This window comes from Sebastes fasciatus, chromosome 3 (genome assembly GCF_043250625.1).
Source record: "Sebastes fasciatus isolate fSebFas1 chromosome 3, fSebFas1.pri, whole genome shotgun sequence".
Lineage (NCBI taxonomy): Eukaryota > Metazoa > Chordata > Actinopteri > Perciformes > Sebastidae > Sebastes > Sebastes fasciatus.
In genome coordinates, this window is record NC_133797.1 from 38,155,708 (window position 1) to 38,277,340 (window position 121,633).

Below are 121,633 nucleotides of genomic sequence, written 5' to 3' on the forward strand. Positions count from 1 at the left end.
TTATGGAGGCTAATTTATAACCCAAAACGTTTGTGACTCTGAAAGTCAGTGGTCCCTCCAAACCAAACTATGAGTGAGTGTGGGAGAGACCAGTGACCGTGTCAGTGTTTAATTGCTGTGTAATAAAGCTCATTAATAAGTGTCCAGACCAGAGACTGGCTGTCCCGGGAGGGAAACCCTTTTTGTGTGGAAGAGCTCCCCTTGGGGTGTGCCAACAGGAATCTTTGAATACAGTGAAAAGAAAGGATCACCATAATCACCTATAATCAGAAAACAAACATTAAGAAGAACATCATTTGATGTGTATCTGCCTTCAACCTCATGTGGTGGTGGTCCTGTAAATAATGACTGCTCTCTCTCAGAGGCAAAGGTGGAAAGTACGATGACCAGTGATGACACGTTCAGCATCGTGTCATCATTCCACCGCTGGCTGTCGAGGTGGCGTCCAGCAAACGATGTGGGCTTCTTAAATAATTGTCGGGGGAAGACTTGGTCTGTTTAGGAGAGAAAAGGTCGAGGAAAGTTTCAAGAACACGTTCATTGTCAAGCATCCATCCGTCCATCCATCCGTTATCTACGCCACCTGATCGGGGTTGAAGGGGCTGTAGCTCGGCACACATTGGGCGAGAGGCAGGTCACACCCTGGACAGTTAACCAGTCTGTCACTGGAAGGTCATCTGAGTAATGTACTGAAGTGAAGGATCAAAGGTCAATCTAACAGAGCTGTGGTGTTCTGTGGAGGCTTATTGTGTGATCTGTAATTAATGATTGTAAACTCGGCTCTTTAATGTTTAATGTCTAAGTTTCAGATTTCTTTGGGTCAGTGAACTGCTGAGGGAACGTGAACGACTTTTCTGAGCTAAAGCTCCATAAAGCAGCACTGGAATCTGGAAATCCAGCCTCCAGCATTCAAACATGCACATACACATTTACTCTCTCTTTGTCGGTCTCACTTTCCCATGCACACACACACACACACACACACACACACACACACACACACACACACACACACACGTGAAGAGCAATTTACCCGATATCCTTCATCCCACCACACCGACCGTTAATCTGACTCAATCTCACAGGTTCCTGTGAGGACAAAGTTGAAGAGGCCGGGAGAGGAGGAAGAGAGAAAGAGCAGCAAAGATGAAAAACTGGAACAAGTTGAGGCAGCGACAAGAAGCTGGTTGATACCGAGATGAAGCCTATTTGGATGAAAGAAGACGGGCTGTGTTGGACCAAACACTCCACCAATTAAAGCCCATTTAGCCTGACAGAGGCTAATACCGTCACAACAGAAACCCACCTCTGTCTCTCCCCCCTCCATCTCCACTGAATGGCATCAGTGCACTCGACACACACACACACACACACACACACACACACACACACACACACACACACACACACACACACACAGAGAGAGACAAAGAACCGGAATGATGGAGGGGAAATGGGTCAGAACCGATTCGGATCTTGAATGGCGACACTCGTGCCGTGACGCTGTCACTTCCTCCTGGCAGCAGCTTCTCCTCGGATGCATCCCACTTGTTCTGTTGTGTCTTCTTCTTCTTCTTCTTCTTCTTCTTCTTCTTCTTCTTCTTCTTCTTCTTCTTCTTCTTCTTCTTCTTTTTCTTTTTCTTCTTCTTCTTCTTCTTCTTCTTCTTCTTTTTCTTCTTCTTCTTATTCTTCTTCTTCTTCTTCTTCTTCTTCTTCTTCTCCTCCTTCTTCTATTCGGACAGGCAGTGAGTGAAGGTGTGTGTGTGGACGGGTGTACGAGGGGGGCTGATTTTAGGTGTGTAGTTTCAATTAGTTTTTCCTAGGTTTTATTGTGCTTGTGGGTTTTTAAGTGCGATGTTTAATTAAAGAATATCAAAAGGCAAAGTCGTCTTCTTCTTCTTCTTCTTCTTCTTCTTCTTCTTCTTCTTCTTCTTCTTCTTCTAGTTGGACAGGACAATCACAACATCTACCACGTGGGGATGTACGGGGGTGATAACGCGCCGTTATCGGTCGACGTTGTCTAGGATACGGCTCTGGGGGCGTATTTTTAATTTTTAAACTTTGAACAGCAGCAACAGTGAGTGAACCGTCTGTGTGTCTGTTTCATATTTTTGATATAAGGTAATGTAAGTACAGTGATTTTTGTAACGTTTTGTTTATGCTAAAGGTTTTATATGTGTATATATTTGATCTCCTTTTATCAGATATTGTCTATCGTTGTCATCATCAGATTACATTTTTCGTAATGATATCAACGGTTTATTTTATGTAGTTGTTTTATGTGAAATGTTAAGCTGTATAAACGTTCTGCAGTGAAACAAATGAATCAAGCTAAATATAGCGCCGTCCTGGTGTTAAAAAGTTCTCATCCAAATGGGCAGATGGTTGAATTAACTTTCTCCTCCTTCGTCTTCTTCTCCCACATAACTTTCCACATGAATTAGATATTTTATAGAGTTTATTTATAACAACCCAGGGAAAAGCTTGTTGTATCACTTGTTTTTATAACTTTTCCAGTTCTTTTCTTAGAAGCAGACTGACGCAAATACAGTATGCACCATATTGAGGTTTGGTGACCTTGCTCAGAAGCACTTCATCTGTGTTTGGTTCGCTCGAACAGGCTTCTGTCCTGTGGGAAAGGAGAAAGCCACCAATGGGATTAAAGCAAGATGAAACTATAAGAGGTTTGAAGATATGAGCAGCTACAGAAGAAGTGAGTGTTTACGAGACAGAGAGGCAGTAAAAGTTAATCCAGCGAAGGATAAAAACTTTTACGAGCAGGGTGGGGGTTAAGGGCTATCCCCGAATTTATTCACAAAACCAAGCACACAGTGGAAAAAAAACAACCCTTTATACACATTTTCCTCCCCTCCTCTCTTCACTCCATCCAACGTTAATTATTAAAGCCTTTTCCAAAAAGAGTCAGAATGGATTTCACCGTTAAACCCAGAGTAAGTCCACCACTGGACACCTGCCAAAACCTATTGTGCATCGCATGAATGTTTGGTCATCAGCCAACTGGAGACTTATCCTGGATTACCATCTCAAATATGCTGGCATTTACCTATATGTAACGCTACCCACCCCCCCACCCCACCAACCACCAACCGTCTGTTCATCGCAGGCCACAGGGCTCTGAGAGGAGGCTTTATTTGGGACTGTTTGGGAAAGTGGAAAACACAGGGCCCTTGTACTGTGTGAACTCATAGTCACGAAGACAGAGAGCCAGCTTAACTGGAAAGGGCATACAGTAAGTACTGGACCTCCCACCATTCTGAATCAGATTTACTCGACATTAAAGACTCAACTGGAGAGCACAAACCTCCACAAATGCTGAACAAACTTCGAATTTTACGGAGCATCTTAAGGGACACAGCGAGGAAGCACTACTTTTGCTTTCACTCGCAAAATGTTTTGCCTTTTTCTCGCATTAAATATCACATTCTATGTCTATTTCAACTCAGTGGCTCCCAGCGCAAGAAATTGATTCTGTGAAATCGTTTATAGCCTATGATCATATCGGACCGACGCTACTTTAGCAATAATCTTAATGTATCTCAGCTCGTGCATGGTCACATAGTTTAGTAATTAAAGCTTCAGTAGGCAACAATTTTCTGGCATCATTGCAGAAAAGTTTCACACACGTTTCACACATTGCAGGAAAAGTAGAGCTAGACATCAAGGCTAAAGCTGCATGCTAACTCTGTCATGGACAGGAAAAGTAATCGTATAGCGGTAACGTGCCGTAAAGCCGGCCGTCGCTTTCATCTCTGTGGTCAAATGGGCCGAAGCTACAACTGTAGAGCACCCATATACTGACATTTATGTTAAATGCATTCACTTCCGGACATCTCTGACTACATACATGCTGTAAATCAAACATGTTGATGTATTAATTTAGAGATTTTCCAAAGTAAAAGTCCCTAGAAGTGTATGATTCAACTTTTTCTCATGGGCTAGTGTTAAAAAAGTGAAAGAAATGGCAATAAATCATAATATTGAATCGCAATACATATTGAATCGGCATCCAAGTATCGTGATAGTATTGAACCAGGAGATAGGTGTATCGTCCCAGCCCTACTGATTACATGATTGACCAGCTATGTTCCAGAGTTTTTCAGTGCACGACTCTTTCTAAGACTCTTACATTAAAGCACACTTTAACCACACGCTGTAGTATCCCTCAACACTCTGGTGGAAACAGTATCCTCGAGGAGAGAGAGCCAGGCCTGTGACCATCAGGTCGAGTCTCTCAGCCAGCTGGGAAATTGTGGAAGGAAACAATAAATCAGTGACCTTCAACAACGACCACTGATATGCTCTTGAGCAAGGCGCTGGTTTTACAGGCAGATCTCAGGTGTGAACGTGAAGCCGGGCCATGTGACGCTGATAAAGTGCTCATGGTTAGTTACAAAAAACAAAAACACACACACTAAGAAACAAAAGCATTTCGTCGTATAATGTTGCCCATACCACATTATAGGAATACAAAGAAGTATAAACAGTGAAATTATAAACAGATAAACCCTCAATATGTGGACTAACCAGAGGAATGTTTCTGCTATGGAAGGGACATATCTCTGCCTTCTTATCGGAGCCTTGAGACAAAACATCCCAGCACTGATACTGCCTGAGTACTTCCTGTACTGTGTGTTCAGATGGTAAAGACAAAGACCACATTTCTGGTTCAGCAGAGGAGTGGAAGAGAGAGAGACGAGGCGATGACACTCCCACAACAGATTAGGAGGGGGTCTTTAGGGGGAGATAGCAGGTCAACAGTTGATGTCACATATTAGTGGGGTACATCATCTGAAAGCTGGGAACCCGAAGATTAATTTCAGATTCAGCTCAGCACTGTATGTCAAGTTGTTCTAGTCATAAATCAGAAATAAGCATGAATGATTATTATTTAGAATTAATGTAAAAGTGTATAATGGTTTAGAACATTATGATAGAAGTATATGATGTATATGATGGTCATTCCCATGCTCTATTATGTCTCATAAGTCGTTGCAACAATTTTTGGGTTGATACCATTTGTTCCACAGATTTGGTGCTAAATTTAACCATTTTTTACCACTTGATAAAAATTGATAAAAATGATCACTAATCCCTCCAAAATACCACATTAAGACACCAAGACCTTGAGGAACACCATAGAAAAAGCCATGCTGTGATTTGGGATGAAATACTTTTGACATTTGGAGATTTCTGCAAGAATTGCAGAGGAATTTTTTAGCTATTGGATGGCGAGCACTTCTGTTGTGTAAACTGCTCAGAAACCCCCTTATTGTCAATCTACCTAGGAAAGCCATCCATCCACTGAATGCCCTAGGTCAGGGGTCAGCAACCTTTACTATCAAAAGAGACATTTTAGGCAAAAAGAAATAATCAGTCTGGAGCCACAAAACATTTGAGCATTGTGATGAAGGTAACACAGTTTATAATCTAAGTATATAGTATATAAGTCTAATGCAGTGAGGGCCAAAGAGACAATATAATACGGAGTATTAGGGCCACATTGAGGGAAACAAATCGGAGATTTACAGAATAAAGTCATAATATTACGAGAATAAAGTCCTAAATTTACGAGAAAAAAGAAAACAACAATTTTCATACCATACAACTTTTTTCTCGTAAATCTACGACTTTATTTTCATATTATTACGACTTTATTCTCGTAATATTTTGACTTTATTCTCGTAATATTTTGACTTTATTCTCGTAATATTTTGACTTTATTCTCGAAATCTCAGATTTATTTTTTTCCTCAATGTGGCCCTAATACTCCGTCGTACCGTTGCACATTAGATCTACAACAATGATAAATAAAAATGAAAATGTAAACAAAAAACAGTTATTCATTTCCATTTTTAAAAATCCACAGGGAGCCACTGGAGAGGGGCTAAAGAGCCACATATGGCTCCGGAGCCGCAGGTTGCTGACCCCGGCCCTAGGTATATCGCCTTACTTACAGTATCGCAATATATTGAATCGTAACCTGTGTATCATGATACGTATCGTATCACCAGAATCTTACCAATACACAGACCCAGATCACACGGAGATCTGTGACATTTTAGCAGTCAGCAGAATGACCAGTTGTCTTATAACAAGTGAGATTATAGCATCTTTATGTCATTATCAAATAAGAGGCAAAGAAATCTGCATGTGATAATCCAAAAGATTAGATTTTAATTGTGTATAGTAACGTGTCCTGAGTCTGACCGTCTCTCACTTCCAGCCAGCTGCACCAGAAGGTTAACACCTCTTCCCTTTTCCTCTTCCTCCAATTCTATCACCTCTCCCTCCGATGTTTGCCAATTGATTTATCTGATAAGGTGATGATCAACATAACCCTGATCGACACAGCTGGGGCCGAGCTACAAATAACAACAAATAAAAACAAACAGTCTTATTTGGATTGACAAGGCCTGCCCAGCTGACAGCTGTTGGGAACTATGACCGCTGAGTGTGAAAACAGGCGCCGCTGGATCATTTGACCAGCGGAACATTTGATTCAAACGTTCGTTTGTCTCCAATTGTTCATCGTTTCAGTTGGAAGACTTTAATCTCCTCTGAGGAAATAATTAGGAGGCAGTGAGGGAGTTAATTGTGTTTTCCATTGATGAATCATCAGGAAGTGTTGGTGAACCCCGCTGACCACACACACACACACACACACACACACACACACACACACACACACACACACACGCATGAAGGCAGACACACGGACTAACTGCGAGCACAGCCTACATATTAATAGACACACACAAGTATACTTAGATGCTGTATACACATACACACACATGTACGTACATATTGTTTCACATGCTCAACACATTCACACACATACACACTCACAGAGCAACCTGATATCCCCTCAGTGTGTAATAGAGAATTAAAGTCACGCCCCTTCCGGTGCACCACCATGGGACCTTATTTCAGAAAAAATAAGAGAGACGAATGATTTTATGATCCTGTTTGAATTGCGGCATGAATCACACATGATGTTCGTCAATTTAAAAGATAATTTTGCAAGTCAAGACAGTCTCAGTTTGTAAAACTGTTGAAGTGTCAGACTGTAAAAATAACTAATTAGAAAGACGACACACCCAAAAGTGTCATAGTGACGTCTCTCTTTCTCTGAAGCTACGATGTCTGTGTGTTTTCTACTGGGATGAACTCACACCAACAACGGGTCTGATCCTTCTTTCTCTTCCCGGCTGATAAAAAGACCAGGAGTCGCTGGATAAAACACATCAGATCAGATAACATAACTAAGTTTGCTAGCTAGCTAGTGTTGGTGATGTATATTGTGTGAGACGAGAGATGTAGTTCACTGAGCGATTTCACACAAAACTAAATGATACTACGACAAACTGTGACTTGATAAAATATCTTTCAAATGACAAACATCATATGTGTCATTCGTGGCGCAATTCAAACTGGATCATAAAAATATTTGTCTCTCTCCGTTGACTGGTCCCATGGTGGTCCACTGGAAGGGGCGTGACTTCTCCTCTCTATAGACCCGCCGGTGCACCAGAGGACAGGGTGTCAGTGTCACGTTTTGCCTCGAAGAGGCGTGAATATTACACACGTTAGGATTAAGCAACAAAACCACTTAGTTAGGTTTAGGACAGAACTACATGGTTGGGCTTAAAACCAGTACTGTACAATGAAAATGAAACTGAATGTTGTGAACACGGGACACGAACGAACAGCTGATTGTAAAGTGAAAGTGAAACTTAACACACGGGACACAAACAGCGGTCTCCTGGATGAAAGCCTTGTGTTTGTTGGACCCATCCACCTGCCCTCCCGCCCACCCTGTGTGTCTTTTCTCTCTTTAAACTACGTCACCACAGTCACTCCCGGCACACTTTCCGAGCGTTTACTGTTGCAGCGGATGGGTTTACACTGCGTCTCAAACAGTAGGGTAAAGTGTGCCTTGTGCGGCGGCATCGAACGCCAACAGCCATGACAAAGCCTCGGTATTTGACACCCTGGGAAGGAGAACGGACTGGACAACCGTCACTAACGTGACTTCCAAACAAAACACCGGTCTCCCAGTTGAAAGTCCGGTGTTTGTTGGACGCGTCCACCTCCCTTCCTGCCCGCCATCAGCTGCAGTGTAATGACATTATATGTCATTACACTGCAGGCAGTACAGACTACATGCCGTGAAAATGATCTGTTCTTATGTTCTTATTGCACACTTTTGACTTGCACATTATTGTGTTATTCACATGCCTTTTTGTGCGTCTGGGCTGCACAGAAACCACGTATGCATACATGTATGCTCAGACACACACAGATACCCACTGTTGGTAAACCTCTCTCCCTCCTATCATTCTCTGTTGCTGCCGTTTCAAAAGATTAAGAGACCAATTAGTAAAGCTCTCACGGCAGTTATTACCACGCTGGGAACTGGAGAGAGAAGAAATCCCCCTCTCTGCTCTTCCAAAAGAAGGATTTCTCCCTCATTGTCGCCGGGTTGAGAGAGGAGGATGTGGGGTGTATTTGGAGGGCTGCTGATGTGGTAATTTTGGCTCTGAAACAATGCTGCGCTGTCTAAAGAGGGGTGATGGAGGGAAGTAGCGGAGGTAGTGTTTGCCCTGTGTGTGTGTGTGTGTGTGTGTGTGTGTGTGTGCGTGTGTGTGTGTGTGTGTGTGTGTGTGTGTGTGTGTTCACATGTGATACACATGGTGCTGCACACACACACACACACACACACACACACACACAGTGACATCATGGCATCACTCTGAAGGCCACGCTGGCTTCCAGATGAAGGAGGAAGCATCGCATTAACTGTGATTGTAATGAGCAGCAGGACAGACAGAGTGGAACAGAGAGAGAGGCTGCTCCTGTATTAGTGTGTTTAAGTTACTGTGAAGATAAAACTCACCTCAAATACTTGTTGGCTTTTATATACATTCAGTCTGTGATATTTTGAGCATTATTTTGTAGGGGTGGGGAAAAAAATTGATTCACCTACGTATACGTACTTTTTTTTTCTTTTACAATTTTGTGCCGAAATGAGAAAGCAGTAAACGGCGGACGGTCTGCGTGGATACGACCTGCACCCTCACATGTTAAATCCAGCGTGCTAAACACTACACATCCAGTAAAGTATGGAAACACTTTGGGTTTCACACATTGCAAGAAAAGCAGAGCTAGACATCACGGCTAAAGCTGCATGTTAACTCTGTCACGGACAGGAAACCTTTATCGTATCGCGGTAACGTGCGGTCAAGCCGGCCGTCACTCTCATCTCCGTGGTCAAATGGGCCGACGCTACGACTGTAGAACACCTATATACTGACATTAATGTTAAATGCATTCAAACAGCCTCGATGGAGCTGAACATGGATGTATAAAGAGAACGGAGCTGACGGGAGAGCTAGAGACGGACTTGGTGAAGTTAGAGGAAGTATACACGTGTGACTACGTCCGGTTTTCGAAATAAGGTGTTAACAAAGGGAACTGTATATACAAAATACATATATACAACAGAGCAGACATGTCCTTGTTGCATTCAAAAGTTGTTAAAGTGGAGAGCAAGATGAGAAAAGATGAGAACAAGTGAGCGTCACATCCAACGTGGAACCTGCGTTGTGGCTGCATTGCATTCTGGTCTACTGAGGCTGCTGTCAGCCTCTCCCGAATGTCATAAAAGAAGACAGCTTGTTTTCTCTTCTTTACCTGAAACTGCATTCACGTTTTTGTCTCTCAGTGACTCCAACACTGAGAGACAGAGACATGTCTCATTTACTTCAGTGAGCAGGGAAACAGACATAAAGCAGGATGAAAATGGCCTGTCAGCTTGTTACACAGGTATGTAGTCTACAAAACATCTTTGATCCACTAATGGCTTTTTAATAAAGTATAAAGCTCACAGGCATTTCACATTTTACGGAATGCAGAGTCTGAGACGATATTGTTTTGATTGCATTTTTGGCAAAGCGAACAAAACTGAAGCATACTTTAGTGTATTTATGTTTTGATTATACAGAGTTGTGATTAGCTTGTTTGCCAACTCACCAGCAGGCGATGGTGGGAAGACAAGAGCTTCTCACTTGTGTTGAGACATGAAGTAGCCTGGCTCTGCTCTCCTTTTCATCAGCCTTCATTATCATCCTCCTCATCTCATTAAAAGAAAAAGAGAATCATTAAAAGTCCTGGATGAGACAGAGACAAGTGCTCAGCAAGCCTGAGCTGGAGCGGCTGAACATGAGTGGGTGGAAGGAAACGTTATAAAAGCTGATTAAGCTTTACCCTGGTATTACGAGGCACTACTTACTATAGGGCTGGGACGATACACCTATCTCCCGACTCTATTATCAAGATATTTGGGTGCTGATTTGATATGTATTGCAATTTTTAAGTATTGCGATTCTACAAGAATTGTGATACAATATTAAAATTTATTGTGATTTTTGTTAACTTTTTAAACACTAGACCAGTTGAATCATGCACTTCTAGGGACTTTTACTTTGGAAAATTTCTAAATTGATACAGTAAAAATGTTTGATTTTCAGAAAGTATGTAGTCAGAGATGTCCTGAAGTCAAATATATCAGGATCATTGTCAGGAATTATTCATTACATTTTTGTCCAGCCACCCCAAAATCAAGGAATAAAGACGTTTCCCTCACAGATTAGTGGTATTTTCTTTTTAATATATAAGGGACATGTTATGTTTTATACTTCTGGTGAATATAATCATATCAATCTTATTTCTATATTTGTATTTTGTATATACAGTTCCCTTTGTTAACACCTTTCCAAGTCCATCTCTAGCTCTCCCGTCAGCTCCGTTCTCTTTATACATCCATGGTCGGCTCCATCGGGGCCGTTTGAATGCATTTAACATAAATGTCAGTTTATGGGTACTCTACAGTTGTAGCGTCGGCCCATTTGACCACGGAGATGAGAGTGGCGGCCGGCTTGACCGCACGTTACCGCAATACGTTTCCTGTCCATGGCAGAGTTATCATGCAGCTTTAGCCGTGATGTCTAGCTCTGCTTTTCTTGCAATGTGTGAAACCCAAAGTGTTTCCATACTTTACTGGATGTGTAGTGTTTACCACTTTGGATTTAAAATGTGAGGGTGCAGGTCGTATCCACGTGGACCCTCCGACGTTTTATACTTTCTCGTTTCGGCTCGCTTCGGTTTGTTATGGTTGAACGATATGCAAGGGATATGACGTTACATTAGTCAAACTACAACAATAAAAGCGGTCCTTCTACCTCCCCAAGCAAACAAAGCAAATATATTGATTCTGGCTTTAGAAAATGTATTCCAAAATCGTCGGAAAGGACGTCAGGATGTCAGTGACGACAGGACGTCAGGACGTCAGTGACGACAGGACGTCAGGACGTCAGTGACGACAGGAGGAGAAATGGCGCAGCATCGCGTGAATTTCTTGCGTTTGATTTGAACGCAGCATAAAGACCTACAGTTAACTACCCACTCAGCACCAGATGGCAGACAGACAAAGTTAGCAACACACTGGAGCATTTAGCAGCCAAAGAGACAAATATTTCCCTCAAGAGTTTGTGGAGAGCAAAACAAAGCTAGAAGAAGAGTGAATAATGACCTTACATTTACCAGGTGGCCACACACACATGACTCCACGTGAATGTGAATGTTGCTACGAGTCTGCTCAATGTGTAGATAAGCCACTCTGTGATAACAAGGTGGTCGTCATATCAACTGGTGATAGTATGTCGTGTTTACATGTCTTGTCTATGCTCTTTAATGCATATTACTGAGGTAACAATACAGAAAGCTTTCAGAGGTTCACAGTACAGAAGTGTGGATACATTAAGCTGTTTCTGGAAAGGCTTCTGACAAACTATCGTGAGATATTATCAGTTTATCTAAAGAAGTTATCATCTGGCCTCTTGATATTAAAAATTCACCTTGAAATACTGATTAGATGTGGTCCTGATAGACTGTATAAACAGATGCAGGTGTGCTGAGGTCAGCATGGCACAGCATGCACAGTACCTGGGCCCTGGCAGTGCAGCCAGTATTAATGTTATTCATTTCAGTATGTGTTTGATGAATCAAAATGCCGCTGCCATAACGTCAAGTTTCCATGTTAGCAACAGAAGCTAACACAGGTTATCACATGTGATCTAGAATGCATCTGTTTTCTTTGATTCAGATTCAAACACTGACATGAAAATAAAGAGATGAAGTAGCATGAAGTGCTTGCACCTGAAACAGGCTAAATATGAGCATCTCAAGATAAAGGGGAACAACGGCCATTTATAAAACGTTGGTATTATTCTGAAGGCTATACTGTATAACATCCATCCATCCATCCATCTGCAACCGCTTATCCCGTTAGGGGTCGCGGGGGGGGGCTGGAGCCGATCCCAGCCGACATTGGGCGAAGGCGGGGTACACCCTGGACAGGTCGCCAGTCCATCACAGGGCTCCATAACTGTATAACATGATGGAAAAAATACTGCAACTTGCTCATGTACGCACATATTGCGAGTGTACGCCGAGAAACCACAAGGTGGCAGCGTCATCACGGTAAACAGTAACTGCCTGTCAGTGGCGATATGAATCTATTCTATTCTATTTTCTGCTAACAATAAACACTTATAAGACAGGGAATCTGTGTCATACCTTTCTGACTTCTTTCATTTTCCAGTAGTTATAGTTCATGCAAGTATTGTCCGCTGGCACAATGAGATCCACGACAGGATTTAGTTCTGCACATAAAGAACAATAACAAAGATGTCACAAGCAGCACGCCGTAGTACAGAAGTAAACATGGAGGCCACTGAAGTTGGCGTTTACGGTTTCAGTTGATGCAAACGAATTAGTGAGCAGGTGATAACGAGGAGGACGAGGAGAAAGAGAGACACATATTTAATGATGGCTTTTTGTGGAGCAATGGCTGCTCCTTCTGTACGGAGGTGTGTGGACAGAGTCTGAGCCTGGTGGTGGCTGAATGAATGACTTCACAGCGCAGAATTGTGACGAATGTTGATCTAGAGGGACGTAAAAGTCTGCGCATGAAGTGAGCCTGATTTAGGACCACGTATGAAAGTGGCCCAAATCAGAATTGAAAAGATCAGATTCCATGTGTTTGTGTTATGATAAAAACAGATAGTTAGTCACATATGCACAAAAATATCTGATTCGGGCCACTTTTACCTGCAGTGTGAACGTAGCCTCAGCTTCAGGTGATTATACACTAAAAACAAATAGATGCCAATGCATCCCCCTAAATCCTGGGATGTTAAGGTCCAGTTTTAAAGCTGTGAAGATACTGGCATCAAATGAAACTAGAAAACCTAAGGAATCCATCCCAACCATGTCATACTAGCTTGTCGAGCAGGAGGCGAAATAACGCTACAAACTTGCGCTAAATTTTGGCGAGGAAAAACTGGCATGGCCATTTTCAAAGGGATCACTTCACCTCTGACCTCAAGATATGTGAATGAAAATGGGTTATTTTTCATGCTAAATGCAGTACCTGTGAGTTTCTGGACAATATTTGTCATTGTTTTGTGTTGTTTAATTGATTTCCAATAATAAATATATACATACATTTGCATAAAGCAGCATATTTGTCCACTCCCTGGTTGATAAGAGTATTAAATACTTGACAAATCTCTCTTTAAGGTACATTTTGAACAGATAAAAACTATGGACAATCATGCAATGCGATTAAATATTTTAATCGATTGACAGCTGTTGGAGCCAAAGTGTGTATTTAGCCTGTTGTTTATTAATATTATTATTATTTGTTTAGGCTGCACACATTCTTTTGGTTAACATCACTTCCAGTAATTGGCATTGAGGAGTGGTTTCACCTATTTTTTATGTTTACTTGGACCGCGGGAATCAGACAAAGAGGGTGAGATATTTTCTGCTGACCGTCACTTCATGTTGCATACTTTAGTTGTTCCAGTTATTCCACGTTATTGTTTGTAATTCCTTTCATTTAATAAACAGTAAAAGACTTTTGGACTTTTTGGAACAAGTCACACGGTGAAGAGTCTACTTCATCCTCTTAGCGGCTTTTTTTTTTTTTTTTCCACAATATTTTTATTATGCTTTTAAACACAAACACCGACAAAACCAACAATAAATCAGCACACATTGGTCACAATAACTAAACACCAGATTTAGATCCCTAACACACAGTATACATAGCACCTAATATACTCAAAGAGATGATTTTACACAATCACATATGTATTTGAAAAATCAAAGCATCTATGTATGTATATAAATAGGGATAAGGAGGCGCTCAGTCCGTTACAATTTATCGCAATCGACACTGATGCAACAAAACATTTTAAGAAAAATAAGAAAACGAAACAAAATAAATAAGTCAACAAATAAATATCTCGCCCTACGAACCAAAAATGGCCCTTTGGCAAATTTTCAATATTGCAATCTATCAGACCCTTTAGTTCAAGTTTTTCACCAACATATTTAAAAAAGGATATCCAAGTCTTAAAGAAATCACCCATTTTACATTTAAATCTGTATGTTAGATATTCCATTGATATTAGCTCAAATATCAGTTTATACCACTCCACAACTGTTGGTGTTTTGTTTTGTTTTTTTTTTTTGTTCTTTTTTACACTAATATGTTCATTGGGTTTTCCTATTTTCACAAACACAATAAGGATAAAGGAAAAAGAGAAAAAAACAACAACAACAACAACAACAACAAAAAAACACTGGTACAGCTCAGGTAAAAAAAATAAATAAAAAAAAATGTATATAGGAGGTCATAGGAAATAGTCCATAGTGCAGGGAAGTCACAGGATATATGAGGTAGTGTTTAAGAGACTCCTTGTAAGATAATAGAAGAGAGCGGCTTTTTAATTGATACTAGTCGCTACAACAGCCGTATATGCTTGTCTTCATTATGATGAACCTGACTGTTAAAATTAGAAAGGTTAGGTTAGGTAAGGTTCCATACAACGTTATTGTTATAATTATGGTCAGAATACTTAGGAGTATAAAATGTCTCCCAGGCATTTAACAAAGCACTGCGTACAGACTTCACACAGACACACGGCCTTGTCTCACGAGCTCATGCTTCCTGTTCCTTCACTATGTTATGGCTGGCTGGCTGGCACCGAGCAGGTCTATGGCAGCAGCCATGGTCGGCTGTTAACTATTAACAATCTCACACACACACACACACACACACACACACACACACATACACACACTCACACATACACACTGCACCTGTTGTGGGTACCAAGAATTTTCTAACATTATCTGTTGAATTGTTTCCATTTCATAAACCGACAGCAGGGGGGATGAACTGGAGAGATCTCCAGTCACATTTCCCATGAACGGCATCAGCCAACAGTGGAAAATATTACTGAATACACACAACTGGTGAGGGGGCTGAGATAAAGTGACCAAATGCCTCAGCAGCATAGTACTGTGATGATGGCGCCCTCCGGAGGTCACAGGTTTATGTGAGCTGATGCATTTTCTGTATGTCCGTTCTGTCTGACTAAGCTCTGGATGTACTGAAGAGAGAGAGTTGTGCACTTCATTTAGCAGGTTGTGGTGTTTTGATGAGAGCCACACATTTAACTGGTTTAAAACTTGTGTTATGAGCTGAGGAAGTGATATATTAATAACAGAGGAAGGAAGTCTGCATTTAGTTTCATGTTGTGTTAACCACTCAAACATTACCTAACAGCCCATTCTGTCCTCTACAGCCTTTACTCGGTAAAAGTCAACTGCTGTTGGCCTTTTTTTGTTTTGGATGAGCTTGTATGAATTGTTCTACAATCACCTTTCTGATTAGAAGCTGAAGATGTTGTTGGCAGAAGCTGGATGTGTGTTTATGGGTTTCATCCTGTAGCTACATCTCAGGTATGAATGATTGTTGTCTTCTTATATAAAGAAAAGAACTCTAAATAGTCAGCCCAGTCGCACAGCAGTTCATGAAGTAGTCACGAAATTGAATGTACTGTTATGTGTACATAGATAGGAATTGTGATTTTTTTTTATGATGGTCAACACAAAGTCAATTCTTATGTAATCCGCATAATTGTGAACCAGGATGTTTGAAGAACGGCGCGTAGGGAGGAGGTTGGGGTGGATGGGGCGGTCAAAAAACGACAGACTTTCATCAGGACACCGCTGTAGGTCATATCCACATAGAACCTCAGCCATTTTCTACGTTTTTGTTTCGGCTCGCGGCGGCTGGCTTCTGTGTGTTTTGGTTGAAGGATAGAGAACGGATATGATGTCACGTTACTCAGACTACAACAGTAGAAGCTGTAACTTCCTTTTACCTCTGCATAGACTCAAATGAAGCAAATATATTGATTCTGGCATTAAAAAATATATTTCAAAATCGAGAGAAAAAAAAAAAAAAATCGCGATGCAAAGGTGAATACATTATTTTTTCCCACCCCTACAATATACTCTGTTAAATGAGACTTTATACACACACTACACCTGTTATAGGTCTCAAGCCTCATCTCACATTATTTATATAATTTGCTCCATCTGATAAACTGCTGCAGATGAGAGATCTCTGGTCTTAACACACATTTTCCATCAACCTAATCACATCAGCAAATACTGAGTTCACACTCTGCAAGGGAGTTGAGAAAATGTGCCTCCGAATTAGTTTCACTGACTGCAACAATCTCCTGCTGAGATCATGAGAGGTGAGAAGAGTTCATATTCCTGTCAGTGATCTAAAAGATTAAGTGGAAATGAAACCTCTTCATGCTGCCGCGTCCGCTGCCTGCTTGACACCAACTGCTACCATCATTAATTAATTCCGTCTGTACGAGGGACTACCAAGGCTTAGTGACAAAGTGGCAGCCTGGAGAATGAGACTTCTCGGTCACTGCTAAAGACAACAAGAACTCCCAGCAAGCATGCTGGTCCTGCGGGAACCAACGCACGGGCATCGATCACAGGGACGTCCCACACCAACATACATGGACGTACTGTGGAGAGATGCTGGACAGTGCTGGCGAACTAGCCAGATGTATGGTGGACTGAGACAGCTCTCTCTCTCTCTCTATCTATCTCTATCTATACCCCCAGCCAGTCTCGGCAGATGGCCGCCCACCCTGAGCCCGGTTCTGCTCCAGGTTTCTTCCCAGTAATCGGGAGTTTATCCAGGCCACAGCGCGCTTGGTGGATCATGTTGGGTCTCTAAACTATGGTGTACGGTCTAAGACCTGCTCTATAGATAAAGCGTCTTGAGAAAACTTCTGTTGTGATTTGACGCTATACAAAAATAAATTGAATTGAATTGAAATTGAATGCTACGTGTAAGCAGGTAGATGCATGTTTATTTCTCTGCCTATATGTTTGTTAGAGCTCCAGATCGAGAAAGGGGAACCTTCATTTCCCAGATCTCTTCTGACGTCCCAGTAAAGTTGGGTGAAATGTCGATAAGAGTATTAAATACTTGACAAATCTCCCTTTAAGGTACATTTTGAACAGATAAATAATGTGCAATTAATCGTGATTAAATATTTTAATCAATTGACAACCCTAATTTAAATCTTAGAATTGTGGAAGACTGTCTTTACTAATCTGTCTGGTCGTATCAGAGCCAGAATTTAAAAAGGATTTAGGAAAACAAAGTTTGGAAGGAGATTCACTGAGTTGTTGTGGCTAAATGCAAGTAAATAAAATAAAAAATACTATTGATTCTTGATGGAAATGTGTGCGTGTGCATTTTGTGATGATGTGGCTCTCAGTGTCTGACTGGTTGGCAACATCTAATCTACAGCACAGATCACTTTGCCAGAAAAGCTTTTTTCATCACTGTGTTGCAGTTTCTAGTGGGCTTCATGTTGTGTTAGGTTATGGAGGATTCTCAGCTGTGAATGAAAAAATAAGTTTTTGTAAAATAGTTTTTACTGTCAAAAATATATGGTGCTCTGCATGTGATGCATGAACTAAAAGATCGCAGCTATTTGTGTCTGCAGCTTTTTTTTCTACCACAAAACATCCACAGACGGCTTCACACCTCTCACACCTCCCTCTTCAATGACAAAATATGACGTTGAATAACTACTGCGCAACATGGGTTCTTCACTGGAAGTCTCTTATTTGACTAAGAATAATAATGAGGAAGGAAGTGACGTTTTGGTGTCAGAGCTGCAGTTTGTCTTCCAGCCGCCCTCACACTGACCAACAGTCCATTCTGTCTCTGGAAGAAGACTGCTGTTGATTTTCATCATCCGTTTATATTCTTTATGTTTTATAAAGGTTTTATAAACACAGCAGTTGTAATAAGGTCATTAAATTATAGAATCACCTTTCTGATTAGAAGCTGAAGACGACAGCAGCCATGTTGATATCAGGAGCTGGATGTGTGTTTATGGGTTTCATCCTGTTCATCTCAGGTATGAATGACTGTTTATCCTTTCTTATATAATAATAATAATAATTAACTGTGATCTGTTAAAAAAAAAGTTTTTTCAGGAGTGTACAGTAGGTGTTCATTTGTAGACAAATTGTAGGAAATTGCAGACTGATATAAAAGAAAATGTTAGTCATAAAGATTTTCACATATTCTGCTGTTACGAGCTCTTTAGATGTATTACAGTACATCATTAAGATCCTTTACAGCATCATACTACTATCATTGACCAGTTAATAAAGAGAAGAATGTTACAAGAAGTATAAATGTGTCCAGATGTTTGCTGATAAAATCTTCTGTTAAAGGGATTCAGGGACGAACAAACAGCATCTGTGCTTTAAAAGGTTCATCAGTGGATCTGTCCTGCTCAGCTCAACATCCCACTTCAACCAGGAAATGGTACACTGTACAGTCTGGAAACTACACGTACTTTCTGAATGAGAGCTCTGCAGCTGGAAATCGTGTAACATACAACATGTCTGCAGAGAGTAACTTTACTCTGACAATCAAAGATCTGACAGAGAGGGATGAAAACTTTTACTGCTGCAGAGAAACTACTGACAAACCAGAAAACTGCTGGGGAAACAGAATTCAGGTCCGTGTTGCAGGTACAGTGGTTGTCAATAATTCATTACTAATTTAATACTTTAAGAATATTAACAATATATATGAAGTCTAAATCAACGCCATCATCCCAGACCTGCAGGTGAAGGTGATTCCCACCACAGAGGGACAGACAGTAACTCTGATATGTAGCACCAGCTGTCCTCTGACTGAAAACCCTGCAGTCTACATCTGGTACAAGAACAGAGAGTTCCTCTATCAGGACTGGTCTCCCTGGTACCAACAGCTGGTCAGCAGTGAGGAAGCAGTCACATACTCCTGTGCTATCAAAGGCTACGAGGACCTCAGAGCCCCTCAAGTCTCAGTGGGTGAGTGACAACCATCAGCTCCTTATTATATGATGAAACATCTGGATAACTGTGTTGTACTTTCAAGAATATTTTCGTTATTCATGCACCGGAGCCTTAAATTATAAAGCTCCTGAAATACAATAATTAATTGACTAAATTCACCAAAAACTGACACCATTTATTTTTGTCCAGATTCTGTCTCATCGACCTGCTTTAAAGTGACCTATGCTAAAGGGAGGATGTGTTCTTCTCAGCAGACATCAGAGGATGAGCCCTGCTCCATCACATATCCAACAGGTTGAGTTTACATAAACATCCACAAACACACCTCTAATCCTTTAAACTCAATGTAGGAGCTTTTTATTTGTTGTTAGTATTTAGTTGTTGTTTTACTAATAATAAGTAGTATTGTTTGATTTATTATTCTAGGAGTTTACTGAGATTCGATTTTTGATAGCGTTGTCCTTTAAAAGTTATTTGTTGAGTTTAACTATTTTCTTGTTCAGTATATTTAGTTTTTTGCATAATTATAACATTGCATTTTGTTTTCTTTGGGTACCTGCAGTTATATAAGTAGGTAGGCAGGTAGGACCATCATGCACCTGGGTGGGCTTATGGTTTTTTACCAGAACAAGAGAGGCAGCAACATCCACGTTTTCTTTATGCTTTGTTTGCTTGCTTGCTTTTGGATAAATAAATCATCAGAATGATGACTGGTTGGATGCATGACTGATTTAGATTTTCCCGAAAAATGTCCACTGCATTCATATCTTTACTTTTTTCTTTTCTAATTTTGTTAAAAGCACAATAACCAGAGTTTTACACCTTCTCTCTTCCTGGATCAACCGTGTTTTGAGTTTATATATAATTTAATACATTTATTTAATCGAACAATTGATGTAAAATGTATTTATCTTCTCCCAACAGAAGTACATGTTCAAATGAGTCCTGCAGCCGTACCAGACCATGTCAGACTGACCTGTAACTCCAGCTGTCCTCCAACTGCCTTTATACGGTATAAGAACAAACAATTAGTGATAACGAAAGAGGTTACAGTTCCCACCACTTCTACTCAAAGTTTCTTCTGTGCTGTAAAAGGCCATGAGGATCTGCACTCTGATGAAGTCTGTGAGTACAAACCAACTTATAAACTTATAAAATGGGATATTTGTGTTAATTGTCTACAAATGGCAATGAGAAATATGATGATTTTAATATTGATTGATTGATTTAATTTATGTTTTTGTAGTGTTATGATCAGGGTTGGAAATGAACACCAGCCAAATGCTGGTAAAATATGCAAGTGGCTGCTAGATTTGCTTCACTCACCAGCCAAAAAAACAATGATACTCTATTGAGCTGGTAGATTTTGGATAGAGCTGGTACGATACACCTATCTCCTGATTCGATACTATCAAGATACTTGGGTGCCGATTTGATATGTATTGCGATTTTTAGGTATTCTATAAGTATTGCAACTCAATATTATGACTTCTTGTGATTTTTGATAACTTGTTTAACACTAAACCATGGGGAAAAGTTGAATCATACACTTCTAGGGATGTGGGAATTTAATATCTAAATTAATACAGTAAAAATGTTTGATTTTCAGCATTTATGTAGTCAGAGATGTCCTGAAGTCAAATATATCAGTCATTGTCAGGAATTATTTATTAATTTTTTTCCAGCAACACAAAAATCAAAGAATAAAGACATTTCCTTCATAAATTTGTGGAATTTTCTTTTTAATTTATAAGACACATGTAATGTTTTATACTTCTGGTGAATATAATCAATTCATCTTATTTCTATATATGTATTTTGTATATACAGTTCCCTTTGTTAACACCTTATTTTGAAAACCGGACGTAGTCCCACGTGTATACTTCCTCTAACTTCTCCAAGTCCGTCGCTAGCTCTCCCGTCAGCTCCGTTCTCTTTATACATCCATGGTCAGCTCCATCGGGGCCGTTTGAATGCATTTAACATAAATGTCAGTATATGGGTGCTCTACAGTCGTAGCGTCGGCCCATTTAACCACGGAGATGAGAGTGACGACTGGCTTGACTGCACGTTACCGCAATACCATAACATTTCCTGTCCATGACAGAGTTAGCATGCAGCTTTAGCCGTGATGTCTAGCTCTGCTTTACCTGTCAATTTGTGAAACCCAAAGTGTTTCCATATTTTACTGGATGTGTAGTGTTTACCACGCTGGATTTAAAAAAAAATTTTTTTGAATTACGATACATAGGTGAATCGAATCTTTCTCACTCCTTATTTTGGAATCCACCAGCCACAGTGACAGGTGGAAAAAAAATAAAAAATTCCGACACTGGTTATGATTCAAATATCTTTATTTGTTATCTGTAAAAAGTTCTTAAAGTGAAACTGCATCTTGTCTCTTATCTATATTTCAGGTCTTGATAACAGCAACTGCTTGAGTGTGAATTATGTCAGCAGGAGAATCTGTGCTCTGGAAGGTTCTTCACTGAACATTTCTAGTGAATATTCTGAGAACCAGCAGCCAAAATATAAATCATGGTATAAAATAAAGAGAAGGGGGAAAGAAAAAGCTGAAGAGCTGATTGAGACTGCAGGTCGTGTGACGTATCATGACAACATGAAGAATCACCACATCCTGAGAATCAATAACCTGAAGAAGGATGACTCAGCAAAATACACATTCACACTCCAGAAACCTGGAGTGACTTTAGTTGTCACAGGTAATACTTTAGATTAAATACATTATTTTTGTACAGTGAATTATTGACTTCCACACCATGTACTACCAGCAGTCAGCACAATAAAAGGCTGATTCATAATTCATGTATTCCATGAAGCATGAATCAGCCTTTCAGTAATTCAAACAAGTTAATAATGAAATTCAACTTACCAACTTTGTCTCAATTAGAAGAGCTGCATTCAATCTACTGCTTCTTCTAATATCTTCTAAAGGTTGGGATAAGTGGTTGGTGTACAAAACATGTGACTTTGACACTAGAGATCATAGTTCACATCCCATCTCCTACAAACACACAATACTGTTTACTTTATGGCATGAAGGAGATCTTTCTCTAACCTTAACTAAGTATCATAGTTTTTAAACTTAACCAGACCTAACTTAACACGTATATGAGTCTGACCGCTCTAACCATCTTTCAGGTCTGAAAGTTCACTTTAGTCCTTCTGCAGTGGTGACAGAGGACCAGAGAGTCACACTGACCTGCAGTACCAGCTGTCCTCTGACTGACAACACAAACTACATCTGGTTCTTCAACAGTCGACCTCTGACCCTGACAGAGAACCAAAACAAACACCTGGTTCTAGACCCAGTCAGCAGTCAGCATGCAGGAAAATACTCCTGTGCTGTCAGAACCCACAACAACAGCAGCTCTCATGAAGAGACTCTCACTGTCCAGAGTATGAGGGGGAAATGGACACCAGCAGCAGCTGCAGGAGTCTGTGCTGCTCTCCTGGTTATAATACCCCTCTCTGTCTTCTGCTGGATCAGGTGAGCAACACTGTCCTCTGTTTCAGAGCAATGACATTCACACACTAACCTGGCATCACCTATTCATTTACATTCACTCATTTCTCTAACCAGAAGAAAGAGGACTTCCAGACAATCTCCTAGAACTGAAACATCAGACAACATGGAGCAGGTAAAAGAAAGAAATTAAATGATTCTGCTACAATAGAAAAACTTCTGCCTCACTAAAATCATAACATTATTCCCCCTACTGTATCTTGTTTCTTCCTTCTTAACTCAACACGTTATTCTGGTGACACAGAAGCATGTTGTCCCATAATGGATCCTATAAAGTGCAATGTAAGTCTTGTTCTATTGCAGTCCGTATTAGACCAATCAGTCTTTTGTAAAACATTAGGCTGTGTTCAGACCAAGAGCGAAGCGAATTTTCATCTTCCTTTACTCACGCGAGTTGGACCGCCGGTATCATTTGTGTTCATTCGCTCTAGACGCGCCAAAGAGGAGAAGGAGCTTGTGTCCATAGATACCAACAACTTTTCTTTCCTCCATCAACCATGGAAGAAATAACTACTGTTGCTGCGTTGTACATGTTGTAGAAGTCCCAGATATGTCAGAAAACCAAACGCTGTCGTGTCTGGGTTCATAACATCACCCGGCGGCGAGCTGTATTCTCATATAGTGCCATTGCACTGAATGTATCTAGCAAGCCACACATCGCTACTGCGGTATGAACCCAAAATAAACAGATTGTGCTGTGATTTAATTGCATTAAACAGATCAAAATGATGCTGAAATAACTACATATCATGTTGATTTGTAAAAAGTCTGAATTCATGCTTTGTCAGGTCTGTCCACAAGACGACAAGCAAACAACTTTTAAAATGCTTGTTTTCTGAATGGAGTTTGGATGGATCAGTTCCAGGCTATGCAGCTGCTCCATCAACACTCAACACAAAGTCATCTAGGCATAAAAACAGCAGCGACGTTGTTGTTTCTACCATAGACAGTCTGTGGTTCATACAGATCCATTTATACACAGAGTTTGGTCCGGTCTCTGTACAGATATGATGTACTATCATAGCTCTGGGTGACGTCAGACAGATACAAGATTTAATTCCTCCATTTCTAATTCAACAACGTCAGGACATCAGTGACGACAGGAGGAGAATCTAAATGCTGATAGGCTTTCATCACACAGCGTCACACAATGTTCACACTCGAGTTGAAATATTTCAACTCCCGCCTCAACTGGCACCTCTTTGCATTGATTTGTATGTACTAACACCATGTGATGAGTTTGCTTCGCTCTTGGTATGAACACACCATTACATATCATGTTCACCACTAGTGAAGATTACTCTCTGACTTTATAAGTCTGTAAAAGCTGACATACAATTAGGTTTTCTCTGCATAATTTTATTTTATTTCATAAATAAACAAAAATGACAAAGTTTGATTAAGTCTTCTGAAGGTATCCAAGACTACTCCAGTACCAGCTACGTTGTGCTAACCCTCCCATCCAGTTGAGCTCTAGTTGGAATAACTTTAGAGGCCTACTTAGGAGGATTTAAATTAAGTGTAACGTCAAATAATTTCTCTCGTCTCTTTATCAGCTAAACCCTGGTCCTGTGTATGAGGAAATCTCAGCTCAACCAACAGAGCAGGATGATCCTCATTATAGCAGAGTCCACTTCCCTCAGAACCAATCAGATCCTCTCTACAGCACAGTCCAGACACATCCGCCTCAAGAACAAGATCTCACCCCCTAAGCTGTTGTCAACTTCAGACCCAACACAACCCCTGAGTAAGCATCTCTTGCTATTACAGCTGATTCAGGATCTATTTGAGGGATACACTGTAAGAATGATGTAGCGTATCACAGGATGGGCCATTAATCTTAGATCCTACAGGTACAAGTTTGATAAAACTTGAAAGATATTCAATGATGGGACGATGATTAACGGTCAAAACTCAAGGGTACTTACGCCCATCGTCACAACACTGATATGCTTTTTATAAAACTTCAAGGTTACAGATGCATACTTATTTAAAAGGTTATTTTGAGCCTTCCAATGAAACTGCATAAACTGAGAAGACTGTTTTTTCTTGTAATTTTAAATACTTTGCTACATGTTTAACCCACAGCACATTAATACAGCATTATTTTCTTTACTTTCAGGCATGATGGCCAGGCAGTGGATCCCTAGAATCCCAACACAGCAAACAAAAACTTAAAGAGACTGAATGTAACAACACACCTGCTTCAGTGATGTACAGAACTTGTATATTATTCAGTTCATTGATGATCTTATCTACAGTAGCTTACTGTGAATCAGCAGGCAGACATCCAGCATCTTATGGACACCTCAGGAGTACACTTGAGAGCTCTGATGGACACCCACTGCCTGTTGTAGCAAGAGAAACCAGAACCTTATAGTTACACTGATTAACTCATGGTCCAGTCTGTTGAACCCAGCAGACTTTCACTGAGTCAAAATATAAGGAGTGGACACTATACTTTCCAATATGCAGAAAAAACCCTTCAACAAATAACCTAATATTTCTGTGAAACTTAAAATTCATCAAAGTTACAACAAAAGGTACTGCAGGGCTAATTATCATCTTGCACAATAATGTCAACTGTATAACTCTTATACAAGACTCCTTCACTGAAACATCTTCCTGAGGGACATTTTAATATATATTAGGACATTGTCTAGTCAGTGCAGTCCTATAACGTTAGAGGACAAAGCATTCAAACAAGACATTATCTAGATAATATCTTGAAAATTGGCGTTAGCACTGAAGAGAAACACCTTTCTGACAAAGTTACAGCAAAAACTGGTTCTCAAAAATATGTGCTGATTTAGGTGTTAATAATATTAATAAACGTTAGTTATTTATAAATTGAGAAATGTGCAGATTCACTAACTTACAGTCGTAGTTATTACAGGATGGAAGAATGTTGTTCAGGTTAGCTACTGTAGATCTTATTTGCTAGCTAGAGTTAGCTCGCTGCTAACTGAACCGACGGCTTTGACAAGCTGTCGGTGTTTGTTGCTAAGCAACCAGAGCAGTTAGTTTGTGAAGTCATGCTAACGCTAGCTAATGCTATCTACTTCTTTCTCTAAATTAAATACAATTTACAACATACATTGCGCTTTTATTCTAACGTTAAAACAGAAAACGAAGAAATACTATTATGCTTTTCCTTATCTTCTGTCATATATATATAACGTTACAATGTCCGATGTTCATTTTAAACGTGGCCAAAGTGTTAAATAATGAGGTAAACGTGTGTAAAAGTATTTCCTGTAACAAAACCGTCAGGCCGCTTCCAACGTTTTTTTCTGCTGTGGCTACAAGATTAGATCTTGTTAGCAGAAATAATGGCTAAAAGTATGAAAGTGAGGGTCTCAATAGCTAACTTTGTTCTTCATATGCATGTCATCGACGTTTATTTGCTTGATCAGATTCCTTTGTGATTATTCTGCATTTCCTTTATTTAATTGGCGGTCTGATTATGTGAATTGTCAGTCGTCACTCAGCCATAGCACCTAATTGTTTCCTGTTTGCCGGCCGTATCTGTCTAATCTGTGTCATTAAACACTGCACATCGCAGCACTTGTGTCATTAAAGATAAACTGATGGCTTAATGGTCCCATATTATGCTATTATACCTGTATTTTGTGTTTCTACTAGAACATGTTTACATGCTGTAATGTTAAAAACAACTTTATTTTCCTCATACTGTCAGCCTGAATATGCCTGTATTTACCCTCTGTCTGAAACGCTCCGTTTTAGTGCATTTTGACAGAATTGCAACAGAATTGCAACAGAATTGCGTTGCTATTTAACAGCTTGGGTCCATGTTTACTTCCTGTCAGCTGATGACATTCACATACACTGCAACAGGAAATAAACTGGGACACATTTAGAATGTTTACGTTTAAAACCGTGTAATGGTCTAATTATTGTATATTCATGACATCACGAATGGACAGAAATCCTGACAACTTGTTTCAGATGCAGAGTTTCTGAATACGGGCTGTTTGTATTTCCTTGTGGATTGAGCGTTTCGATACTTTCACAGTATTTATATATGACTTAAGCCTGCTTTATAATAAAAAACATGAAAATCTCACTTTTTTATAATATGGAGCCTTTAAAACACATAAGAGGAAGAAAGAGTGTGAGAAAATGAGAGACCAAGAGAAGTGGGCAATGGGCGCCTGGGTTTGCGGCAGCGGGAGAGGGATAGAGTGGGTCTGCCGACCAATCAGCTTCCAGGATTTCCATTTTCTGTAGACAAGTCATGTGGCGGCTTTCCATTTTCACTGCCGACGTCATCCATTTTCAATAACGACGTCATCCATTTTCACCGCGGATACAGCCAATCGGAGCTCTGGATTCCATTTTCAGGCAACGAATCGTGTGGCTGATCTCCGCCACGTCATCCATTTTTGAATAGCCAATCACAGCCGTCCCAGCGGACGCGATGCGGAGGAGGGACTTTTGAACTATTCACCGCCGTCGTCGCAGAAACGCCTATTCAGCTACAGACAGGTAAATGTCATTATTAACATTACGTAACATTGATATTGGGTTCTCTTAGACAATACGGATTAAACGTGTTTTAGCTTTCTGGCGTTTTTTAATGTGGGCTGATTAAGAGTCGCTGTGAAATCAATGAATAGGTTTGTAATGTTACTCTGTCTAAGCTAGCCTGGCTTTAATTATGTTAGCTAGACTTGGTGAATAAGTTACCAATCACTTTATCATCTGTTCAGAGCTCTGATCATTATGCTGAGGCTACGTTACAGTTACAGTTACATAGCGGTAACGTTACTCCTACTGTATGAGCTCCTCAGCGTTGTTAAACTAACACAGTCACTTCTTTTAGCTCAGACAGGTAACTAAGATAACTGGTGTTATATTAATGATTATATGATCATAAACGTTATGTTATTACTAAAGCTATATATACATATACAGTATGACTGCTGCTGTATTAGCTTCTTAACGTTGTGAAACAAAGTTTACTATCACAATCACTGTTTTTAGCTCAGACAGTTAACTGTCAGATAACTGCTGTGTTATATTAATGTTCATGATTAATGATTATATGATCATAAACGTTATATTAAACGTTCATACTTAAGTTATATAAACATGACTGTAGTTTGCAAGGTTTTTCAAGGTAAAAGAAACATAATTATCATATGTGTGAAATTGTTTCTACATATAAGTTTTATTTCAATGTCTGTTTAGACTTCTCCAGGCTGTCAGTCATCCTGCATCCTCTGCCCCAGAAGCTCAGCCTGCAGTTCAGTCTGAATCCTCACCTGGTGTCTCAGGTGGCAGAAATACAGTTGGTAAGTAATGTTTACATAAACCTCACAACAAAGCAATAGTAACAGTTGGGTCGAATCTATTTAACATACAACAGACAGCATACGGACATTAAGACACTATATGTTACATGTAGTGTAATTTCACAGCAGTTTATCCTGTTTATTTGCTTACTGATGACAAATTGTATGTTTAGGGGACGGGCATGGTATGCCAGGTACGGATCGGGTTGACAGCCTTGCAGAGCACCTGGTAGAACTGAGGACACAGACCTCCATGACTCTCAGCAACCAGCAGGTTAGTAATATCTGTAATTTGGAATACCATGCTTAGTCCAAAAAGAATAAGACAATGTTGTTGTTTTCATTTCATTAATTACTCACATAAGCCTGTTGTGTGAATAAATATTCAGTCTCTGTTGTTCTTTTCATGTTTCTTTATAAGGGAAGCACAATTGTGGCCCTGTAGCAAAACCTGCTGGACGTTGACAGAGGGCCCAGCAATCTACAGCGGGCTGGTCACTGCCGGAGGCCCCGCTGGAGTCTGAGCTGACGGAGTTTCTGGTGAATCTGTGTGCTGTAAATCATTCTGTCTGATGTTGCAGGGAGTCAGACCCAATGACAAACATTAAGAATAGTATTATCTTCTTCAAATTATTTGTTCTTGTTGTTTCACGTGTTCCAGGCCCAAAGACAATAAAGTTAAAGCTTTAATATCATTACTGTCTCAATTCATGTGTATTCCTATGGTTATTTTTTTAATTAATTACACACAGCAAGTCCATCCCAATATTGCTCAACTATTCTCCAGTACATTATGATTTATTCTACTAACATTTTGACCTATCTTGCCTAACAGTTCATTAATCAGTCATAAGGAGGATGTATGCAATAATATTAAGCGTCTTTGAGATTACTAAAAAGCGCTATATAAATCTAATATATTATTATTATTATTATTATTATTATAATAATGCAAAACATCATCATGGATGATAATGTTTTGTATATTTGTTATCTGTAGTAATCTACCAGTTATATGACTATATAAGGAAACCTGAACGATTTTCAATATTAACGTATTAGTTGCAGTGCACAAGTCTTGCATTAAAATTATATCTTGAGTCAATTCAAGTTTACACGAGCAACACAAACTATTTTTTACTGCATATTATAAACTTCGACCCTGCCGGAGACGAGATTCGAACTGCCTCTCAAGTGGACATGTATTCTTCCCCCCGAAAAGCACAAAAAATAATGTTTTTATTCTTTAACAAAAATACTATGGTGTATAAAGACTTCAAAACACCATGTGGGTGAAAATAAGAGCTACAGAATTGTGTTTTCTTCTCTCTTTCTCTCTTTTTCTTTCTTTTCCTCTCTTTTCCTCCTCTTTTCCTCTCCCCCCTTTCTCCCCCTTTTTCCACCTTCTTCCCCCGCCCACCCACACTATTGTTCCCCAGCTTTAGCGGAGTTGGTAGAGCGGGCGTCCATGTATTAAGGCTTGGTCCTGACCGCGGCGGCCCGGGTTCGAATCCGGCCTGTGGCCCTTTCCGCATCCACTCTCTCTCTCCCCCCTTTCACGACTCTATCCACTGTCCTGTCATAAAAATGGAAAATGCCCCCCAAAAAAAAAAAAAATGGGATATTTGTGTGAATGGTCTACAAATCACAATGAGAAATATGATGATTTTAATATTGATTGATTGATTTAATCTTGTTTTTGTAGTGTTATGATCAGGATTGGAAATGAACACCAGCCAAATGCTGGTAAAATATGCAAGTGGTTGCTAGATTTGCTTCACTCACCAGACAAAAAAACAATGATACTCTATTGAGTGGCTGGTAGATTTTGGATAGAGCTGGTATGATACACCTATCTCCTGATTCAATACTATTACGATACTTGGGTGCCGATTTGATATATATTGTGATTTTTAAGTATTGCGATTCAATATTATGATTTATTGTGATTTTTGTTAATGTTTTTAACACTAGACTATGGGGAAAAAAATGAAATCATACACTTCTAGGGACATTTAGTTTGGAAAATATCTAAATTAATACAGTAAACATTTTTAATTTTCAGCATGTATGTAGTCAGAGATGTCCTGAAGTCAAATATATCACTCATTGTCAGGAATTATTCATTAATTGTTTTCCAGTAACCCAAAAGTCAAAGAATAAAGACATTTCCCTCATAAATTAGTGTTATTTTCTTTTTAATTTATAAGACACATGTAATGTTTTATACTTCTGGTGAATATAATCCAATCAATCTTATTTCCATATTTGTATTTTTTATATACAGTTCCCTTTGTTAACACCTTATTTTGAAAACCGGACGTAGTCCCACGTGTATACTTCCTCTAACTTCTCCAAGGTCGTCTCTAGCTCTCCCGTCAGCTCCATTCTCTTTATACATCCATGGTCGGCTCCATCGAAGCCGTTTGAATGCATTTACCATAAATGTCAGTATATGGGTGCTCTACAGTTGTAGCGTCGGCCCATTTGATCACGGAGATGAGAGTGACGGCCGGCTTGACCGCACGATACCGCAATACGATAACGTTTCCTGTCCATGACAGAGTTAGCATGCAGCTTTAGCCGTGATGTCCAGCTCTGCTTTTCCTACAATGTGTGACACCCAAAGTGTTTCCATACTTTTCTGGATGTGTAGTGTTTACCACTTTGGATTTATAATGGGAGTGTGCAGGTCATATCCACGCAGACCCTCCGCCGTTTTCTACTTTCTCGTTTCGGCTCACTGCGGTTTGTTTTGTTTGACAGATATGGAACGGATATGATGTCACGTTACTCAGACTACAACAATTCAAGCAGTAACTTCCTTCTACCTCCACATAGACTCAAATTAAACAAATATATTGATTCTGGTATTCAAAAATTTATTTCAAAATTGTAACAAAAAAAAATTGCGATACATACGTGAATTGATTTTTTCTCACCCGAAATTTTGGAATCCACCAGCCACAGTGACAGGTGGACAAAAAGTTAATTTCCGACACTGGTTATGATTCAAATATCTTTTTCTTTTATCTGTAGAAGGTACTTAAAGTGAATCTGCCTCTTGTCTCATATATATTTCAGGTCTTGATAACAGCACCTGCTGGAGTGTGAATTATGTCAGCAGGAGAATCTGTGCTCTGGAAGGTTCTTCACTGAACATTTCTAGTGAATATCCTGAGAACCAGCAGCCTAAAGATAAATTATGGTATAAAATAAAGAGAAGTGGGAGAGAAGAAGCTGAAGAGCTGATTGAGACTGCAGGTCGTCGTGTGACATATCATGACAACATGAAGAATCACCACATCCTGAGAATCAATAACCTGAAGAAGGATGACTCAGCAGAATACACATTCAGACTGCAGAGAGATGATGAAGGATGGAAACCTGGAGTGACTTTAGTTGTCACAGGTAATACTTTAGATTAAATATATTATTTTGGTATAGTGTATTATTGACCTCCACACCATGTACTACCAGCAGTCAGCACAATAAAAGGCTGATTCATGCTTCATGTATTCCATGAAGCATGAATCAGCCTCTCAGTAATTCAACTTTGTCTCAATGAGAAGAGCTACATTCAATATACTGCTCCTTCTACTGTCTTCACGTCCCATCTCCTACAAACACAATACTAGATCTTTCTCTTACCTTAACTAAGTACCATAGTTTTCCAACTTAACCAGACCTAACTTAAAACGTATATATGAGTCTTTTTATAATATGTGGGTTGTTTTAGAAGACACTGACAAACAACGTATTTTATTGTTTAGGTATGAGGACTTACTGATGATTTACTGACCGCTCTAACCATCTTTCAGGTCTGAAAGTTCAGTTTAGTCCTTCTGCAGTGGTGACAGAGGACCAGAGAGTCACACTGACCTGCAGTACCAGCTGTCCTCTGACTGACAACACAAACTACATCTGGTTCTTCAACAGTCGACCTCTGACCCTGACAGAGAACCAAAACAAACACCTGGTTCTAGACCCAGTCAGCAGTCAGCATGCAGGAAACTACTCCTGTGCTGTCAGAACCCACAACAACAGCAGCTCTCATGAAGAGACTCTCACTGTCCAGAGTATGAGGGGGAAATGGACACCAGCAGCAGCTGCAGGAGTCTGTGCTGCTCTCCTGGTTATAATACCCCTCTCTGTCTTCTGCTGGATCAGGTGAGCAACACTGTCCTCTGTTTAAGAGGAACGACATTCACACACTAACCTGAAATCACTTATTAATTTATATTCACTCATTTCTGTAACCAGAAGAAAGAGGACTTCCAGACAATCTCCTAGAACTGAAACATCAGACAACATGGAGCAGGTAAAAGAAAGAAATTAAATAATTCTGCTACAATAGAAAAACATCACCGTCTTCTTTCCTGCTTCTCTGCAGAAGGAATGATTCTTTCATCGGACAACAGCTTCATCTCACAAATGTTATGATTTTTCTACCTCACTAAAATCATAACATTATTCCCCCTACTGTATCTTGTTTCTTCCTTCTTAACTCAACACTGTTATTCTGGTGACACAGAAACATGTTGTCCCATAATGGATCCTATAATGTGCAATGTAAATCTTGTTCCACTGGAGTCCATATAAGGCCAATCAGTGTTTTGTAAAACATTAGGCTGTGTTCGGAACAAAAGCGAAGAGAATTTTCATCTTGCTTTACTCGCGCGAGTTGGACCTGCCGGTATAATTTGTGTTCATTCGCTCTAGACGCGCCAAAGAGGAGAAGGAGCTTGTGTCCATAGATACCAAGAACTTTTCTTTCCACCATCAACCATGGAAGAAATAACTACTGTTGCTGCTTTGTACATGTTGTGGAAGTCCCAGATATGTCAGAAAACCAAAAGCTGTCGTGTCTGAGTTCATAACATCACCCGGCGGCGAGCTGTATTCACATACAATGCCATTGCACTGACTGTATCTAGCTAGCCACACGTCGCTACTGTGGTATGAACTCATAATAAACAGATTGTGCTGTGATTTAATTGCATTAAACAGATCAAAACAATGCCGAAATATCTACATATCATGATGATTTGTAAAAAGTCTGAATTCATGCTTTGTCAGGTCTGTCCGCAAGACGACAACCAAACAACTTTTAAAAGGCATGTTTTCTGAATGGAGTTTGGATGGATCAGTACCAGGCTATGCAGCTAATCTATTAACACTCAACATAAAGTCATCAAGGCATAAATACGGCAGCGACGTTGTTGTTTCTACCATAGACAGTCTGTGGTTTATACACATACATTTATACACAGAGTTTGGTCCGATCTCTGTACAGATATGATGTACTATCGTAGCTCTGGGTGACCGCAGACAGATACAAGATTTAATTCCTCCATTTCTGATTCAACAATGTCAGGACGTCAGTGAAGACAGGAGGAGAATCTCAACACCAATAGGCTTTCACGACACATCTTCACATGAATTTCTCACTTGAGTTGAAATATCTCAACTCCCGCGTTGCCTAGTGCGAATTCGCTTCTATTCACCTCTTTGCATTGACTTTGTATGTAATCGCACCGCGCAAAAAGTTCTTGGTGTGAACACACACCATTACATTTGATGTTCACCACTGATGAAAATTACATTATCACTTTATAAGTCTGCAAAAGCTGCCATACAATTAGGTTTTCTCTGCACAATTGTATTTTATTTAATCAATGAACATATTTTTGATTAACTCTTCCAAAGGTATCGAAGACTACTCCAGTACCAGCTACGTTGTGCTAACCCTCCCGTCCAGTTGAGCTCTAGTTGAAATCACTTTAGAGGCCTACTTAGGAGGATTTAAATTACGTGTAACGTCAAATAATTTCTCTCGTCTCTTTATCAGCTAAACCCTGGTCCTGTGTATGACGACATCTCAGCTCAACCAACAGAGCAGGATGATCTTCACTATAGCAGAGTCCACTTCCATCAGAACCAATCAGATCTTCTCTACAGCACAGTCCAGACACATCCGCCTCAAAATCAAGATCTCGCCACCTACACTGTTGTCAAGTTCAGACCCAACACAACCCCTGAGTAAGTATTTCTTGCTATTACGACTGATTTAGGATCCAGTTGAGGGATATACTGTAAGAATGATGTAGCGTATCACAGGATGGGCCATTAATCTTAGATCCTACAGGTACAAGTTTGATAAAACTTGAAAGACATCCAATGTTGGGACGATGATTAACGGTCAAAAATCAAGGGGACAACACTGATCTGCTTTTCATAAAATTGTAAGGGTTGACAAACTGGGTTACAGATTGCATACTTATTTAAAAGGTTATTGTGAGCCTTGCAATGAAACTGCATAAACTGAAAAGACTGTTTTTTCTTGTAATTTTAAATACTTTGCTACATGTTTAACCCACAGCACATTAATGCAGCATTATTTTCTTTACTTTCAGGCATGATGGCCAGGCAGTGGATCCCTAGAATCTGTACAACACAGCAAACAAAAACTTAAAGAGACTGAATGTAACAACACACCTGCTTCAGTGATGTACAGAACTTGTATATTATTCAGCTCATTGATGAGCTTATCTACAGTAGCTTACTGTGAATCAGCAGGCAGACATCCAGCATCTTATGGACACCTCAGGAGCACACTTGAGAGCGCTGATGGACACCCACTGCCTGTTGTAGCAAGAGAAACCAGAACCTTTTAGTTACTCTGATTAACCCATGGTCCAGTCTGTTGAACCCAGCAGACTTTCACTGAGTCAAAATACAAGGAGTGGAAACTATACTTTCCAATATGCAGAAACAACCCTAAGACAAATAGCCTAATATTTTTAGGAAACTTAGTTAAAATTCATCAAAGTTAAAACAAAAAGTCCTGCAGGACTATTCATCATCTTGCACAATAATGTCAACTGTATCATAAAACATCTTCCTGAGGAACTTTTTAATATATATTAGGACATTGTCTAGTCAGTGCAGTCCTATAACGTTAGAGGACAAAGCATTCAAACAAGTCAATATCAAGATAATATCTTGAAAATTGGCATTAGCACTGAAGAGAAACACCTTTCTGACAAAGTTAAGACAAAAACTGGTTCTCAAAAATATGTGCTGTTTTAGATGTTAATATTAATAAACGTTAGTTATTTATAAATTGAGAAATGTGCAGATTCACTAACTTACAGTCGTAGTTATTACAGGATGGAAGTACAATGTTCCAGTTACTGTGTCCAACTACAGCTGTGTTTATTAGCAACTAAAGCAGTTCATGGTTGGTTTCTAAATTGAGAATTGTACAGATTCACTAGCTGACAGTAGTAGCATTAATTATTACAGGATGGAAGTATGTATATATAAGTATTCATGTTAGCTACTGTATATCTTATTTGCTCGCTAGAGTTAGCTCGCTGCTAACTGAATCAACGCTTTGATAAGCTAAATCGGTGTTTGTTGCTAAGCAACCAGAGCAGTTCATGGTTAGTTCTGAAGTCATGCTAACGCTAGCTACTTCTTTCTCTAAATTAAATTAAATTTACAACATACATTGCGCTTTTATTCTAATGTTAAAACACTGTACATTGCAGAAAATGAAGAAATACTATTATGCTTTTCCTTATCTTCTGTCATATATATATAACGTTACAATGTCCGATGTTCATTTTAAACATGGCCAAAGTGTTAAATAATGAGGTAAACGTATGTAAAAGTATTACCTGTAACAAAACCGTCAGGCCGCTTCCAACGTTTTTTTCTACTGTGGCTACAAGATTAGATCTTGTTAGCAGAAATAATGGCTAAAAGTATGAAAGTGAGGGTCTCAATAGCTAACTTTGTTCTTCATATGCATGTCATGGAGGTTTATTTGCTTGATCAGATTCCTTTGTGATTATTCTGCATTTCCTTTATTTAATTGGCGGTCTGATTATGTGAACTGTCAGTCGTCACTCAGCCATAGCACCTAATTGTTTCCTGTTTGCCGGCCGTATCTGTCTAATCTGTGTCATTAAACACTGCACATCGCAGCACTTGTGTCATTTAAGATAAACTGATGGCTTAATGGTCCCAAATTATACTATTATACTTGTATTTTGTGTTTCTACTAGAACATGTTTACATGCTGTAATGTTAAAAAAAAACGTTATTTTCCTCATACTGTCAGCCTGAATATGCCTGTATTTACCCTCTGTCTGAAACGCTCCGTTTTAGTGCATTTTGACAGAATTGCAACAGAATTGCAACAGAATTGCAACAGAATTGCAACAGAATTGCGTTGCTATTCAACAGCTTGGGTCCATGTGTACTTCCTGTCAGCTGATGACATTCACACACACTGCAACAGGAAATAAATTGGGACACATTTAGAATGTTTACATTTAAAACCGTGTAATGGTCTAATTATTGTATATTCGTGACATCACAAATGGGCCGAAATCCTGACAGCTTGTTTCAGATGCAGAGTTTCTGAATACGGGCTGTGTGTATTTCCTTGTGGATTGAGTGTTACGATACTTTCACAGTATTTATATAGGACTTAAGCCTGCTTTATAATATAAAACATGAAAATCTCACTTTAATCACTCACTATAATATGGGACCTTTAAAACACGTAAGAGGAAGAAAGAGTGTGAGAAAATGAGAGACAAAGAGAAGTGGGCAAAAGAGGAGATGGAGTGATAAAGATGTCAAGACAGAAAAAGGGAAGAGAGTCGGCTGAATTAATGAGAAGCAAAGTGCAGCAGGTTGGTAGTCAGCTGACCTGTGGTAGATGGTGTCGATCATTTCACACCAGGCTCCGGCTCTGTCCACTGCAAAGCCATCAGAGTCTGTACACTGTCCAGTCAGAGAGAGAGAGAAACAAAAAGACACTTTCTGAAAGGCTATAATTGTTATTATGTCCAAAATATCAGGAATATTAAAATGCTCCACATGAAGTGGATTGGAAATGAACACCAGCCAAATGCTGGTAAAATATGCAAGTGGCTGCTAGATTTGCTTCACTCACCAGCCAAAAAAACAATGATACTCTATTGAGTGGCTGGTAGATTTTGGATAGAGCTGGTACGATACACCTATCTCCTGATTCCATACTATCAAGATACCTGGGTGCCGATTTGATATGTATTGTGATTTTCAAGTATAAAGATTCTATAAGTATTGCGAATCAATACTATGATTAATTGCGATTTTTGTTATTATCAAATCAATCTTATTTCTATATATGTAATTTGAATATACAGTTTACTTTGTTAACACCTTATTTTGAAAACCAGACATAGTCTCACGTGTATACTTCCGCTATCTTCTACAAGGTGGTCTCTAGCTCTCCCATCAGCTCCGTTCTCTTTATACATCCATACTCAGCTCTATCGGGACCGTTTGAATGCATTTACATAAATGTCAGTATATGGGTGCTGATTTTACCACTTTGGATTTAAATGTGAGGTTGCAGGTCGTATCCACCCGGACCCTCCCCGGTTTTTCTGCTTTCTCGCTTCGGCTCGCTGTGGTTTGTTTTGGTTGATGGATACAGAACGGATATAATGTCACGTTACTCAGACTACAACAATAAAAGCAGTAACTTCCTTCTACCTCCACATAGACTCAAATGAAGAAAATATATTGATTTTGGCACTAAAAAAAACTATTTTAAAATTGTAACCAAAGAAAATTGCGATACATACGTGAATTGCTTTTTTCTCACCCCTTAATTTTGGAATCCACCAGCCACAGTGACAGGTGGACAAATTGTTTTATTTCCAACACTGGTTATGATTTAAATATCTTTATCTTTTTATCTATAGAAGGTACTTAAAGTGAATCTGCCTCTTGTCTCTGATCTATATTTCAGGTCCTGATAACAGCAACTGCTGGAGTGTGAATTATGTCAGCAGGAGAATCTGTGCTCTGGAAGGTTCTTCACTGAACATTTCTGGTGAATATTCTGAGAACCAGCAGCCAAAATATAAATTATGGTATAAAAAAAAGAGAAGTGGGAAAGAAAGAGTTGAAGAGCGAATGAAGGCTGCAGGTCGTGTGACGTATCATGACAACATGAAGAATCAACACATCCTGAGAATCAATAACCTGAAGAAGGATGACTCAGCAGAATACACATTCACACTCCAGAAAGATGGAGTGACTTTAGTTGTCACAGGTAATACTTTAGATTAAATACATTATTTGTGTACAGTGAATTACTGACCTCCACACCATGTACTACCAGCAGTCAGCACAATAAAAGGCCGATTCATGATTCATGTATTCTATGAAGCATGAATCAGCCTTTCAGTAATTCAACTTTGTCTCAATTAGAAGAGCTGCATTCAATCTACTGCTTCTTCTACTGTCTTCTAAAGGTTGGGATAGGTGGTTGGTGTACAAAACATGCGAGTTTGACACTAGTTCACAGTTCACGTCCCATCTCCTACAAATACACAATATGGTTACCTTATAGCATGAAGGAGATCTTTCTCTAACCTTAACTAAGTACTATAGTTTTTAAACTTAACCAGACCTAACTTAACACATATATTAGTATTTTTACAGTATGTGGGTTGTTTTAGAAGACACTGAAAAACAACCTATTATATTGTTTAGGTATGAGGACTTACTGAGGATTTACTGACCGCTCTAACCATCTTTCAGGTGTGAAGGTTCAGTTTAGTCCTTCTGCAGTGGTGACGGAGGACCAGAGAGTCACACTGACCTGCAGTACCAGCTGTCCTCTGACTGACAACACAAACTACATCTGGTTCTTCAACAGTCGACCTCTGACCCTGACAGAGAACCAAAACAAACACCTGGTTCTAGACCCAGTCAGCAGTCAGCATGCAGGAAACTACTCCTGTGCTGTCAGAACCCACAACAACAGCAGCTCTCATGAAGAGACTCTCACTGTCCAGAGTATGAGGGGGAAATGGACACCAGCAGCAGCTGCAGGAGTCTGTGCTGCTCTCCTGGTTATAATACCCCTCTCTGTCTTCTGCTGGATCAGGTGAGCAACACTGTCCTCTGTTTCAGAGCAATGACATTCACACACTAACCTGAAATCAATTATTCACTCACATATTCATTTATTTCATAAACCAGAAGAAAGAGGACTTCTAGTCAATCTCTAAGAGCTGAAGCATCACACAACATGGAGCAGGTAAAAAACAGGATTTATACAGTTATTCTGCTCCATTAGAGAGACATCACTGTCTTCTATCCTGCTCTTCTTCAAAAGTAATGATCATTTCTTCACAGTCAGGACAGCAGCTTCAATTTATGCCTCTCAGCTTTTAATCTGTCTCACCTAAATCATAACCCTCTAATCCTGTAGACTTCTCTTCAGTTGTGCTCATCACCTGGTCGCGTTCCTGCTACACTGCTCCATGCTTTCTCTCAGCTTTTTATTTGTTTAATAAACAACATTTTAGAGCTACAGTAAGACGTTTTTACAATATAATAGGCAAATATCAATGGAGGACAGAACCTGCCAAAATAAGAAACAAATGAATAAATAAACAAATGACTCGATAAATAAAAAAATAAATATACCATTAAAAGTAAGTAAAAATAAATGTTTAATTAAATGATAAAATGTGACATAAATGGATATTTCTATTTCAATTTGCTTTTTTAATTTATTTACCTTTGTATTAATTCCCTTATTTATTTACTCTTCTGTTTAATTTCCACTTTTATTTATTATTATTTTAAAGAATTCTTTAGTAAATTTATTTATTTTTACATTTATTTTATCTATATATTTTTGCATTTATTATATATTTATTTATTTATTCAGGCATTTATTTTTTATTTATTTTATATTTATTTTCAAATGTATAGGTTTAATAATTCATGAAAATATATACATGAATAAATAAAAGTGGAAATTAAACAAAGTGGTAAATAAATAAGGGAATTAATGCAAAGGTAAATACATAAAAAAACAAATTAAAATAGAAATATGAATTTATGTTTTTTTATTTTATCAATTAATTAAGGACTACAGTTTTTATTGACAACTTTTTATCTAGTTTTAGTGGCAAATTTATTTATTTATTGAGTCATTTATTTAATTATTTCTGATTTTGTTAGGTTCTGTCGTCCATAAATATCAGCCTTTTTTAATTCATTGGATATCGACCAGTCATGATGTTCACTATTGACAGGACAGGTATTTAAAACCTGCAATTAAATAGTGTTTTCGCTGCACAGTTTTAATGAGCCAATATATTAATCCTTCTTCTAAAATAATCTTAATTAAATAATATCAAAGGAGGACGGAACCTGTCAAAATAAAAAAATAAATGAATAAATGAATCGATAAATTAAAGAAATTGCCATTAAAAGTAACAAAAATTGTAGAAAAACAAATGTAATCATTAATGAATTGATAAAATGTGACATAAATTGATATTTGTTTCAATTTGCTTTTTATTTATTTACCTTTGTATTCATTCCCTTATTTATTTACTCCTCTGTTTAATTTCCACTTTTATTTATTTAGGTATTTATTTTTATGATTTTTTTATTTCATTTATTTATTTTATTATTCTTAAATAATATTTGGGATGAAACGCTAAATACGTGAACACATCTTCAAGCCACCAAACATTTGCAAAATATACCTAAAAAGGCTTCAAAAACCCCTCATCAATTGAGCTCTAGTTGAACGTTATAATGCTCTGATAGGAGGATCAGCCAAACTTTTGAATGTAAAGTCATTTTATGTGTCTTGTCTCCTCAGATAAACCCCGGTTCCATATATGAAAACATGTCAGCTCGATCAGCAGAGCAGGATGACCATCACTACGGCAGACTCCACTTCTCTGAGGACCACACAGATGATCTCTACTCCACCATAGAGCCTTCTCGCTAAACAAAACTTTGTTACCATGGTATTTTGTAAGGGATCCTCTCCTGAAGGTTTAAGTGACTAGAATAACTAAAGTAACATAGCAGGGACCGGCAAGTGTAAAGCAAAGAGCAAACATAAGGGCAAGCTCATATTTGTTTCTGCTGAACGCAATGAGAAACTTTTCTGCCTGATATAGCAGACTTCACTGTAACAATGCAGCAGCTTTTCAGTTCACTCCATGCTAATGTGAACCGCAGGTTTCCCAAAAGGACTGAGCTTCACAAACACAATCATGCCAACAAACCTGAGCTCTTTAAGACACATCTTCAAATAGGAGGTGTGATGCACTTTGCCTGTGTGTAGGATGCAAGTGGACGAGCAGCTGAAGAGTTAAGAGCGAGTAGACTGCAGCATGCAACACTGTGTGAAAACTCCCAACAATGATTTGAGAACAGATTCCATGTTTTACAAGCAAAGAGGCCACAGATCAGATCAGTTGACAGCCCCATTAGTGGCAGGTGAATCAGTGTCTCAACTAGGGACAAAGAGAGTAGAAGCACAGAGACTAAACTCTGGTGCTTTTTTGACAACAGCCACTAGATGGAGCTGCCACCATTTTGGACTGAAAACTCCAATGAGTCTGTGTCCATGGATGTATAAAGAGACGTCTGAAAATCAAGAGATCTTTTTTTTTTTTTTAGATAAATCAACTTCCCAGTATGAACACTTAAATATCCCTCATTTAAATCATGATGTCCTAAAAGTTGTAAAATGAACTAACAACTGAATCCAGAGTTATTTTCCTCGGCATAATGAACGTGCATCAGACCCACGGGACTGCACCGTCCTGCACGCTCAGATGACATATCCGGTTCTGCCAGCTTCCTGCTAGCTGTATGCAGCTGTAATAATGGATATATTGGCTGTAATTCATCACTTTTATTATCATATAATACACCTATGGGCTGTATGCTGTAAGCCTGTACCGTGGTGGATGTATTAACGTCTCTGTTCCCAAACAACCGGCTATCGGCCAGTAGCTAGTAGTGCTAGTAGCATGACATCAACAGAATTTAATGTAGTTGTAGGCTATTTACTGACACGCAGGGCAAAAGAACAGGACACAACCTCTTATACGTCCATGGTCTGTGGTCTAGTGGACTCCATTTATGATCCTTGACATGAAAAAGTTTGAGATTGCTCTCAAAATCTGTGTGCTGGATTTTTCTAACTTCCAATTATGTCCATCGCTCATTTTATGCTCCTCTGGAAATAAGTAAATAGTTATAATAGTATGCATATTTATAATATTTTATTACTCAACACAGGCCATTTCAGTAGAGACATTAAAATGATGACAATAGAATAGAAATAATTTTTCTTTACTTTTGTACGGCACTTTGTAGGCGAACGTTTTACTGGCGTCCAGTATTCGCTTTCAGTACATTTAAATTTTAGAATTTCAAAAGACTGTCCTTACTAATCTGTCTTGTCGTAGCAGAGCCAGAATTTAAAAAGGATTGTGGGAAACAAAGTTTGGAAGGAGTTCCACTGAGTTGTTGTAACTAAATGCAAGAACATACAATAAAAATACTATTGATTCTTAATGGAAATGTGCGTGTGCATTTTGTGATGACGTGGCTCTCAGTGTCTGACTGGTTGGCCACATCTAATCTATATCACAGATCACTTTGCCAGAAAAGCTTGTTGCATCTCTGTGTGGCAGTTTCTAGTGTGCTTCATGTTGCATTACGTTTTGGATGATTTTCAGCTGTGACTGCAAAAGAAAGTTTTTGTAAAATAGTTTTTACTGTCAATAATATATGGTGCTCTGCATGTGATGTGGTGAACTAAAAGATCGTAGCTATTTGTGTCTGCAGCTATTTTTTCCACCACAAAACAACCACAGACGGCTTCACATGTCTCTGCTCTCACACCTCTATATCCTCTTAAATGACAAAATATGACGTCAAATAACTACTGTGCTATATAGGTTCTTCATTAGAGGTCTCTTATTTGACTAAGAATAATAATGAGGAAGGAAGTGATGTTTTGGTGTCAGAGCTGCAGTTTGTCTTCCAGCCGCCCTCACACTGACCAACAGTCCATTCTGTCTCTGGAAGAAGACTGCTGTTGATTTTCATCATCCGTTTATATTCTTTATATTTTATAAAGGTTTTATAAACACAGCAGTTGTAATAAGGTCATTAAATTATAGAATCACCTTTCTGATTAGAAGCTGAAGACGACAGCAGCCATGTTGATATCAGGAGCTGGATGTGTGTTTATGGGTTTCATCCTGTTCATCTCAGGTATGAATGACTGTTTATCCTTTCTTATATAATAATAATAATAATTAACTGTGATCTGTTAAAAAAAATGTTTTATGGAGTGTACAGTAGGTGTTCATTTGTAGACAAATCAGATTGATTCAAAAGAAAATGTTAGCCATCAAGATTTTCACATATTCTGCTGTTACGAGCTCTTTAGATGTATTACAGTACATCATTAAGATCCTTTACAGCATCATACTACTATCATTGACCAGTTAATAAAGAGAAGAATGTTACAAGAAGTTTAAATGTGTCCAGATGTTTGCTGATGAAATCTTCTGTTAAAGGGGTTCAGGGACGAACAAACAGCATCTGTGCTTTAAAAGGTTCATCAGTGGATCTGCCCTGCTCAGCTCAACATCCCACTTCAACCAGGAAATGGTACACTGGATACTGGAGTGAGTCCAAGTCTGTTCAGAATGAGATCTCTGCAGATGGAAATCGTGTAACATACAACATGTCTGCAGAGAGTAACTTCACTCTGACAATCAAAGATCTGACAGAGAGGGATAGAAACTTTTACTGCTGCAGAGAAACTACTGACAAACCAGAAAACTGCAGGGAAAACAGTATTCCGCTCCGTGTTACAGGTACAGTGGTTGTCAATAATTCAATACTAATTTAATACTTTAAGAATAATAATATATATGAAGTCTAAATCAACGCCATCATCCCAGACCTGCAGGTGAAGGTGATTCCCACCACAGAGGGACAGACAGTAACACTGATATGTAGCACCAGCTGTCCTCAGACTGAAAACCCTGCAGTCTACATCTGGTACAAGAACAGAGAGTTCCTCTATCAGGACTGGTCTCCCTGGTACCAACAGCTGGTCAGCAGTGAGGAAGCAGTCACATACTCCTGTGCTATCAAAGGCTACGAGGACCTCAGAGCCCCTCAAGTCTCAGTGGGTGAGTGACAACCATCAGCTCCTCATCATGTTACACAACCTGGAGTCTAACAAGTTACACTTTAGAGAAAAGTGGAATCATTGAGAAACAACAACACACAATACATCTGACCATCACAAATATAAATAATGTACCTCATTTCTTTTTGTTCAGATTCTGTCTCATCGACCTGCTTTAAAGTGACCTATGCTAAAGGGAGGATGTGTTCTTCTCAGCAGACATCAGAGGATGAGCCCTGCTCCATCACATATCCAACAGGTTGAGTTTACAGAAACATCCACAAACACACCTCCTACCCCCACACCTCTAAGACATATCTTTGCTCTTTTCTTTTCTAATTTGCATTTAAAAGTTAAAAGCACAACATCCAAGGTTTTACACCTTATATCTTTCTGGATAAACCATGCTTTGAGTTTATATTTAATAATGTATAGTTATTAATTCATTTAATCGAACAACTGATTAAAATGTATTTGTCATCTCCCAACAGAAGTACATGTTCAAATGAGTCCTGCAGCCACATCAGACCATGTCAGACTGACCTGTAACTCCAGCTGTCCTCCAACTGCCTTAATATTGTATGAGAGCAGCTATATAGTGAGAAAGAAAGAGTTTATAGTTTCCACCACTTCTGCTGAAAGTTTCTCCTGTGCTGTAAAAGGCCATGAGGATCTGCGCTCTGCTGAAGTCTGTGAGTACAAACCAACTTATAAACTTATAAAATGGGATATTTGTGTTAATTGTGTACAAATGATAATGAGAATTATGATGATTTTAATATTGATTGATTGATTTAATATATGTTTTTGTAGTGTTATGATCAGGATTGGAAATGAACACCAGCCAAATGCTGGTAAAATATGCAAGTGGCTGGTAGATTTGCTTCACTCACCAGCCAAAAAAACAATGATACTCTATTGAGTGGCTGGTAGATTTTGGATAGAGCTGGTACGATACACCTATCTCCTGATTCCATACTATCATGATACTTGGGTGCCGATTCGATATGTATTGTGATTTTCAAGTATAGCGATTCTATAAGTATTGCGAATCAATATTATGATTAATTGCGATTTTTGTTATTATCAAATCAATCTTATTTCTATATATGTAATTTGAATATACAGTTTATTTTGTTAACACCTTATTTTGAAAACCGGACGTAGTCACATGTGTATACTTCCTTTAGCTTCTCCAAGGTCATCGCTAGCTCTCCCATCAGCTCCGTTCTCTTTATACATCCATGGTCAGCTCCATCGGGGTCGTTTGAATGCATTTAACATAAATGTCAGTATATGGGAGCCGATTTTACCACTTTGGATTTAAATGTGAGGGTGCAGGTCGTATCCACGCGGACCCTCCGCCGTTTTCTGCTTTCGGGCTTCGGCTCGCTGTGGTTTGTTTTGGTTGATGGATACAGAATGGATATGATGTCACTTTACTCAAACTACAACAATAAAAGCAGTAACTTCCTTCTACCTCCACATAAACTCAAAAAAGCAAATATATTGATTTTGGCATTAAAAAATCAATTTCAAAATTGTAAAAAAAACAATTGCGATACATACGTGAATTGATTTTTTCTCACCCGTAACTTTGGAATCGACCAGCCACAGTGACAGGTGGACAAAAATGTTCATTTCCGACACTGGTTATGATTCAAACATCTTTATCTTTTATCTGTAGAAGGTACTTAAAGTGAAACTGCCTCTTGTCTCTTATCTATATTTCAGGTATTGATAACAGCAACTGCTGGAGTGTGAATTATGTCAGCAGGAGAATCTGTGCTCTGGAAGGTTCTTCAGTGAACATTTCTAGTGAATATTCTGAGAACCAGCAGCCAAAATATAAATTATGGTATAAAAAAAAGAGAAGTGGGAAAGAAGAAGTTGAAGAGCGAATGAAGGCTGCAGGTCGTGTGACGTATCATGACAACATGAAGAATCAACACATCCTGAGAATCAATAACCTGAAGAAAGATGACTCAGCAGAATACTCACTCACACTCCAGAAAGATGGAGTGACTTTAGTTGTCACAGGTAATACTTTAGATTAAATACATTATTTTTGTACAGTGAATTACTGACCTCCACACCATGTACTACCAGCAGTCAGCACAATAAAAGGCTGATTCATGATTCATGTATTCCATGAAGCATGAATCAGCCTTTCAGTAAATTCAAACAAGTCAATAATGAAATTCAACTTACCAACTTTGTCTCAATTAGAAGAGCTGCATTCAATCTACTGCTTCTTCTACTGTCTTCTAAAGGTTGTGATAGGTGGTCGGGTGTACAAAATATGTGACTTTGACACCAGAGTTTACAGTTCACGTCCCATCTCCTACAAACACACAACATGGTTACTTTATAGTATGAAGGAGATCTTTCTCTAACCTTAACTAAGTACTATAGTTTTTAAACTTAACCAGACCTAACTTAACATGTATATGAGTCTTTTTACAGTATGTGGGTTGTTTTAGAAGACACTGACAAACAGCCTATTTTATTGTTTAGGTATGAGGACTTACTGAGGATTTACTGACCGCTCTAACCATCTTTCAGGTCTGAAAGTTCACTTTAGTCCTTCTGCAGTGATGACAGAGGACCAGAGAGTCACACTGACCTGCAGTACCAGCTGTCCTCTGACTGACAACACAAACTACATCTGGTTCTTCAACAGTCGACCTCTGACCCTGACAGAGAACCAAAACAAACACCTGGTTCTAGACCCAGTCAGCAGTCAGCATGCAGGAAACTACTCCTGTGCTGTCAGAACCCACAACAACAGCAGCTCTCATGAAGAGACTCTCACTGCCCAGAGTATGAGGGGGAAATGGACACCAGCAGCAGCTGCAGGAGTCTGTGCTGCTCTCCTGGTTATAATACCCCTCTCTGTCTTCTGCTGGATCAGGTGAGCAACACTGTCCTCTGTTTCAGAGCAATGACATTCACACACTAACCTGAAATCACTTATTCATTTACATTCACTCATTTCTCTAACCAGAAGAAAGAGGACTTCCAGACAATCTCCTAGAACTGAAACATCAGACAACTTGCAGCAGGTAAAAGCCACACATCGCTACTGCGGTATGAACCCATAATAAACAGATTGTGCATTAAACAGATCAAAACGATGCCGAAATAACTACATATCATGTTGATTTGTAAAAAGTCTGAATTCATGCTTTGTCAGGTCTGTCTGCAAGACGACAAGCAAACAACTTTTAAAATGCTTGTTTTCTGAATGGAGTTTGGATGGATCAGTGCCAGGCTATGCTGCTAATCTATTAACTCTCAACATAAAGTCATCTAGGCATAAATACGGCAGCGACATTGTTGTTTCTACCATAGACAGTCTGTGGTTTATACACATACGTATATTTATACAAAGAGTTTGGTCCGGTCGCTGTACAGATATGATGTACTATCGTAGCTCTGGGTGACCACAGACAGATACAAGGTATATTTCCTCCATTTCTGATTCAACAAGGTCAGGACGTCAGTGAAGACAGGAGGAGAATCTCAACGCTGAAAGGTCTTTCGCGACACAGCGTCACGTGAAATTCTCGCTCAAGTTGAAATATTTCAACTCCCGCGTCACCTTGTGCCTCTTTGCATTGATTTTGTATGTACTCACACCATGCGAAAACTTTGCTTCACTCTTGGTGTGAACACACCATTACATATCATGTTCACCACTGATGAAGATTACTCTCTGACTTTATAAGTCTGTAAAAGCTGACATACAATTAGGTTTTCTCTGCACAATTTTATTTTATTTCATCAATAAACAAAAATGACAAAGTTTGATTAAGTCTTCTGAAGGTATCCAAGACTACTCCAGTACCAGCTACGTTGTGCTAACCCTCCCATCCAGTTGAGCTCTAGTTGGAATAACTTTAGAGGCCTACTTAGGAGAATTTAAATTACGTGTAACGTCAAATAATTTCTCTCGTCTCTTTATCAGCTAAACTCTGGTCCTGTGTATGATGAAATCTCAGCTCAACCAACAGAGCAGGATGATCCTCATTATAGCAGAGTCCACTTCCCTCAGAACCAATCAGATCTTCTCTACAGCACAGTCCAGACACATCCGCCTCAAGAACAAGATCTCGCCCCCTAAGCTGTTGTCAACTTCAGACCCAACACAACCCCTGAGTAAGCATCTCTTGCTATTACAACTGATTCAGGATCTATTTGAGGGATATACTGTAAGAATGATGTAGCGTATCACAGGATGGGCCATTAATCTTAGATCCTACAGGTACAAGTTTGATAAAACTTGAAAGATATTCAATGATGGGACGATGATTAACGGTCAAAATCAAGGGTACTTACGCCCATCGTCACAACACTGATATGCTTTTTATAAAACTTCAAGGTTACAGATGCATACTTATTTAAAAGGTTATTGTGAGCCTTGCAATGAAACTGCATAAACTGAGAAGACTGTTTTTTCTTGTAATTTTAAATACTTTGCTACATGTTTAACCCACAGTACATTAATACAGCATTATTTTCTTTACTTTCAGGCATGATGGCCAGGCAGTGGATCCCTAGAATCTGTACAACACAGCAAACAAAAACTTAAAGAGACTGAATGTAACAACACACCTGCTTCAGTGATGTACAGAACTTGTATATTAATCAGTTCATTGATGATCTTATCTACAGCAGCTTACTGTGAATCAGCAGGCAGACATCCAGCATCTTATGGACACCTCAGCAGCACACTTGAGAGCTCTGATGGACACCCACTGCCTGTTGTAGCAAGAGAAACCAGAACCTTATAGTTACTCTGATTAACTCATGGTCCAGTCTGTTGAACCCAGCAGACTTTCACTGAGTCAAAATACAAGGAGTGGAAACTATACTTTCCAATATGCAGAAAAAACCCTTCAACAAATAACCTAATATTTCTGTGAAACTTAAAATTCATCAAAGTTACAACAAAAGGTCCTGCAGGGCTAATTATCATCTTGCACAATAATGTCAACTGTATAACTCTTATACAAGACTCCTTCACTGAAACATCTTCCTGAGGAACTTTTTAATATATATTAGGACATTGGCTAGTCAGTGCAGTCCTATAACGTTAGAGGACAAAGCATTCAAACAAGACTTTATCTAGATAATATCTTGAAAATTGGCATTAGCACAGAAGAGAAACACCTTTCTGACAAAGTTACAGCAAAAACTGGTTCTCAAAAATATGTGCTGATTTAGGTGTTAATAATATTAATAAACGTTAGTTATTTATAAATTGAGAAATGTGCAGATTCACTAACTTACAGTCGTAGTTATTACAGGATGGAAGTACAATGTTCCAGTTACTGTGTCCAACTACAGCTGTATTTATTAGCAGCTAAAGCAGTTCATGGTTGGTTTCTAAATTGAGAATTGTGCAGATTCATTAGCTGACAGTAGTAGCATTAATTATTACAGGATGGAAGAATGTTGTTCAGGTTAGCTGCTGTAGATCTTATTTGCTAGCTAGAGTTAGCTCGCTGCTAACTGAACCAACGGCTTTGACAAGCTGTCGGTGTTTGTTGCTAAGCAACCAGAGCAGTTAGTTTGTGAAGTCATGCTAACGCTAGCTAATGCTAGCTACTTCTTTCTCTAAATTAAATACAATTTACAACATACATTGCGCTTTTATTCTAACGTTAAAACAGAAAACGAAGAAATACTATTATGCTTTTCCTTATCTTCTGTCATATATATATAATGTTACAATGTCCGATGTTCATTTTAAACGTGGCCAAAGTGTTAAATAATGAGGTAAACGTGTGTAAAAGTATTTCCTGTAACAAAACCGTCAGGCCGCTTCCAACGTTTTTTTCTGCTGTGGCTACAAGATTAGATCTTGTTAGCAGAAATAATGGCTAAAAGTATGAAAGTGAGGGTCTCAATAGCTAACTTTGTTCTTCATATGCATGTCATGGTGGTGTATTTGCTTGATCAGATTCCTTTGTGATTATTCTGCATTTCCTTTATTTAATTGGCGGTCTGATTATGTGAATTGTCAGTCGTCACTCAGCCATAGCACCTAATTGTTTCCTGTTTGCCGGCCGTATCTGTCTAATCTGTGTCATTAAACACTGCACATCGCAGCACTTGTGTCATTAAAGATAAACTGATGGCTTAATGGTCCCATATTATGCTATTATACTTGTATTTTGTGTTTCTACTAGAACATGTTTACATGCTGTAATGTTAAAAACAACTTTATTTTCCTCATACTGTCAGCCTGAATATGCCTGTATTTACCCTCTGTCTGAAACGCTCCGTTTTAGTGCATTTTGACAGAATTGCAACAGAATTGCAACAGAATTGCGTTGCTATTTAACAGCTTGGGTCCATGTTTACTTCCTGTCAGCTGATGACATTCACATACACTGCAACAGGAAATAAACTGGGACACATTTAGAATGTTTACGTTTAAAACCGTGTAATGGTCTAATTATTGTATATTCATGACATCACGAATGGACAGAAATCCTGACAACTTGTTTCAGATGCAGAGTTTCTGAATACGGGCTGTTTGTATTTCCTTGTGGATTGAGCGTTTCGATACTTTCACAGTATTTATATAGGACGTAAGCCTGCTTTATAATAAAAAACATGAAAATCTCACTTTTTTATAATATGGAGCCTTTAAAACACATAAGAGGAAGAAAGAGTGTGAGAAAATGAGAGACCAAGAGAAGTGGGCAATGGGCGCCTGGGTTAGCTCAGTTGGTAGAGCGGGCGTCCATGTATCAAGGCTTGGTCCTGACCGCAGCGGCCCGGGTTCGAATCCGGCCTGTGGCCCTTTCCGCATCCACTCTCTCTCTACCCCCTTTCAAGACTCTATCCACTGTCCTGTCATAAAAAATGGAAAAATGCCCCCAAAAAAATAACTTTAAAAAAAAAAAAAAAAAAAAGAAGTGGGCAAAAGAGGAGATGGAGTGATAAAGATGTCAAGACAGAAAAAGGGAAGAGAGTCGGCTGAATTAATGAGAAGCAAAGTGCAGCAGGTTGGTAGTCAGCTGACCTGTGGTAGATGGTGTCGATCATTTCACACCAGGCTCCGGCTCTGTCCACTGCACAGCCATCAGAGTCTGTACACTGTCCAGTCAGAGAGAGAGAGAAACAAAAAGACACTTTCTGAAAGGCTATAATTGTTATTATGTCCAAAATATCAGGAATATTAAAATGCTTCACATTAAGCGTCCTTGGGTTTCATGAAAGGCGCTATATAAATCCAAGCTATTATTATTATTATTATTATTAAAGTGGAAAAAACAACTGAGTTGATGAATTAATATAAAAAAACTAGGGCTGTCAAAGTTAATGCGATAATAACGCGTTAACACAAATTTGTTTTTATACCACTAATTGTTGTGAAGGAGGCTAAATAACACTCCAGACTCCGAACTTCATTTTCAAAGGGGTCCCTTGACCTCTGACCTCAAGATATGTGAATGAACATGGGTTCTATGGGTACCCACAAGTCTCCCCTTTACAGACACGCTACCCAAAGCTCATGACTATAGGTGAGGGTTGGAACGTAGATAGACCGGTAAATTGAGAGCGTTGCCTTCCGGCTCAGCTCCCTCTTCACCACAACGGTCCGGTACAGCACCCGCAGTACTGCTGACGACGCACCGAACCGAACCGCCTGTCCATCTCCTGCTCCATTTTACCCTCACTGGTGAACAAAACCCCGAGATACTTACGCTCGTTTGGGACAGTGACTCACTCCCAACCCGGAGGGCGCAATCCACTGTCCTCCAAAACAGATTATATTATTATAATATTATTATATACATATATGGCTCTGTACTCACACAGTCCACCAGGATCTTGCCCAGCTCCTTGGCTCCCACGAAGCTCTTGGCCAGCTCCAGAGGGTTGGAGGGTCGGAAAACATCCACAGAGCTCACCACCACCTGAGGAGGTTTACCTGCAGATACACAGCAGCACAGATATGATGCTACAGTAACTATTGACTTTCACTTCTTATCAATGTACGTTCTTTGCCAGGGAAAAATTAACCATTTCAAATACATTAAAATCTTAGAATTGTGGAAGACTGTCTTTACTAATCTGTCTGGTCGTATCAGAGCCAGAATTTAAAAAGGATTGTGGGAAACAAAGTTTGGAAGGAGATTCACTGAGTTGTTGTAGCTAAATGCAGGTAAATAAAATAAAAATACTATTGCTTCTTAATGGAAATGTGTGTGTGTGCATTTTGTGATGACGTGGCTCTCAGTGTCTGACTGGTTGGCAACATCTAATCTACAGCACAGATCACTGTGCCAGAAAAGCTTGTTTTAATCACTGTGTGGCAGTTTCTGGTGTGCTTCATGTTGTGTTACGTTATGGATGAATTTCAGCTGTGACTGCAAAAAAAAGTTTTTGTAAAATAGGTTTTACTGTCAAAAATATATGGAGCTCTGCATGTGATGTGGTGAACTAAAAGATCATAGCTATTTGTGGCTGCAGCTTTTTTTTTCACCACAAAACAACCAAAGACGGCTTCACATGTCTCTGCTCTCACACCTCTTAAATGACAAAATATGACATCAAATAACTACTGCGCTACATACTGTAGGTTCTTCATTAGAGGTCTCTTATTTGACTAAGAATAATAATGAGGAAGGAAGTGACGTTTTGGTGTCAGAGCTGCAGTTTGTCTTCCAGCCGCCCTCACACTGACCAACAGTCCATTCTGTCTCTGGAAGAAGACTGCTGTTGATTTTCATCATCCGTTTATATTCTTTATGTTTTATAAAGGTTTTATAAACACAGCAGTTGTAATAAGGTCATTAAATTATAGAATCACCTTTCTGATTAGAAGCTGAAGACGACAGCAGCCATGTTGATATCAGGAGCTGGATGTGTGTTTATGGGTTTCATCCTGTTCATCTCAGGTATGTTCGACTGTTTATCCTTTCTTATATAATAATAATAATAATTAACTGTGATCTGTTAAAAAAAAGCTTTTTCAGGAGTGTACAGTAGGTGTTCATTTGTAGACAAATGTTAGCCATCAAGATTTTCACTTATTCTGCTGTTAGGAGCTCTTTAGATGTATTACAGTACATCATTAAGATCCTTTACAGCTTCATACTACTATCATTGACCAGTTAGTAAAGAGAAGAATGTTACAAGAAGTATAAATGTGTCCAGATGTTTTCTGATAAGATCTTCTGTTAAAGGGGTTCAGGGACGAACAAACAGCATCTGTGCTTTAAAAGGTTCATCAGTGGATCTGCCCTGCTCAGCTCAACATCCCACTTCAACCAGGAAATGGTACACTGTACAGCTTGGAGACTACGAGTACTTTCTGAATGAGATCTCTGCAGATGGAAATCGTGTAACGTACAACATGTCTGCAGAGAGTAACTTCACTCTGACAATCAAAGATCTGACAGAGAGTGATGAAAATAATTACTGCTGCAGAGAAACTACTGACAAACCAGAAAACTGCTGGGGAAACAGAATTCAGGTCCGTGTTGCAGGTACAGTGGTTGTCAATAATTCATTACTAATTTAATACTTTAAGAATATTAACAATATAAATGAAGTCTAAATCAACATCATCATCCCAGACCTGCAGGTGAAGGTGATTCCCACCACAGAGGGACAGACAGTAACACTGATATGTAGCACCAGCTGTCCTCTGACTGAAAACCCTGCAGTCTACATCTGGTACAAGAACAGAGAGTTCCTCTATCAGGACTGGTCTCCCTGGTACCAACAGCTGGTCAGCAGTGAGGAAGCAATCACATACTCCTGTGCTATCAAAGGCTACGAGGACCTCAGAGCCCCTCAAGTCTCAGTGGGTGAGTGACAACCATCAGCTCCTTATTATATGATGAAACATCTGGATAACTGTGTTGTACTTTCAAGAATATTTTTTTTATTCATGCACCGGAGCCTTAAATTATAAAGCTCCTGAAATACAATAATTAATTGACTAAATTCACCAAAAGCTGACACCATTTCTTTTTGTCCAGATTCTGTCTCATCAACCTGCTTTAAAGTGACCTATGCTAAAGGGAGGATGTGTTCTTCTCAGCAGACATTAGAGGATGAGCCCTGCTCCATCACATATCCAACAGGTTGAGTTTCTAAAACATTTACACACACACACCTCTAATCCTTTAAACTCATTGTAGGAGCTATTTATTTGTTGTTAGTGTTTAGTTGTTGTTTTACTAATAATAAGTAGTATTTATTATTCTAGGTGTTTACTGAGATTCGATTTTTGATAGCGTTCTCCTTTAAAAGTTATTTGTTGAGTTTAACTATTTTCTTGTTTAGTATATTTAGTTTTTTGTATAATTAGTATTTTGTTTTCTTTGGGCACCGTGGTTATATAAGTAGGTAGGCAGGTAGGACCATCATGCACCTGGGTGGGCTTATGGTTTTTTACCAGAACAAGAGAGGTAGCGACATCCATGTTTTCTTTATGCTTTGTTTGTTTGCTTGCTTTTGGGTAAATAAATCATCAGAATGATGACTGGTTGGATGCATGACTGATTTAGATTTTTCCGAAAAATGGCCACTGGATTCATATCTTTCCTTTTTTCTTTTCTAATTTGTATTTTGTTAAAAGCACAATAACCAGAGATTTACACCGTCTCTCTTCCTGGATCAATCGTGTTTTGAGTTTATATATAATATAATACGTTGTTTAATCAAACAATTGATAAAAAATATTATATCTGATATTTATGATATCTATATCTATGATATTTATCATCTCCTAACAGAAGTACATGCTCAAATGAGTCCTGCAGCCGTACCAGACCATGTCAGACTGACCTGTAACTCCAGCTGTCCTCCAACTGCCTTTATACGGTATAAGAACAAACGATTAGTGATAACGATAGAGGTTACAGTTCCCACCACTTCTACTCAAAGTTTCTTCTGTGCTGTAAAAGGCCGTGAGGATCTGCGCTCTGCTGAAGTCTGTGAGTACGAACCAACTTATAAACTTATAAAATGGGATATTTGTGTTAGTGGTCTACAAATGGCAATGAGAAATATGATGATTTTAATATTGATTGATTGATTTAATATTTTTTTTGTAGTGTTATGATCAGGATTGGAAATGAACACCAGCCAAATGCTGGTAAAATATGCAAGTGGCTGCTAGATTTGCTTCTCTCACCAGCCGAAAAAACATGATACTCTATTGAGTGGCTGGTAGATTTTGGATAGAGCTGGTACGATACACCTATCTCCTGATCTGATATGTATTGCGATTTTTTTTTTTTTTTTTTTTTTTTTAACGTTATTTTCTGGGGGCATTTTTTAAGCATTTATTGATAGGACAGTGGATAGAGTCTTGGAAAGGTGGGAGAGAGAGTGATGACATGCCGAAAGGTCCACAGGCCGGATTCGAACCCGGGGCCACCGCCGCTAGGACTGAGCCTTGGCCATACATGGGCGCCCGCTCTACCGACTGAGCTAACCAGGCGCCCTGTATTGCGATTTTTAATTATAGCGATTCTATAGTATAGAGTATTGATATTAAATTTTATGATTTATTGCGATTTTTGTTATGATCCAATCAATCTTATTTCCAATCAAGTATTTTGTATATACAGTTAACTTTGTTAACACCTTATTTTGAAAACCGGACGTAGTCACACATGTATACGTCCTCTAACTTCTCCAAGTCCGTCTCTAGCTCTCCCGTCAGCTCCGTTCTCTTTATCCATCCATGATCAGCTCCATCGGGACCATTTTAATGCATTTAACATAAATGTCAGTATATGGGTGCTCTACATTCGTAGCGTCAGCCCATTTTACCTCTTTGGATTTAAATGTGAGGGTGCAGGTCGTATCCAAGCGGACCCTCCGCCGTTTTCTGCTTTCTCGCTTCGGTTCGCTGCGGTTTGTTTTGGTTGACGGATACAGAACGTATATAATGTCACGTTACTCAGACTACAACAATATAAGCGTTAACTTCCCTCTACCTCCACATAGACTCAAATGAAGCAAATACATCGATTCTGGCATTAAAAAATATATTTCAAAATTGTAACAAAAAAAAATTGAGACACATACTGTAGGTGAATTAATTTTTTCTCATCCCTAATTTTGGAATCCACCAGCCACAGTGACAGGTGGACAAAAGAGTTAATTTCCAACACTGGTTATGATTCAAATATCTTTATCTTTATCTGTAGAAGGTACTTAAAGTGAAACTGCCTCTTGTGTTTCATCTATATTTCAGGTATTGATAACAGATACTGCTGGAGTGTGAATTATGTCAGCAGGAGAATCTGTGCTCTGGAAGGTTCTTCACTGAACATTTCTAGTGGATATCCTGAGAACCAGCAGCCACAGGATTAATCATGGCATCAAATAAAGAGAAGTGGGAAAGAAGAAGTTAAAGAGCGAATGAAGGCTGCAGGTCGTGTGACGTATCATAACATGAAGAATCACCACATCCTGAGAATCAATAACCTGAAGAAGGATGACTCAGCAGAATATACATTCACACTCCAGAGAGATGATGAACGATGGCAACCTGGAGTGACTTTAGTTGTGACAGGTAATACTTTAGATTAAATACATTATTTTTGTACAGATAATTACTGACTTCCACACCATGTACTACCAGCAGTCAGCACAATAAAAGGTTGATTCATGTATTCCATTAAGCATGAATCAGCCTTTCAGTAATTCAACGTTGTCTCAATTAGAGGAGCTGCATCCAATCTACTGCTTCTTCTACTGTCTTCTAAAGGTTGGGATAGGTGGTTGGGTGTAAAACATGTAACTTTGACATTAGAGTTCATAGTTCACGTCCCATCTCCTACAAACACACAATACTGGTTACTTTATAGCATTAAGGAGATCTTTCTCTAACCTTAACTAAGTACTATAGTTTTTAAACTTAACCAGACCTAACTTAACATGTATATGAGTCTTTTACAGTATGTGGGTTGTTTAAGAAGACACTGACAAACAACCTATTTTATTGTTTAGGTATGAGGACTTACTGAGGATTTACTGACCGCTCTAACCATCTTTCAGGTCTGAATGTTCAGTTTAGTCCTTCTGCAGTGGTGACGGAGGACCAGAGAGTCACACTGACCTGCAGTACCAGCTGTCCTCTGACCGACAACACAAACTACATCTGGTTCTTCAACAGTCAACCTCTGACCCTGACAGAGAACCAAAACAAACACCTGGTTCTAGACCCAGTCAGCAGTCAGCATGCAGGAAACTACTCCTGTGCTGTCAGAACCCACAACAACAGCAGCTCTCATGAAGAGACTCTCACTGTCCAGAGTATGAGGGGGAAATGGACACCAGCAGCAGCTGCAGGAGTCTGTGCTGCTCTCCTGGTTATAATACCCCTCTCTGTCTTCTGCTGGATCAGGTGAGCAACACTGTCCTCTGTTTCAGAGCAATGACATTCACACACTAACCTGAAATCACTTATTCACTCACATATTCATTTATTTCATAAATCAGAAGAAAGAGGACTTCCAGTCAATCTCTAAGAGCTGAAGCATCACACAACATGGAGCAGGTAAAAAACAGGATTTATACAATTATTCTGCTCCATTAGAGAGACATCACTGTCTTCTATCCTGCTCTTCTTCAAAAGTAATGATCATTTCTTCACAGTCAGGACAGCCGCTTCAATTTATGCCTCTCAGCTTTTAATCTGTCTCACCTAAATCATAACCCTCTAATCCTGTAGACTTCTCTTCAGTTGTGCTCATCACCTGGTTGTTAAATAAATAAATAAATATACCATTAAAAGTAAGTAAAAATAAATGTTTAATTAACTGATAAAATGTGACATAAATGGATATTTCTATTTCAATTTGCTTTTTTAATTTATTTACCTTTGTATTAATTCCCTTATTTATTTACTCTTTGGTTTAATTTCCACTTTTATTTATTATTATTTTAAAGAATTCTTTAGTAAATTTATTTATTTTTGCATTTATTATATATTTATTTATTTATTCATGCATTTATTTTTAATTTATTTTTAAATGTATAGGTTTAATAATATATGAAAATATATACATGAATAAATAAAAGTGGAAATTAAACAAAGGGGTAAATAAATAAGGGAATTAATGCAAATGTAAATACATAAAAAAGCAAATTAAAACAGAAATATCAATTTATGTTTTATATTTTATCAATTAATTAAGAACTACAGTTATGTTTAACATATTTTTTTCTGCTTTTAGTGGCAAATTTATTTATTTATCAAATTATTTATTTATTTGTTCATTTAGTTTTTTAATTTTGGCAGGTTCTGTCGTCCATAAATATCAGCCTTTTGTAATTCATTGGATATCGACCAGTCATGATGTTCACTATTGACAGGAAAGGTATTTAAAACCTGCAATTAAATAGTGTTTTCATTGCACAGTTTTAATGAGCCAATACATTAATCATTCTTCTAAAATAACCTTTGGGATGAAACACTAAATAGGTGAACACATTTTCAAGCCACCAAACATTTGCAAAATATAACTAAAAAGGCTTCAAAAAACTCATTAATTGAGCTCTAGTTGAACGTTATAATGCTCTGATAGGAGGATCAGCCAAACTTTTGAATGTAAAGTCATTTTATGTGTCTTGTCTCCTCAGATAAACCTCGGTTCCATATATGAAAACATGTCAACTCGATCAGCAGAGCAGGATGACCATCACTACGGCAGACTCCACTTCTCTGAGGACCACACAGATGATCTCTACTCCACCATAGAGCCTTCTCGCTAAACAAAACTTTGTTACCATGGTATTTTGTAAGGGATCCTCCCCTGAAGGTTTAAGTGACTAGAATAACTAAAGTAACATAGCAGGGACCGGCAAGTGTAAAGCAAAGAGCAAACATAAGGGCAAGTTCATATTTCTTTCTGCTGAATGCAATGAGAAACTTTTCTGCCTGATATAGCAGACTTCACTGTAACAATGCAGCAGCTTTTCAGTTCACTCCATGCTAATGTGAACCTCAGGTTTCCCAAAAGGACTGAGCTTCACAAGTACAATCATGCCAACAAGCCTGAGCTCTTTAAGACACATCTTCAAATAGGACATGTGATGCACTTTGCCTGTGTGTAGGATGCAAGTGGACGAGCAGCTGAAGAGTTAAGAGCGAGTAGACTGCAGCATGCAACACTGTGTGAAAACTCCCAACAATGATTTGAGAACAGATTCCATGTTTTACAAGCAAAGAGGCCACAGATCAGATCAGTTGACAGCCCCATTAGTGGCAGGTGAATCAGTGTCTCAACTAGGGACAAAGAGAGGAGAAGCAGAGACTAAACTCTGGTGCTTTTTTTGACAACAGCCACTAGATGGCGCTGCCACCATTTTGGACTGAAAACTCCAATGAGTCTGTGTCCATGGATGTATAAAGAGACGTCTGAAAATCAAGAGATCTTTTTTTTTTTTTTAGATAAATCAACTTCCCAGTATCGGTAGCTAGTAGCACTAGTAGCATGATATAAACAGAATTTATTGGAGTTGTAGGCTATTTACTAACACGCAGGGCAAAAGAACAGGACACAACCTTTTATACATCCCTGGTTTGAGATTGTTCTCAAAATCTGTGTGCTGGATTTTACCAACTTCCATTTATGTCCATCGCTCACTTTATGCTCCTCTGGGAAGCAGCCGGGTAAAAAAGTTTAATAAGTAAGTAAGTAAATTGTTATAATAGTATGTGTATTTATAATATTTGTACTGCTCAACACGGGCCATTTCAGCAGAGACATTAAAATGATGACAATAGAATAGAAATCATTTTGCTTTACTTTTGTACGGCAATTCGGCGGAAGCGTAGCTTTGCTGCTGGGCGCTGACGTTGCAATGGAACGAACAATTGACTTTCACTTCTTAACGACATACATTCTTTGTTAGGCATAATGTTGTAGCTAAATGCAAGAAAATAAAATAAAAATACAATTGCTTCTTAATGGAAATGTGTGCGTGTGCATTTTGTGATGATGTGACTCTCAGTGTCTGACTGGTTGGCCACATCTAATCTTTAGCACAGATCACTTTGCCAGAAAAGCTTGTTGCATCACTGTATGGCAGTTTTCTAGTGTGCTTCATGTTATGTTACGTTATGGAGGATTCTCAGCTGTTACTGCAAAAAAAGGTTTTTGTTAAACAGTTTTTACTGTCAAAAATGTATGGTGCTCTGCATGTGATGAGCTGAACTAAAAGATCGTAGCTATTTGTGGCTGCAGCTTTTTTTTCTACCACAAAAAAACCACAGACGGCTTCACGTGTCTCTGTTCTCACTCTGAGAACTTTGACATGATGAAAACATAATGTAATTTACTCCTAATGCATGTTGCATGAAGACACTCTGTCACCATGTAACAATACAAAACAATAATAATTTGGATTAAATACAGAGTGAAGTTAAAGTCAAAGTTTTCAATGACAAAACATGACATCAAATAACTACTGTGCTATTTAGGTTCTGCACTAGAAGTCTCAGGAAGGAAGTGACGTTTTGGTGTCAGAGCTGCAGTTTGTCTTCCAGCCGCCCTCACACTGACCAACAGTCCATTCTGTCTCTGGAAGAAGACTGCTGTTGATTTTCTTCATCCGTTTATATACTATATTTTTATAAAGGTTTTATAAAAACAACAGTTGTAATAAGGTCCTTAAATTATAGAATCACCTTTCTGATTAGAAGCTGAAGACGACAGCAGCCATGTTGATATCAGGAGCTGGATGTGTGTTTATGGGTTTCATCCTGTTCATCTCAGGTATGAATGACTGTTTATCCTTTCTTATATAATAATAATAATAATAATAAACTGTGATCTGTTAAAAAAAAAGTTTTTCAGGAGTGTACAGTAGGTGTTCATTTGTAGACAAATTGTAGGAAATTGCAGACTGATATAAAAGAAAATGTTAGCCATCAAGATTTTCACATATTCTGCTGTAACTAGGTCTTTAGATGTATTACAGTACATCATTATAGCATCATACTACTATCATTGACCAGTTAGTAAAGAGAAGAATGTTACAAGAAGTATAAATGTGTCCAGATGTTTGCTGATGAAATCTTCTGTTAAAGGGTTTCAGGTACGAACAAACAGCATCTGTGCCTTAAAAGGTTCATCAGTGGATCTGCCCTGCTCAGCTCAACATCCCACTTCAACCATGAAATGGTACACTGGACACTGGATTGGCTACAAGTACACTCTGAATGACATCTCTGCAGATGGAAATCATGTAACGTACAACATGTCTGCAGAGAGTAACTTCACTCTGACAATCAAAGATCTGACAGAGAGGGATGGAAACAATTACTGCTGCGGAGAAACTGACAAACCAGAAAAATGCTGGGGAAACAGAATTCAGCTCTGTGTTGCAGGTACAGTGGTTGCCACTTCTTTATTACTAATGTATTACTTTAAGAATAATAACAATATGAAGTCTAATTCAACGCCATCATCCCAGACCTGCAGGTGAAGGTGATTCCCACCACAGAGGGACAGACAGTAACTCTGATATGTAGCACCAGCTGTCCTCTGACTGAAAACCCTGCAGTCTACATCTGGTACAAGAACAGAGAGTTCCTCTATCAGGACTGGTCTCCCTGGTACCAACAGCTGGTCAGCAGTGAGGAAGCAGTCACATACTCCTGTGCTATCAAAGGCTACGAGGATCTCAGAGCCCCTCAAGTCTCAGTGGGTGAGTGACAACCATCAGCTCCTCATCATGTTACACAACCTGGAGTCTAACAAGTTACACTGTTAAGAAAAATGTAATCATTGAGAAACAACACACAATACATCTGACCATCACAAATATAAATAAGGTATCTCTTTTATTTTTGTCCAGATTCTGTCTCATCGACCTGCTTTAAAGTGACCTATGCTAAAGGGAGGATGTGTTCTTCTCAGCAGACATCAGAGGATGAGCCCTGCTCCATCACATATCCAACAGGTTGAGTTTACAGAAACATCCACAAACACACCTCCTACCCCCACACCTCTAAGACATATCTTTGCTCTTTTCATCTCTAATTTGCATTTAAAAGTTAAAAGCACAACAACCACAGTTTTACACCTTCTCTCTTTCTGGATAAACCATGCTTTGAGTTTATATTTAATAATGTATATATTTATTAATTGATTTAATCAAACAACTGATGAAAAATGTATTTGTTATCTCCCAACAGAAGTACATGTTCAAATGAGTCCTGCAGCCACATCAGACCATGTCAGAGTGACCTGTAACTCCAGCTGTCCTCCAACTGCCTTTATATGGTATAAGAGCAGCAATTTAGTGATAACGAAAGAGGTTATAGTTCCCACCACTGCTGCTGAAAGTTTCTCCTGTGCTGTAAAAGGCCATGAGGATCTGCACTCTGCTGAAATCTGTGAGTACGAACCAACTTATAAACTTATAAAATTGGATATTTGTGTTAATGGTGTACAAATGGCAATGAGAAATATGATGATTTTAATATTGATTGATTGATTTAATATTTTTATTTGTAGTGTTATGCTAGATTTGCTTCACTCACCAGCCAAAAAAACAATGGTACTCTATTGAGTGGCTGGTAGATTTTGGATAGAGCTGGTATGATACACCTATCTCCTGATTCCATACAATCATGATACTTGGGTGCCGATTTGATATGTATTGTGATTTTTAGGTATAGCAATTCTATAAGTATTGCAACTCAATATTAAGATTTCTTGTGATTTTTGATAACTTTTTTAACACTAAACCATGGGGAAAAGTTGAATCATACACTTCTAGGGATGTGGGAATTTAATATCTAAATTAATACTGTAAAAATGTTTAATTTTCAGCATGTATGTAGTCAGAGATGTCCTGAAGTCAAATAAATCACTCATTGTCAGGAATTATTTATGAATTTTTTTCCAGCAACACAAAAATCAAAGAATAAAAACATTTCCCTCACAAGTTAGTGGAATTTTCTTTTTAATTTATAAGACACATGTAATGTTTTATACTTCTGGTGAATATAATCTAATTAATCTTATTTCCATATTTGTATTTTGTATATACAGTTCCCTTAACACCTTATTTTGAAAACTGGACGTAGTCCCACGTGTATACTTCGTCTAACTTCTCCAAGGTGGTCTCTAGCTCTCCCGTCAGCTCTGTTCTCTTTATACATCCATGGTCGGCTCCATCGGGGCCGTTTGAATGCATTTAACATAAATGTCAGTATATGGGAGCTCTACAGTTGTAGCGTCGGCCCATTTGACCACAGAGAGGAGAGTGACGGCCGGCTCGACCGCGCGTTACCGCGATACGATAACGTTTCCTGTCCATGACAGAGTTAGCATGCAGCTTAAGCCGTGATCTCTAGCTCTGCTTTTCCTGTCAATGTGTGAAACCCAAAGTGTTTCCATACTTTACTGAATGTGTAGTGTTTACCACGCTGGATTTAAAATGGGAGGGTGCAGGTCGTATCCACGCAGACCCTCCGCCATTTTCTACTTTCTCGCTTTGGCTTGCTGACATTAAATCATCATGATCATTACTCAGACTACAACAATAAAAGCGGTAACTTCCTTCTACCTCCACACAGACTCAAATTAAGCAAATATATAGATTCTGGCATTAAAAAATCAATTTCAAACTTGTAAAGAAAAAAAAAGTGCGTGCATAGGTGAATCAATTTTTTTCTCACTCCTTAATTTTAGAATCCAGCAGCCACAGTGACAGGTGGACAAAAAAGTTAATTTCCAACACTGGTTATGATTTAAATATCTTTATCTTTTATCTGTAGAAGGTACTTAAAGTGAATCTGCCTCTTGTCTCATATATATTTCAGGTATTGATAACAGCACCTGCTGGAGTGTGAATTATGTCAGCAGGAGAATCTGTGCTCTGGAAGGTTCTTCACTGAACATTTCTGGTGAATATCCTGAGAACCAGCAGCCAAAATATAAATTATGGTATAAAATAAAGAGAAGTGGGAGAGAAGAAGCTGAAGAGCTGATTGAGACTGCAGGTCGTCGTGTGACATATCATGACAACATGAAGAATCACCACATCCTGAGAATCAATAACCTGAAGAAGGATGACTCAGCAGAATACACATTCACACTCCAGAAAGATGATGAACGATGGAAACCTGGAGTGACTTTAATTGTCACAGGTAATACTTTAGATTAAATACATTATTTTTGTATAGTGAATTATTGACTTCCACACCATGTACTACCAGCAGTCAGCACAATAAAAGGCTGATTCATGATTCATGTATTCCATGAAGCATGAAATGGCCTGTCAGTCATTCAACGTTGTCTTGTTGGATGTACAGAACATGCAACTTTGACACTAGAGTTCACGTCTTTACTTTATAGCATGAAGGAGATCTTTCTCTAACCTTAACTAGTACCATCGTTTTTAAACTTAACCAGACCTAACTTAACATGTATATGAGTCTTTTACAGTATGTGGGTTTTTTAAGAAGACACTGACAAACATCCAATTATATTGTTTAGGTATGAGGACTTACTGAGGATTTACTGACCGCTCTAACCATCTTTCAGGTGTGAAAGTTCAGTTTAGTCCTTCTGCAGTGGTGACGGAGGACCAGAGAGTCACACTGACCTGCAGTACCAGCTGTCCTCTGACTGACAACACAAACTACATCTGGTTCTTCAACAGTCGACCTCTGACCCTGACAGAGAACCAAAACAAACACCTGGTTCTAGACCCAGTCAGCAGTCAGCATGCAGGAAAATACTCCTGTGCTGTCAGAACCCACAACAACAGCAGCTCTCATGAAGAGACTCTCACTGTCCAGAGTATGAGGGGGAAATGGACACCAGCAGCAGCTGCAGGAGTCTGTGCTGCTCTCCTGGTTATAATACCCTCTCTGTCTTCTGCTGGATCAGGTGAGCAACACTGTCCTCTGTTTCAGAGCAATGACATTCACACACTAACCTGAAATCACTTATTCACTCACATATTCATTTATTCCATAAATCAGAAGAAAGAGGACCTCCAGTCAATCTCCAAGAGCTGAAGCATCACACAACATGGAGCAGGTAAAAAACAGGATTTATACAATTATTCTGCTCCATTAGAGAGACATCACTGTCTTCTATCCTGCTCTTCTTCAAAAGTAATGATCATTTCTTCACAGTCAGGACAGCAGCTTCAATTTATGCCTCTCAGCTTTTAATCTGTCTCACCTAAATCATAACCCTCTAATCCTGTAGACTTCTCTTCAGTTGTGCTCATCACCTGTACGCGTTCCTGCTACACTGCTCCATGCTTTCTCTCAGCTTTTTATTTGTTTAATAAACAACATTTTATAGCTACAGTAAGACGTTTTTAAAATATAATTGGCAAATATCTATGGAGGACGAAACCTGCCAAAATAAGAAACAAATGATTAAATAAACAAATTACTCGATAAATAAATAAATAAATATACCATTAAAGTAAGTAAAAATAAATGTTTAATTAAATGATAAAATGTGACATAAATGGATATTTCTATTTCAATTAGCTTTTTTAATTTATTTACCTTTGTATTAATTCCCTTATTTATTTACTCTTCTGTTTAATTTCCACTTTTATTTATTATTATTTTAAAGAATTCTTTAGTAAATTTATTTATTTTTGCATTCATTTTTATCTATATATTTTTGCATTTATTATATAATTATTTATTTATTCAGGCATTTATTTTTTATTTATTTTATATTTATTTTCAAATGTATATGTTTAATAATTCATGAAAATATATACATGAATAAATAAAAGTGGAAATTAAACAAAGGGGTTAATAAATAAGGGAATTAATGCAAAGGTAAATACATAAAAAAACAAATTAAAACAGAAATATCAATTTATGTTTTATATTTTCTCAATTAATTAAGGACTACAGTTATTATTAACATAATTTGTTTCTAGTTTTAGTGGCAAATTTATTTATTTATCGAGTCATTTATTTAATTATTTCTGATTTTGTTAGGTTCTGTCGTCCATAAATATCAGCCTTTTGTAATTCATTGGATATCGACCAGTCATGATGTTCACTACTGATAGGACAGGTATTTAAAACCTGCAATTAAATAGTGTTTTCGCTGCACAGTTTTAATGAGCCAATACATTAATCCTTCTTCTAAAATAATCTTAATTTAATAATATAAATGGAGGATGGAACCTGCCAAAATAAAAAATAAATGAATAAATGATTCGATAAATGAAAAACATTGCCATTAAAAGTAGCAAAAAATTTATGAAAAACAAATGTAGTCATTAATGAATTGATAAAATGAAACATAAATTGATATTTGTTTCAATTTGTTTTTTTATTTATATACCTTTGCATTTATTCCATTATTTATTTACTCTTCTGTTTAATTTCCACTTTTATTTATTCACGTATTTATTTTTATGATTTTTTTATTGTATTTATTCATTTATTTTATTATTCTAAAATACCCTTTGGGATGAAACACTAAATAGGTGAACACATTTTCAAGCCACCAAACATTTGCAAAATATACCTAAAAAGGCTTCAAAAACCCCTCATCAATTGAGCTCTAGTTGAACGTTATAATGCTCTGATAGGAGGATCAGCCAAACTTTTGAATGTAAAGTCATTTTATTTGTCTTGTCTCCTCAGATAAACCCCGGTTCCATATATGAAAACATGTCAGCTCGATCAGCAGAGCAGGATGACCATCACTATGGCAGACTCCACTTCTCTGAGGACCACACAGATGATCTCTACTCCACCATAGAGCCTTCTCGCTAAACAAAACTTTGTTATCATGGTATTTTGTAAGGGACCCTCCCCTGAAGGTTTAAGTGACTAGAATAACTAAAGTAACATAGCAGGGACAGGAAAGTGTAAAGCAAAGTGCAAACATAAGGGCAAGCTCATCTTTGTTTCTGCTGAACGCAATGAGAAACTTTTCTGCCTGATATAGCAGACTTCACTGTAACAATGCAGCAGCTTTTCAGTTCACTCCATGCTAATGTGAACCTCAGGTTTCCCAAAAGTACTGAGCTTCACAAACACAATCATGCCAACAAACCTGAGCTCTTTAAGACACATCTTCAAATAGGAGGTGTGATGCACTTTGCCTGTGTGTAGGATGCAAGTGGACGAGCAGCTGAAGAGTTAAGAGCGAGTAGACTGCAGCATGCAACACTGTGTGAAAACTCCCAACAACGATTTGAGAACAGATTCCATGTTTTACAAGCAAAGAGGCCACAGATCAGATCAGTTGACAGCCCCATTAGTGGCAGGTGAATCAGTGTCTCAACTAGGGACAAAGAGAGGAGAAGCACAGAGACTAAACTCTGGTGCTTTTTTTGACAACAGCCACTAAATGGAGCTGCCAATGCACTGAAAATGACTGAAAACTCCAATGAGTTTGTGTCCATGGATGTATAAAGAGACGTCTGTAAATCAGAGGATCATTTTTTTTTAGATAAATCAACTTCCCAGTACGAACACTTAAATATCCATCATTAAAATCATCATGTCCTAAAAGTTGTAAAACTAACAGCTGAATCCAGAGTTATTTTCCTCGGCATAATGAACGTGCATCAGACCCACGGGACTGCACCGTCCTGCACGCTCAGAAGACATATCTGGTTCTGCCAGCTTCCTGCTAGCTGTATGCGGCTGTAATAATGGATATATTGGCTGTAATTCATCACTTTTATTATCTTATAATACACCCATGGGCTGTATGCTGTAAGCCTGTACCGTGGTGGATGTATTAACATCTCTGCTCCCAAACAACCGGCTATCGGCCAGTAGCTAGTAGTGCAAGTAGCATGACATCAACAGAGTTTAATGGAGTTGTAGGCTATTTACTGACACGCAGGGCAAAAGAACAGGACACAACCTCTTATACGTCCATGGTCTGTGGTCTAGTGGACTCCAGTTATGATCCTTGACATGAAAAAGTTTGAGATTGCTCAAAATCTGTGTGCTGGATTTTACCAACTTCCATTTATATGTCCATCGCTCACTTTATGCTCCTCTGGGAAGCAGCCGGGCAAAAAAGTTTAATAAGTAAGTAAATTGTTATAATATGTATATTTATAATATTTGTACTGCTCAACACAGGCCACTTCAGTAGAGACATTAAAATGATGACAATAGAATAGAAATCATTTTACTTTACTTTTGTACGGCACTACGGCGGAAGCGTAGCTTTGCTGCTGGGCGCTGACGTTGCAATGGAACGAACAACTGACTTTCACTTCTTAGCATCATACGTTCTTTGCTAGGCATAATGTTGTAGCTAAATGCCATAAAATTAAATAAAAAGTACTATTGCTTCTTAATGGAAATGTGTGTGTGTGCATTTTGTGATGATGTGGCTCTCAGTGTCTGACTGGTTGGCCACATCTAATCTATAGCACAGATCACTTTGCCAGAAAAGCTTGTTGCATCTCTGTGTGGCAGTTTTTAGTGTGCTTCATGTTGTGTTACGTTATGGATGGTTCTCAGCTGTGACTGCAAAAAAAGTTTTTTCTAAAATAGTTTGTACCTTCAAAAATATATGGTGCTCTGCATGTGATGCATGAACTAAAAGATCGTAGTTATTTGTGTCTACAGCTTTTTTTTCCACCACAGAACATCCACAGACGGCTTCACATGTCTCTGCTCTCACACCTCTCAAATGACAAAATATGACGTCAAATAACTACTGCGCTACATACTGTAGGTTCTTCATTAGAGGTCTCTTATTTGACTAAGAATAATAATGAGGAAGGAAGTGACGTTTTGGTGTCAGAGCTGCAGTTTGTCTTCCAGACGCCCTCACACTGACCAACAGTCCATTCTGTCTCTGGAAGAAGACTGCTGTTGATTTTCATCATCCGTTTATATTCTTTATGTTTTATAAAGGTTTTATAAACACAGCAGTTGTAATAAGGTCATTAAATTATAGAATCACCTTTCTGATTAGAAGCTGAAGACGACAGCAGCCATGTTGATATCAGGAGCTGGATGTGTGTTTATGGGTTTCATCCTGTTCATCTCAGGTATGAATGACTGTTTATCCTTTCTTATATCATAATAATAATAATAATTAACTGTGATCTGTTAAAAAAAAAAGTTTTTCAGGAGTGTACAGTAGGTGTTCATTTGTAGACAAATTGTAGGAAATTGCAGACTGATATAAAAGAAAATGTTAGCCATCAAGATTTTCACATATTCTGCTGTAACTAGGTCTTTAGATGTATTACAGTACATCATTACAGCATCATACTACTATCATTGACCAGTTAATAAAGAGAAGAATGTTACAAGAAGTTTAAATGTGTCCAGATGTTTGCTGATGAAATCTTCTGTTAAAGGGGTTCAGGTACGAACAAACAGCATCTGTGCCTTAAAAGGTTCATCAGTGGATCTGCCCTGCTCAGCTCAACATCCCACTTCAACAATGAAATGGTACACTGGATACTCGGGTAAATCCGAAAATGAGATCTCTGCAGATGGAAATCGTGTAACATACAACATGTCTGCAGAGAGTAACTTCACTCTGACAATCAAAGATCTGACAGAGAGGGATAGAAACTTTTACTGCTGCAGAGAAACTACTGACAAACCAGAAATCTGCAAGGAAAACAGAACTTGGCTCCGTGTTGCAGGTACAGTGGCTGTCAGTATTTTACTATTTTAAAACTAATATCAGTAAATGAATTCTTATTTTTAACACCATGATGATCCCAGACCTGCAGGTGAAGGTGATTCCCACCACAGAGGGACAGACAGCAACTCTGATATGTAGCACCAGCTGTCCTCTGACTGAAAACCCTGCAGTCTACATCTGGTACAAGAACAGAGAGTTCCTCTATCAGGACTGGTCTCCCTGGTACCAACAGATGGTCAGCAGTGAGGAAGCAGTCACATACTCCTGTGCTATCAAAGGCTACGAGGACCTCAGAGCCCCTCGAGTCTCAGTGGGTGAGTGACAACCATCAGCTCCTCATCATGTTACACAGCCTGTAGTCTAACAAGTTACACTTTCAAGAAAAGTGGAATCATTGAGAAACAACAACAGACAATACATCTGACCATCACAAATATAAATAAGGTATCTCTTTTATTTTTGTCCAGATTCTGTCTCATCGACCTGCTTTAAAGTGACCTATGCTAAAGGGACAATGTGTTCTTCTCAGCAGACATCAGAGGATGAGCCCTGCTCCATCACATATCCAACAGGTTGAGTTTACAGAAACATCCACAAACACACCTCCTACCCCCACACCTCTAAGACATATCTTTGCTCTTTTCATCTCTAATTTGCATTTAAAAGTTAAAAGCACAACAACCACAGTTTTACACCTTCTCTCTTTCTGGATAAACCATGCTTTGAGTTTATATTTAATAATGTATATAGTTATTAATTGATTTAATCGAACAACTGATTAAAATGTATTTGTCATCTCCCAACAGAAGTACATGTTCAAATGAGTCCTGCAGCAAAACCAGACCATGTCGGACTGACCTGTAACTCCAGCTGTCCTCTAACTGCCTTAATATTGTATGAGAGCAGCTCTTTAGTGAGAAAGAAAGAGTTTATAGTTCCCACCACTGCTACTGAAAGTTTCTCCTGTGCTGTAAAAGGCCGTGAGGATCTGCGCTCTGCTGAAATCTGTGAGTACAAACCAATAATTTTAATTTTATTAATTTAATATTGATTGATTGATTTAATATTGTTTTTGTAGTGTTATGATCAGGGTTGGAAATGAACACCAGACAAATGCTGGTAAAATATGCAAGTGGCTGCTAGATTTTCTTCACTCACCTGCCAAAAAAAACAATGATACTCTATTGAGCTGGTAGATTTTGGATAGAGCTGGTACGATACACCTATCTCCTGATTCGATACTATCAAGATACTTGGGTGCCGATTTGATATGTATTGCGATTTTTTAGTATAGCGATTCTATAAGTATTGTGATTCAATATTATGATTAATTGCGATTTTTGTTATTATCAAATCAATCTTATTTCTATATATGTAATTTTAATATACAGTTTACTTTGTTAACACCTTATTTTGAAAACCGGATGTAGTCACACGTGTATACGTCTAACTTCTCCAAGGTGGTCGCTAGCTCTCCCATCAGCTCCGTTCTCTTTATAATATAATAATAATAATAATAATAATAAATTAAACTTATATAGCGCTTTTAAAGATCTCAAAGACGCTTTACACTATCGAGTGGAAAACGGTGTGAGACAAACAGGAGACAAACGACATACACAGGCGCACACTCAAACATACACACGGACAAATGGGTAAGGGGGGGAGGGCTACAAGTAGGCAGAGGAGAAAAGATGGGTCTTGAGGCGGGACTGGAATATGGTGAGGGAATCGGAGTCTCTGATGAGTTTTGGGAGGGAGTTCCAAAGCTTGGGAGCTGCCCTGGAGAATGCTCTGTCCCCAAAGCTGCGGAGGTTGGACTTGGGGGTTGAAAGTAGACCAGCTGAGGTGGATCTGAGGGACCGTTGGGGTTGGTAAGGGGAGAGGAGGTCAGAGAGGTAGGGGGGGGGCAAGTTGGTGGAGGGCTTTGTAGGTGAGGGTTAGGATTATACATCCATGGTCAGCTCCATCGGGGCCGTTTGAATGCATTTACATAAATGTCAGTATATGGGAGACGATTTTACCACTTTGGATATGAATGTGAGGGTGCAGGTCGTATCCACGCGGACCCTCCCCCGTTTTCTGCTTTCCCACTTCGGCTCACTGCGGTTTGTTTTGGTTGACGGATACAGAACGGATATGATGTCACTTTACTCAGACTACAACAATAAAAGCAGTAACTTCCTTCTACCTCCACATAGACTCAAATAAAGCAAATATATTGATTTTGGCATTAAAAAATCTATTTCAAAATTGTAAAAAAAACAATTGCGATACATACGTGAATTGATTTTTTCTAACCCCTTAATTTTAGAATCCAGCAGCCACAGTGACAGGGGGACAGTTCATTTCCAACACTGGTTATGATTAAAATATCTTTATCTTTTATCTGTAGAAGGTACATAAAGTGAAACTGCCTCTTGTTTCTCATCTATATTTCAGGTGTTAATAACAGCAACTGCTGGAGTTTGAATTATGTCAGCAGGAGAATCTGTGCTCTGGAAGGTTCTTCACTGAACATTTCTATTAAATATTCTGAAAACCAGCAGCCTAAAGATAAATTATGGTATAAAATAAAGAGAAGTGGGAAAGAAGAAGTTGAAGAGCCAATGGAGATTGCAGGTCGTGTGACGTATCATGAACATATGAAGAATCACCACATCCTGAGAATCAATAACCTGAAGAAGGATGACTCAGCAGAATACACATTCAGACTCCAGAAAGATGGAGTGACTTTAGTTGTCACAGGTAATACTTAAGATTAAATACATTATTTTTGTGTAGTGAATTACTGAGTTCCACACCATGTACTACCAGCAGTCAGCACAATAAAAGGTTGATTCATGTTTTCTATGAAGCATGAATCAGCCTTTCAGTACAACATTCAGCGTTGTCTCAATTAGAAGAGATGCATTCAATCTGCTGCTTCTTCTACTGTCTTCTAAAGGTTGGGATAGGTGGTTGGTGTACAAAACATGCGACTTTGACACTAGAGTTCACAGTTCATGTCCCATCTCCTACAAACACACAATACTGGTTACTTTATAGCATGAAGGAGATCTTTCTCTAACCTTAACTAGTACCATAGTTTTTAAACTTAACCAGACCTAACTTAACATGTATATGAGTCTTTTACAGTATGTGGGTTGTTTTAGAAGACACTAACAAACAACCTATTTTATTGTTTAGGTATGAGGACTTACTGAGGATTTACTGACCGCTCTAACCATCTTTCAGGTGTGAAAGTTCAGTTTAGTCCTTCTGCAGTGGTGACGGAGGACCAGAGAGTCACACTGACCTGCAGTACCAGCTGTCCTCTGACTGACAACACAAACTACATCTGGTTCTTCAACAGTCGACCTCTGACCCTGACAGAGAACCAAAACAAACACCTGGTTCTAGACCCAGTCAGCAGTCAGCATGCAGGAAAATACTCCTGTGCTGTCAGAACCCACAACAACAGCAGCTCTCATGAAGAGACTCTCACTGTCCAGAGTATGAGGGGGAAATGGACACCAGCAGCAGCTGCAGGAGTCTGTGCTGCTCTCCTGGTTATAATACCCTCTCTGTCTTCTGCTGGATCAGGTGAGCAACACTGTCCTCTGTTTCAGAGCAATGACATTCACACACTAACCTGAAATCACTTATTCACTCACATATTCATTTATTCCATAAATCAGAAGAAAGAGGACCTCCAGTCAATCTCCAAGAGCTGAAGCATCACACAACATGGAGCAGGTAAAAAACAGGATTTATACAATTATTCTGCTCCATTAGAGAGACATCACTGTCTTCTATCCTGCTCTTCTTCAAAAGTAATGATCATTTCTTCACAGTCAGGACAGCAGCTTCAATTTATGCCTCTCAGCTTTTAATCTGTCTCACCTAAATCATAACCCTCTAATCCTGTAGACTTCTCTTCAGTTGTGCTCATCACCTGTACGCGTTCCTGCTACACTGCTCCATGCTTTCTCTCAGCTTTTTATTTGTTTAATAAACAACATTTTATAGCTACAGTAAGACGTTTTTAAAATATAATTGGCAAATATCTATGGAGGACGAAACCTGCCAAAATAAGAAACAAATGATTAAATAAACAAATTACTCGATAAATAAATAAATAAATATACCATTAAAGTAAGTAAAAATAAATGTTTAATTAAATGATAAAATGTGACATAAATGGATATTTCTATTTCAATTAGCTTTTTTAATTTATTTACCTTTGTATTAATTCCCTTATTTATTTACTCTTCTGTTTAATTTCCACTTTTATTTATTATTATTTTAAAGAATTCTTTAGTAAATTTATTTATTTTTGCATTCATTTTTATCTATATATTTTTGCATTTATTATATAATTATTTATTTATTCAGGCATTTATTTTTTATTTATTTTATATTTATTTTCAAATGTATATGTTTAATAATTCATGAAAATATATACATGAATAAATAAAAGTGGAAATTAAACAAAGGGGTTAATAAATAAGGGAATTAATGCAAAGGTAAATACATAAAAAAACAAATTAAAACAGAAATATCAATTTATGTTTTATATTTTCTCAATTAATTAAGGACTACAGTTATTATTAACATAATTTGTTTCTAGTTTTAGTGGCAAATTTATTTATTTATCGAGTCATTTATTTAATTATTTCTGATTTTGTTAGGTTCTGTCGTCCATAAATATCAGCCTTTTGTAATTCATTGGATATCGACCAGTCATGATGTTCACTACTGATAGGACAGGTATTTAAAACCTGCAATTAAATAGTGTTTTCGCTGCACAGTTTTAATGAGCCAATACATTAATCCTTCTTCTAAAATAATCTTAATTTAATAATATAAATGGAGGATGGAACCTGCCAAAATAAAAAATAAATGAATAAATGATTCGATAAATGAAAAACATTGCCATTAAAAGTAGCAAAAAATTTATGAAAAACAAATGTAGTCATTAATGAATTGATAAAATGAAACATAAATTGATATTTGTTTCAATTTGTTTTTTTATTTATATACCTTTGCATTTATTCCATTATTTATTTACTCTTCTGTTTAATTTCCACTTTTATTTATTCACGTATTTATTTTTATGATTTTTTTATTGTATTTATTCATTTATTTTATTATTCTAAAATACCCTTTGGGATGAAACACTAAATAGGTGAACACATTTTCAAGCCACCAAACATTTGCAAAATATACCTAAAAAGGCTTCAAAAACCCCTCATCAATTGAGCTCTAGTTGAACGTTATAATGCTCTGATAGGAGGATCAGCCAAACTTTTGAATGTAAAGTCATTTTATTTGTCTTGTCTCCTCAGATAAACCCCGGTTCCATATATGAAAACATGTCAGCTCGATCAGCAGAGCAGGATGACCATCACTATGGCAGACTCCACTTCTCTGAGGACCACACAGATGATCTCTACTCCACCATAGAGCCTTCTCGCTAAACAAAACTTTGTTATCATGGTATTTTGTAAGGGACCCTCCCCTGAAGGTTTAAGTGACTAGAATAACTAAAGTAACATAGCAGGGACAGGAAAGTGTAAAGCAAAGTGCAAACATAAGGGCAAGCTCATCTTTGTTTCTGCTGAACGCAATGAGAAACTTTTCTGCCTGATATAGCAGACTTCACTGTAACAATGCAGCAGCTTTTCAGTTCACTCCATGCTAATGTGAACCTCAGGTTTCCCAAAAGTACTGAGCTTCACAAACACAATCATGCCAACAAACCTGAGCTCTTTAAGACACATCTTCAAATAGGAGGTGTGATGCACTTTGCCTGTGTGTAGGATGCAAGTGGACGAGCAGCTGAAGAGTTAAGAGCGAGTAGACTGCAGCATGCAACACTGTGTGAAAACTCCCAACAACGATTTGAGAACAGATTCCATGTTTTACAAGCAAAGAGGCCACAGATCAGATCAGTTGACAGCCCCATTAGTGGCAGGTGAATCAGTGTCTCAACTAGGGACAAAGAGAGGAGAAGCACAGAGACTAAACTCTGGTGCTTTTTTTGACAACAGCCACTAAATGGAGCTGCCAATGCACTGAAAATGACTGAAAACTCCAATGAGTTTGTGTCCATGGATGTATAAAGAGACGTCTGTAAATCAGAGGATCATTTTTTTTTAGATAAATCAACTTCCCAGTACGAACACTTAAATATCCATCATTAAAATCATCATGTCCTAAAAGTTGTAAAACTAACAGCTGAATCCAGAGTTATTTTCCTCGGCATAATGAACGTGCATCAGACCCACGGGACTGCACCGTCCTGCACGCTCAGAAGACATATCTGGTTCTGCCAGCTTCCTGCTAGCTGTATGCGGCTGTAATAATGGATATATTGGCTGTAATTCATCACTTTTATTATCTTATAATACACCCATGGGCTGTATGCTGTAAGCCTGTACCGTGGTGGATGTATTAACATCTCTGCTCCCAAACAACCGGCTATCGGCCAGTAGCTAGTAGTGCAAGTAGCATGACATCAACAGAGTTTAATGGAGTTGTAGGCTATTTACTGACACGCAGGGCAAAAGAACAGGACACAACCTCTTATACGTCCATGGTCTGTGGTCTAGTGGACTCCAGTTATGATCCTTGACATGAAAAAGTTTGAGATTGCTCAAAATCTGTGTGCTGGATTTTACCAACTTCCATTTATATGTCCATCGCTCACTTTATGCTCCTCTGGGAAGCAGCCGGGCAAAAAAGTTTAATAAGTAAGTAAATTGTTATAATATGTATATTTATAATATTTGTACTGCTCAACACAGGCCACTTCAGTAGAGACATTAAAATGATGACAATAGAATAGAAATCATTTTACTTTACTTTTGTACGGCACTACGGCGGAAGCGTAGCTTTGCTGCTGGGCGCTGACGTTGCAATGGAACGAACAACTGACTTTCACTTCTTAGCATCATACGTTCTTTGCTAGGCATAATGTTGTAGCTAAATGCCATAAAATTAAATAAAAAGTACTATTGCTTCTTAATGGAAATGTGTGTGTGTGCATTTTGTGATGATGTGGCTCTCAGTGTCTGACTGGTTGGCCACATCTAATCTATAGCACAGATCACTTTGCCAGAAAAGCTTGTTGCATCTCTGTGTGGCAGTTTTTAGTGTGCTTCATGTTGTGTTACGTTATGGATGGTTCTCAGCTGTGACTGCAAAAAAAGTTTTTTCTAAAATAGTTTGTACCTTCAAAAATATATGGTGCTCTGCATGTGATGCATGAACTAAAAGATCGTAGTTATTTGTGTCTACAGCTTTTTTTTCCACCACAGAACATCCACAGACGGCTTCACATGTCTCTGCTCTCACACCTCTCAAATGACAAAATATGACGTCAAATAACTACTGCGCTACATACTGTAGGTTCTTCATTAGAGGTCTCTTATTTGACTAAGAATAATAATGAGGAAGGAAGTGACGTTTTGGTGTCAGAGCTGCAGTTTGTCTTCCAGACGCCCTCACACTGACCAACAGTCCATTCTGTCTCTGGAAGAAGACTGCTGTTGATTTTCATCATCCGTTTATATTCTTTATGTTTTATAAAGGTTTTATAAACACAGCAGTTGTAATAAGGTCATTAAATTATAGAATCACCTTTCTGATTAGAAGCTGAAGACGACAGCAGCCATGTTGATATCAGGAGCTGGATGTGTGTTTATGGGTTTCATCCTGTTCATCTCAGGTATGAATGACTGTTTATCCTTTCTTATATCATAATAATAATAATAATTAACTGTGATCTGTTAAAAAAAAAAGTTTTTCAGGAGTGTACAGTAGGTGTTCATTTGTAGACAAATTGTAGGAAATTGCAGACTGATATAAAAGAAAATGTTAGCCATCAAGATTTTCACATATTCTGCTGTAACTAGGTCTTTAGATGTATTACAGTACATCATTACAGCATCATACTACTATCATTGACCAGTTAATAAAGAGAAGAATGTTACAAGAAGTTTAAATGTGTCCAGATGTTTGCTGATGAAATCTTCTGTTAAAGGGGTTCAGGTACGAACAAACAGCATCTGTGCCTTAAAAGGTTCATCAGTGGATCTGCCCTGCTCAGCTCAACATCCCACTTCAACAATGAAATGGTACACTGGATACTCGGGTAAATCCGAAAATGAGATCTCTGCAGATGGAAATCGTGTAACATACAACATGTCTGCAGAGAGTAACTTCACTCTGACAATCAAAGATCTGACAGAGAGGGATAGAAACTTTTACTGCTGCAGAGAAACTACTGACAAACCAGAAATCTGCAAGGAAAACAGAACTTGGCTCCGTGTTGCAGGTACAGTGGCTGTCAGTATTTTACTATTTTAAAACTAATATCAGTAAATGAATTCTTATTTTTAACACCATGATGATCCCAGACCTGCAGGTGAAGGTGATTCCCACCACAGAGGGACAGACAGCAACTCTGATATGTAGCACCAGCTGTCCTCTGACTGAAAACCCTGCAGTCTACATCTGGTACAAGAACAGAGAGTTCCTCTATCAGGACTGGTCTCCCTGGTACCAACAGATGGTCAGCAGTGAGGAAGCAGTCACATACTCCTGTGCTATCAAAGGCTACGAGGACCTCAGAGCCCCTCGAGTCTCAGTGGGTGAGTGACAACCATCAGCTCCTCATCATGTTACACAGCCTGTAGTCTAACAAGTTACACTTTCAAGAAAAGTGGAATCATTGAGAAACAACAACAGACAATACATCTGACCATCACAAATATAAATAAGGTATCTCTTTTATTTTTGTCCAGATTCTGTCTCATCGACCTGCTTTAAAGTGACCTATGCTAAAGGGACAATGTGTTCTTCTCAGCAGACATCAGAGGATGAGCCCTGCTCCATCACATATCCAACAGGTTGAGTTTACAGAAACATCCACAAACACACCTCCTACCCCCACACCTCTAAGACATATCTTTGCTCTTTTCATCTCTAATTTGCATTTAAAAGTTAAAAGCACAACAACCACAGTTTTACACCTTCTCTCTTTCTGGATAAACCATGCTTTGAGTTTATATTTAATAATGTATATAGTTATTAATTGATTTAATCGAACAACTGATTAAAATGTATTTGTCATCTCCCAACAGAAGTACATGTTCAAATGAGTCCTGCAGCAAAACCAGACCATGTCGGACTGACCTGTAACTCCAGCTGTCCTCTAACTGCCTTAATATTGTATGAGAGCAGCTCTTTAGTGAGAAAGAAAGAGTTTATAGTTCCCACCACTGCTACTGAAAGTTTCTCCTGTGCTGTAAAAGGCCGTGAGGATCTGCGCTCTGCTGAAATCTGTGAGTACAAACCAATAATTTTAATTTTATTAATTTAATATTGATTGATTGATTTAATATTGTTTTTGTAGTGTTATGATCAGGGTTGGAAATGAACACCAGACAAATGCTGGTAAAATATGCAAGTGGCTGCTAGATTTTCTTCACTCACCTGCCAAAAAAAACAATGATACTCTATTGAGCTGGTAGATTTTGGATAGAGCTGGTACGATACACCTATCTCCTGATTCGATACTATCAAGATACTTGGGTGCCGATTTGATATGTATTGCGATTTTTTAGTATAGCGATTCTATAAGTATTGTGATTCAATATTATGATTAATTGCGATTTTTGTTATTATCAAATCAATCTTATTTCTATATATGTAATTTTAATATACAGTTTACTTTGTTAACACCTTATTTTGAAAACCGGATGTAGTCACACGTGTATACGTCTAACTTCTCCAAGGTGGTCGCTAGCTCTCCCATCAGCTCCGTTCTCTTTATAATATAATAATAATAATAATAATAATAAATTAAACTTATATAGCGCTTTTAAAGATCTCAAAGACGCTTTACACTATCGAGTGGAAAACGGTGTGAGACAAACAGGAGACAAACGACATACACAGGCGCACACTCAAACATACACACGGACAAATGGGTAAGGGGGGGAGGGCTACAAGTAGGCAGAGGAGAAAAGATGGGTCTTGAGGCGGGACTGGAATATGGTGAGGGAATCGGAGTCTCTGATGAGTTTTGGGAGGGAGTTCCAAAGCTTGGGAGCTGCCCTGGAGAATGCTCTGTCCCCAAAGCTGCGGAGGTTGGACTTGGGGGTTGAAAGTAGACCAGCTGAGGTGGATCTGAGGGACCGTTGGGGTTGGTAAGGGGAGAGGAGGTCAGAGAGGTAGGGGGGGGGCAAGTTGGTGGAGGGCTTTGTAGGTGAGGGTTAGGATTATACATCCATGGTCAGCTCCATCGGGGCCGTTTGAATGCATTTACATAAATGTCAGTATATGGGAGACGATTTTACCACTTTGGATATGAATGTGAGGGTGCAGGTCGTATCCACGCGGACCCTCCCCCGTTTTCTGCTTTCCCACTTCGGCTCACTGCGGTTTGTTTTGGTTGACGGATACAGAACGGATATGATGTCACTTTACTCAGACTACAACAATAAAAGCAGTAACTTCCTTCTACCTCCACATAGACTCAAATAAAGCAAATATATTGATTTTGGCATTAAAAAATCTATTTCAAAATTGTAAAAAAAACAATTGCGATACATACGTGAATTGATTTTTTCTAACCCCTTAATTTTAGAATCCAGCAGCCACAGTGACAGGGGGACAGTTCATTTCCAACACTGGTTATGATTAAAATATCTTTATCTTTTATCTGTAGAAGGTACATAAAGTGAAACTGCCTCTTGTTTCTCATCTATATTTCAGGTGTTAATAACAGCAACTGCTGGAGTTTGAATTATGTCAGCAGGAGAATCTGTGCTCTGGAAGGTTCTTCACTGAACATTTCTATTAAATATTCTGAAAACCAGCAGCCTAAAGATAAATTATGGTATAAAATAAAGAGAAGTGGGAAAGAAGAAGTTGAAGAGCCAATGGAGATTGCAGGTCGTGTGACGTATCATGAACATATGAAGAATCACCACATCCTGAGAATCAATAACCTGAAGAAGGATGACTCAGCAGAATACACATTCAGACTCCAGAAAGATGGAGTGACTTTAGTTGTCACAGGTAATACTTAAGATTAAATACATTATTTTTGTGTAGTGAATTACTGAGTTCCACACCATGTACTACCAGCAGTCAGCACAATAAAAGGTTGATTCATGTTTTCTATGAAGCATGAATCAGCCTTTCAGTACAACATTCAGCGTTGTCTCAATTAGAAGAGATGCATTCAATCTGCTGCTTCTTCTACTGTCTTCTAAAGGTTGGGATAGGTGGTTGGTGTACAAAACATGCGACTTTGACACTAGAGTTCACAGTTCATGTCCCATCTCCTACAAACACACAATACTGGTTACTTTATAGCATGAAGGAGATCTTTCTCTAACCTTAACTAGTACCATAGTTTTTAAACTTAACCAGACCTAACTTAACATGTATATGAGTCTTTTACAGTATGTGGGTTGTTTTAGAAGACACTAACAAACAACCTATTTTATTGTTTAGGTATGAGGACTTACTGAGGATTTACTGACCGCTCTAACCATCTTTCAGGTGTGAAAGTTCAGTTTAGTCCTTCTGCAGTGGTGACGGAGGACCAGAGAGTCACACTGACCTGCAGTACCAGCTGTCCTCTGACTGACAACACAAACTACATCTGGTTCTTCAACAGTCGACCTCTGACCCTGACAGAGAACCAAAACAAACACCTGGTTCTAGACCCAGTCAGCAGTCAGCATGCAGGAAAATACTCCTGTGCTGTCAGAACCCACAACAACAGCAGCTCTCATGAAGAGACTCTCACTGTCCAGAGTATGAGGGGGAAATGGACACCAGCAGCAGCTGCAGGAGTCTGTGCTGCTCTCCTGGTTATAATACCCCTCTCTGTCTTCTGCTGGATCAGGTGAGCAACACTGTCCTCTGTTTCAGAGCAATGACATTCACACACTAACCTGAAATCACTTATTCACTCACATATTCATTTATTTCATAAATCAGAAGAAAGAGGACTTCCAGTCAATCTCCAAGAGCTGAAACATCACACAACATGGAGCAGGTAAAAAACAGGATTTATACAGTTATTCTGCTCCATTAGAGAGACATCACTGTCTTCTATCCTGCTCTTGATCAAAAGTAATGATCATTTCTTCACAGTCAGGACAGCAGCTTCAATTTATGCCTCTCAGCTTTTAATCTGTCTCACCTAAATCATAACCCTCTAATCCTGTAGACTTCTCTTCAGTTGTGCTCATCACCTGGTCGCGTTCCTGCTACACTGCTCCATGCTTTCTCTCAGCTTTTTATTTGTTTAATAAACAACATTTTATAGCTACAGTAAGACGTTTTTAAAATATAATTGGCAAATATCTATGGAGGACGAAACCTGCCAAAATAAGAAACAAATGAATAAATAAACAAATGACTCGATAAATAAATAAATAAATATACCATTAAAAGTAAGTAAAAATAAATGTTTAATTAACTGATAAAATGTGACATAAATGGATATTTCTATTTCAATTTGCTTTTTTAATTTATTTACCTTTGTATTAATTCCCTTATTTATTCACTCTTCTGTTTAATTTCCACTTTTATTTATTATTATTTTAAAGAATTCTTTAGTAAATTTATTTATTTTTGCATTTATTTTTATTTATTTATTTTTGCATTTATTATATATTTATTTATATATTCAGGCATTTATTTATTTTTTCTTTTATATTTATTTTTAAATGTATAGGTTTAATAATTCATGAAAATATATACATGAATAAATAAAAGTGGAAATTAAACAAAGTGGTAAATAAATAAGGGAATTAATGCAAAGGTAAATACATACAAAAACTAATTAAAACAGAAATATCAACTTATGTTTTAAATTTTATCAATTAATTAAGGACTACAGTTATTATTAACATAATTTTTTTCTAGTTTTAGTGGCAAATTTATTTATTTATCGAGTCATTTATTTACTTATTTCTGATTTTGGCAGGTTCTGTCGTCCATAAATATCAGCCTTTTCTAATTCATTGGATATCGACCAGTCATGATGTTCACTATTGATAGGACAGGTATTTAAAACCTGCAATTAAATAATGTTTTCGTTTCACAGTTTTAATGAGCCAATACATTAATCCTTCTTCTAAAATAATCTTAATTAAATAATATCAATGGAGGACGGAACCTGCCAAAATAAAAAGTAAATGAATAAATGAATAGATAGATTAAAAAAATTCCCATTAAAAGTAACAAAAATTATAGAAAAACAAATGTAATCATTAATTAATTGATAAAATGTGACATAAATTGATATCTGTTTCAATTTGCTTTTTTAAATTTACCTTTGTATTCATTTCCTTATTTATTTACTCCTCTGTTTAATTTCCACTTTTATTTATTTAGGTATTTATTTTTATGATTTTTTTATTTCATTTATTTATTTTATGATTTTTAAATAACCTTTGGGATGAAACACTAAATAGGTGAACACATTTTTAAGCCACCAAACATTTGCAAAATATAACTAAAAAGGCTTCAAAAAACTCTCATTAATTGAGCTCTAGTTGAACGTTATAATGCTCTGATAGGAGGATCAGCCAAACTTTTGGATGTAAAGTCATTTTATGTGTCTTGTCTCCTCAGATAAACCCCGGTTCCATATATGAAAACATGTCAACTCGATCAGCAGAGCAGGATGACCATCACTATGGCAGACTCCACTTCTCTGAGGACCACACAGATGATCTCTACTCCACCATAGAGCCTTCTCGCTAAACAAAACTTTGTTACCATGGTATTTTGTAAGGGATCCTCTCCTGAAGGTTTAAGTGACTAGAATAACTAAAGTAACATAGCAGGGACCGGCAAGTGTAAAGCAAAGAGCAAACATAAGGGCAAGTTCATATTTGTTTCTGCTGAACGCTATGAGAAACTTTTCTGTCTGATATACCAGACTTCACTGTAACAATGCAGCAGCTTTTCAGTTCACTCCATGCTAATGTGAACCTCAGGTTTCCCAAAAGGACTGAGCTTCACAAACACAATCATGCCAACAAGCCTGAGCTCTTTACGACACATCTTCAAATAGGAGGTGTGATGCACTTTGCCTGTGTGTAGGATGCAAGTGGACGAGCAGCTGAAGAGCTAAGAGCGAGTAGACTGCAGCATGCAACACTGTGTGAAAACTCCCAACAACGATTTGAGAACAGATTCCATGTTTTACAAGCAAAGAGGCCACAGATCAGATCAGTTGACAGCCCCATTAGTGGCAGGTGAATCAGCGTCTTCAACTAGGGACAAAGAGAGTAGAAGCACAGACTAAACTCTGGTGCTTTATTTGACAACAGCCACTAGATGGCGTTGCCGCCATTTTGGACTGAAAACTCCAATGAGTCTGTGTCCATGGATGTGTAAAGAGACTTCTGTAAATCAGAGGATCTTTTTTTTTTTTTTTTTAGATGAGTCAGCTTTCCAGTACGAACACTTAAATAACCCTCATTTAAATCATGATGTCTTAAAGTTGTAAAATGAACTAACAACTGAATCCAGAGTTATTTTCCTCGGCATAATGAACGTGCATCAGACCCACGGGACTGCACCGTCCTGCACACTTAGATGACATATCTGGTTCTGCCAGCTTCCTGCTAGCTGTATGCGGCTGTAATAATGGATATATTGGCTGTAATTCATCACTTTTATTATCTTATAATACACCCATGGGCTGTATGCTGTAAGCCTGTACCGTGGTGGATGTATTAACGTCTCTGCTCCCAAAACACCGGCTATCGGCCGGTAGCTAGTAGTGCTAGTAGCATGATATAAACAGAGTTTAATGTAGTTGTAGGCTATTTACTGACATGGAGGGCAAAAGAACAGGACACAACCTCTTATACATCCATGGTCTGTGGTCTAGTGGACTCCATTTATGATCCTTGACATGAAAAAGTTTGAGATTGTTCTCAAAATCTGTGTGCTGGATTTTTTTTACTTCCAATTATTTCCATCGCTCACTTTATGCTCCTCTGGAAATAAGTAAATAGTTATAATAGTATGCATATTTATAATATTGTATTGCTCAACACAGGCCATTTCAGTAGAGACATTAAAATGAAGACAATAGAATAGAAATCATTTTTCTTTACTTTTGTACGGCACTTTGTAGGCGGACGTTTTACTAGCGTCCAGTAGTCGCTTTCAGTACATTTCAATTTAAGAATTTCAGAAGACCGTCTTTACTAATCTGTCTGGTCGCATCAGAGCCAGAATTTAAAAAGGATTGTGGGAAACAAAGTTTGGAAGGAGATTCACTGAGTTGTTGTAGCTAAATGCAAGAACATACAATAAAAATACTATTGCTTCTTAATGGAAATGTGTGTGTGTGCATTTTGTGATGATGTGGCTCTCAGTGTCTGACTGGTTGGCAACATCTAATCTATAGCACAGATCACTTTGCCAGAAAAGCTTGTTGCATCACTGTGTGGCAGTTTCTAGTGTGCTTCATGTTGTGTTACGTTATGGATGATTCTCAGCTGTGACTGCAAAAGAAAGTTTTTGTAAAATAGTTTTTACTGTCAGAAACATATGGTGCTCTGCATGTGATGAGGTGAACTAAAAGATCGTAGTTATTTGTGGCTGCAGCTTTTTCTTCCACCACAGAACATCCACAGACGGCTTCACATGTCTCTGCTTTCACACCTCTCACTCCTCTTAAATGACTAAATAAGAGGTCAAATAACTACTGTGCTATATAGGTTCTTCACTAGAAGTCTCAGGAAGGAAGTGACTGTTTGGTGTCAGAGCTGCAGTTTGTCTTCCAGCCGCCCTCACACTGACCAACAGTCCATTCTGTCTCTGGAAGAAGACTGCTGTTGATTTTCATCATCCGTTTATATTCTATATTTTTATATAGTTTTTATAAACACAGCAGTTGTAATAAGATCATTAAATTATAGAATCACCTTTCTGATTAGAAGCTGAAGACGACAGCAGCCATGTTGCTATCAGGAGCTGGATGTGTGTTTATGGGTTTCATCCTGTTCATCTCAGGTATGAATGACTGATTATCCTTTCTTATATAATAATAATTAACTGTGATCTGTTACAAAAAAAGGTTTTTCAGGAGTGTACAGTAGGTGTTCATTTGTAGACAAATGTTAGCCATCAAGATTTTCACTTATTCTGCTGTTACGAGCTCTTTAGATGTATTACAGTACATCATTAAGATCCTTTACAGCATCATACTACTATCATTGACCAGTTAGAAAAGAGAAGAATGTTACAAGAAGTATAAATGTGTCCAGATGTTTTCTGATAAGATCTTCTGTTAAAGGGGTTCAGGGACGAACAAACAGCATCTGTGCTTTAAAAGGTTCATCAGTGGATCTGTCCTGCTCAGCTCAACATCCCACTTCAACCAGGAAATGGTACACTGTACAGTCTGGAAACTACACGTACTTTCTGAATGAGATCTCTGCAGATGGAAATCGTGTAACGTACAACATGTCTGCAGAGAGTAACTTCACTCTGACAATCAAAGATCTGACAGAGAGGGATGAAAACTTTTACTGCTGCAGAGAAACTACTGACAAACCAGAAAACTGCTGGGGAAACAGAATTCAGCTCCGTGTTGCAGGTACAGTGGTTGTCAATAATTCATTATTAAATTATTACTTTAAGAATATTAACAATATAAATGAAGTCTAAATCAACGCCATCATCCCAGACCTGCAGGTGAAGGTGATTCCCACCACAGAGGGACAGACAGTAACACTGATATGTAGCACCAGCTGTCCTCTGACTGAAAACCCTGCAGTCTACATCTGGTACAAGAACAGAGAGTTCCTCTATCAGGACTGGTCTCCCTGGTACCAACAGCTGGTCAGCAGTGAGGAAGCAGTCACATACTCCTGTGCTATCAAAGGCTACGACGATCTCAGAGCCCCTCAAGTCTCAGTGGGTGAGTGACAACCATCAGCTCCTTATTATATGATGAAACATCTGGATAACTGTGTTGTACTTTCAAGAATATTTTTTTTATTCATGCACCGGAGCCTTAAATTATAAAGCTCCTGAAATACAATAATTAATTGACTAAATTCACCAAAAACTGACACCATTTCTTTTTGTCCAGATTCTGTCTCATCAACCTGCTTTAAAGTGACCTATGCTAAAGGGAGGATGTGTTCTTCTCAGCAGACATTAGAGGATGAGCCCTGCTCCATCACATATCCAACAGGTTGAGTTTCTAAAACATTTACACAAACACACCTCTAATCCTTTAAACTCATTGTAAGAGATATTTATTTGTTGTTAGTATTTAGTTGTTGTTTTACTAATAATAAGTAGTATTGTTTGATTTATTATTCTAGATTTACTGAGATATGATTTTTGATAGCGTTCTCTTTTGTTAGTTATTTGTTTAGTTCATCAATTTTCTTGTTTAGTATATTTAGTTTTTTTTGTAATTAGTATTTTGTTTTCTTTGGGCACCGTGGTTATATAAGTATTAGGTAGGAACATCATGCACCTGGGTTCGGCTTATGTTTTTTTACCAGAACAAGAGAGGCAGCGACATCCATGTTTTCTTAATGCTGCGTTTGCTTGCTTGCTTTTGGATAAATAAATCATCAGAATGATGACTGGTTGGATGGATGACTGATTTTGACTTTCCCGAAAAATGTCCACTGCATTCATATCTTTCCTTTTTTCTTTTCTAATTTTGTTAAAAGCACAATAACCAGAGTTTTACACCTTCTCTCTTCCTGGATCAATCCTGTTTTGAGTTTATATATAATTTAATACATTTATTTAATCGAACAATTGATGAAAAATGTATTTATCATCTCCCAGCAGAAGTACATGTTCAAATGAGTCCTGCAGCCGTACCAGACCATGTCAGAGTGACCTGTAACTCCAGCTGTCCTCCAACTGCCTTTATATTGTATAAGAGCAAACAATCAGTGATAACGGAAGAGGTTATAGTTCCCACCACTTCTGCTGTAAGTTTCTCCTGTGCTGTAAAAGGCCATGAGGATCTGCACTCTGCTGAAATCTGTGAGTACAAACCAACTTATAAACTTATAAAATGGGATATTTGTGTGAATGGTCTACAAATGGCAATGAGAAATATGATGATTTTAATATTGATTGATTGATTTAATAATTTTTTTTGTAGTATTCATGAGGATTGGAAATGAACACCAGCCAAATGCTAGTAAAATATGCAAGTGGCTGCTAGATTTGTTTCACTCACCAGCCGAAAAAACATGGTACTCTATTGAGTGGCTGGTAGATTTTGGATAGAGCTGGTATGATACACCTATCTCCTGATTCCATACTATCAAGATACTTGGGTGCTGATTTAATATATATTGTGATTTTTAAGTATAGCGATTCTATAAGTATTGCAACTCAATATTATGACTTCTTGTGATTTTTGATAACTTGTTTAACACTAAACCATGGGGAAAAGTTGAATCATACACTTCTAGGGATGTGGGAATTTAACATCTAAATTAATACAGTAAAAATGTTTAATTGTCAGCATGTATGTAGTCAGAGATGTCCTGAAGTCAAATATATCAGACATTGTCAGGAATTATTCATTACATTTTTGTCCAGCCACCCAAAAATCAAAGAATAAAGACGTTTCCCTCACAAATTAGTGGTATTTTCTTTTTAATTTATAAGACACATGAAATGTTTTATACTTCTGGTGAATATAATCTAATTCATCTTATTTCCATATATGTATTTTTTATATACAGTTCCCTTTGTTAAAACCTTATTTTGAAAACCGGACGTAGTCACACGTGTATACTTCCTCTAACTTCTCCAAGTCCGTCTCTAGCTCTCCCGTCAGCTCCGTTCTCTTTATACAGCCATGGTCAGCTCCATCGGGGCCGTTTGAATGCATTTAACATAAATGTCAGTATATGGGTGATCTACAGTTGTAGTGTCGGCCCATATAACCACGGAGATGAGAGTGACGACTGGCTCGACCGCACGTTACCGCAATACGATAACGTTTCCTGTCCATGACAGAGTTAGCATGCAGCTTTAGCCGTGATCTCTAGCTCTGCTTTTCCTGTCAATGTGTGAAACCCAAAGTGTTTTCATACTTTACTGGATGTGTAGTGTTTACCACGCTGGATTTACATTTTTTTTTTTTAATTACGATACATAGGTGAATCGCTTTTTTCTCACTCCTAATTTTTTGACAGGTGGAAAAAAAATGAATTTCCGACACTGGTTGTGATTTAAATATCTTTATCTTTTATCTGTAGAAAGTTCTTAAAGTGAAACTGCCTCTTGTTTTTCATCTATATTTCAGGTCCTGATAACAGATACTGCTGGAGTGTGAATTATGTCAGCAGGAGAATCTGTGCTCTGGAAGGTTCTTCACTGAACATTTCTAGTGAATATTCTGAGAACCAGCAGCCAAAATATAAATTATGGTATAAAATAAAGAGAAGTGGGAAAGAAGAAGTTGAAGAGCGAATGAAGGCTGCAGGTCGTGTGACGTATCATGACAACATGAAGAATCACCACATCCTGAGAATCAATAATCTGAAGAAGGACGACTCAGCAGAATACTCATTCACAATCCAGAGAGATGATGAACGATGGAAACCTGTAGTGACTTTAGTTGTCACAGGTAATACTTTAGATTAAATACATTATTTTTTGTACCTTGAATTACTGACTTCAACACCTTGCACTACCAGCAGTCAGCACAATAAAAGGCAGATTCATGCTTCATGTATCCCATGAAGCATGAATCAGCCTTTCAGTAATTCAAAGTTGTCTCAATTAGAAGAGCTGCATTCAATCTACTGCTTCTTCTACTGTCTTCTAAAGGTTGGGATAGGTGGTTGGTGTACAAAACATGCAACTTTGACACTAGAGATCACAGTTCACGTCTTTACTTTATGGCATGAAGGAGATCTTTCTCTAACCTTAACTAGTACCATAGTTTTTAACCTTAACCAGACCTAACTTTACACTTATATGAGTCTTTTTACAGTATGTGGGTTGTTTAAGAAGACACTGACAAACAACCTATTTTATTGTTTAGGTATGAGGACTTACTGAGGATTTACTGACCGCTCTAACCATCTTTCAGGTCTGAAAGTTCAGTTTAGTCCTTCTGCAGTGGTGATAGAGGACCAGAGAGTCACACTGACCTGCAGTACCAGCTGTCCTCTGACTGACAACACAAACTACATCTGGTTCTTCAACAGTCGACCTCTGACCCTGACAGATAACCAAAACAAACACCTGGTTCTAGACCCAGTCAGCAGTCAGCATGCAGGAAACTACTCCTGTGCTGTCAGAACCCACAACAACAGCAGCTCTCATGAAGAGACTCTCACTGTCCAGAGTATGAGGGGGAAATGGACACCAGCAGCAGCTGCAGGAGTCTGTGCTGCTCTCCTGGTTATAATACCCCTCTCTGTCTTCTGCTGGATCAGGTGAGCAACACTGTCCTCTGTTTCAGAGCAATGACATTCACACACTAACCTGAAATCACTTATTCACTCACATATTCATTTATTTCATAAACCAGAAGAAAGAGGACTTCCAGTCAATCTCCAAGAGCTGAAACATCACACAACATGGAGCAGGTAAAAAACAGGATTTATACAATTATTCTGCTCCATTAGAGAGACATCACTGTCTTCTATCCTGCTCTTCCTCAAAAGTAATGATCATTTCTTCACAGTCAGGACAGCAGCTTCAATTTATGCCTCTCAGCTTTTAATCGCTCACCTAAATCATAACCCTCTAATCCTGTAGACTTCTCTTCAGTTGTGCTCATCACCTGGTCGCGTTCCTGCTACACTGCTCCATGCTTTCTCTCAGCTTTTTATTTGTTTAAGAAACAACATTTTAGAGCTACACTAAGACGTTTTTACAATATAATAGGCAAATATCAATGACGGACGGAACCTGGCAAAATCAAAAACAAATGATTAAATAAACAAATGACTCGATAAATAAAAAAATAAATATACCATTAAAAGTAAGTAAAAATAAATGTTTAATTAACTGATAAAATGTGACATAAATGGATATTTCTATTTCAATTTGCTTTTTTAATTTATTTACCTTTGTATTAATTCCCTTATTTATTTACTCTTCTGTTTAATTTCCACTTTTATTTATTATTATTTTAAAGAATTCTTTAGTAAATTTATTTATTTTTACATTTATTTTATCTATATATTTTTGCATTTATTATATATTTATTTATTTATTCAGGCATTTATTTTTTATTTATTTTATATTTATTTTCAAATGTATAGGTTTAATAATTCATGAAAATATATACATGAATAAATAAAAGTGGAAATTAAACAAAGTGGTAAATAAATAAGGGAATTAATGCAAAGGTAAATACATAAAAAAACAAATTAAAATAGAAATATGAATTTATGTTTTTTTATTTGATCAATTAATTAAGGACTACAGTTTTTATTGACAACTTTTTATCTAGTTTTAGTGGCAAATTTATTTATTTATTGAGTCATTTATTTAATTATTTCTGATTTTGTTAGGTTCTGTCGTCCATAAATATCAGCCTTTTGTAATTCATTGGATATCGACCACTCATGATGTTCACTATTGACAGGACAGGTATTTAAAACCTGCAATTAAATAGTGTTTTCGCTGCACAGTTTTAATGAGCCAATATATTAATCCTTCTTCTAAAATAATCTTAATTAAATAATATCAAAGGAGGACGGAACCTGTCAAAATAAAAAAATAAATGAATAAATGATTCGATAAATGAAAATATTTGCCATTAAAAGTAGCCAAAAATGTATGAAAAAAAATTTAGTCATTAATGAATTGATAAAATGTGACATAAATTGATATTTGTTTCAATTAGTTTTTTTATTTATATACCTTTGCATTTATTCCCTTATTTATTTACTCTTCTGTTTAATTTCCACTTTTATTTATTCACGTATTTTTATTGTATTTATTCATTTATTTTATTATTCTAAAATACCCTTTGGGATGAAACACTAAATAGGTGAACACATTTTCAAGCCACCAAACATTTGCAAAATATACCTAAAAAGGCTTCAAAAACCCCTCATCAATTGAGCTCTAGTTGAACGTTATAATGCTCTGATAGGAGGATCAGCCAAACTTTTGAATGTAAAGTCATTTTATGTGTCTTGTCTCCTCAGATAAACCTCGGTTCCATGTATGAAAACATGCCAGCTCGATCAGCAGAGCAGGATGACCATCACTATGGCAGACTCCACTTCTCTGAGGAGCACACAGATGATCTCTACTCCACCATAGAGCCTTCTCGCTAAACAAACTTTGTCACCATGGTATTTTGTAAGGGATCCTCCCCTGAAGGTTTAAGTGACTATAACTAAAGTAACATAGCAGGGACAGGCAAGTGTAAAGCAAAGAGCAAACATAAGGGCAAGCTCATCTTTGTTTCTGCTGAACGCAATGAGAAACTTTTCTGTCTGATATAGCAGACTTCACTGTAACAATGCAGCAGCTTTTCAGTTCACTCCATGCTAATGTGAACCTCAGGTTTCCCAAAAGTACTGAGCTTCACAAGCACAATCATGCCAACAAACCTGAGCTCTTTAAGACACATCTTCAAATAGGAGGTGTGATGCACTTTGCCTGTGTGTAGGATGCAAGTGGACGAGCAGCTGAAGAGCTAAGAGCGAGTAGACTGCAGCATGCAACACTGTGTGAAAACTCCCAACAACGATTTGAGAACAGATTCCATGTTTTACAAGCAAAAAGGCCACAGATCAGATCAGTTGACAGCCCCATTAGTGGCAGGTGAATCAGTGTCTCAACTAGGGACAAAGAGAGGAGAAGCAGAGACTAAACTCTGGTGCTTTTTTTGACAACAGCCACTAAATGGCGCTGCCGCCATTTTGGACTGAAAACTCCAATGAGTCTGTGTCCGTGGATGTATAAAGAGACGTCTGTAAGGATCTTTTTTTTTAACTTAAACAACTTCCCAGTGCGAACACTTAAATATCCATCATTTAAATCATTATGTTCTAAAAGTGGTAAAATTAACTAACAGCTGAATCCAGAGTTATTTTCCTCGGCATAATGAACGTGCATCAGACCCACGGGACTGCATCATCCTGCACGCTCAGAAGACATATCCGGTTCTGCCAGCTTCCTGCTAGCTGTATGCGGCTGTAATAATGGATATATTGGCTGTAATTCATCACTTTTATTATCTTATAATACACCCATGGGCTGTATGCTGTAAGCCTGTACCGTGGTGGATGTATTAACGTCTCTGTTCCCAAACAACCGGCTATCAGCCAGTAGCTAGTAGTGCAAGTAGCATGACATCAACAGAGTTTAATGGAGTTGTAAGCTATTTACTGAAACGCAGGGCAAAAGAACAGGACACAACATCTTATACGTCCATGGTCTGTGGTCTAGTGGACTCCAGTTATGATCCTTGACATGAAAAAGTTTGAGATTGTTCTCAAAATCTGTGTGCTGGATTTGACCAACTTCCATTTATGTCCATCGCTCACTTTATGCTCCTCTGGGAAGCAGCCGGGCAAAAAAGTTTAATAAGTAAGTAAGTAAATTGTTATAATAGTATGTGTATTTATAATATTTGTACTGCTAATTACAGGTCATTTCAGTAGAGACATTAAAATGATGACAATAGAATAGAAATAATTTTGCTTTACTTTTGTACGGCACTACGGCGGAAGAGTAGCTTTGCTTCTGGGCGCTGACGTTGCAATGGAACGAACAATTGACTTTCACTTCTTAGCAACATACATTCTTTGCTAGGCATAATGTTGTAGCTAAATGCAAGAAAATAAAATAAAAAATACTATTGCTTCTTAATGGAAATGTGTGTGTGTGCATTTTGTGATGATGTGGCTCTCAGTGTCTGACTGGTTGGCCACATCTAATCTATAGCACAGATCACTTTGCCAGAAAAGCTTGTTTCATCTCTGTGTGGCAGTTTTCTAGTGTGCTTCATGTTATGTTACGTTATGGATGATTCTCAGCTGTGAATGCAAAAAAAAGTTTTTGTTAAACAGTTTTTACTGTCAAAAATATATGGAGCTCTACATGTGATGTGGTGAACTAAAAGATCGTAGCTATTTGTGTCTGCAGCTTTTTTTTCTACCACAAAACATCCACAGACGGCTTCACATGTCTCTGCTCTCACTCTGAGAACTTTGACATGATGAAAACATAATGTAATTTACTCCTAATGCATGTTGCAGGAAAACACTCTGTCACCATGTAACAATACAAAACAATAATAATTTGGATTAAATACAGAGTGAAGTTAAAGTCAAAGTTTTCAATGACAAAATATGACATCAAATAACTACTGTGCTATTTAGGTTCTTCACTAGAAGTCTCAGGAAGGAAGTGACTTTTTGGTGTCAGAGCTGCAGTTTGTCTTCCAGCCGCCCTCACACTGACCAACAGTCCATTCTGTCTCTGGAAGAAGACTGCTGTTGATTTTCATCATCCGTTTATATTCTTTATGTTTTATAAAGGTTTTATAAACACAGCAGTTGTAATTAGGTCATTAAATTATAGAATCACCTTTCTGATTAGAAGCTGAAGACGACAGCAGCCATGTTGATATCAGGAGCTGGATGTGTGTTTATGGGTTTCATCCTGTTCATCTCAGGTATGAATGACTGTTTATCCTTTCCTATATAATAATAATAATAATAATTAACTGTGATCCGTACAAAAAAAATTGTATGGAATGTACAGTAGGTGTTCATTTGTAGACAAATTAGATTGATTCAAAAGAAAACGTTGGCCATCAAGTTTTCACTTATTCTGCTGTTACGAGCTCTTTAGATGTATTACAGTACATCATTAAGATCCTTTACAGCATCATACTACTATCATTGACCAGTTAATAAAGAGAAGAATGTTACAAGAAGTATAAATGTGTCCAGATGTTTGCTGATGAAATCTTCTGTTAAAGGGGTTCAGGTACGAACAAACATCATCTGTGCTTTAAAAGGTTCATCAGTGGATCTGCCCTGCTCAGCTCAACATCCCACTTCAACCAGGAAATGGTACACCGGATACTGGGATAGAGCAGAGTTTGTTCAGAATGAGATCTCTGCAGATGGAAATCGTGTAACATACAACATGTCTGCAGAGAGTAACTTCACTCTGACAATCAAAGATCTGACAGAGAGTGATGAAAACAATTACTGCTGCAGAGAAACTACTGACAAACCAGAAAACTGCAGGGAAAACAGAATTTGGCTCCGTGTTGCAGGTACAGTGGTTGTCAGTATTTTACTATTTTAAAACTAATATCAGTGTATAAATTCTTATTTTTAACACCATGATGATCCCAGACCTGCAGGTGAAGGTGATTCCCACCACAGAGGGACAGACAGTAACACTGATATGTAACACCAGCTGTCCTCTGACTGAAAACCCTGCAGTCTACATCTGGTACAAGAACAGAGAGTTCCTCTATCAGGACTGGTCTCCCTGGTACCAACAGCTGGTCAGCAGTGAGGAAGCAGTCACATACTCCTGTGCTATCAAAGGCTACGAGGACCTCAGAGCCCCTCAAGTCTCAGTGGGTGAGTGACAACCAGCAGCTCCTCATCATGTTACACAGCCTGGAGTCTAACAAGTTACACTTTCAAGAAAAGTGGAATCATTGAGAAACAACAACAAACAATACATCTGACCATCACAAATATAAATAAGGTATCTCTTTTATTTTTGTCCAGATTCTGTCTCATCGACCTGCTTTAAAGTGACCTATGCTAAAGGGACAATGTGTTCTTCTCAGCAGACATCAGAGGATGAGCCCTGCTCCATCACATATCCAACAGGTTGAGTTTACAGAAACATCCACAAACACACCTCCTACCCCCACACCTCTAAGACATATCTTTGCTCTTTTCTTTTCTAATTTGCATTTTAAAAGTTAAAAGCACAACAACCACGGTTTTACACCTTCTCTCTTTCTGGATAAACCATGCTTTGAGTTTATATCTAATAATGTATATAGTTATTAATTGATTTAATTGAACAACTGATGAAAAATTGATTTGTTATCGCCCAACAGAAATACATGTTCAAATGAGTCCTGCAGACACATCACATGTCAGACTGACCTGTAACTCCAGCTGTCCTCCAACTGCCTTTATATGGTACAAGAGCAGATATTTAGTTAGCCAGTATGATAAACCACAGTTTACAGTTCCCACCACTTCTGCTGAAAGTTTCTCCTGTGCTGTAGAAGGCCGTGAGGATCTGCGCTCTGCTGAAATCTGTGAGTATGAACCAACTTATAAACTTATAAAATGGGATATTTGTGTTAATGGTCTACAAATGGCAATGAGAAATATGATGAATTTAATATTGATTGATTGATTTAATATTTTTTTTGTAGTGTTATGATCAGGGTTGGAAATGAACACCAGCCAAATGCTGGTAAAATATGCAAGTGGCTGCTAGATTTGCTTCACTCACCAGCCAAAAAAACAATGATACTCTATTGAGTGGCTGGTAGATTTTGGATAGAGCTGGTACGATACACCTATCTCCTGATTCGATACTATTACTTGGGTACCGATTCGATATGTATTGCGATTTTCAAGTATAGCGATTCTATAAGTATTGTGATTTTTAAGTATTGCGATTCAATATTATGATTTATTGTGATTTCTGTTAATGTTTTTAACACTATAGACCATGGGGAAAAAGTTGAATCATACACTTCTAGGGATTTTACTTTGGAAAATATCTAAATTAATAGAGTAAAAATGTTTAATTTTCAGCATGTATGTAGTCAGAGATGTCCTGAAGTCAAATATATCAGTCATTGTCAGGAATTATTTATTAATTGTTTTCCAGAAACCCAAAAATCAAAGAATAAACACATTTCCCGCACAGATTAGTGGTATTTTCTTTTTAATTTATAAGGGACTTGTAATGTTTTATGCTTCTGGTGAATATAATCCAATCAATCTTATTTCCATATATGTATTTTGTATATACAGTTCCCTTTGTTAACACCTTATTTTGAAAACAGACATAGTCACATGTGTGTACTTCCTCTAACTTCTCCAAGTCCGTCTCTAGCTCTCCCGTCAGCTCCGTTCTCTTTATCCGGGGCGGTTTGAATGCATTTAACATAAATGTCAGTATATGGGTATAATGTTTACCACTTTGGATTTAAAATGGGAGGGTGCAGGTCGTATCCAAGCTGACCCTCCGCCGTTTTCTACTTTCTCGCTTCGGCTCGCTGGCATTAAATCATCATGATCATTACTCAGACTACAACAATAAAAGCTGTAACTTCCTTCTACCTCCACATAGACTCAAATTAAGCAAATATATCGATTCTGGCTTTAAAGGGACTGTTTATAACTTCTTACACGTATAAATCAATCCAGGTCGGTGTCTCATGCGCTGCGCTGTTCAGACTCGGACTCCAACACAAACTACACGGAAGCACCAAAAAGGGCAAAGTTATATCTAGTGAAGCCCGTCTTGCAAAACAGTGTTGGCCGCGGTCGGAGGACGCCTGCCTGCCTGCCTGCTTGCCTTCACTCAAAGCTCGCTCCATCTCACGTGCATGCGCGCACACTACACACTGCAGAAGAGTAAGTTTAGCTCTGAGAATATCTAGTGAATGTACAATGGACGATTGTGCAGAAATAACTGCTGTAGCTCCTCCAGACCAACAGAGGTTTCCCGTGTCTTGTGAAGTGACGGGGCTCCGCAGCGAGAAACGTTATCGTCTCCGACCGGGTGCCGGTGTCTCCCCTGTTCCCTCCGGACACGGTCGGGAGGCTGAAGCAGGAAAAGCCAACACTAGGATCAGCACTGATTCATGGAGAGACCTTTGTCTGGTCAGCTAACATTTCTGCCAAGCAGGTGAAATATAGAGTGATATTGTGGTTTTAGCTGACATGCGTCGCCTCACTGTTTTGACGGATGCTCGCTCACATTCAGGTAGCGTGCACACAGGCGAGCTTGTGCAACAGGACGCTGACTTTCGTTGACTTAACGGCCACAGGTGACGCTGCTACAACCAATTTCTGATTCTTACAAACAGTCCCTTTAAAAAAACAATTTCAAAATTGTAACAAAAATAAATTGCGATACATAGTTGAATCAATTTTTTCTCACCCCTAATTTTGGAATCCAGCAGCCACAGTGACAGGTGGACAAAAAAGTTAATTTCCAACACTGGTTATGATTCAAATATTTTTATCTTTTATCTGTAGAAGGTACTTAAAGTGAAACTGCCTCTTGTCTCTTATCTCTTCTTCAGGTCCTGATAACAGATACTGCTGGAGTGTGAATTATGTCAGCAGGAGAATCTGTGCTCTGGAAGGTTCTTCACTGAACATTTCTAGTGAATATCCTGAGAACCAGCAGCCAAAATATAAATTATGGTATAAAATAAAGAGAAGTGGGAAAGAAGAAGTTGTAGAGCCAATGAAGGCTGCAGGTCGTGTGACGTATCATGACAACATGAAGAATCACCACATCCTGAGAATCAATGACCTGGAGAAGGATGACTCAGCAGAATACAAATTCAGACTCCAGAGAGATGATGAAGGATGGAAACCTGGAGTGACTTTAGTTGTCACAGGTAATACTTAAGATTAAATACATTATTTTTGTATAGTGAATTACTGACTTCCACACCATGTACTACCAGCAGTCAGCACAATAAAAAGCTGATTCATGCTTCATGTATTTCATGAAGCATGAATCAGCCTTTCAGTAAATTCAAACAATTCAATAATGAAATTCAACTTACCAATGAGAGCTGCATTCAATCTACTGCTTTTCTACTGTCTTCTAAAGGTTGGGATAGGTGGTCGGGTGTACAAAACATGCGGCTTTAACACTAGAGTTCACAGTTCAAGTCCCATCTCCTACAAACACACAATATGGTTACTTTATTGCATGAAGGAGATCTTTCTCTAACCTTAACTAGTACCATAGTTTTTAATCTTAACCAGACCTAACTTAACCCGTATATGAGTCTTTTTACAGTATTTGGGTTGTCTTAGAAGACACTAACAAACAACCTATTATATTGTTTAGGTATGAGGACTTACTGAGGATTTACTGACCGCTCTAACCATCTTTCAGGTCTGAAAGTTCAGTTTAGTCCTTCTGCAGTGATGACAGAGGACCAGAGAGTCACACTGACCTGCAGTACCAGCTGTCCTCTGACTGACAACACAAACTACATCTGGTTCTTCAACAGTCGACCTCTGACCCTGACAGAGAACCAAAACAAACACCTGGTTCTAGACCCAGTCAGCAGTCAGCATGCAGGAAAATACTCCTGTGCTGTCAGAACCCACAACAACAGCTGCTCTCATGAAGAGACTCTCACTGTCCAGAGTATGAGGGGGAAATGGACACCAGCAGCAGCTGCAGGAGTCTGTGCTGCTCTCCTGGTTATAATACCCCTCTCTGTCTTCTGCTGGATCAGGTGAGCAACACTGTCCTCTGTTTCAGAGTAATGACATTCACACACTAAATTGAAATCACTTATTAATTTACATTCACTCATTTCACTAACCAGAAGAAAGAGGACTTTCAGACAATCTCCTAGAACTGAAACATCAGACAACATGGAGCAGGTAAAAAAAGAAATTAATTAATTCTGCTACAATAACACAAACATCAACATCTTCTTTCCTGCTTCTCTGCAGAAGGAATGATTCTTTCATCCGACAACAGCTTCATCTCACAAATGTTATTTTTCTGCTCACAAAAATCTAAACATTATTCCCCCGACTGCACCTTTTCTGCACGTTTAACTGTTATTATTCAAGATTCAAGATTCAAGATTCAAGATGTTTATTGTTACGCCGGTTGTACAGTTACAAACGTGTGAAATACTTATTATGGTGATAATGTTGTCATACTGGATACTGTTTTGTTAAATTTGACTTGTGATTTCCCCTTTCTTGCAAGCAAGATTAAAATCATTCCAATAAAAAACACTTGAATATAAACAAGAAGGTTTTATTTCAGACAAATACTGCAGGGACTACAAGAATCATCATATTGGTGTGATTGTATGCATCTAAGGGTTAAATCAAGCATTTATGAAGTGCTTAGAGGATATTTGAAAATATTGCGATATATATTGTGTATCGCGATATTGCCTTAAAATATCCCAATATTATTTTTAGGCCATATCACCCAGCCCTACAACTTTTCTTTCCTCCATCAACATTGGAAGTCCCAGATATGTCAGAAAACTAAATGCCGTCATGTCTGGGTTCATAACATCACCTGGCGGCGAGCTGTAATCACATACAGTACCATTGCAATGACTGTATCTAGCAAGCCGCACTACTGCGGTGTGAACCCAAAATAAACAAATTGTGCTGTGATTTAAGTGCAATAAACAAATCAAAGGGGATGCTGAAATAACTACATAAGAATGCAGATTTGTAAAGTCTGAATCCATGCTTTGTCAGGTCTGTCTGTCAACTTTTTAAATGCTTGTTTTCTGGATGGAGTTTGGATCGATCAGTGCCAGACTATGCAGCTGCTCCATCAACACTCCGCATAACGTCATCTAGGCATAGATACTGCAGCAACACTGTACAGATATGATGTACTATCGTAGCTCTGGGTGATGACAGAGAGATACAAGATTTATTTCCTCAGTTTCTGATTCAACGACGTCAGGACGTCAGGACGTCAGTGACGACAGGAGGAGAATCTCAATGGTGAAAGGCTTTCGCAACACAGCGCCACGTGAATTTCTCGCTCGAGTCGAAATATTTCATCTCCCGCGTCACCTGGTGCGAATTTGCATCTATTCACCTCTTTTCATTGACTTTGTATGTAATTGCACCGCGTGAAAAGTTCTTGGTGTGAACACAGCATTACATATGATGTTCGCCACTGATGACAATTACATTATCACTTTATAAGTCTGCAAAAGCTGCCATATAATTAGGTTTTCTCTGCACAAATGTATTTTATTTAATCGATGAACATATTTTTGATTAACACTTCTAAAGGTATCGAAGACTACTCCAGTACCAGCTATGTTGTACTAACCCTCTCATCCAGTTGAGCTCTAGTTGGAATCACTTTAGAGGCCTACTTAGGAGGATTTAAATTACGTGTAACGTTAAATAATTTCTCTCGTCTCTTTATCAGGTAAACCCTGGTCCTGTGTATGACGAAATCTCAGCTCAACCAACAGAGCAGGATGATCTTCATTATAGCAGAGTCCACTTCCGTCAGAACCAATCAGATCTTCTCTACAGCACAGTCCAGACACATCCGCCTCAAGAACAAGATCTCACCCCCTACGCTGTCGTCAACTTCAGACCCAACACAACCCCTGAGTAAGCATCTCTTGCTATTACAGCTGATTCAGGATCTATTTGAGGGATACACTGTAAGAATGATGTAGCATATCACAGGATGGGCCATTAATCTTAGATCCTACAGGTACAAGTTTGATAAAACTTGAAAGACATCCACTGTTGGGTTGATGATTAACGGTCAAAAATCAAGCGGACAACACTGATCTGCTTTTCATAAAATTGTAAGGTTTGACAAACTGGGTTACAGATACTGCATACTTATTTAAAAGGTTATTGTGAGCCTTGCAATGAAACTGCATAAACTGAAAAGACTGTTTTTTCTTGTAATTTTAAATACTTTGCTACATGTTTAACACACAGCACATTAATGCAGCATTATTTTCTTTACTTTCAGGCATGATGGCCAGGCAGTGGATCCCTAGAATCTGTACAACACAGCAAACAACAACTTAAAGAGACTGAATGTAACAACACACCTGCCTCTGTGATGTACAGAACTTGTATATTATTCAGTTCATTGATGAGCTTATCTACAGTAGCTTACTGTGAATCAGCAGGCAGACATCCAGCATCTTATGGACACCTCAGGAGCACACTTGAGAGCGCTGATGGACACCCACTGCCTGTTGTAGCAAGAGAAACCAGAACATTTTAGTTACTCTGATTAACTCATGGTCCAGTCTGTTGAACCCAGCAGACTTTCCCTGAGTCAAAATACAAGGAGTGGACACTATACTTTCTAATATACAGCAAAAACCCTTCAACAAATAACCTAATATTTCTGTGAAACTTAAAATTCATCAAAGTTAAAACAAAAAGTCCTGCAGGGCTAATTATCATCTTGCACAATAATGTCAACTGTATCATATAACATCTTCCTGAGGGACATTTTAATATATATTAGGACATTGTCTAGTCAGTGCAGTCCTATAACGTTAGAGGACAAAGCATTCAAACAAGACAATATCTAGATAATATCTTGAAAATTGGCGTTAGCACTGAAGAGAAACACCTTTCTGACAAAGTTAAGACAAAAACTGGTTCTCAAAAATATGTCCTGATTTAGGTGTTAATAATATTAATAAACGTTAGTTATTTATAAATTGAGAAATGTGCAGATTCACTAACTTACAGTCGTAGTTATTACAGGATGGAAGTACAATGTTCCAGTTACTGTGTCCAACTACAGCTGTGTTTATTAGCAGCTAAAGCAGTTCATGGTTGGTTTCTAAATTGAGAATTGTGCAGATTCACTAGCTGACAGTAGTAGCATTAATTATTACAGGATGGAAGAATGTTGTTCAGGTTAGCTGCTGTATTTCTTATTTGCTAGCTAGAGTTAGCTCGCTGCTAACTGAACCAACGGCTTTGACACGCTGTCGGTGTTTGTTGCTAAGCAACCAGAGCGGTTAGTTCGTGAAGTCATGCTAATGCTAGCTAATGCTAGCTACTTCTTTCTCTAAATTAAATTAAATGTATAACATACATTGCGCTTTTATATTAAAGTACGTTACAGAAAACTAACGTACGGCTAAATTAAGAAATACTCACACAATATTAAATTGTTTGTGCGTTGATGCCTCTGTTGCTTTCCGTATTAGCATCAGCTAACCAGCTAACAGCTAACCGGCTAACCAGCTAACCGGCTAACCAGCTAACAGCTAACCAGCTAACAGCTAACCGGCTAACCGGCTAACCAGCTAACAGCTAACCAGCTAACCAGCTAACAGCTAACCAGCTAACAGCTAACCAGCTAACAGCTAACCGGCTAACCAGCTAACCAGATAACCAGCTAACAGCTAACCGGCTAACCGGCTAACCAGCTAACCGGCTAACCAGATAACCGGCTAACTAGCTAACTAGCTAACCAGCTAACGAGCTAACTAATGTTCCTCTTTATTCGTTTGGGTTTATTCCTTTTATTCGTGTTGTTTTGTTTTCAAGAGCAGCTAGCTAATGCTTTTCGTCCTTCTTCTATACAGTGTAGAGTTACAGCAGTGACCTGCAGCAGAAAGCTTCAGCAGCCTGTCCTCTTCGGTCTCCTGAAAGACCGCTAGGGGTCTCTGTTACGCCTTTTCTGGGTAGAGGCTAGAGGGGAGCCCCCAAACCGGGGAAACTCTCGCGAGACTGTTAATGTTGGGCATTGATCTGGAATAGTTAAAGTTAGGATGGGCCGTCGGGCAGAAAATATCGCGAGAGTTTTTGCAGATCTCAGATCGGATTTCGCGGTTTGGGGGCTTCCTTCTAGACACAACCCCTTTACTGGGGTATGATGCTTTTTATTAGATTAGATTAAACTTTATTGTCACTGCACAATAAGAATAGGTACTTTATTATACAAGATTCAATCACAAGCCTTTATGATATATTTCAATTGTCAAAAACTTAAATTCTTGTTGACAGTGTTGACAGCACTAAAGACAAAAACAACACAAAAAAGACATTCAAACAAGAAATTGTTCCGTTAACAAAGAGTAAGGGTCCAACTCAAGCAGCATAAACAACTTCCATCCGTTGATATGGACCTTAAACCTTTAAATAAATCTATGAATAAAGTGTTTACGCAACAAAACTTAATTCATCATCACATTTAAAGGGTGCAGCGATATATCTTTAGATTGAAACCAGGCTCTGAAAGCCTTGTGAGTAAAGTTTTGACCATTTAAGTTACAGGTTTATTCATGTATTTGCCACAATATCTTGTGTTTCTTATCTGAAAACACAAGATATTTTACTAATTTTATTCTACAAAGACAGCATCAACATCTAAAACTAAGTTTGAGTTGTTATCTATCATACAGTAAGACCTTACCTGTTGTTTTGAGTTTTGGTGATGGGGTGAATCTTTGTGCAGTTGGATTATGGATTGTACCTTTAAATAAAGTTGTGTTATGCTTGTGCTCTGAGTTGTTTAATGGCCACACTAATTCATTGATAAAATATAGGAAAGATTAAATTAAACGCCAGATATTAAAGCAAAAGTGTGACTACAATATCAACATTTCATATTCATCTGTGCAATAATGTGAACCCAGCCACTCATTCAGTACATTTTTCAACTTGTTTTTTACTGTTTACTTACTTACTATATCTTTATTGTTTACTTGCTTATTTATTAGATCTTGTTATGTTTGTTACAGATGCCTCTTGTTGTTTGGACTGTCCCCCTTTGCTGCTGTAATCCTGCAGATTTCCCCGCTGTGGGACTAATAAAGGATTATCTTATTTTATCTAACAACAAAGAAACAAAACGGCAACTTAAGTCCATATTAATATATTTTATTACCATACAAGTATACACTTCAGTAATTAATCCAAATACAAAAAAACATAGGAAATCATTTGTTGTGCAAGTAGCAGTGGGTCTTCTGTTTCTTTCTCTTTCAAGTAAATTTAATCTTCAAGTCTAGTTTTAAGTCCAGTACGTGTTAAATATGCGCTCAAGACACAGCAGACTGAGAGGTTGTAACAGTGAGCAAGCAAGTTATTTGTGGGCGTATTGTGTTTAAAGTCAGTATAAATAACTTGTATAGTAAAGACCTGGAAATGTGTTGTGGAGAAAAGAAAGGAAATGGTACAAATGTGGGTCCCTGACATATAAGGCAGAGCTGGTTCATCGTCACCACCATCCACACTGTGCTACAGTACATGTACACTGCATATGGTGTAATAGTACTGCAAGGTCCCCTTGATCATATGGCCTTATATGACATGTCTGTATAATGAGTTTCTTAGTATTTACTTGGGTTAAAAAGAGGAACAGTTGTAACCCAACACTAAAGAGAGAGAGAGAGAGGGGGTTACAGTTAGCAGTCATTGTGTGCTACTTTGAGTTTGATACCACCACTTCCTCCTACATTTCCTCTGTACTCACACATCAAAGATGGGAAAACGTCACGCTCTCCTTCCCTGGTTTATGTACAAACTTAATGAACCATGATAGTGATGATAAGGTCAGTGATACGGTCGCATGATGCTACATAACTTGCTGTTCAGTAGGCTACGTTAATCTTGATTCACACATTTGCTCCTGACATTTCAGCGTAAATATGAGAGTCATTGCGGTCAAGGAGTTTGAAAGAAAGAGCACACCAACACAGACGTTACAATCTTGAATCACATGGCTCGCTCATCTTTTGACTCCGCTCACGGGTCTCTGCCGTCAGCTTCCATATTCTCCATCTCCTCTGCTGTTCGCAGCCTCCTCCTCCGTGTGATGTTTCTGGTGCTTTCATTTGTTCAGCAGCACCTTAGCAAGGGACTGGAGGTTTTCCCTCTTCTCGTACAGGTACATCTGGGTCTCCCACAGCATGTCCACCAGGACCGCGTCACTCACCTCATCCAGCATCACTTCCTGAGACAGCTGGGGACTCAATCTGCACAAAAGACAATAAACAGTTTCAAAGTACTGGACAAATGACAATGTGACAAACACTAATAATGAAATCCTGCAGACTTGTGTTTGAATATAATGTTATGTATTCCTCGTCGTCATGCAGAAACCTACGTCAGGTCACGATGTGGGTTTGAAGGGAAAATAGCAATTTGATGCTAAAATATAATTTGACCAAAATGCAAATGTTTGTATTTGAATACATAAGGAACACTACTGGGAAGATACAGAATGATATACAAACCTAAAATAAACAACAAAATAATGGACCCGCCCTTTAACTGACTAAACTGGACTTGATATGACTGTTAAAGGTTAAACACTTGTTTGATGAGAGGTGTTCTCTTCCTGTTGACTCTAAAGCTGTCAAGTAAATTATTTAAAGGGGACCTATTATGCTTTTCCTTATTTTCTGTCATTGATATATATATAATGTTATAATGTCAGATGTTCATATTAAACGTGGCCAAAGTGTCAAATAATGAGGTAAACGTATGTAAAAGTATTTCCTGTGACAAAACCATCAGGCTTCAGACTGGCTTCTGAGCCATTTCCGTTGTCAAAACTCCGTTTCCAATGTTTTATTCTACTGTGGCTACAAGAGTACGTCAGTTCCTACCAGATTTTTTTATAGTGAATTATTAGCAGAAATAATGTCTATAAGTATGAAAGTGAGGGTCTCAATAGCTAACTTCATATGCATGTCATGGTGGTGTATTTGCTTGCTCAGATTCCTTTATGATTATTCTGCATTTCCTTTATTTAATTGGCGGTCTGATTGTGTGAGCAGTCAAACATGCTGAATTGTCACTCGTCACTCAGGTATAGCACCTATTTGTTTCCTCTTTGCCGGCCGTATCAGTCTAACCTGTGTCATTAAACACTGCACATTGCAGCACTTGTGTCATTAAAGATAAACTGATGGCTTAAAACACAGAAGAGGAAGAAAGAGTGTGAGAAAATGAGAGACCAAGAGAAGTGGGCCAAAGAGGAGATGGAGTGATAAAGATGTCAAGACAGAAAAAGAGAACTGGCTGAATTAATGAGAAGCAAAGTGCAGCAGGTTGGTAGTCAGCTGACCTGTGGTAGATGGTGTCGATCATTTCACACCAGGCTCCGGCTCTGTCCACTGCACAGCCATCAGAGTCTGTACACTGTCCAGTCAGAGAGAGAGAGAAACAAAAAGACACTTTCACACCCGAGATACTTACGTTCGCTTGGGACAGTGACTCCCTCCCAACCCGGAGGGCGCAATCCACCGCCCTCCAAAACAGATTATATCATTATAATATTATTATATACGTATATGGCTCTGTACTCACACAGTCCACCAGCATCTTGCCCAGCTCCTTGGCTCCCACGAAGCTCTTGGCCAGCTCCAGAGGGTTGGTGGGTCGGAAAACATCCACAGAGCTCACCACCACCTGAGGAGGTTTACCTGCAGATACAAACAGGAAGACTTAGCTCTCAGAGACAGATAGTTATTCACAACGTGCTGTGTAACTTTTCATACTGCTGCCTCCCATCTTAAAAAGGGCACCTTGGATAAACAGCATTCATCATATGACATATAACTTATGGATGTTGGAGTTTTTTTTCATATTTTCCATGTTCAGATACAATGAGTGTCTTACCTGTACCGAGGGAGACCACGATACCCAACCTCTTGATTTCATTTCCATGGCCCTGAGAGGAAGGAGGAGGAGACAGATAATTAATTGATCTAATAAAACTTAAAGGCTTTAAATATTCATTTGTGTTAGTGATTAAATGTGAACTTAATGGAAGGGAGAAGTGAAACTAGAAGCAGCTGTCAGGTTTCCTACCTCCGCTTTTAAAGCTTTATTGTACTGATGGACTTCTGACATGGCGTCTAGCGTCGGGTTATTGGCCAGCAGCCCTCCATCCAGAAAGCGGCCCATTGGTCGGAAGTAAGTAGGGGCAGCGCCGCTGGAGCGGGCGGCTCGCCACACAAGTTGTTCTGGTGTAAACACAGGGATATTAAAAATTTAAAAAAAGGCATGAAACAATCAATCACACACTTTGATTATCTAGGTGCAGAGAGAAGCCGTTAGTATCCACATTCATCCATGCTGAAAAGGTGTTATTTGTGCTGTGCTATTAAAAGTAAGCATGTGTTTGGTATGAAATCACATTCAAAGGAAGAGTTTGACATTTTGGGAAATAAGATTATTTGCTTAAATGAGAACATTGATACCAGCTACCAGCAGCAGGCTAACTTAGCTTAGCATAAAGACTGGAAACAGGCAAACAGCTAGCCTGGCTCTGTCGGAAGGTGACAAAATCCACCTAGCAGCATCTCTACAGCTCATTAATTAACACGGTATACATCGCTATCTCGTTATACAGACCTGAGAGTGGCATCAATCTTTTCATCAAACAAAGTGAATAAGTGTTTTTGCCAAAATGTCAAACTATTCCTTCAGACTCCAAAACAATGAGACAGAATACAGTGAAACATGAGACATGAGTGGAAAAGTACTTGATGTCACTATGAAAATAAGAGGAAGGGAAAGAAACAGATAAAAACTAATAATTGTCTTCTGTTTCTGCCAGTGCTGTTCGACAGTATTAACAGTGCATGATGCCTGCGCTGTAAGATCAAAGTAGAGAGAAAATATAAGGAACGTTTCATGTTTAGGACTGATAATGTTGTTCTGTAAAGTGTTGGTTTGGATCTGTATATTGTTTTTTAAATGGCAGGACACATTTCTGGGTTTATTAATTGTTAAAATTGTGTATCTTTTGTTTTTCTGTTATTTTGTGAGTCAATAATAATAATAAAAACAACTTTAACCATGTAAAAATGGTTGTTCCTCTGAAATGCTTGTAGTCTCTCACACACACAGACACACACCTTCATCTGTCACCTTCCTATGCTTTCTGGTTGGCTCCTCTGTGTATCCTACTACCAACACATCCTCATCCTCCCATCCTGCAACAACAACATGGCTGCCACTCAAACAACACGGCACGGCTGGTCAGGAATACCACGGCATGCAAATTCAGGAGTAGGTTGCTGTGCTTTCACCCAGTGCCTCGACAGTAGGCAGTATACTTTTGGCATCATTGGGCAACAATTTCATAATAACCTTTCAGCATATTGTAATTCAAGTGTTCTGAGAGAAAACTAGACTTCTGTACCTCCTCATGGCTCTGTTTTCAGGCTTTAAAAAATCTAGCCCGTGACGGGAGACTTTGGCCAATCACAGGTCATTTCAGAGAGAGAGCGTTCCTATTGGCTGTTCTACAAATGCAAGTGCACGTCCTTTCAGATGGCTTGTCCAGCATTGGCAACAGCTGCGTCCACTGCAAATCAACTCAAAAAAAGAAGACAGACTTATCAAAAAGAAAGTCAAACAATATCGTTGAAGCGTTTCAGAGATGGAGAGAATGTGTTGTTAATAGTTAGTTAATAGCCTTCTGCTCACGGGGAAAGCATCATTTTCTCTCCATCGCTCTAATAGTTCAGCCTTCTGCGTGAGCTCACCGTGGATGTATAAAGAGAACGGAGCTCATCGCTGCGGCGCAGCCACGACGGCTACGGTTAGCAGAAGGTTAAACTATTAGCAACACTTTCTCTCCATCTCTGAAACGCTTCGCTGAAAGTGCAGCTCGCTAGAGCCTCGAATCAGAGATTGTCATCTCAAAGTTTGCAAAGAAAACATTAATTGTATTTCTTATAGAACTGCCGCTATATATGACAGCATCAGGATCACAATCATGACCGGGATGAAGATTGAAATGGATGTGTAGTACTCGTGCATATGCATCTCCTCGTCCGGTTGGAGGGGCTTAGGACTGAGAGAGGAGAGCTGCAGGATGAGGGGCTGTATTTCCAAATTCTGGCTTTTTTTTTTTTTTTTACTTTTCCAGAAAACTGCCTACCCTGGGTTCCACTTGAATTACAATATATTCATAAGTTATTATGGAATTTTAGCTCAATAACACCAAAAATAAACTGCTTCCCCCAGCTTTAATCCCAGAATTTAAAGCCACCAAGTGTAGGGTTTGCTTTCTATGACACCATCTAGTGGTAGTGTCAATGCAGTGCACTACCCCTCCTATAGTGAGCAAACCAACAACCACTAGTTGAATACCTTGTGGGATGGTGAGGGGCTTGAACGTGGCACTGGTGGCGTATGGGGGCACTCTGCGGACGGAGGGGGGGTTGTAGTTCCTGAAGATGTGCAGCTCGCCTGGATGTCTGTCTGCTAGAACGCTGGTCACCATCACCCTGTAAGCAAACACATAAATGAGTGGGAAGAGAAAAGAGTTATTGTTAGAGAGTTTTACGCTCATAAAAAAAGTTAAAATTCTTCAAGTCGAGCCTACATTTTTTGTTGTTTTGTTGTTTTTCTTTTGTCAGTCAGTGTGCATCACATTATACTTTTATATTCTAGCAGGGCGAGCGCGCTTGTTAAAAAAAATAAATCACGTAAACAGTGTTTCCCGCAGGTGTTTGCAGGCTATGAGGAGATGAATGATGATGACGCGGCATAAAAAAATGTCACACCCACAAAACACGGTAAACGAGACAGCGGGTGCTTTTCATTATGTTAACGTGTCTCCTTGATTCCTTTCCTCGCCTCCTGCGAGCAGAGGAGGGAAACGAGAGGAAACAAGGAAATATGTTTTCAGAGAAATTAGGCATCATTTCCTCTGAAGCGTCATGTGAAGCGACGTCAATTTGTGATGATGGCGGCTCCTCCAGAAGCCTCCTCTCTCTTCGCTCCTTGTTTCGTCAAGGTGCATTTAAGGGATTGGAAGATCCTCTATGATGGGAGGAGATGCGAGGAGATAGGAGGCTTCTGGAGGAGCCGCCATCATCATTTTTAATCCTAGTGTCTCTGTACAGTTTTCTTCCTATTACCTAGAGGACACATTCAACATGAAGAGTTACCTGGGGTATTGGACATCTGTCATCTTGGTGTTCTCTCCAAACTCTTTCTTCAGGAAGTCCTCCAGTGGTGCTGATTCATAAGGTCGTGACCCCCTGAACACCTGCTCCTTCATCCTAAAGTAGAGGCAGCGCAGGTACTCCATGGACTTACCTGCATATAGAAGAAACAGAATTATTGTTTTGATGCTACGTGATAATAAAAAACATGTGGAAATAAAAGGGAAACGCACACACACACACCATGGACGATAGCGAGGGCCAGGATGCCCCCGGTGCTGGTGCCAGCCACCCAGTCGAAGAGCTCTCTGGTGGGCCGACCGGCCTCTCTCTCCAGAGCGATCAACATCTGGATCAACACCAGGCCTTTAATACCTCCCCCATCCAGACACAGCAGTCTATCCATCCTGCAGAGGAGAGGATTAAAAAAAATGTTTAATGTTTGTTCTGTTGTCTCTAATATGAATCAATACAAAATATGAAAATATTCCTGAGTAAAAATAACATAATTACTCACTTCCTTTTCTCCATTGTGAGTCCGTCCACTTCAGACGTGCTTCTGCTCATCGCACTGACTGCAGCTCCCATATACATGATGTCCCCAAACCCTGTCAGCCAATCACAACAGCTATTGATATGGGACCAACACATGTATGCATAAAGGAGGAAAAGGGTCACTGGGTTTCCTACAAGCCACATGGGAGTTTTACAAGCCTCAACAAGGCCAGTAAATCTACCAACTCACTTGCCTGATTGGGCGAGTGGTAAAAAATAATATTTTTTTTTTCCCAGCTGATGATGAAGTAGCTAAGGAGTGAGCCTTCTTATACAGTATATTGTGTTGTTGTTGTTTTACCAGTGTACAGTACTTTGGCCAACTTTTGTTGTTTTAAATGTGCTCTATATCTAAACTTGAAACTTGAGCCATCTCGTTTCTTTCTCATCTCTGTTGAGAGATGCACATGCTTAGTACCGATCGGAAAATTGCGGCGCATAAAGACAAAGTTTATGAGCTGAAGTGCAAGCGACCATTTCAATCATCCTGGAAACAGGAGTTTAGTTGGGCGGCGCTGGAGGATGTGGGCGAAATTCCAACTATGTATTGTGCAGTTCGCTGCAAGTTTGAGAGCAAGGCGTATAAAACATGACAATTAACTTTAATCTTTGTTGTTATTTGATAACCACTAATAAATAAAACTATTTGTATGTGTGCAAATAAAAATTGACTTTGGGCAGGTAGATTTCTGACCCACTTTCCCGACCGGGCAAGTTAAGTAAAAACATTAACGCTGAACCCTGCAAAGAGCATCTAAGTTTCACTATCTGTAAAAAAACATTTAGCTTAGTATAATGACATTTGGTTTATTCATGGAAGCTTTCCAAAAAACAATCTATGCCATCACTGTAAACACTATCAGCATAGTGTTTGGGAGCTGGGCGATGCTGCCTCATCACATATTCTTTTTGGTCATTTGCTGATGCATGAAAATAACATCACACCTTGCAGCTCAGGTTTCACAGACAACTCAGATCTTGTTCATGATTAAAAATTTTCCCAGAGCACTTAAAGTAATTGTCTTGGAGATTTTTATTTAAAGGTCCCATATCATGCTCATTTCTGGTTTCATAGGCGTACTTGTATTTTATGTTTAGTAAGTAAAAAAGTTAAAAAACAACAACTTTATTTTCCTGATACTGTCTGCCTGAATATGCCCGTATTCACCCTCTGAAACACTCTTAGTGCACTCTCTGCAATTTTAGTGCATTTCAACAGAATTGCAATTAAATTGCGTTGCTAGGCAACAGCTTGGGTCCGTGTTTACTTCCTGTCAGCTGATGTCATTCACATACACTGCAAGCGGAAATAAACTGGGACACATTTAGAAAGTTTACATTTAAAACTGGTCTATATATTGACGATTTGTGACATCACAAATGTACAGAAATCCTCCTTGTTTAAAGGAACAGTTCCTGAATACGGGCTGTGTATTTCTCCATGGATTGTTTTGATTTTGTGTTTCTGTGCATCAACCTCTATAAAAATGTAGCGACAAGGTACAAGGGACCAACTTTGAATATTGTGTTTACAAACCGCAACCAACAAATCCTCCTCATTGTGCCTTTAAATATGACCAATACAAATCTGTTCATCTGTTGACGATCAGTCTGTACTCTTTGGAGTATGAAAGAGGTGATGTACTGTAGAGGTGTGGAAAATGAGAATAAAAACTCCCTCGATGAATGACAGGGAGACATTTAAATGAATGACGTTACCTATGCCTGCAGGCTTGGTCTTGTTGGAGAAGGGGGGAGGACTGCTGGGGGAGGGTGGGAGGCACCGCTGGACGCCTACACTACACAGCATGTCCAGCAGTATCTTTCTATTAGGACCTTTCAGGTTAGACATGCACACACAGCACAGACAGCAGAGAGAAAAGATGGAGAGGGATAAAGATAGAGAGAGAGAGATGGAAGAAGAGAGAGAAAGCAAGAACAGAAGCCAGCTGTTAGCGATCATCATGCATTTAAAAAAATATAATCAACAAACGACAGAAAACTCCTTTTACCACCATTTCTGCTTCAGAGCGTCCAGTGGGTGGTTTCACACACAATGGGCCTCATTCAGCATCCATTCTTATGAAGACATTTCTTTTTATTTATTTTATTTCTTCGGCCAAATTGTTCTGATCTTTTATAAAAAAAATCAAAGTGAATTTTTTTAATATTTTCCATTATATAGTCTGTGATTTCCATCAGTACCACAATGAGTAAACCTCCATTATAAAAAAATTTAGGCATAATTTGCATGAGTGTCCAAAAAGATTAAAAAAACACATTTGCACCTTAAAATCCAATATTGACAGAAATAAAAATGATAAATTCTACATTTGTGATCGTGAAATGAATCATTTTAATCATTTGAAACTCTGTAAGAGAGTCAAAGTCAACTGGTAATTTGAGAAATGAAGGGGGGATGCAAACACAATGACTTTTAGCTTTGGCGACAGCAATAAAAAATTCAATTGCCACTCACTTGGAGCTCTGAAGGTGAACGTGGGAGCAGTGGATGGAAAGATTTAAACTACAACAATTCACAGACGAGATAGAGAGGTTTATTTTATCATGAATAACTCTCTGTTTTCTTCCTCTTTGGACTTCTTCTTATCTTATCTTACACTATATGACAGTAAATTGTGCTTATTGCACCTTTAAATAGACACGGTGGGAATGCGTTCTAACCATGCCGCTTCTAACCAGTCACACACTAACGTATTAGTAGTACGAGCTGTAAAACAGGGTTTCATATATTGAGACGAGACACTAAAGATTGCTTCAAGTTTGTCATTTTGTAAATCACTTACACACCAAACCATTTCCGTGCAGTAGCTTTACTGTCTACAGTGGAACACACGCATTTGAATAATAATTATAAAGTTCAAACTGGCCTGTTAGGTCAAGCATATTAAACTCATCACTATTCCTGATTTGCCTCCTCTCTCTCTCTCTCTCTCCTCCTGGACATGCCTCCTTACCTCTCATCTCATCTCTTCTCACAGTTTTGCATCCCTTCTCTCTCTCTTACCTTTGCTGGTGCGAGCAGCGATGAGTCCAGGTGTTTCTCCCAGGTCGTTGTGGATCTCCACATCAGCCCCGAACACAATCAGAGCTTTGATCAACTCCATGTGGTCCATCTGATGAACAGAGTCACACAAAAAGTGTAAAAAAAAACAACAAGAACATTTGCTATTCAAGAAATGTCAGCAAGAACTCTTGTAGTGTGAGCATGCTGGCCATTCCAGAGCACTTTATTCTTATACTGTACATGTGATGCAACCTGATTTCCTAATTGACTGGATTTTAAAACGTCTTTAATCTTTCAGTGTTATCCCCTCTTCATGATGTTGCAACCACTTTGCAAAGTCATTCCTTGACATTTCCCCTTTCATGAGCATGTTGATGATCAGTAAGATATCACTGCTTTCATCTGGAAAACAAGTACAAGGCAGAGATGGCATCACACCTTCATAGCGAGGTGCAGGGCTGTGTTTCCATCCTGGCCCTTCAGGTTGGCGTTGGCTCCGTGGGTGAGCAGCACCATGGACGCCTCAAAGCGGCCCTTCTTGGTCAGAATGTGGAGGGCGCTCTCTCCGGTCTTACTGAGGTAGTTCACTGCACAGCCGTGTTCCAGCAGCAAACGACACATCTGGCAGAGACAGAGGAAGATTTATTCAAACATCTGCTTGATATTTACCTTCAAATGTTAAGACATTTCTGATTCCTAACATGAATATGTCTCGGTTTGGTAGCCCAGAGCACCCACAGCAGCAACACAGTTACAGGCCACAGAAGTTAACAAAGGTCCTAAATCCATCAAAGCATTAACACACACATTTCTCTGCATGTATACTACTAGGATGCAAACATATACTGTAATTCAAACAGCTCATTATGGATTTTAATGTCATATTTGTCACCTCAGCAGTTTTGGACCAGTGGAGAGGCGTCCCTCCATACAAATGGTCCTCCGCCTGGAGCTGGCCTGGGTCCGCTTTGAGGATCTCCTCCACACAGCTGACAGTCAAACACAAAATAAAACAGGACTATTATATACTATACTATCTATATATCTGATCAAAATAAATTTGGACAAGAAACATTGATTTGAACATCTCCACTAAGACCATCATGGACTGATTACAACCTACAGAAACCAGTTAAAATCACCAGTTACACCACATGGAGGAGACAAGAGAAAATCCTCATCTTTAACCGTACTCACCCTTTCTCACTGTACTTCATGGCACTGTGGACGGGGTAGCCGGCGCCACCGATGACATCACACTTGGCCCCACCCCCCAACAGAGCTTTGACGGACTCAACGCGTCCCAGGCGGCAGGCCACGTGGAGCGGCGTCTCCCCGTTGTTGTTCAGATCATTCACCCCCGAGCACAAACGCGAGCACATGACCTGAACGAGGGAAGGATGGCGTGATGGACATGGAAGGCGGGAAAAAATCATGTTACTATTCAGTTGAGAGGACGGCATCAGTACAAAAAACACGGTGAAAAGATCATTCCACACGTGTTGATCAGGTGGAAATGTTACTGCGGAGTCCCACCTGGATGATGGCAGGAGTGTCCTGTTTAGCGGCACAGTGCATGGGCGTCTCTCCGTTGCGGTCTTTGATGTCGGTGCGAGCCTGGCTCTCGTCCAACAGCTCCTTCACACACGGCGAGTCGCCACGCTCACATGCCCGGTGCAGCGGCGTCTGACCTGATGCATCCCGGGCGTTGATCTGACTGCAGACAGAGAGATGGCGTAAGGTCGTTTTGCACGGTTTAGCCAACACATTTATATTCTGAATTATCCTTTTTCTTTTTCGAATCCTTTCACTACAGTATGACAATGAACTTGAAGAGACTCCAGATTTGCATCTTGAGATACACTGAACATTTAGGCCACTTTACTGTAATGTTATCATTGTGTGGTAATGAAGTAACTTGAAGTAACTCCAACATCCAAGATCTGAGACTTGGCTACAAACTGCTTTCCTGACATAGTTATGAACGGACAAACCTGAAAGCCACCGTAGTTCTCCGACACGCTGAGCTAAGCGGGGTGAGTGGACGGGTATTCAGTTGGTTGCAATCTGCAACCTCACCACTGGATGCTGTTAAACTGTCATAATCATGTTTCTCAAGCACTTCCCATCATACCTCTGGACATAGTTATGTTTGAGACACTCTCTCAGGCCCGTCTCCACGGCGATGTGGGCGGAGCTCCAGTCCGGGTGGTTGCGGATGCAGTCCACGATAGGCTGGGTGGTCTCCGCCTTCAGTGGAAGTGTCTCATAGAAGGGGCGAAGCTTGAGGGCATACTGGGGGAACCAGTTCATGGCGTCCTCCTCTGACGCCACCTGAAACAGCCTGGTTCACACAGAGCAATGATTACACACATTTCCCATCTCACCACGAATCTCAAAGACTCTGGAATGTGGTAATACTGGTGCAAACAATACAGATAAGATAAATACAACAGTTTCCCAGACACAAAGTGCTCCACAGCGCTCCCAAACACAGCCAGAGCTGCGAAAAGTTCCTTTGATGTTCATGAAATTTGGTGAGATCATTGTTCTCAACTATATAGAATATATAATATATATAATATATATAAGAAGTGGTATACAATTTGCAATACCTCAGTTCCAGCGCCATGCACTCCACGCAGGAAATAACGTCTAACTCGTGTGCACAGTGACTGATGGCCACGGAAATGCACGGCCGTGTCAACCGGCGTCTCTCTAGTACCCCCAACGTGTACAAGAGGTGAGGGCCAGTCCATCGCTGCTTGCAGCTTTAATTCATTTTAGTTACCTTAACATCCACAATACGAATGTTTGCAGATTCTGTGATATTGACACATTTACAAGAAGGTTTTAAAAGTAGCTTTGACAATTCTCTGCACACTAGCACAACATTATATATTTAATGTAATTGTATTATGCTGTTCAGTTCTTAAAAACCTTTTGCTTTCAGGCCTCTGGTGTTAAGTTTGCAGGGATCATAATGTTTGCATTAAAACTTACATTAAGCAAAATACCTGGTGACAGATTAAACATTTGGTTTCAGTTCTGGCAAACCGTAGAACCTTCTTACCTTCAATGCTTTATGGCTGATTGAGCCAGCACCGTTTCATTCAAGGTAACGGCTTTGATTTAGATAAGCTGCTTTGTTGGGTAACAGTGCAGGTCAATAGTGAGCTAAGCTAAATCAATAAGATCTTACAGGCTGAAAATAGTAATCAAATCTGAAAAATAAACATAGTTGTGGTCATTTCAGCTGACATCTGCATATTTAAACCAAATGACACCCATCACACCTCTCTCCCTGTCCGTGATGACATCAGTACTGACCTCATGGTCACATTTGGTGTCTCGGGGCACATGAGCAGACAGTCCCATGACTGACACTGGCTGTTTCTGTACAGGACCATGCGTCCCTCCTCTTTCAGCAGGACTTTGCTCCCTCCAGCGTAGTCGGACAGCGGCACATCCCTAACCCGGTAGGGGTTGGTGAAGAGGGTGGACACAGAGGACACAGTGTCCAACAGCCGGCCCAGGAACTGCATCGTCACCTGAGAACGAAAAACAGAGAGCTTAAGGAGGACCCAGACAACCAAGTACATTTACTCAAGTACTGTATATATTTTTGAGGTACTTGTACTTTACTTGAGTTAGTGCTGTAACAATTAGTCGAAAATAATCGCCAACTATTTTGATTAATTGATTAATCGTTAAAGTAATTTTTTATGCAAAAATAGCAGAAAATTCTGTTTTCAGCCTCAAAAATATGTTCTGTTATATATCATATTAAAGTGAATATCTTTGGGTTTTGGACAAAGCAAGACATCTAAAGACATCATCTGGGAGTTTGAGAAATTGGGATGGACATTTTTTTAACTATTTTCTGACATTTTAGAGACCAAATGATTAATCTAGGAAATAATCTGCAGATTAATCGATAAAGAAAATAATCATTAGTTGCAGCCCTAACTTGAGTACTTCTATTTTATACTTACTTCTACACCACTGCATCTCAGAGGCAAATATTGCAATTTTTCTACATTTATTTATTTAATAACTTTACTTACTTTCCAGATTCAGATGATTTATACTAAATATAAATCAGCTAACACATTAGGATGTATTATTGTAGATTAAACTACACTGCAGTATATGAAGTCATTAAAATGAGCTCCAACCTTACCAGCTGCAACATTAAAGTGATGAACCCATTAATGCATAAATGATTAAAATCTGATAATGTAACAGTCATTATTCTGAAATGGGCCATTTTGCATAATGAGTATTTTTACTTTCGGTATCTCTATGCTAATCGTTTTGTACTTCTTGAATGCAGGGTTTTTACTTGTAACAGAGTATTTTTACACTGTAGTACTGATGTTTTTACTTAAATAAAAGACGTAATACTTGTTCCACCCGTCTGCAGCACTATGATCTATAATATAAGATAGGAGGTTTTGGCAGCACATGTTCAGCTCTGTCCTCTTCACCACGGCCTGTAGGACAGTTGTCATCATTAATTCATGATTTATTCTATCCTCAAGACAGGATGTTGCCAATATTTACAATAAAGATTTGATAATAATAAAAACAGCTCTCATCATCTTTGATGACTCCTCCTTGCTGAAACCAGAGTTTACAATATCATTAATGCTAATATTAGTGCAGAAACCACAGAGTTTAAAATAGTATTAATGCTTATGTTAGTGCTGAAACTAGAGTTTACAATATTATTAAAGCTAATATTAGTGCTGCAACTATAGAGTTTACAATAGTATTAATGCTTATGTTAGTGCTGAAACCAGAGTTAACAATATTATTAATGCTAATATTAGTATTAATGCTTAAATTAGTGCAGAAACCAGAGTTTACAATAGTATTAATGCTTATGTTAGTATAAATGATAATATTAGTGCTGAAACTATAGAGTTTAAAATATTAGTAATGCTTATGTTAGTGCTGAAACTATAGTTTACAGTGTTACTAATGCTAATATTAGTATTAATGATAATAGTGCAGAAACTATAGAGTTTACAATATTATTAAAGCTAATATTAGTATTAATGCATATATTAGTGCAGAAACCAGAGAGTTTACAATGTTACTATGATCTATAATATAAGATAGGAGGTTTTTGGCAGCACATGTTCAGCTCTGTCGTCTTCACCACAGCCTGTAGGACAGCTGTCATCATTAATGAATGATTTATTCTGTCCTCAAGAAGACAGGATGTGTCCTCTGAAGAAGAGTAACAACAGGTCTACTATCCCAGATATGACACATTATGTCTGTGTAGTTTGTAGTTAGATCAGTGGAGTAATGAAGTGCATTATTAGAAACAGTTTACTGTGAGGTAAAGTTAATGATACTAGTATATATATACATTAGTTTAACTCTCTACCTCCTGTCAGAGAGCTGGTAGTGACGATGCAGACTGAGGAAGCTGCTCGTTATAATGGGGAACAAGTGGCTCCATTCATGCTGCTCACGAGTTCCCGGTCAAAACTAACCCGTTTATTTAATGTATTTAGTATTTATAGCATGTATACTACCGTTATCTACCTGCTAAGTGCAGGTAATCGCATTAAGCGGCCGCTGAGAGTCGGTTCTTACCTGCCTGGCTGTCCTCTGCGGAGGCTGCTTGACTTCTGACAGCGACATCAACAACCACGATGACGCAACCAAACTTGCTACAAATCGTGACTGACGCGAGCTGCTCCAATCAGAGCTCAAGAATTAGGCGGTTGCTAAGCAAAAGGGGAGGGGCTTAACACATAGAAGATGCTAGGGGATTTTTCTTCACAGTGGAAAGTCCCAGAGAACCTTTGACTGTAAACCTGCCATAAACTAAAATAAATGATTTAATAAATACATAACTCAATAGATTAATACATAAATATGTCATTAAATGTAGCAAAAATAATATTAGAAATAAACGTGTGTATTTATTTATTTATTTATGCACGATTTCCCTTTACATTTCACCACTATATATTATAAATATCTATATATATAAAATAAATTAATGAATAAATAAATGACTCAATAGATTAATACATAAATATGTCATTAAATGTAGAAAAAATAATATTAGAAATAAATGTGGCCATTAATTAATTGATAAAAATGTGACTGTTTTAATTTGTTTCTTTATTTATTTATCTTTGTATCAATTTCCTTATTTATTTACTCTTCTGTTTGATTTCCAATTGTACTGTATTTATTTTTGTTTGCATTTATTTTAAATTTATTTATTTAATTAGTTTTTGTATTATTTTAATTTTAAACGTGGGTATTTATTTATGCATCTATTTATGCATTTATCTATTTATTTATGCACAATTTTCCCTTTGCATTTCACCCCTATTTATTTCCCCAAACTTAGTTATTTCTGTATTTTTTTCTTTTTACATTTCTTTATGCATTTCTGCCTCATTATGCAAATGAGGAGGCTGTCACTCAACGTGTGTCATCATGGGTTCATGTTAGTTAGCTAAATTGTGTCTGCTTCTGCTTATCAACTCCAGTCTTCATTCCCCTTTGTTGTGCAAAACTCACATCTCACAAGTCAATAAAGTAATGTAACTGAACACAATAAAAATAGATACAAAATTAAAAAGTACAACATAAAATAAGATATACATACACATTACAGACAGTTAAATTGAACAAATACAATAAGAATAAGTTAAAATTAAAACAATTTTTAAATTTCTGGTATGGGGTGGGACAATTCAGGCCCACCTAGGTGAGTTTGGAATTAAAACTTGTTTTTGCTGTCTACAGCATAAACATAGAGATTTGTAATAATAATAATAATCATAATCATCATCTAATTTGAATGGCACTTTTCAAGCTGGGAGCACAAAATGCTTTCCATATATAAAGAAAAAATAACACAATCACAAATATAAAAAGAAAAATTCAAGAACAGCAAAATACGAGCACAATTATGAAAACTTGAAGCTCATGTACATACTATTATTAGCATTATAACATTGTAAACTCCATGTTTCAGCAATAATATTAGCATTAATAATGTAAACTCTGTGGTTTACATTACATTATCACATTTGGTTTCATTTTCAAACCTTATAAATATGGGTTTAAAGGACCTAAATTTGGATTTATGAATATTACATTTTGCTATTGTTATTGTAGAAACCAAACTATACATTATGCCAGTACAACAAAAAACATAACAAGACACATCCTTCTAAAATGAGTTGGTGTCTGGACATTACCAGAACAGGTGCAGCATCCTTTCACAAAAGTCAACACAAATGTCTTTTTTAAATGTAAGAAGATAATGAGTTGTAGGAAAATAATAATCTATGAAACATTTTAAAGAAACTCCCCTTATTTTACTGGTAAGAAGATTGTATGGAAGATTCCAGTTGTATTATTATATTACAGCAGAGGGGGCACTACTAATCTCTTTTTGAAAC

The 121,633-nt window shown here is 38.5% G+C and overlaps 8 protein-coding genes and 1 long non-coding RNA gene across 26 annotated transcripts; 6 read left to right on the plus strand and 3 right to left on the minus strand.

The window, feature by feature from the left end:
- Positions 1-1,566: 1,566 nt before the first annotated feature.
- Positions 1,567-25,864, minus strand: LOC141765021 (uncharacterized). Of its 2 annotated transcripts, none has more exons than XR_012593354.1 (4): positions 25,768-25,864; positions 25,158-25,236; positions 10,054-10,152; positions 1,567-2,629 (listed from the first exon to the last, which is right to left on the minus strand). It is a non-coding gene; the product is annotated as an uncharacterized LOC141765021 (long non-coding RNA). The 2 variants fall into 2 exon arrangements; XR_012593353.1 differs by having other exon boundaries at positions 10,054-10,157.
- Positions 18,029-34,813, plus strand: LOC141765012 (uncharacterized). 6 transcript variants are annotated; one of them, XM_074630816.1, is made up of 10 exons: positions 18,029-18,407; positions 18,730-19,032; positions 19,123-19,356; positions 19,531-19,635; positions 20,266-20,466; positions 31,291-31,617; positions 32,028-32,376; positions 32,470-32,527; positions 34,058-34,248; positions 34,623-34,813. In XM_074630816.1, exons 1-10 carry the CDS (start codon positions 18,353-18,355, stop codon positions 34,648-34,650), a joined length of 1,851 nt encoding a protein of 616 aa, XP_074486917.1. In that variant the 5' UTR covers positions 18,029-18,352; the 3' UTR covers positions 34,651-34,813. The 6 variants fall into 6 exon arrangements, with proteins under 6 accessions (XP_074486917.1, XP_074486918.1, XP_074486919.1 ...); XM_074630817.1 differs by having other exon boundaries at positions 32,473-32,527; XM_074630818.1 differs by lacking the exon at positions 31,291-31,617 and adding an exon at positions 21,759-22,064 and having other exon boundaries at positions 18,031-18,407.
- Positions 34,277-102,984, minus strand: LOC141765020 (85/88 kDa calcium-independent phospholipase A2-like). 4 transcript variants are annotated; one of them, XM_074630837.1, is made up of 6 exons: positions 102,421-102,558; positions 101,833-101,911; positions 52,102-52,217; positions 51,306-51,379; positions 34,773-34,851; positions 34,277-34,653 (listed from the first exon to the last, which is right to left on the minus strand). In XM_074630837.1, the coding sequence occupies exons 2-5, from the start codon at positions 101,858-101,860 to the stop codon at positions 34,779-34,781; spliced, it is 291 nt and encodes a 96-aa protein (XP_074486938.1). In that variant the 5' UTR covers positions 101,861-101,911; positions 102,421-102,558; the 3' UTR covers positions 34,277-34,653; positions 34,773-34,778. The 4 variants fall into 4 exon arrangements, 3 of the variants coding, with proteins under 3 accessions (XP_074486938.1, XP_074486939.1, XP_074486937.1); XM_074630838.1 differs by lacking the exon at positions 34,277-34,653 and having other exon boundaries at positions 34,706-34,851; XM_074630836.1 differs by lacking the exons at positions 34,277-34,653; positions 34,773-34,851 and adding an exon at positions 48,900-49,030.
- On the plus strand, positions 38,020-42,290 carry LOC141765018 (uncharacterized). The gene is made up of 4 exons (XM_074630834.1): positions 38,020-38,332; positions 38,824-39,172; positions 39,268-39,325; positions 40,913-42,290. The coding sequence occupies exons 1-4, from the start codon at positions 38,194-38,196 to the stop codon at positions 41,042-41,044; spliced, it is 678 nt and encodes a 225-aa protein (XP_074486935.1). The 5' UTR covers positions 38,020-38,193; the 3' UTR covers positions 41,045-42,290.
- Positions 42,662-50,417, plus strand: LOC141765015 (uncharacterized). Its single transcript, XM_074630828.1, has 10 exons — positions 42,662-43,335; positions 43,644-43,946; positions 44,034-44,267; positions 44,421-44,525; positions 44,758-44,958; positions 46,001-46,306; positions 46,832-47,180; positions 47,274-47,331; positions 48,237-48,427; positions 48,802-50,417. Exons 1-9 carry the CDS (start codon positions 43,281-43,283, stop codon positions 48,390-48,392), a joined length of 1,767 nt encoding a protein of 588 aa, XP_074486929.1. The 5' UTR covers positions 42,662-43,280; the 3' UTR covers positions 48,393-48,427; positions 48,802-50,417.
- LOC141765017 (sialoadhesin-like) lies at positions 52,928-59,162 on the plus strand. 3 transcript variants are annotated; one of them, XM_074630830.1, is made up of 7 exons: positions 52,928-53,187; positions 53,476-53,778; positions 53,869-54,102; positions 54,277-54,381; positions 55,036-55,236; positions 56,508-56,828; positions 57,314-57,662. In XM_074630830.1, the coding sequence occupies exons 1-6, from the start codon at positions 53,133-53,135 to the stop codon at positions 56,624-56,626; spliced, it is 1,017 nt and encodes a 338-aa protein (XP_074486931.1). In that variant the 5' UTR covers positions 52,928-53,132; the 3' UTR covers positions 56,627-56,828; positions 57,314-57,662. The 3 variants fall into 3 exon arrangements, with proteins under 3 accessions (XP_074486931.1, XP_074486933.1, XP_074486934.1); XM_074630832.1 differs by lacking the exons at positions 52,928-53,187; positions 53,476-53,778; positions 53,869-54,102; positions 54,277-54,381 and adding exons at positions 57,758-57,815; positions 58,901-59,162 and having other exon boundaries at positions 55,102-55,236; XM_074630833.1 differs by lacking the exons at positions 52,928-53,187; positions 53,476-53,778; positions 53,869-54,102; positions 54,277-54,381 and adding exons at positions 57,761-57,815; positions 58,901-59,162 and having other exon boundaries at positions 55,102-55,236.
- On the plus strand, positions 60,929-104,185 carry LOC141765014 (B-cell receptor CD22-like). Of its 5 annotated transcripts, XM_074630823.1 has the most exons (11): positions 60,929-61,038; positions 61,353-61,652; positions 61,739-61,972; positions 62,123-62,227; positions 62,463-62,663; positions 89,249-89,572; positions 90,041-90,389; positions 90,485-90,542; positions 101,116-101,306; positions 101,683-101,913; positions 102,559-104,185. In XM_074630823.1, exons 1-10 carry the CDS (start codon positions 60,984-60,986, stop codon positions 101,708-101,710), a joined length of 1,845 nt encoding a protein of 614 aa, XP_074486924.1. In that variant the 5' UTR covers positions 60,929-60,983; the 3' UTR covers positions 101,711-101,913; positions 102,559-104,185. The 5 variants fall into 5 exon arrangements, with proteins under 5 accessions (XP_074486924.1, XP_074486928.1, XP_074486927.1 ...); XM_074630825.1 differs by lacking the exons at positions 60,929-61,038; positions 61,353-61,652; positions 61,739-61,972; ... (3 more) ...; positions 101,683-101,913; positions 102,559-104,185 and adding exons at positions 85,753-85,962; positions 86,246-86,548; positions 86,639-86,872; ... (1 more) ...; positions 87,769-87,969; positions 92,118-92,870 and having other exon boundaries at positions 90,488-90,542; XM_074630824.1 differs by lacking the exons at positions 60,929-61,038; positions 61,353-61,652; positions 61,739-61,972; ... (3 more) ...; positions 101,683-101,913; positions 102,559-104,185 and adding exons at positions 85,755-85,962; positions 86,246-86,548; positions 86,639-86,872; ... (1 more) ...; positions 87,769-87,969; positions 92,118-92,762.
- LOC141765399 (uncharacterized) lies at positions 94,366-99,425 on the plus strand. Its single transcript, XM_074631452.1, has 6 exons — positions 94,366-94,600; positions 94,910-95,212; positions 95,295-95,528; positions 95,682-95,786; positions 98,240-98,563; positions 99,073-99,425. The coding sequence occupies exons 1-6, from the start codon at positions 94,546-94,548 to the stop codon at positions 99,423-99,425; spliced, it is 1,374 nt and encodes a 457-aa protein (XP_074487553.1). The 5' UTR covers positions 94,366-94,545.
- A 366-nt stretch (positions 104,186-104,551) lies between the features above and the next one.
- Positions 104,552-119,931, minus strand: pla2g6 (phospholipase A2, group VI (cytosolic, calcium-independent)). Of its 3 annotated transcripts, none has more exons than XM_074630813.1 (19): positions 119,799-119,931; positions 117,516-117,736; positions 116,320-116,529; positions 115,722-115,902; positions 115,383-115,570; positions 115,078-115,174; positions 114,624-114,806; positions 114,186-114,294; positions 112,877-112,993; positions 111,120-111,210; positions 110,846-111,009; positions 110,606-110,756; positions 109,803-109,939; positions 108,560-108,637; positions 107,508-107,662; positions 107,316-107,367; positions 107,004-107,119; positions 106,762-106,835; positions 104,552-105,664 (listed from the first exon to the last, which is right to left on the minus strand). In XM_074630813.1, exons 1-19 carry the CDS (start codon positions 119,844-119,846, stop codon positions 105,520-105,522), a joined length of 2,517 nt encoding a protein of 838 aa, XP_074486914.1. In that variant the 5' UTR covers positions 119,847-119,931; the 3' UTR covers positions 104,552-105,519. The 3 variants fall into 3 exon arrangements, with proteins under 3 accessions (XP_074486914.1, XP_074486916.1, XP_074486915.1); XM_074630815.1 differs by having other exon boundaries at positions 116,320-117,202; positions 117,473-117,736; positions 119,799-119,815; XM_074630814.1 differs by lacking the exon at positions 108,560-108,637.
- Between the last annotated feature and the right edge of the window lie 1,702 nt (positions 119,932-121,633).

What these genes read in the sequence shown, in the direction of transcription:
- LOC141765012 (XM_074630816.1), top strand. Translation starts at nt 18,353, where the DNA reads ATGTTGATATCAGGAGCTGGATGTGTGTTTATGGGTTTCATCCTGTTC. An exon ending in AGTGACTTTAGTTGTCACAG is followed by an intron (nt 31,618 to 32,027) that starts GTAATACTTTAG and finishes ACCATCTTTCAG; the next exon opens with GTCTGAAAGTTCAGTTTAGT. An exon ending in TCTGTCTTCTGCTGGATCAG is followed by an intron (nt 32,377 to 32,469) that starts GTGAGCAACACT and finishes TTCTGTAACCAG; the next exon opens with AAGAAAGAGGACTTCCAGAC.
- LOC141765018 (XM_074630834.1), top strand. Translation starts at nt 38,194, where the DNA reads ATGAAGGCTGCAGGTCGTGTGACGTATCATGACAACATGAAGAATCAA. An exon ending in AGTGACTTTAGTTGTCACAG is followed by an intron (nt 38,333 to 38,823) that starts GTAATACTTTAG and finishes ACCATCTTTCAG; the next exon opens with GTGTGAAGGTTCAGTTTAGT. An exon ending in TCTGTCTTCTGCTGGATCAG is followed by an intron (nt 39,173 to 39,267) that starts GTGAGCAACACT and finishes TTCATAAACCAG; the next exon opens with AAGAAAGAGGACTTCTAGTC.
- LOC141765015 (XM_074630828.1), top strand. Translation starts at nt 43,281, where the DNA reads ATGTTGATATCAGGAGCTGGATGTGTGTTTATGGGTTTCATCCTGTTC. An exon ending in TTTCATCCTGTTCATCTCAG is followed by an intron (nt 43,336 to 43,643) that starts GTATGAATGACT and finishes CTTCTGTTAAAG; the next exon opens with GGGTTCAGGGACGAACAAAC. An exon ending in TATTCCGCTCCGTGTTACAG is followed by an intron (nt 43,947 to 44,033) that starts GTACAGTGGTTG and finishes CCATCATCCCAG; the next exon opens with ACCTGCAGGTGAAGGTGATT.
- LOC141765017 (XM_074630830.1), top strand. Translation starts at nt 53,133, where the DNA reads ATGTTGATATCAGGAGCTGGATGTGTGTTTATGGGTTTCATCCTGTTC. An exon ending in AGCCCCTCAAGTCTCAGTGG is followed by an intron (nt 54,103 to 54,276) that starts GTGAGTGACAAC and finishes CTTTTTGTCCAG; the next exon opens with ATTCTGTCTCATCAACCTGC. An exon ending in TCTGCGCTCTGCTGAAGTCT is followed by an intron (nt 55,237 to 56,507) that starts GTGAGTACGAAC and finishes TCTATATTTCAG; the next exon opens with GTATTGATAACAGATACTGC.
- LOC141765014 (XM_074630823.1), top strand. Translation starts at nt 60,984, where the DNA reads ATGTTGATATCAGGAGCTGGATGTGTGTTTATGGGTTTCATCCTGTTC. An exon ending in AATTCAGCTCTGTGTTGCAG is followed by an intron (nt 61,653 to 61,738) that starts GTACAGTGGTTG and finishes CCATCATCCCAG; the next exon opens with ACCTGCAGGTGAAGGTGATT. An exon ending in AGACCCAACACAACCCCTGA is followed by an intron (nt 101,307 to 101,682) that starts GTAAGCATCTCT and finishes CTTTACTTTCAG; the next exon opens with GCATGATGGCCAGGCAGTGG.
- LOC141765399 (XM_074631452.1), top strand. Translation starts at nt 94,546, where the DNA reads ATGTTGATATCAGGAGCTGGATGTGTGTTTATGGGTTTCATCCTGTTC. An exon ending in TTTCATCCTGTTCATCTCAG is followed by an intron (nt 94,601 to 94,909) that starts GTATGAATGACT and finishes CTTCTGTTAAAG; the next exon opens with GGGTTCAGGTACGAACAAAC. An exon ending in CTCCATCACATATCCAACAG is followed by an intron (nt 95,787 to 98,239) that starts GTTGAGTTTACA and finishes TCTCTTCTTCAG; the next exon opens with GTCCTGATAACAGATACTGC.
- LOC141765020 (XM_074630837.1), bottom strand. Translation starts at nt 101,860, where the DNA reads ATGCTGGATGTCTGCCTGCTGATTCACA. An exon ending in TGTCTGCCTGCTGATTCACA is followed by an intron (nt 52,218 to 101,832) that starts GTAAGCTACTGT and finishes GTGTATCTGCAG; the next exon opens with GTAAACCTCCTCAGGTGGTG. An exon ending in GCAAGATCCTGGTGGACTGT is followed by an intron (nt 51,380 to 52,101) that starts GTGAGTACAGAG and finishes CTGACTGGACAG; the next exon opens with TGTACAGACTCTGATGGCTG.
- pla2g6 (XM_074630813.1), bottom strand. Translation starts at nt 119,846, where the DNA reads ATGTCGCTGTCAGAAGTCAAGCAGCCTCCGCAGAGGACAGCCAGGCAG. An exon ending in CGCTGCTCGCACCAGCAAAG is followed by an intron (nt 112,994 to 114,185) that starts GTAAGAGAGAGA and finishes CTAACCTGAAAG; the next exon opens with GTCCTAATAGAAAGATACTG. An exon ending in ACAGATGTCCAATACCCCAG is followed by an intron (nt 109,940 to 110,605) that starts GTAACTCTTCAT and finishes GTTTGCTTACAG; the next exon opens with GGTGATGGTGACCAGCGTTC.